The sequence below is a fragment of the Eubalaena glacialis genome, chromosome 10 (genome assembly GCF_028564815.1).
Source record: "Eubalaena glacialis isolate mEubGla1 chromosome 10, mEubGla1.1.hap2.+ XY, whole genome shotgun sequence".
In the NCBI taxonomy this organism is placed as follows: domain Eukaryota; kingdom Metazoa; phylum Chordata; class Mammalia; order Artiodactyla; family Balaenidae; genus Eubalaena; species Eubalaena glacialis.
In genome coordinates this window covers 83,937,196-84,052,050 of record NC_083725.1, presented here as the reverse complement: position 1 = coordinate 84,052,050, position 114,855 = coordinate 83,937,196, and the positions used below count along the sequence as shown (strand labels likewise).

At 41.3% G+C, this 114,855-nt stretch overlaps 2 protein-coding genes across 3 annotated transcripts; one reads left to right on the top strand and one right to left on the bottom strand.

The window, feature by feature from the left end:
- The first annotated feature begins 18,567 nt into the window (after window positions 1-18,567).
- CSRP3 (cysteine and glycine rich protein 3) lies at window positions 18,568-29,208 on the top strand. Its single transcript, XM_061203136.1, has 5 exons — window positions 18,568-18,775; window positions 23,333-23,501; window positions 25,218-25,350; window positions 27,463-27,556; window positions 29,132-29,208. Exons 1-5 carry the CDS (start codon window positions 18,568-18,570, stop codon window positions 29,206-29,208), a joined length of 681 nt encoding a protein of 226 aa, XP_061059119.1.
- An 8,577-nt stretch (window positions 29,209-37,785) lies between these two features.
- ZDHHC13 (zinc finger DHHC-type palmitoyltransferase 13) lies at window positions 37,786-86,608 on the bottom strand. Of its 2 annotated transcripts, XM_061201524.1 has the most exons (17): window positions 86,261-86,608; window positions 71,312-71,457; window positions 68,400-68,522; window positions 66,635-66,712; window positions 64,957-65,101; window positions 63,485-63,549; window positions 61,919-62,081; window positions 61,543-61,668; window positions 58,835-58,968; window positions 55,587-55,687; window positions 50,333-50,457; window positions 49,400-49,462; window positions 48,605-48,698; window positions 46,897-46,980; window positions 42,948-43,105; window positions 40,568-40,665; window positions 37,786-38,255 (listed from the first exon to the last, which is right to left on the bottom strand). In XM_061201524.1, exons 1-17 carry the CDS (start codon window positions 86,606-86,608, stop codon window positions 38,117-38,119), a joined length of 2,190 nt encoding a protein of 729 aa, XP_061057507.1. In that variant the 3' UTR covers window positions 37,786-38,116. The 2 variants fall into 2 exon arrangements, with proteins under 2 accessions (XP_061057507.1, XP_061057508.1); XM_061201525.1 differs by lacking the exons at window positions 50,333-50,457; window positions 55,587-55,687; window positions 58,835-58,968 and having other exon boundaries at window positions 86,261-86,344.
- Between the last annotated feature and the right edge of the window lie 28,247 nt (window positions 86,609-114,855).

Below are 114,855 nucleotides of genomic sequence, written 5' to 3'. Positions count from 1 at the left end.
AAAGGATCCACATCTATAAAAAAGATCCACAGTTGTCACCCCGTATACTTGGCCTCCCTCCAGCACTATGTCATTCTGTAACTAGAGCTCCTTATTGCCCTGACCCTTTTCTTTCAAATGCTCATGAGGCAAAATCTTCCCATCTTCCAGGAAATGGGAGACCTTTCTTAGGTTTCAGCTAATCTTCTCAGGAAATTGTTCCTCACTCACAAAACATCTCACCATCTACTTAGCCCACATTCCAGCTGACAGACATTGCCATAACAATATGTATACTCAGCGAGAAATAAATTTTATCTCCCGTGGGTTTATGGAAACTTAGTTGAAATCCCTTGGTCTATGACTTCAGATATAGCAAAGTGGATTTAAGAAATTGGGTTGAGGGGCTTCCCTGGTGGTATAGTGGTTGAGAATCTGCCTGCCAATGCAGGGGACACGGGTTCGAGCCCTGGTCTGGGAAGATCCCACATGCCGCAGAGCGGCTAGGCCCGTGAGCCACGACTACTGAGCCTGCACGTCTGGATCCTGTGCTCCGCAATGGGAGAGGCCGCGACAGTGAGAGGCCCACGCACCGCGATGAAGAGTGGCCCCCGCTCGCCAGAACTGGAGAAAGCCCTCGCACAGAAACGAAGACCCAACACACCCAAAAATAAATAAATAAATAAATAAATAAATAAAAAAGAAATTGGGTTGAAATCTCCCAACCCCAAGACATCCCCTCAATGGATATTTGAAACACACATTGCAAGTTATAACTCAAATTTGATGACAGATGATTTCTCTAATTTCTGTTTATAACTCCTAAATCAAGGAAATACAATAAAACAAAGCCTATTTCTATAGGCTAGAAAGAAATTTCTGGATAAGTGGGATTTCTGCTAAACAATTTAAAAGTAGAATTTTGCTTGAATGGATCTATTAAAAATGAGAACAGCTCTGCAGAAGATGCTGAAAAGAGAATAAGGATACAAGCCACATTTGCAAAAGACATATCTGATAAAGGACTGTTATCCAAAATATACAAAGAACTCTTAAAACTCAACAATAAGAAAATGAACAACCCAAGTAAAAGATGGGCAAAAGACCTCAACAGACACTTCACCAGCAAAGATACAAAGATGGCAAATAAACATATGAAAAGATGCTCAACATCTTATGTCATTAGGGAACTGAAAATCAAAACAATAAGATATCACTATACACCTTTTAGAATGGCCAAAATCCAGAAGACTGACAACACCAAATGCTGACAAGGATGTGGAGCAACAAGAACTCTCATTCATTGCTGGTGGGACTATAATACAGCCAATTTGGAAGACGGTTTGGCAGGTTCTTACAAAATTAAACATATTCTTACCATATGCTCCAGCAATTGCACTCCTTAGTATCTACCCAAGGGAACTGAAAACCTTTAAAACCTGCACATGGATGTTTATAGCAGTTTTATTCATAATTGCTAAAACTTGGAAGCAACTGAGATGTCCTTCAGTAGATGAATGGCTAAATAAACTGTGGTCCATCCATATTCAGCACTAAAAATAAATGAGCTATCAAGCCATGAAAAGATATGGAGGAAGCTTAAATGCATATTACAAAGTGAAAGAAGCCAATCAGAAAAGGCTACGTGCTATGTGATTCCAACCATATGACATTCCAGGAAAGGCAAAACTATGGAGGAAATAAAAAGTTTCAGAGGTTAGGGGGGAAAGAGGTTGAATAGACATAGCACAGAGGATTTATAGGGCACTGAAACTACTCTGTATGGTAATATGATGACGGGCACATGTCATTATACATTTGTCAAAACTCATAGAATGTAAAACACCTAGAGTGAACCCTAATGTAAACTATGGAATTTGGATGATAATGATGTGTAGTGCAGGTTCATCGATTCCAAAAAATGTACCACTCTGTGCAGGATGCTGACATTGGAAGAGGCTGTGCGTGTATATGGAAATTCTCTGTACCTTCCGCTCAACTTTACTGTGAACCTAAAATTGCTCTAAAAAATAAAGCCTAGTTTTTTTAAAAAATGGGTAGAATAGCATTTCAGAATACTGGAGGGCTTTCAAGTTTCCTGTTACACAAAAGGAAATTGTCACAGCATCTAACAGGTGCCAGGGATACAGCTGCACTCACAACATTAAGGATTTCCGATTCCCTTTGTACCTGTGACATATTGTATAATGCCTTCCCTAAAGACCTGAATTTAAAACTCCACCTCCAAGCATCTTCTCCTTCCTCTCCAAACCATCTTCATGTATGACCTGACCACTTTATTCTCTCCTCCATCTTTGTGAACCCATCAGATCAACTAATCTTTCTGAGGTCTTTTTCTTAGCCTTATGCATGGCCTTTCAACTTTAAAGGGCCAGAGGCCTGATGTTTTGGCAGTAAGGAATTTTTTGTTAGTTGTTTTGCTTTTGTTTTTGTTTTTTACCCTGTATCAGGAACTCTCACTTCATAAGATATTTGGTGCTTTTTCTAATACCTAAATTTTATGTAATGGGGCCACAGTAGGAGAAAAGTGTTTTTATGACAATGTAGAATGTCTGCTCTTGTTACTAAGGGACCATCACACTCAAAGGGAAATAAAGACTTAGTCTTCCTAACTAGAAAATAAGAAGCTTCAAATTTTAGAGTTAGAAGACACCTTTCAAGTCATTTTGTCAAGCATTTTTGTAAAGAAAAAAATCAGAAAGGGGGACCGACTTGCCAAAGGGCACACAGCTCAGTTCATCGTAGAGGAAGGACTAGAAACCCAATCTGTTTGTTCCAACCTGGTTCTATTTCCATTTTAGGCATGGCATGAACTTTTTGGTAAAGCCAGTAAAAGGCTTCCAACTATTCAAAAAATGCACCCAATCCTTATTTTAACATTTTAGATGGAGTATGCTTAAATAAGTAATTTCTTCATGCTGATTTTGTGCTTTCTCTTTTGCTGCTTATCTCAGATCTGTTAGGAATTTAGCCCTTTCAAGACCTCTCAAAACCACTCAGTTAGGGACTTCCCTGGTGGTCCAGTGGGTGAGACTCCGGGCTCCCAGTGCAGGGGGCCCCGGTTCCATACCTGGTCGGGGAACTAGATCCTGCATGCATGCCACAACTAAGAAGCCTGCATGCCGCCAACAAAGATCCTGTGTGCCGCAACTAAGACCCGATGCAGCCAAATAAATAAATAGTAAATAAATATGATTATTTTAAAAAACCCACTCAGTTAGATGAATAAATTCAACCAAAAAATTTCAAATGCCTATAGGTACCAACACAGAGGACACAAAGATGAAAAAGATGCTCTCTGTTCCCCTAAGGAGTTCACCATCTCATGAGCCAAAATGACATGTGAAAAACCAGCCAAAATTCCTTGAAATGAGGAGTGTGAAAGGAGTGTTTGGGGGCCGGTGCAGAGAGTGGTGCATCCCACCTGGAAAGGGGTGGGTGAGGAGGCCTGCACTGAAGAGGCAGCATTTGAGCAGCTCATGGAAGGCCGAGGAAGATTCCACCGAGGGGGTAGGTTAAGGAGGGGGAGGACATTCCAGGCAGAGGACGGAGCATGAGCAAAGCAGAGAGGCATGAGAGGGCTGGCTATTTTTAGAGAACAGTGATTAGACTGGAGAGGCTGGAAGATAGAATAAAGGAAAGTGGGGCGGTGGGAGGAAAAGTTGGAAAGTTAATTTGGGGCAAGAAGAAGAAACTTGAATGCCATGTCAAAAGTTTTTAGTAAGATCACATAGTAAGGGGGCGCTAATGGGGGTCTTTAAGCTGGAAGCTGCCATCAGCAGATCTGTGTTTCAAAAGACGGCTCTGGTAGCAGTGTGAGAGATGGAAGACAGGTGGGGAAAACTCAGTGGGAAGCTTCTGAAAAAGTCTAGGCAAGACATCTGAGCCAGGGCAATAAGAGGAGCAGGGATAAAAAGGACTGGATTCAAAAGAATTTCTGTTGTTGACACAGGTGAACAGTGATAGACGCTAGTCAACCCATGGAAACAGCTCCTAAGATGATCCTATTGATCCACTTTAGAACCTCCGTGAGTGGATTTGCATTTGTCAATTTGCTGGCCCTGTGATACTCACTTAAGGGGTTTGTACTGCTTCAGGCTCCTCCTGGAGGCTTTGTCTTGGCTGAATAGCGAATGTAGAAACAGCCTCTACTGAACCCAAGGGACCGTTGATGTAAATAAAGCCCTGCTAATCTCTCAGGGCAAGATGAAGTTGAGTTGGTACTTTGGCTGCAGAGGCACTCTGACCTGTAGTGATTCTCAGACCTAGTGTCCTCTCTCCCAACTACATAATGCCGACCAGATCAGTTGAAACCTCCCTCAGGGCATTGGCTCTGGAGCAGAGAACCTGGTTCAAGTTCTGACTTTACCATTTACTGGCTGTGTGACCTCACCTCTCTTGCCAGGCTCTTCATCTGGAAAAAGGGAATAATAACACCTATATCCCCCCACTGTTTGAGAGAAACAGAGAGAAAGGGACAGAGAGAGTAGAGAGATCACATCTGAGAGAGAATCAAACACTTGGTAATGCTTTTAAGCTGAAAGCGTTATGTAAGGAATGCTGTCATCACTGTAATCAGCAAGTGATGTATGGCCATAAGAACAAAGAGGCCAATACAAAAATCTGAATGACGCAAGTACATCAATTATTTGTTTCTCCAAGTCTCACTCCATTTCAGTGAGGACAAATACATACATATACATATACATATACATATATATATATATATATATATATATATATATATAATCTCTTGGGGAAAAGGAACCATCTTTGTTCACTTAAGTGTTGCTTTGCTCATTTCTCCGCCTTTCATGGATGGGCCGCATGGCCAGGAGCAACCTTTGAATGGTAGTCTTAAATTAATTCTCTCTTTGAAATAACAGCCAATGACAAATGTCAGACTACTGGTGCATAGAAATAGTGAAAAGCCCTAGTTACTCCAAGAATGTGGCTGACGTTGAATACATTATAGTCCAATTATGTTTCTTTTCAGAGTGGTTTGGATGAGCAGATGAAAGCTGAGATTCCCAGGCCTGTAAATTCTTCTACAGCATACTCCCTCTTTGTATGGCATGGTTTAGAGCAGTGGTTTCCAGAGTGGAAGGGGGGACCAGCATCCTAGAGAGCATGTGAAATAATACTAGAGCATGAGAAAAAGAATTAGAACTTTTATTACATTTATTTTTATCTTTTTTAGTACATAGCATGGAGTGTTTTATAGCGTATATGACAGTAATATGTTTATAATTTACATATATATGTACATACATATGTGTGTTGTGTGTGTGTGTGTATGTGTAAACAAAAATGTTTACTGAGGGCACAGTGACCAAATGAATTTGGGAATCAATGTTGTAGAAAGGATTTGAAGTTCAATCTGGGTTTGAATTTCCCTGTCTCCTTAGTGATGTGTTTCCCAATGACTCTCCAGTTTTTAGTTATCCTAGGAGAACGGAGGGGGTGAAGCAGCGTATTCTAGTCCTGACATTGCCACCGACTCACCGTTGACTTAAGTGTGTGGCCTTGGGGTAATTACTTAGCTTTCACGAGCTGTATTTATTTCATTCCTCACTCATACAATGGGTATAATAGTATCTTCTTTACAAAGTCATTGAGAGAATTAAATAGAATAAAGTTTATTCTGATTTGGGTATAAAGACAGTGTTTTAAGGCATGTGTTTAAGATCATCGTCCCTTCTTACTCTCTTGCCTGATCTTTTTTTTTTTTTTTTTTTAATAAATTTATTTTTGGCTGTGTTGGGTCTTCGTTTCTGTGCGAGGGCTTTCTCTAGTTGTGGCAAGCGGCGGCCACTCTTTATCGCGGTGCGCGGGCCTCTCACTATCGCGGCCTCTCTTGTTGAGGAGCACAGGCTCCAGACGCGTAGGCTCAGTAGTTGTGGCTCACGGGCCCAGTTGCTCCGCGGCACGTGGGATCTTCCCAGACCAGGGCTCGAACCCGTGTCCCCTGCATTGGCAGGCAGATTCTCAACCACTGCGCCACCAGGGAAGCCCCTTGCCTGACCTTCTTTGTGTCCTATGCTTCACAACAGATGACTCATTTATGGCTATTCTTGGGGAACAATGGGGCAGAAACAGTGGGTTCTAGTCCTAATATTACCATTCACTCACTGTTGAGTCAACACTCAACTAGTATTGATTGAACACCCTGCCATGTGTCCAACACATGCTTAATATTATCTATTCTTCATAGAATCCAAAAGGCATTTGCATCATTTTTCAGATGAAGCCACTCTACAGCAGTGCTAGTCAACAGAACTTCTGCAATGATGGAAACACGCTATAGCTACGCTGTTCAAGGTGGATGCATGAGCCACAAGTGGGCGGTAAGCACTTGGAATATGGCTGCTGTGACTGAGGAACCAAATTTTTCATTTCATTTAATTTCAAATAATTTCAATTTAAATAGCCACATGTGACTACTGGCTACTGTATTGGACAGTACAAATGTAGAGATTGCTGAGCTAGCATTCACGTGTAAGGCAAAATTGAGACTGTTATGGGCTGAACTGTCTTCCCCAAATCATATGTCGAAGTCCTAACCCCTGGTACCTCAGAATGAGACTGTATTTGAAAATAGGGCCTTTCAAAGTAAAATGAGGTCATATGACTGGGCCCTAATCCAATATGACTGGTATCCTCATAAAAAGAGGAGATTAGAACACAGACACACACGGCAGAAGACCATCTGAAAACATGTGAAGAAGATGGCCATCTACTAGCCAAGGAGAGAGGCCTCAGAAGATACCAACCCTGCTGACACCTTGATCTTAGACTGCTAGCTCCAGAATTGTGAGAAAATAAATGTCTGTTGTTTAAGCCACCCAGTGTATGGTATTTGTTACGGCAGTTCTAGCAAACTAATACAAAGACCTTTTCACTTCTAGTTCACTTACAACAGACTTTCTCAATAAATTCATCAAGAATACATTCTATCACTCACACACACACAAACAACACAGCACACAGAGTTTAAAAAGTAAGATACAAAAAATATATAAGTAACAGCAGTTGAATGAAGAAAGCAGTAAATTTATAATTAGGTTTATTTTTTTTTATGTTATTTTTTAATAGATCTTTATTGGAGTATAATTGCTTCACAATACTGTGTTAGTTTCTGTTGTACACCAAAGTGAATCAGCCATATGCATACACATGTCCCCATATCCCCTCCCTCTTGAGCCTCCCTCCCATCCTCCCTATCCCACCCCTCTAGGTCATCACAAAGCACCGAGCTGATCTCCCTGTGCTTTGCTGCTGCTTCCCACTAGCTATTTTACATTTGGTAGTACGTATATGTTGATGCTACTCTCACTTAGCCCCAACTTCCCCCTCCCACCCCGTGTCCTCAAGTCCATTCTCTATGTCTACATCTTTATTCCTGCCCTGCAACTAGGTTCATCAGTACCATTTTTTTTTTTTTTTTTTTTTTTAGATTCCATATATATACGTTAGCATACGGTATTTGTTTTTCTCTTTCTGACTTACTTCACTCTGTATGACAAACTCTAGGTCCACCCACCTCACTAAATATAATTCAATTTCATTTTTTTTTTTTAAAGCAATTCTTTATTTACTTATTTATTTGGCTTAGCTGCTCTGCAGCATGTGGGATCTTCCCGGACCAGGGCTCAAACCCATGTCGCCTGCGTTGGCAGGTGGATTCTTAACCACTGCGCCACCAGGGAAGTCCCTTGTTTCTTTTTATGGCTGAGTAATATTCCATTGTATATATGTGCCGCTTATTTTCTCATCTCATAGAAGAAATAAAATATGGCTACCAGTTAAATCTATATCTATCTATCTATCTGTGCATTCGTTTTTAAATTAGAGGAAGAGGATAATTTCTAAGTCATAAAAGAAAACATGACAAGGAAAACTATTAAATCTAATAAAAGTCCAGAAAAGAAAAAAGAAACATTATTTAAAAAAAATAAAATAAGATGAAAGGAATAAGTCCATATATATCAAAATTCACAATAAATGTGACTAAAGTATCCTTTTAAAAGGTGACTCAAGTTATGTAAAACCCAAAATATTGTCACATGTTAACTCTGGGAAAGAAAGTAGGATTGTGGGAGGGCACTTTTACAATTTACTGTAAATACATCTTTATCATTTAGTCTTTCACGATAAAAATGCATTCCTATGTTACTTGTGTAATCAGAAAACATTTTTTCAAAGGTCAGAAACATTAGAGTCAAACCCAGATTTTCTGGCTCCAGAACTAATTCTACTATACACATTGCATTTCCCCTTAAGGGAACTAAACCCCTTCTTTGGGCCTTAATATCTGTACTATAAAATGAAAGTTGTGGGCTACATTTGTGACTTTCAAATTTTGTCTCAAAGAAGTATTTTAGAAGCCACTTTGGGGGTTCCGAGAAAGGCTATGTGAGTAGACCACCTATTTATTATAATAGACCACCTATTTATTTCAAGCAGTGAAGTTCCTCTTTTATTTGCTTTATATATCGATGTTCCATTTAAGATTATTTATAGAAAATAGTATTATCGTTCTAAAAAAAAGCACACGAAAGTTTGAAAGCTGCTATCCTGGAAGACTTCTAAAGTACCTTCTAATTTTAACATTCTAGAGTACTCGCCATTTCCCCATTTCTACAACAAATACACTTCTGCATGAAAACATAGACTAGGAAAATCTCATATTAGGTTTTGCTGTGTTCATATTCGTGAAATTAGCACAACCTTCTTTACAGTTATTTCCATCACTCAACCAACTGCTTTGTGGTTATGTAATGAACAGGCTAATATGGCTGATTTGAAGGGCTGGATTTCATATCCCTCTCGGTTGGCTATTACCTACACCTAGCCTCAACAGCTAGGTCAACACTAGTGGAAAGTGCCTTCCCCTAAGAGACAGATAACCTGGATTTTCATCTGGGACCTACCAAGACCCATTGCTTGGCCTTTAGCAAGTTATGTACCTCAGTTTCCTCAGCCATAACATGAAGAATTGGTCTATTAAATCTCTGAACTTCTTGCCAGCTATCAAATTTTATAATTTATATGCGTCCTTGATGCTTGATCAAAATATATGCGCATTTCAGGCAAAGAGAAAGGAGACCTCCAAAAAAAATGTGGGTTCAGAGAGACTTATCAAGACTTGTAAATAGGATGCACAGCCATGTTAAATTCTTAAGTAGAAAAAGATAACAAAGTAACTCAAACCTTTGGAAAGAAAGCTTTTCTTCACAGGATAGCGGGCCATGAAGTGACAGGACCCTAATGATTAGCTGACCTTTTTTTCCCAAGCTGCTTTGAAGAGATTATCTAACTATCATTTCAGACAACCATGACTCTTATTTTTAGCTCTGAGTTTTCTTCACGAGCACAGTGACCTGTGTCTCGGAGTTGCAAAGGGCTCCCAGATATGGTTCATGATTCATATGCAGGTACCTTGCATTGACTTCCAGGAAGGTCAGGGGGATAGGAGCCCGGAAAAATGATTTTAGGTGTAAAATCTTTCTTTGCCCTTGTTCCTGTTCCCACCACTTGATCAGAAATGCGCACTCCACAAATTGATCCCTTGGCGCCATAGGCGATTGGCAATTAAAACAGAACCCAAGAGATACTGTTCTCCAAGGGTCTCGCAGCTGGTGTGGGCGGGACGACACTCAGGGCTTTGGTCACAGGCTATTTCCAGCCTCTGATAGCAGTTGTGTTACTCATGTCTCATTCACCCTCTCCCCTCGGCCTCCCTCCCCTTCCCTCCGCAGGCCAAGGCTGGTGACAGCCCCCATATATTTAAAGAGGACGTGAGCCCCCTTAGGCAGTCGAGCCGACAGAGACTGCACAGGCAGGTGAGTGGAGCGAAGGGCATCAGGGCTGGGGGTGGGCTGGCCTGGTGGCCAGCTGGGACTAGGAAGGGTCCCGTAGAGTAAGGGTGTGTTTCACGTCCCAAGTACCAGCATCCACTCTGGTTCTGTGTGAGGAGGCTCAAGTTATGCTCGATTCTAGATGGACCTAGTTGTCTAGAACATTCCTAAAAGGGTGATTAGCATTTGGGGGTTCAAGGAAAACCCACAGAGAATGAGTAAGGGATTATTTTTGGTCTAAAACTATTTCCATTATTCATGGAATCATGTTTCTTATCGTCTTAGTCAAAAGACCTGCATTCTAGTCCTAGGACCACGTAAATGAAAGGATGTGTGACTTTGAGAAAGTTCCTGCCCTCAGGGTCTTGGTCTCCTCTGCAATGATGGACGTGGACGTGGTGACAGTTTTCTAAACTGTAAAGCACTGCACAGTTACAAAGTGGTTGCAATAGATACGATACAGCAGAAGCCAGCTTTCCAATGCGCAAAATACAAGGATTTGTTCTTTTCAAAAGGTGTGGGTGAATGACTCAGATGTCTATATTTCACCTTACCCTGTCTCTCACATAGGTAATACTCAATGGAGTTATTGATTTAAAATTGATTTTATATCCCAAGGATGTTCAGCAACTGGCTTGCTTTTACTAATTTGAAACTAATCAAAGCAAGACCCAAAATAGACATTGCTGTATTGAAAACCCATTAAAAACTCTGTTTCCTGGGAAGATAATTCCCAGCTGGGGCTGAGGGGTGATTCCCAGTGTTTCCTCTAGGTTTCAGTAAAGGATTTTTTTTTTTTTTTTTTTTTTTACATCCCAGTGAATGACAGGCATGAGTGTGACTGAGAATAAGAAGTGGTTTTAAACAATAGTCTGAGTGGAGCTGCTGCCTTCAGATCAAAGCCACTGCCTCTAATTTCTGTTTCCTTCACTGAGCTGGGGAAGTGACTCCCCGAGAAGGAGGGGTTGGGGAACAGGTCTGAGGAACCTTGCCTCTCTGCAGTACAAATCAGTGCAATTCAACGAGCTTGTACTGACCATCTCGTGTCGGAACTGGCGGGAAGTAGATGCATCACTAATGCAGGGAAGGTTGGGCATCGACATGGACAGGACAAGAAAATAGGGAAGAGCCTGTGTCTTCAGTTGACTTTTGGGACTGAATCTCAATGCTGGGTACATCCAATTCATCACAATTTATGTAAAACTGCTTTCTGACCCAGAAAATGTCCGGGATTCTTCTGGCTTGGCTTTGGTTCTATTCTGAACAACTCAGTCATTAAAATGAGCCCCAGGGACTTCCCTGGCAGTCCAGTGGTTAAGACGCTGCGCTTCCACTGCAGGGGGCGTGGGTTCAATCCCTGGTCGGGGAACTAAGATGCCTCACGCGAAACGGCACGGTCAAAAAACATAAAAAAATAAAAAATAAAATGAGCCCTGGCTGTTGGCAGAGCGTACAGCCGACCCCCAGGCTCGGCACCCTCTCAGCGGGCAGACAGGTGCTCTGCAGCCCCCGCACAAGCCGTCCATTGGAGATGGAGGGGCCAGGCCAGGGGGCGGGGGGAGAGAGAAGGAAAGTGCGAACAGGATCCTTCAACAGGCAAATTGCCACGGACTTCTTGGAAGAAGTGGAGACAGACTCTTGGTAGAATACAAATTCAGAAATCCTGGGAACTTGAAGAAGGAAATAGAAGAAAGCAAATAGCATCAGTCATAGAGGCCGTTCAAATTCTAGCTCTGAACATCACTTCTCTGAGTTTCCATTTCTGAACAGTAAAATTAAAGTAAAGCCACCTATCCCAAAGGGATTTGTTAGAATCAAATGGGATAAAGTATAAGAAAGTACTTTGTAAGTCTAATAAAACTGTACAAATATTCAAGGCCTTGGAGGAAAGGCACAGGGCCAAACCTGATGGGTTGCAGGAGGATTTCCTGCTAAGTACAAATGTGATGATAAAAGTCCAGAGGTCAGAGCAAATAACAAGCTGACCAGGAGTTAGAAGATGATTAATTTGTTTTACAAGAGGAAGGACACAGACAAGGAATATAATACACAGGAAATATAGCTCCTGAGGCAGGCAAACTTCCAATCATTAAGTGTGCCACTCAGATGTCTGGGAATACTATATCCAGAGTTGGCCTTCACGGCCAAAGAGAAATGTGATGTCTTCAAATGTGAAAAACTGCAGTTATTCATCACAATGAAGGAATGCAGGAGAAGAGACAATAATTGTCTTATTACTGGGACCAAGGAAGATGGAAGCTTTTCGGAGCCTCATCATGGGAAAGCGTGATCGCTTGGTCGTGATTTGTTGGTCGTTTACTGCCCTGTGCAGGCGCAGAACAAAATTAGCCTATTTAACTGTCACCAAAAGTCCTGCAAGAAGTCATTCTTCAGAGGAAGTAACGAAAGTTCAAAGAAGCAAAGTAATTACTCAGGATCACACGGCTAGGAAGTGGCAGAGCCAGGATGTAAACCAGGGCGCAACGTGGTCTTAAAAGCAAATTATAAAGGCCAGGAGAGAACAAAGTGAGTTTCTGAGAGTAAAAGTCAGCCACACCTCAGAGATAATTTCAGGAAAGATGTAATATGACCTGTGCATTACAGCCTTAGTTTAAGGGGCAGGTGTGTCTACTCTGAATTTTAAAGGGATGAGAGCTGGGTTTATTTCTGTGCTGGGATTAAGCAACCTATCTCCTCAGGCTTTGTGAAAGGGCCTCTGGAAGGGGGACTTCATATATCTGTTCAGAAGCTTAGGAGGAAGCCCCTGACCTTGAATGTCCTACACCAGGGAGCTGAAGGCCATGGTCTCCCTGGGCCACAGTGACTCTGTTTGGGTTCACTGCTTCCCTTCAAAGTCCAGAGCACCGGAGAGGTCAGCTGGTGGTAGGCACCAGAGCTGCCAAAGTGAGGAAGCGGGTGTCCCGGGGCACAGGCTCAGGACCCTGCCTGATGTGCCGTCCCTGGTGCCAGGCACCCTGATCCCCCCAAGGAGGCTGACTCTCTCCCTGGCCTGGCTGCATCTGTTCTTGGGTACAGCGCACTCTCACGGCTGAGAAACAGAGTTGGTTCACGGTCTGAAGAGAAGGGCCATGGAGAAGGAGTTGCAAAGATGTACTTGTTTTAAGAAAATGGATTTTAAAACCATTTTGGAGATAAAATAACAGTAATAATGAAAGCAACTAAAATTATTAAATACCTGCTATGTATAAGCATTGATGTATAATATCTTAGCTATTATTATTATCTTATTTAACTGAAAACAACCTTCTAAGACAAGTCTTCTCATTCTCTCTTTATGTGCATGACGACACTAGGCTCAAAGTTTTCGAGTAATTTGCCCAAGGTTGAACAGATAGTGTTTTTTGAAACCTGGCTTGGTTCTTTCCAAAGCCCATGCTTCTCCACATCATCTGTTTTACCTGGATTAAGAGACTAGAGAAGAGGCAGTGTTTGAGAGGAGACACTACTGGGCAGCTTTTCTGCAAGGTGAGGCTCCAGTCACCGATCAGATCCCTAAACCTGTCTCAGGGCTTGAAGGACCCTTGAAGGGGGCTTCACTACATTACAGCCACTTGGACACCCATCCCCTGCCAAGCTAAATCAATAGTGAGAAAGAACTCTCCAGCCCCAAAGGAGCCCTTTCCATGTGTGAAGAGCACTGACTCTTAGAAAGTCTTTTATTTTACTGAACTGAATTCCATCTCCCTCTTTTACTCCCACCCATGAGTATTCTCTCTGTCCCATGGAGAGACAATGGGTCAATCAGATCCCAATTCCCATCAGCTGGGAAGGTTGGTTAACGGAGGTGCTGACCCTTGTCCCCTCTCGAGTGTGTTGTAAGCAGGAACATGGGACACAGAACCAGCTTAAACTGGGGTTTGAATTGTGGTTCTGCCGCTTACTGGTGGTGGGACCTCAGACGAGTCACTTAAGCCCTCTGAGCCTCATTTTTCTCATCTGCAGAATGGGGATCACAAAATTTGCTCCGCAGGGCTGTTGTATTTAAGGATAGTATATGTATAGCAACTGACACATAGTAAACAATAAATAGAAGCTAATGTTAACATAAGAACACAGCTTTGGAGTCAGAGCGACCTAAATTCCAACCTAGCCATGTGACACATACTAGCCATGTGACCTTGGGCAATGTAATTTCCCTGAGATTCCATGTCTCCGTCTCTAAAGTGAATGTTGTAAAAGCACCTGCCTTGAAGGGTTGCTGTGAAGCTTAAATGAGATTTACCATAGGGCCTGGCCCAAAGGCTGGGCATCAGACGCTATGGCTTTAATAACAATATTATTATATTAGTAATAATTGTGATTATCATTTAGATTCCAGATATGTGTTTCTATGTTCCAAAATCTTTGCCTCAGTCAGTGTAGACAATTTAACTCACTATGTGGAATCAGGCACCTAATAGGACAACCAAATAAACCAACACTGAGATGAAAACAGCATTGTCGCTGGAGGTCTCTGCTCAAAGCCATAGCCTAAGGTTCCCTCCCTGGTTCTTTAATGGACCCCTAACAAAGAAAGAACAGAATCACTGAGCACCCATTTTATCTACACCACCCACTTTTGCCCTAAGGTATCACCTTTCAGCTCCACAGCTGGTAGTTTAAAAAAAGAAAAACAGAGTGTTGGATTAGGAAGAATGTGCCCAAGTTACACAGTACAGTTATACTTTTAAAAATTCAGACTGATACGTGACAACTTAGAGTTGTGGCAGAACTCATTAGCTCTTACATTTTATAACACTCTGTAGTTTACAAAGTGATTTTACTCACTCGAACAGCTACCGTCCTCCCAGCAATAGTGAAATAGATGGGACTATTATGCCTGTTTTATAGAGAGGATATTGAAGTTCAGAGAGCCTGCATGGTTTTCTCAGATCACACAGCTTCGAAGAGGCAAGACAGAACTAGAACTCTGGCCTCCTGCATCTGGTTTACAGCCTTCTCCAGCCCCTACTATAGCACATTCCCAGTATAATCTCTTCCACAGCATTATTCGTTATGAAATCCACCCAGGTAAGTCTCTCACTGGGATCTGGTATCTAAAAGTCTGGAGTCCACCCTCTCCCTAGTTGACATCACAGGGTCCTGCATTCTGTTTCATCCTCCTAAATTCGACTGTCCCCCATTTCAGTCCTGACCCACGACTTTGTGACAACACAGCCATCTCTGGGACTGGCCCAGGGAGTAGTGCCAGGTGATGTGATGGAGATTGTGATCCTGGTGACAAATGGGGCTGAGTGACGGGCAAGCCTATATTTGGTGTCCCACCTTCAGTGACCCTTGCCTGTGCCAGGCAACGCTGATAAACAAATGGCCCACCCCTTGGTATCTTGCCAGCGTAAACTCGCATTCCAGGCCTGGCTAGGGGAGTGTTGAGACACAGGAATTCCAAAGCAATGCAGGAGGCTGAGAAGGTTAGATATGTAAGCCAGGACCTACATGGGCTTTCAAATCATAGTGACTTAATTAGCAGATCGGTGCTATTTGAGTAAACTGAAATAAAGTGAATAACAATGACTTACCTTTGAACAGCTTCTCAATGCTGCTTTAAATTCCATCATCTTTCCATGACCTTCACAGTGATCCTGTGAGGAAAATGCAGGACATATTATCATCATTTTTGACCCACGTTAAGGCCGCAAGGTCAAGATTAGAACTTGTGTCTTCCAATTCAGGATGTTTTACAACACACGCTGCCTTTTGGCCTTTGAGCATCTGAAGAAGAAATCAGAGACGTCGTCTGTGTTAGGCCCCCATAGCTACATTTCCATCTTTAGAAGTGGAACTGAGCACCTGTTTAATTGAATGCTTATGGATTTCTATTTTGAGTTTCAAGTCCTGATAAATGTATGTCAGATATTTATGATCACTTAATAACAACCTGTGCCAGGCTCCATTACCTTGTGAATAAGCTATTATCTGTAATCTTATATGCACTTTGGAAAGTATCATGTGTGGACAATTGCTGAAGACACACACACACACACACACACACACACACACACACCCCTAAGAAGCATATCTCTTTCCCATTAACTTGCAGGACATGCCAATGAAATCTCCACTGAAGATTTGAAATGAGAAATTTGACCTGGGGCTGTTTTCATTGAAAATTTTCACATCATTAATTTCACAAGTGTCACTGTCACATTCCTGGATATATATTGCATTTCTCCTCTATTTTATATTTTGTTGAAACTCAGGACCAAAATGAACACGAGGAAAATTATGATTCTACCCTTTTCCAAAAAAACACACCATCTTTAGTCAGAGAAGGGTGGATCTTGGAAAAAGAAGTTGGGTAAAAAATTACCCCCAAATGTCTACTTTTTATGCCTCATCTTGTTTGTACATGAGATGGCAATCTTGAAAATCTATTCTGCCCCTGAAAGTAAAAAATAAACAATTTGGGCTCTTTTAGGGCATATTAAGTTCTCCATGCCTTTCTGTGTGCTCTTTTCTCTGCCTGAAATGTCCTTTTCCCTTTTCTCTATCTGGTGAACTCTTATTCACCTTTCAAAACCCCATTTAGATGTGATGTTTTCTGTGATCCTCCAACAACTCACTGCTTTCCTCCCCAATCTAAATGTCGGTAGCCATTCCCTCCTTTGAGTTTGCATAGCACTTCTCATAAGCCTCTTTTCTGGTACAGAGTATTCTGGTTCCTGCCTATCTTTCTCACTAGAATGTAGGCTTCTCAAGGCTAGGGGACAGGACACAAATTACCCATTTTTATAAGCTTTCCCCTCCTTCATTCCTCACCGAGTAATTAGTGCAGTGTCTGACACATGATAGGCAGGTAGTAAATGCATGGTGATTAAATGAATAAATGAATGAATGAATGCAGACTTGATCCCAAGCCTTTCAATTCAAAATCCATTACTCTTCCCACTAAACAATCTGAACTATAGAAATAGTAGCACTAAATGTTTCCTTTTAAAAAACGTATTTTCTAAGATTTTACTGAATAAAAAGAAGAGCCTGATTCTCTGAGAAGAAGGGTAGGATGTTCCTGGCTAACCTAACCTGCTTTTGGAAGCAGGAAAATCTCCTTGCAGGACATTTAGGTGGAGAGCTTCCCTTTGGTCCTAGTATCGGTTTCCATGGTCTGTTTGCTATTTACCTTCTGTTTCTTAGCAAAACCTGTCTTTCTTACGAGGCTGGGAGACACAATCCAGACCAGGTGGCCCAGGAGGCTTAGTGTTCATTGCCAACTATTATAAGAAGGTGACTAGCTTCCCAGAAGGGAAAGAGAAGGTCAGAGGCAGCCACTTGGAATTGTCTGATAGTGCTTGGTGTCAATGACAAGATGACACACCAGGCTTCCTAGAAACCAAAGGATCCCAGAGAAAATTCAGCCCCCCTGGGGCTGGCAGGATTTCAGATTTCACTGAGTACTGATGGCTTATTTTAGTTCCGCTCTGGGGAAACTGAAAACTGGATTCGTACTTACATACAGACACAGAAGGAAAGAGAAAAAAGTTTCTTGATGTCCCTCCTTGCCTAGTATCCCTCAAACATAATTCTCTAGTGAGGAGACAAGGATGGCCTGCGGTGGCTCTCAGCAGCTTCTGGCAGCAGAGGGTGCTTGGAGGGTGTGGAAGGACCGCAGGAGCATCACCTGGCTCCCGTGATCACACCTGTCCCTGTGAGCTCCGACAAGTACCTTCCTGCACATCCTCTCAACACCACTGTGAAGCAACAAGGAAAAGAATGACCCTCTTCATAGCATAGGTGGGAAAACAGAGGTAAAGAGAAGCTATGAAGTGCATCTCGATGCACATGGCAAGCTGCCGTTAGCCCTGAAAGCAGGAGGAGGTTTCCAAACCACTGATCTAGTGCAGTGCCAACATAGCTCATTGCCCGGGCAATGATATTTCTTAAAAAGGAATTAATGGATAGATGGAATAAATCTGAATAGAGTTTTTATATATTATGTATTTTTATCAGCAAGATTAGCCAAGGCTTTGCTAACCGAAGGGTGGTGCCCTCCTAGCAGCATCAGCCCTGCCTGGAGTCTTAGAAATGCAGAATTTCCTGCCTCTCCCCAGATCTACCAAACCAGAATCTGCATCTTAACAAGATCCAAGGTGACTCAAGAAGCACTGAGCTAGATAAGAATACCATTTTCATAGGTTATTCCCACTTCTGATGGAATAATTTTTAAAACCCTAAGTGGAAGAAAATAACAATACTGAATATTTGCATACAATTTCAGATACACAAAACTAGCTTATCCATTCCTTCTAAGGACCCTGTGAGGTACATAAGAGCAGGGGCTATTGAAATTTAACAAAGAGGAAACTGAGTCCCAAAGTGGTAAAGTGACTTGCTCAGAGCTTGCTCTGAGTATCTGAGCTTATCCAATGACTTACACACAATAACCATTTGCTGAAGGAATGAATGAACCATCAACAAACTGGGGCTGGATCCCGGTCTTCAGACCACAGCACTACTAGGGATTGGTTCACTCTTTTTTTTTTTTTTAAATTGTTATTGGAGTATAGTTGATTTACAATGTTGTGTTACTTTCTGCTGTACAGCAAAGTGAATCAGTTATACATATACATATATCCACTCTTTTTTAGATTCTTTTCCCATATAGGCCATTACAGTGTACTGAGTACAGTTCCCTGTGCTATACAGTAGCTCCTTATTAGTTACCTATTTTATATATATTAGTGTGTATATGTCGATTGGGATTGGCTCACTCTTGAGGTTGCCTAAATTTAGGGTATTTGCTTTATGTCCTGTTAGACTTGACCTTGACCAGAGAGTCTTCAAGATGTCAAACTGGGGCGGAGGAGCGAAATGCGGAGCCTGCGGAAAGACCGTCTACCATGCGGAAGAAATCCAGTGCAATGGAAGGAGTTTCCACAAGACCTGTTTCCACTGCAGTGAGTTGGGTGAACACCATGACGGCCCCTCAGCACTTCAGAGTTCACACCTAGTCACAGATACTGTGTATCAGTAGTTCTCAGAGTATGGCCTGGGGGCCAGCAGCATCGGCATACCCTGGGAACTTGTTAGGGATATCACTTTGGGGCCCCACCTAAAGAAGGGATGGTGCTCTCCTGAGCACCCCCTCTCCAACCACTTGTCCAGCTCAGAAGCCATTTCCCTGAAGCTCAAAGTCAGAACAAGCTCCCAGTGGTGAAAACTTGACCCAGTGGCGACATTTACAAAGTGTGACTTGGCAGAGAAAGAAAGCCATCACTTATCTGCAGCCAGGATGGACTTGGCTTGATGTGCTGTCCCCACAGGCCAGCGGTCACCGAAGCCAGCTGCAACTGGTCTTTCCTAAGAAAGAACCTGTGTCAGGCTGGGGGGCAACAGATGACAATTCTGGAAGCGTCGGAAAGGGAAGTGCTTGGGGCACCATCAACTTGACAAGGGGAATCTTTACTGTCCCTTGCTGGACACAGTTTCACAAATGTCAAAACTAGGGGGACACTTAAAACCCCATGGTCCACCTGGGAGTCAGGCTCTACCCAACTCATGTGACTTTGGACAAGTCATGTCTCATCTCTAAGCCTGGGTCACTGGCATCTGCAGCAGAGCCAGGAGCAGAGTCTGTACCTTCAGATTCCCAGTCCAGTCTCTTCAACACGACTGCATTCTAGAGTTTCCTAGCAGCTTAATCCTATTTTAGGAGAGCAGTTCTGTCTTGGCCACTTGCCTTCTTTGCTCCCCTCCAGTAGGTCTGGCTTAAGGGTTAGCTTTACTGGACATTTCGCAGACGCCCGCTCCCCAACCCTTCGAGACCCATCCGCCCCCATGTTTTAGCCCAGCAGCGCAAGGCATCGCGTTGCCTCAAGCTGTTTCAAACAGAACTTCAAGGGTTGGGTTCCATCTGTTAGGGCATGGAGACACTTCATCCTCCAGAAATAGTAGCGCTTTCTTTGCTGCGGGAGTTTCCATTATCCCTTACCTCCCACAACAAACATAATTCTCACCAAGGAATAGGGGGAAACACTGCTGTGAGCGATTGGGTGGGTGGATTTACTAATGCTTTAGGTTTTAATGATGTGTAGTTCTTTTTAAGCCATCATACACATTCATCAGATTCACCATTATCATCACAATGATCCAGAAGTCATTGCTCAAGGGAGTTCCATAACCCTCTGGCTTTTGTCCAAATACAGCTAGTGTTCTTTAAAAACAGTGGGGGAAAGGAATATTGGAAAGAACACTGGAGTTGGAGTGAAAATGACTAGGGTTTGAGTCTGGGCTGTACCATGCACTTTAACTGTGTGACCTTGGGTAAGTCACCATTGTGAGCCTCAATTTCCCCATTTATAAAATAGAGATGGTTATACCTGCCACACAAGTTGTTGTAAGAAGAAAGCTGGGTTTCTTCATCTGAGATCCAGTTTTCTAGGCCTTTATTCTCCTTTCATCAACTTGGATGTCTGAGTGGGAACAGGCAACGGTGGGGATGCTTTCCATGGTGAGGGGTGTCTTGTTTTCCCAGGCAGCAGGAGGATGCCCTGTTTAACGGAGCCATGGAAGAATGATGTGAGCATTTGCTGGTGCATCCCTTTCAACCCCTGGATATTCTCCTTAGAACCTGTGGGTGGGATGGGGGTCTGAGCAGTACAGGTTTCTGCAGTGGTGGACAGAAGGATCCTGGAGAGGAGCGTGATTTTCTGTAGTATCGTCACAAGAGTGGTCTGTCCACAGGTCAACCTGTAGTTGCTGGAAATAGAGTTCAGAGAGGCAGAGTCTACCTTAGCTTGTCTCCTGGCCAGTGTTCTCCAAACTTCTAGACAAATCTTAACCCCCCTACCAGTGCTGTCCAAAAGATATATAATGCAAGCCACATATGGAAACTTAAATTTTCTAGTAAACTTATTTTTAAAAAGGTGAAAAGGAACAGGTGAAATTAATTTTAAAACATTTAACCCAGGGGCTTCCCTGGTGGCACAGTGGTTGAGAATCTGCCTGCCAATGCAGGGGACACAGGTTCGAGCCCTGGTCTGGGAAGATCCCACATGCCGCGGAGCAACGAGGCCTGTGAGCCACAACTACTGAGCCTGCGCGTCTGGAGCCTGTGCTCCGCAACAAGAGAGGCCACGATAGCGAGAGGCCCGCGCACCGCGATGAAGAGTGGCCCCCGCTTGCCGCAACTAGAGAAAGCCCTAGCACAGAAATGGAGACCCAACATAGCAATCAATCAATCAATAAAATAAATAAATCTTTAAAAAAAAGAAATTTAACCCAATATATCAAAAAATTATAATTTCAACGTGTCACCAATATACACATTATAACATCATGTGGCGGGTGAGTGGCTACGGTATTACACAGCACAGTTCTGCTGCGCCTGTGTGTGAAAGCTAGTCAGAAGCCAGGGAGTGGCTATAGAATTGGCCAGGACAAGACAGGGTATAGGCAGTCCTGGAGTGATGGGAATGAGCACTGGAGTAGGAGTCAAAGGACCTGAGGCCAGTCATGGCTCTGCAATTTACCACTGTATAATCGTGGACAAGTCACTGATCTTCATTCACACATGCATGCATGCATTCATTCATTCATTCATTCACTCAACAAATGTTTACGGAGGACTAACTCTGGGCTAGGCTCTGTGCTACATTCTGGGGATATTAAAACTGTTTTGCCCTCAAAGAACTCAGAGTATAGAAAATAAATGAATAGTCAACAAGTTGTTCTGAAAAAAAAACAACAAAAAAACAAAAAAAGACAAGTTGTTCTGGGGATTAGTAACTGACAGCTACAGGAAGGGTAGAGACAGGTATATACCTTATACGCTCAAATATAAGGCAAATTCCCCCCAAAATTATTCCTCATTAAAAGGGTTTGCCTTGGCTTCAAAGTCTTATAAAGTCTCTCATGCTACAGGACAGTCTCTCAATTACTCCATTTATTTAAACTGTTTTTTAATAGAAATTCTTACAAACAATATTGACATAATTATTTAATGAACTCCCATACACCTGTTTCCCCAGCCACATAACCACCAACCTCTGGCCAATCCTACCTCATCTACAACCTTATCTTCTTCTCCCACTCTTGTATTCAATAACACTTTTTTTTTTTTTTAAATAAATAACCACTTGAGAAAGGCATATTAGCCTGAAACAACTTCATTCAAAGCTGGATTGCTTATAGAGGTCACTTGATGGAACTGTTTTTTTAAAAAGGAGGCAAATAAATTGAATGCCCATATATTATTATTCCTGGGGATATGACCTCACTATTACAAAGCACTGAGTATCACCCTAAACAATCTTTAAGGATCATCATTACAAAGTGATACAGCAAGGTATTAGGCTGTGGAGATCCTACATACTTTTTAATGCTGCCCTAATATTATTGCTAATAGGTACTTCTTGCTGAGATACAATTTCCAGGTGACAGCCTCCTACTCAGGTAAACAGGGCTGCCTCTAAAAGACACAGACAGAAGTGGGGATAAGCTGCTCTGGAGAGCTGGGTCAGCTGCCTCAGAAAGACACTGTTGAGAAGGGAGATGCTGATGTTGAAGACGCAGAGGAATAATTTGGATACAATTGTTTCCCGAATTTGTGTCAGATTAGAAAAAAGTAACATCTCCAAATCCATATATTGTTGATTTATATTATTAAATTAAATGTTACAAGTAGGTATTTGACACTTCCATTTACATCCTTAAACGTTTATTTATTCAAGTTGGCAAAAATTTTTCTATTAATAGAAAAATCTAATTAATAGAAGATTTTCTATTAATCTTCTCTTTGGAAAAATAGGGGATTGTCTTACATACTATGTATAATGTATATACACAGCATGTGTATAATAATTATACTAGGGTAAAGTATGGGGGATACTTTACATTAGGTGATATACAGTAACCAAGGGGCTTGAGCCAATATAAGCCTAACAGCAGGTCTTCATTGCCTCCCCTGCTTCCAGAAGTGTATCAAAAGAAGTCTCAGCCGTAATTATCTCCTTGAATATCAAAGTGCTTTTCAAAATCCATTTTAAGTAGAGAAACTGCTCAATGCTGATTCTGATATGATTAAGAAAAAAATAAGTTCCTCCCCTGCCTCAGCCCCTCACCCCCTACTCACCCACACACATATACACTCACACTTCCCGATGTCATTTGTGGTGAGACACTCAGGAGTGCAAGTTGTCCCCGTTCAGGGACAATATTCTTAGCTGGTCCAAGATCACACACCAGGTTCCAGTTCTGGCCTCCACCTCTTTCTAGCTGCGTACCACTGAAAACATTACTTCCCCTCTCTGTGCTCCAATGTCCTCATCTGTGAAACAGGACTGCCTTGGAATCTACGACTCAGGACAGATGCTCTGGTCAGGAATCAAAGTTGTGTTCTTGGCTGGGGGCGGGCCCCTTGTGCTGAGTCCCTTGGCCCCAGTCAGGGTATTAGGGGTGCAGGAAAGGGGGGAGGAATCTCAACCCTAACCCCCTGACCATCCTTTCCTCAACAGTGGCCTGCAGGAAGGCTCTGGACAGCACCACAGTGGCAGCTCACGAGTCAGAGATCTACTGTAAGGTCTGCTACGGGCGCAGGTACGGCCCCAAGGGGATCGGGTATGGACAAGGTGCCGGCTGCCTCAGCACGGACACGGGTGAACACCTGGGCCTCCAGTTCCAACAGTGAGTACTACCCTGCTTCTCCCAGCCCGTACAGCCCCAGCTATCAGGACGGTTCATTCTGTTCCCATGGCAACGTTTTCTGGAAGTGGGAGAATGGACTCTATTGCTGACTTGCCAACAATAGGAATACTCAGTCTGACCAAGTTTTAACAATGTGTCATCTCTCCGAAGACTCTCTTTAAATTATCGGCCTTTCAAAAGGGCAATTACTTTTACACCATGGCTCTTGGTTTGCATGTCAAGAGAAAACCCAGAGTGTACAGATGTTCTATTGTTTGACCTTTGCAAAACTGCATGGTCTCTTTTCTTCCCCGTTGAGCATTTTTGTGTAAATCACATAAATATGGCAGGGACGCAATGGCCATCCTCTGTGTGCTTGTCACTGAAAGATTTCTTCCCTTGGGTTGTAAGATGACTAACGTCTGCATCGCAGTGGGGAGTGGCTCTGTGGGGATGGGCTGTGCCTTAGGAGTAAACAATTATAACTTTCTGTAGGTCTCCCTTGCTGCCTGTTGCCAATACAATGTTGAGGTTTCCCCAACATTATCCTAGGGAAGCCAGGATTTCACACTGTGCCACCTCCATCTACCAGTCTGTTCTACTTGATGATCATGCTGACCTCCAACCCAAAACTGAGTATATAGACTGACAGTCACTGGCCTGCAGCTGCTGTCTGGCCAGCTGGTACCCGGGCTCAGCTCTGTGGTGGGACTGGCAGAAAGGCCCAGCCCAACTGAGGCAGTGTCCCCCAGAGAATAGTGAGAGCATCTGAAGAGTCATCTGGTCCCTTCCAAAGAGAGTAGCCCATGGTAGAGCCTGGAAAACTGCAGGGATGTGTGATTAGTCATATAAATTTTTCTCACTACTCAATCCCAACCGGAGATGCTATTTTAAAAAGAAAGATGATACCAGCTGCATTCTCTGCCTCACATTACCCAAAGTTCACTCTTCTACGTTAGGGCTTTCCTGTGGTGCTGCACAGCCAGGAAGAGTCTGGAGACCTGGGTTTCATCCCAGCTCCACCAGTTATGAGCTGCTAACCTTGGGCACTTACCCCTCTGGCCCATGCTCTCCTCCAGCTAGCCCTGCCTACTCTAGAGGGTTATGGTGAGGCTCAAACGATAAACGTACAAGGAAACACAAAAAGATATGGAATCACGGGGTTATTATTGTGCCTCTTTCTTAGACTTTGCTCTCAAGAGGACAGGGGACCTTTGGATGCAGGGTGACAATTTGAATTGTGATAAGCATCAGCTCATTGGACTATGGTTTGTTTAGTATCAACTGTCAAGATCCCATCTTGCCCTGTAATATTTTTACTCATTTTGGAAAGCAGACCCGTGGGTTTCAAGATGGTATAGAAAACCCTAAACAAACAATCACAGCAATATAACAAGACAAGGGTAATTATACAAGCTAACATACGTGGAACACTTGTGAAGTGCTTTACAACAGAAAGGAAAGAGGTAAGTGAATTCTGGCTAACATTCATTAGCCCTTACAACAGGCCAGGCAGGCACTGTTCTAAGTGCTTTACTCATGTGGCCTCATTTAACCTTCTCAACAACCCTGTGAGGAAGGCACTATGACTATCCCCACTTTCCAGATGAGGCGTCTAAGGCACAGAGAAGTTAAGTAACTTGCTCAAAGTCACACAGCTAGTACTGTTTGCCAAGGGAAGTCTATAGGTTTCATTCATTTGTCAATTTCCACCAGGTCCCCAAAGCAGGCACGCTCTGCCACCACCAGCAACCCTTCCAAGTTCACTTCGAAGTTCGGAGAGTCGGAGAAGTGCCCTCGATGCAGAAAGTCAGTCTATGCTGCTGAGAAGGTGATGGGAGGTGGCAAGGTAAGGACTTCTATATGAGTCAGATGGGATGCTGGGAGGAATGAGAGAAGAAAGTAGGAACTGAGGGCAGGTGGAGGTCAGACCGTCCTTAGCTCCCAGGAACCACTTAGGAGCCACCCATCCTTACCCACTTTCCCGGGCTGTGACTGTCACCCTGCAGTGCTCTAGGAAACTGGAACTGGTGGAATTCGATGCAGTAAGCGTTAACCCACTAGGGGGAGGCACCCAGCTAGGAGCTCTGGAGAAACAAAGGCACACAGGCTCCCCTATCCTGTGTCAACAATCCTTCCAGAAAAGTGTCAGCCCTGGGAGCTGTCACCACTGCATAACTCAGCCTGCTATTGGCATCACACTGATGCACAGAGCAAACACCCCACAGCAGTGAGAAGCATCCTCGCTCACAAATGTCCTGGCAATCGGGGAAGTCATCTGATGTCTGAGACAGTAACACACACTTGTCTACAAGCTCCAGTTTCAGGCCTGAAGCCAGGGTGTTCACCAAAGGATCTGAGCCTGAAGAAAGACAAAAATCCTGTTTATACTAAGTAGGGGGAGGAAGGCCACAGAGAGTGTCTGACTCCAAATATAGGGGCAGTCTCCACCCCAGGACTGGCCATTTAAATACAGGTGAGGACCCTGGGCTGTGCCTGGAAGACACGCAGATATGAAGAAGGCAGACAGTCTTCTGGATGATCCAAGCCACGCAACTCTCTTCCGTCAGAAATACAGGGAGAGTATCAAAAGGTTACAAATAATAAACACTGGAGAGGGTGTGGAGAAAAGGGATCCCTCCTACGCTGTTGGTAGGAATGTAAACTGGTGCAGTCACTATGGAGAACAGTATGGAGCTTCCTTAAAAAACTAAAAATAGAGTTACCATATGATCCAGCAATCCCATTCCTGAGTACGTATCTGGAAAAGATGAAAATTCTAAGTCGAAAAGATACATGCACCCCAATGTTCATAGCAGCACTATTTACAATAGCCAAGACATGGAAGCAATCTAAATGTTCATCAACAGAGAAATGGATAAAGAATGTGGTGTATAGGGACTTCCCTGGTAGTCCGGTGGTTAAGACTCCATGCTTTCACTGCAGGGGGTGCAGGTTTGAGCCCTGGTCAGGGAACTAAGATCCCACATGCCACACAGTGTGGCCAAAAAAAATTTAAAAAAAGAATGTGGTGTATATATATGTGTGTGTGCTATATATATGTGTGTGATATATATACCACACACACACACACACACACACACAATGGAATATTTCTCAGCCATAAAAAAGAATGAAATAATGCCATTTGCAGCAACATGGACAGACCTAGAGATGATCATACTAAGTGAAGTAAGTCATACAAAGACAAATATCATATGATATCACTTATAGTGGAATCTAAAAAAAATGATACAAATGAAATTATTTACAAAACAGAAATAGAGTCACAGATATAGAAAACAAACTTATGGTTACCAAAGGGGAAGTGGGAGGGTGGATAAATTAGGAGTTGGGGGTTAACGTATACACACTATTATATATAAAGTAGATAAACATCAAGGACCTACCTACTGTATATCACAGGGAACTATATTCAGTATCTTGTAATAACCTATAAAGAAAAAGAATCTGAAAAAGTATATATATATATATCACTTCGCTGTACACCTGAAACTACTACAACATTGTAAATCAACTATACTTCAATTAAAAAAAAATACACAAAGAGTTAAAATGAAGTTGAATTCCCTGGATGATTGCCCATTTCTTCACCTTTTTTCTTTTTTCATTTTATATTCAATATGTTACCCACTGCCTCAAGTCCAAGTTCCCCGCTCTTCAGTATTTTGGATCTTCTAGAAATGGGAAGTCCTATTCTATTTAGTCTGTTCTGAAGGAATACATATGGAAATCACCTTGATCTATTCATTTTTAGGGGTCCTAAGAATTGCTGGCCAAGCTCATAGCCAGAATAATTATTCCGGGGGCCAATTAGGTGGGTGAATGGTTAAGAAAAGGGCACTCCTTTACATGCTGCTGGTCAGGGGACTTAACACGGAAATAAATGCCCTGCCTGCCCTATTAAATATCCAACTGCCTGTTCTCCTGTGCCCTGCAGCCTTGGCACAAGACCTGTTTTCGCTGCGCTATCTGTGGGAAGAGTCTAGAGTCCACGAACGTCACTGACAAAGATGGGGAACTTTATTGCAAAGGTGAGTGGTTCCAGAGACTCTCTTGAGATGTTTTCCCAGGGAGGGTTCTTGGCAGGGGAAGTTGTGTTCCTGCTGAGAGGCTTGTGTCTGCCCCGAGGCATGGCTTCTCAGCCTGAGCCAGGTTTGAGCTCGCAGGATGGGGAGCAAAGCCACCTAAGGGAAAGTAACCTCCTGCCTGACCCAGCTCTGGTCCTCTCCATAGGGACATCTGGGGGGACCTGATACTTATAGATGCCCAGTGGTTCCTGAGCACCTGGGGGGAGAGGGGACAAGGAGGAAGCAGTGTCCTGACTGGCCTTGGAAGAGGCCTTAGGTCTGGACAAAAACATCACATTCCCTTCCAAAAACCTGAACACTCTGTCCACTTGACTGGCAGATAAGGGTGACAGCGTTGCGGGGTGTGCGGATGAACTGTGTTCGGCCTCTCCCAAATTTATCAAGACACATCTATCTCCTTCCTCCCTCCCTCCCTTCCTTCTTTCCCGGCCCCCTTCCCTCCTTCCCTTGCTCTCTCCCTCCTTCCTTTCTGACATTTCTGTTTCTGATGTGATCACAGAAAGTGAACTGACAAGCTGGTTTCCCTTCTGGTCCTCACAGCTCTGCCCCTAACTGCCTCCATCATCCCTTTGTCTTGCAGAGAGGCAATAGAGGCTTAGCTCCTTCCTGATGCTACAAAGAAGAAGGGATGCTTTAGGGCCAGGGCACTGTGTCCTCACCCTCAGAGCCTCTCCTAGGCCTCTTCTGTTTCTCAGCGGGGTCCTCCCACCCTTTCACTCAATGATGGTGTCTCAGGATCTCCAAATGTGTGTGTTAAGAGTTGGGGAGAGGCAAGGGGGAGGACACTACTAATCAAGACTGTAGGTGGCCCAGCTTCTCCCAGGATGAGACAGGATGGAAACTGATGCACCATCTGACAGGGGCTGCCTTCTCCTGGCAGTAGAGGGTACAGAGGGTTCTCAGCATTCACAGGCCATAAAATTCTAAAATGTTGCCGCAGCCAGTAGGGAGATCAACCTATAGAGAAGTAATTGCATTCCCAAGTGCTACAAGCTCTGGTAGAGGATGCTACACAATGCAGGGCGCAAAAAGGGGCAAGTGATTGGCTGGGGGTGTCGGGAAACCTTCTTAGAAGAGAAGCTTCCTCTGGGCCTTGAAGGGTGAACGTGGGTTTGGGAGGGGGCGTTCCAGGAACAAGGAGCAGTGAGTGCAAAGGCACGAAGGCCAGGCCATCATGGCTCGTTCCAGGAACTGCAAGCAGTTGTGTGTATCTGGAGGGCAGGCAGGGAGGCGGAGGTGGGAGGGGATGAGGCTGGGCAGGCAGCCGGCAGCCAGATTATGTCAACTCAAATGAGAAAATGTCTCTGAACACACCTAGGGAAGTGCAAAGAGGTATAAACAGTTTTATTAGCAGATCTAAAATAAATACAGTTCAATGTGTTTAAAAGTTAACTTACAGACACATTTGTCAAAAGGATGCCTCTCCCAGGTAAAAGGACTGTGCTCAGACAGAGGGAACTGAAATGATGGTGCTGACCAACCCATTCTCTCCCCTGTCCTCTTCTCTCTCATTCACAGTTTGCTACGCCAAAAATTTTGGCCCTACAGGTATTGGGTTTGGGGGCCTTACACATCAAGTGGAAAAGAAAGAGTGAAAAGTGCACCGTTTCTCAGGTCTCTCATCGGCCTAAAGCACTTGCCAAGTATCCTACCCAGATGGAAACCCCTCCCCAAACATCCTTTTGTTGGTAGTTGGACAGTATTTCTCTTCAGAAGTGATCACAGTCTTTACCCGAAGTTAGAAGAGATCTTTGGAAGAAAATTATTAAAAGTCTAATCCGTAACAAATGCTTTATTATTTACGATACCTGGGGTGGGAGAGGCCATAAATAAAAGTTTAAGTGGTAACTTGTACGTCTCTGGATCTTTTCTTTCAAATAGGGGGAAATTTTCAAAAAAACAGAGAGATAGTTTAAAAAAAAAATTGTGCAGAGGATGTAATGAATTTTCGTGTCAGCTGTGGAAAGAGTGAGGAGGAGGGGGAAGCAATGGGCAAAGGGAAGGAGTCTTCTAGAATCTGTTGGCTAAGCTTCTTTCTAGTTAGCGCTAATGGAGAAAAAAACAGGGGGTCCCGGAGGAAACAGACAACATGGTAGCAAATTCTAAAAGGAAAATCAAACTAATAAAACTGCTGAAGAGCTGATCCTTCGGTCCTTATCATGGGCTTTGCAATATTACACATTTCGTGAAAACTCAGAAACGGCAACAAAATGTGGAGTTTGCTTCTGTGTTATAAACAACATGAGGATGATTTTCTTTTATTCTGGGGTAATTCCCTAAGGTTTAGCAATTGTCTTAAAACTTCTCCTCCATCAGATTGCCAGGCTCACGAATGAAACGCAGCCAATTAAAAATGTCTTCCTCTGCCTCCTCGGCAAGATCTCAACGGCTCAAGCCTGTGTATTTTCTCGCCTCTGCTTTTAACAACCACGGCATTTCTCCCACCACCATACACTTCTCAATTATTTGCAGAAAATGAGAGCAAATGAAAATCTATTGACAAAAATTATGAAACACTAGACTAAACCGTGGGTTTTTCTATGCTCCAAGTCCCAAAAAGGTGTTCTTTAAAATGAGCGTTTATTCAGGGTTGCTTACTTGCTGTCATGGACAAGGCCTTGCACTGACTTCATTATTTATCTATTTATCTATTTTTTGATGCTCAAAATGCAATTACATTTAATCATTTTCTCTCTCTGATTGGCATTAATAGAATGGTTCAGAAAAAAACAAAAAATAAAAAAACAGCTGGCAGAGGTTGTGTCCCATCCCACTTTCAAAGAGATAATATACAAATATGCTTTACTTGCCTAGAGACTCTCGCTGGGGTAATTCAGCCATTGAGTTCCACTCAAACGGCCTGAGGATGGAAATATTGTACATTCCACATTCTCTGGGGAAGGAAGCCTAGGACAATGCATTTTTAATTTGTAAACCTTTTCCCAGAGCTATATAAGAGATCCCATCATTGTCGATCGAACAATTAATAATACCAGGGATGAACTGAATTAACTGAACCAAATCTCCTTTAACCTGCACTGACTTTAAAAGCAATATGCTACCTTGGCCCTTCACTAGGAAGTCCCCCACGCTAGGGACTTCCAGGCTTGCTGAGGGGTGAGATACATGTGAAATGACTACCAGACAATGCAACCTATTCCTCCACTGCAGTTCAGTTACCAGCCCCACTAACCACCCACCCAGGAGACAAGCAAAAAACTTCAGTCATCCTTAGCTCTGCCCTCTCCCACATCCTTCCTTGCCTCATTCCCCAAGCCTCCCTGATTCTGACTCCAAAATGTCCCTAGAATACATCCCCTCCATGCCCACTCTTTGGTATGTGTATCAATCGGCTAGGGCTGCCATAACAGAGTACCATGGAATAGGTGGCTTAAACAACAGTAATTGTTTTTTCACAGTTCCAGAGCCTAGAAGTCTGAGATTAAGGTGTCAGCAGGGTTGCTGTCTTCTGAAGTCTCTCCTTGACTGGTAGATGGCTGCCTTCTCCCTGTGTCTTCACATGGTCTTCCCTTTGTGTATGTGTGTGTGTTGTAATTACCTCTTCTTATAAGGACACAAGTCATCTTGGATTAGGGACCACCTGAATCACCTCGTTTTAACTTAATTATCTCTGTAATACCCTATCTCCAATTATAGTCACATTCTGAGATACTGGGGGTTAGGACTTCGACATAGGAGTTTGGGGGTGTAGGGGGGCACAGTTCTGCCCATAACAGTATGTCATATAAGGACTTTCATGAATTGGTCTTGGACTTAACCCATTCAACTTAGCTTTAGACAATCTCTTCCATACAAGCCCCAGCTACACTTAAAGACCTGAAGCTTTCCAAATACAACAAGTACCCTCACCCCATCATGCTTTTGGGAATGCTATTTTTTGCCTGGAATGTCAGGAAGATGGAACCTCCTCCCAACTCCTTAGCCTGGTGAACTCCTAGTAATCAAGTCACAGGTCAAATGCCATCTTCTCTGCAAAATTTATTGCTGAACTACCTGAGCAGAATTAATCCACCTCTGTGTTCTCATAGCCAGTACATAATTAACACAGCACTTGTCTCATTGCATTGAATTTTTCAACTCCCATCTGCCTCCTTGTTAGAATGTGACACACTTGTATTCACAGTGCTCGAAAAATAGTAGGCACTTAATAAACATTTGTGGAGTGAGTGAAGTGGGAGAGACTGTAGGCTGGACTAAAAGCAAATTCTACTAGAATATAAAAGAAGAGATTATTATATACTGGAGTGGAGGGGCTTGGAAATGAAAAAACAAAACAAAGAACCTTATTGTGGTTCAGCAGTGGCTGTGTTTCTCCTCTGCTTCCTGGGCACACTCTTCTACTGCATTTCCCAGGCTCCCTACCAGTGACCAGGACACATGCTGAGTTGGCCAACGGAGGCCTGGCCCCCAAAACCCCCAGAAAAGTCTCCACTCTCTCTTTGCACATCTGTGGATACAGAAGGTCCAGTGGACACTGAGGCCCTAGGAAATGGTGGAGCCATTGATTGGGAAGGGGCTTGGGTCCCTGCATGGAAGGACACCTGCTAATTCTAAATGCACTGTGACAAGAAGGAGAAATAAGCCTGATGTTGTGTTAGGTCACCGAGATTGGGGGCATGTTTACTATCGTGTTAACTTCCTTGACTAACATGCACCTGAAATACTGGATGTGCTGCATCCAAGATAGTTGCTATCAGTGTCCATCCCGTTCATTTAAGTCACAGGGAGCATCATCAGGGTTTTGCCTAATATTTGTGAAATCGATTCAAATGTGTCCTCTCCAATGTGACTACACAGGCATTTGGTAAAAGGAATGAAGTTATGGCATGGTGATACGAGTCACATGATTGGGCTTGCTTTGACTTTAAAACAAAACAGAAACAAAGCCCTGCTATTACCTCCAAGCTACTGCCTTCTCCCCTCTCCTTTCACAGCCAACTGTAAGACGAGGTCCCATTTATTCCCTAGCATCTCGGCATCTGGCTTCCGATCCCCCCCATGCCGCCACACCGCCGCACCTCCCAAGCACAAACTCTCCAGTCTCTCCTCAGTTGTTCTTCTCAGCCCTGCCTTCGCTCCTGACCACTGCTTTCTCTCTGAAATTAGTTCCTCTCTTTGAATTCTATGACTCTGTCTCCTGACTACCCTCATACTCAACCTCCTCCCAGCCCCCTCCCCTTCCTCTCCAGCTCCCTAGATCCATGTTCCGTAAGGTCATATTCCTGCCCTTCTCCTCTCTTTTTTTGTTTGCATTGGTTTTCATCTTTGGTCTATTTTTAGAATTGATCTTCCCATTTTGGGAGGGCAACTCCCTTTTCATTTTCATCTCATTTTTCTACGTCTCTCCTGTGACAATCTCATCCATCTGTGCAGGTGACTCCCATCCATGCCCTGGCCTCTTTCCAGCTGTCTTAACTGTTCCACTGGATAGCTTTAAGTATCTCAAACAGGCCCCAACTACCAAACTCACCACCCAGTCTCTCCACACTGTTTCCTTTACTTCTCAAAACAGCACCATCGCCCCCTCATTCATTGGGTTCAACACTGCAAAGCCATCTTTGACTCCTCCTCCTCGTCAGTCAGTAACGGGGCCTGCCCATCTCTCCTGTGCCTTCATTATTGGTTGCCTAGACCACAATTAAAAGTTTACCTCTAACATTTTTTATCTGTCAGGGTCCAGTCAGAAAAACAGAAATCACGCTAGTTTTGTTTTTTGTTTTTTAAGAGAGAAAATAATAGAGGAAATTGGCTAAACAGGTGCTAAAATTTTTGAAAAAGTAACAAGGGACACACTGACTTAACACAGAGATACAAACTGCAGCAGCAAGTAGCTACACCACCCCTGGGGCTGGGGAAACAAAGAGAAGAGATGGGGGTATCCTCATTTACATGCCTCGAGGAGAGCTCTCCGGGGGGCTAGGAGTCAGACCTCTGAGGAGAGCGCCCTGCCTGCTAACTGCTGCTGCTTCTAAGGGGCACCATGGAGCTGATCCAGGGAAATAGCTGGACACTGATTCCAACTGTCATTGTCGGGGTGAAGGGCCATTGTTTGAAGAGCGCTGAGGGGAACAGCTGGCAAGTAGGATGGAGTAAGTCCCTTCTCCCCTCCTCCTTCCAGTCTACTGGCGGAACTTAACGGAAAGTCAGCTGACAAGGAGACTGTAATTTTCGGAGTCCTAGCCCAGACACACAACGCAGAGTAGAGGGGGAAGATGTGGCACATTTCCCTACCACTAGCTTCTCTCTCTCTAGTCAATTTTCCAAAGATTTCTGAATAGCCAGCATTTATTGAGCCCTTACTATGTGCCAATTACAATTCTAAGCACTTTAAATGTATTAACTCATCTAATCCTCTTAACAGCACTTGGAGGTGTATACTATTATTACCCACAATACAAATAAGGAAACTGAGGCACTAGAAAGCTAACTCATGTGCCCAAAGAGATGAAAGTAGCTTATAATTGACATATCCAGGATGCATACCCAGGGTGCCTAGTATAAAACAGATTCCCAAACTTTTTTGTAACTTTCACACCTACATATACCCGAGGGAAAAGCCAAAATAGAATAATGGAAGTGCAATTCCCAAAGTAAATGATTCTCAAATTGTAGCACGTACATGGTAAGAGCCATCTGGGGAACCTGACAAAAATTCAGACTCCAGGACTCTCTTCTCAGGGACTGATTTAAAAGGTCTGAGATGAGAAATTTGAATTTCAAACACGTTATCCCTGGACACCACCCTCCGCGCCCATCCCCCAGCCCCTGATTCTGATGTGAACGGTCTGTGGACCACCATTTGAGAACACTAACTTGGCAGGGGTTGGTGAGAAAATAAGAGAGGATATAACTTGAAAAAGTCCACTTGCCCCCAGATTGAGAATCAGCCTTCAACACAACTCTGATCACATCATGTTCTGCTTAAAAGCCCTCAATTCCACTCAACAGACTTATTCAGCAGATTCATGCAAATATTTATTGAACACATACTACGTGCTAGACAGTATTTTAGGTGCTTGGGATACATCAGTGAACAGAACAAAGATCCCTCATGGACCTTATAATCTGATGGGGTGGAGAGGGAGACAGTATGCAGTAGACACAATAAATAAATCACACAGTATGTTAGAAGGTGGTAAGTGCTATGGGGGAAAGGTAGTGTAGGGTAAAGAGGAGGAAAAGGGCAAGAAAAGGATGTTACGACTTTCAAAATGTGGATGAGGGTAGGCCTCATTGAGAAGCCGACATTTCAAAGAAAGCTGTGAGGAAAGGCACTATGGATTTCTGGGGTTACAGCGGTCTAAGCAGAGAGAACAGGCAGGGAAAGGTCTGAGGCAGAAGCATGCCTGGGAGGTATGTGGGATCAGCAAGGCGAAAAGCAGGAGAAGTGGTCAGATCCTATAGGGTCCTGCAGGCTACTGTCAGGGCTTCAGCTCTTCCTCTGGTGAAATGAAGAGCCACTGGAGGGTTCCTGAGGCCAGGAGTGACGTGATTCAATCTGCTTTGTACGAGGATCACCCCGCTGCTTGTAACAGGGTGAAGGTGGAAGCAAGGAGACCAAATAAGAGGGCTGTAGTAATCCAGGCAAGAAGTGATGGTAACTCAGGACTACAGCAGCAATGGTGGCCAAAAGGATTCAATTCTGGATATATTTTGAAGATAGAGCCAGTAGGATTTCTCAAAGAAATGAATCTGTGGTATTATGAGAAAAAGTGAGTTATCAAGAAAAGATTCTAAGGTTTTGGCCTGAGTAATGGAAAGGATGGAGCTTCTGATCAACTGATATGGGGAACACTGAGGGTAGGGAACAGGGTTGTTTACTTTTTATTCATTTACTTTAAAATGTATGTTTTATTTTTTATCGATTTTTAAAATCTATGTTTTATTTGTGCACATGGGGCTAGGGTAGAAATCAGAAGTTCAGTTTCAATTTGGACAAGTCAAATTTAATATGTCTATAGATGTTTAAGTGGATATGTCAAGTACACAGTCTGGAGTTTGAGAAGGAAGTCTGAACTGGAGTTAACAACCTGGGGCGTTTGGGCACATAGATGGTATACGTCACCACGCAATCCGATGAGATTATAAAGGAAGAGGAAATGAGTTTAGATAAAGAGCAAGAAGATCAAGGAGTCGCCTCTGGGACATTCCAACATTAAATGGTAGGGGCGGAAAAACAGCAAAGGAGATGTTAGGCTCTCAAGAGCAACCAGCGAGAGGAGGAGGAAACTCAGGGGTGCTCTCCTGGAGGCCAGGTGAGGAAAGTGTATTAAGGAAGCAGGAGTGACCACCTGTCAGATGCTGCTGGTAGGTTCTGTACGATGGACTTGGAGCTGACACGCAATTTAGCAACACGGAGGACACCGGTGTGCTGGACGAGAGTAGTTTCCATGAGGTGCTGGAGGTAAAAGCCTGACTGCAGACGGGTTAGAAGGAGGATGGGAGAGAGGACTTGGAGATATTGACAAGGTTTTCAAGAATTTTTACTTACAAGAGTAAAGAAATAGTTCCTTATTGCTCACTTTAATCTTACAGCTCCTTAGCTTAACGTTCAGTGCCCCTGGTGATCTAGCCCCCGTCCACCTTTCCAACTTATTAACCAAGCTCCCCACTTCCAACATCCTATACACCCAGGCTGTCATTGTTCTGACTATACTTTAGACTTTCCCGTTGTCTTTACTCATAGAGTTCTCTCCATCTGAATGCCTTTCACTTCCAACTCCCTATTTCCAAACTCAGTATCACTGAAAACCCTTTCTAATGCCCTATCATCCATAAACACTTCCTTGATTACACCCACTGAGGCTCTCCCCAACCTCTAAACTCTAACCATATTTAATTTGCACCCCTCTTATAGCTTTTAGTATTTTCTACATTATACTATAGTTTCATGTATCTTAGCTTCCCCTCTAGACTGTAAATGCCATGATTAGTATGCTCAATTAAATGTTTTATGGCCTCCAACACCTAGCATGATGCTCCATAAATATTTGTGGAATAATTTAAAAATGAATGAAATGTGCTTTCCATGTTACATATCAATTAGGTGTGCTGGAATACAGTGGCTCTGGGAATTTGAATTTTAAACAAGTGAGCCCCAGGCCCCTGCCCTGTCCCTGTGATTCTGATCTAACTGGTCTACGGACCACAATTTGAGAATATTTACTTGGCGGGTGTTGGTGGGAAAGGCAGGGAGAGAGAAAAAGTCCTTCTGTCCCTTAAATGAGAAAAAGTCCTTCTGTCCCTTAAATGAGAATCAGTCTTCAAGCCACAATTCTGATCACATCATGTTCTGCTTTAAAACCCTTCATTCATTCAACAAATTCATTCAAATATTTATTGAACACATACGTGTCAGGTGGTATTCTAGGAGGCTGGGACCTCAGAGTGGGTAGCCCACTTGGTATCCATTTGACCTTGAAGAAAATACAAACTTCTTTAGGCTTTAGTTTCCTTATCTCAAAGCCTCTGTAGAAAAAAGGAGAACAGGTCTTTGAGGAACTGAAAGGTCTATGCCATTAGAGTACAAACTGTGGTCCAAAGCAAGATGGTAAACAAAATAAGGCTCTATCATTCAGGGTCAGTTGGACAAGATAAGAATTTTAGCTTTTACCCCAAGAGCAATGGGAACCTAAGGAAGGGTTTTCAGCGGGAAGGTGCCATGTCCAGGGGCATATTCATATATATATATACACACACACACACACACACACACAATACCAAGAGTTCAAGTTGAATTAGCATTTCTTCCAGAACAAAGAAAATGAGCAATTACAATCACACCAGTCTAATATTTTAAGGGTATTAAGTAAAAATTGTAATTAATCTTTAAGATTTCCCGTTCAATTTTCTAAGCAAAACGGAAAACAAAATTAAATCTTGCTATTGCTATTAACAGTGATCTCAACTCATTCCTGGAATTTGGGAATTTTTCTTCATATCCTATATATACCTTTTCTCAATTTAAGATCCAAGAAGTGTCAAGTGTCAGAAACTAAGTCTCAACTACAAAAAAAATTTTTTATTAAGTGTGAAAGCAAAACAGGTACATCTATTTAAATATTTTTTTACATATTTATAGATAAAACAAAGACAAATAATTTATCAAAAATTACAAGTTTAAAGAATAATACTATTTTGAAACAGCCAATAAAAGTATCTGAAAATACCACATTTTCTCCATAATTGGTGAATATTATCTCCAAAAAAAAAAAAAGAAAAAGGAACTTGTGTTTTCTTGTGAAAAATATAAAAGTTTTTTTTTTTAGATGTCTGCCAAGATTGTTCAGAAACAGTCCATCTTACTAAGTCTGAAAAAGTGTAAGCCTTTCTCGAGAACTTCTGTTTTAACCAAATGCTTTAAAAACCACCTGTGTTTTCCTTTGGGCTTAGGTGAACTCTAAATCTTCACTTTACTTGCAGACCACAGGGCATCAACATAAATACAAACAAATCAGAGTGAGAGTGGTGGGTTGCTTTTCTTCACACTGAGCGAAGAACTTTCTCCTTAGCTGGGTGAAAGACCATGGTGTACTGTGACGTCCAGTCTACTGCACAGGGCTTGACCAAGCCAAAGCAGCCACACTGAAAGAAATCTGCGAGGTTCTGTGTGAACCCAAGGCTGCCAAGAAAGAAAGAGAACACGTCTTACTACATTTCCTGTTAGCATTTGACAAACATTCATTCAAACCATAAACATTCACTGAGAATTTACAGTATACATCCTTCCAAGATCCTGCAGGAATCCAGAGGTGAATCAGACAGTTCCTGAATTTATGGCCCTTAAAACTGAAGCCCAGTTCCATTTCTGGACCTGAATTCCTACTTTGAGATTCCCTGGCTTGTGCCCAGCAACCAAGTTCATTTTGGGTCCCCACTCACTAGAACAGTCACTGCCACCATTAAGTTTCTTTCTTTCCATTCCCACTGCTCTAATTCAGACTTGGATTATCTCAAGGGCCAGACAGGCCAGAAAAACTATGATCAACAAGATGGGATTCTTCGAATTCTAAGAAACTCTAAATGGTGTCTCTGTCTCAATTCCTTCTAATTCATCCTACATACTGGAGACTGGTCTTCCAAACACCTGATATATTCATGGCCCCTAACCTCTCAGTCAAAACCCTTTAACAACATTCCTCTACCCAGAGGCTCAAAGCCAAATCCCTCATCTTTGTACTCACAGCCCTACATAATAAAGCCCAGGACTCCTCGGGTATTGATGCTCCAAACTCATCTTTTGTTATAGCTACTCTGGCTTTATTTTTCCCGTGATCACAACTGCATGGGCCATTCTTCTACCCTGGAACCCACACTCCCCTACTCTTCCATCAGGTGACACCCTTATCCTTTTAAGCCCTACCAGTTCTCAAGGCCTAGGTCAAGGCCCACTTCCCCTTTGGAGCCTTCCTGACTACATATCTTCAGCATCATTTTTTCCTCCATTAAATTCCTGAATGCTACTGTCTGTTCAGTTATCATGAATATTCATTTTTAGGCATACGCCCCATCTTTCAAGGGCCTAGCCCAACGTCTTAAACACATCGGAACACGTCTGTGTGTGAGGATGCGTGTGCCGCTGCTGCAGGTTAGTGAGAGTGGTCAAGAAATTCCCAAGGCTGCTAAGAAGGCAGCTTCCCAGGCAGGGGGCTGCCCACACGGAACTGATGGGGTGGAAGCAGGGAGGCGTGCTGGGGACCGACAGGGCCCAGTTCAAGAGCTGGCTAGTGAGTAAAAGTAACTTAGGGGAAGACAATAAGACAAATCTTTGGTTTGAAGCTAGATTCAAAGTGGCTCCAAGGCTTTACCTTTAGTTCCTCCAGTAATGCTGCCATGTCTTAGCAATTCCCCAAAATGCCCCAACTCTCTCACCTCTGGCCCTTTATTCAGACACTTCTCCAGGGCTCGGGATGCCCTTCCTTCCTTCTCCCCACCCCACAGCTTTCAAGGCTCAGCTTAAAATTCCACCTCTATCACAAAGAGGTCCGTGCTTCGGTGGAGTAAATATTTATTCCTCTGGTTAAGTCACTGAGAAAGGGATTTTATTATCACTGCCAGTCTGAAATAATCATCACAAGCTTAACACGACTCTCTACACTCCATCAGTTTGGCCGTCTCTTCCCAATTAAGTCAATTTCTCTCCTCTAAACACACATCATAGTCATATCCCAGGCTCTGATTTCCTTGCCTAACAGCCTAACAGTTTCATCTTGTACCACGAGTGTGCTTTAAAATAGACTGCTCATGAGATATGCAGTGAGCGGTCAAATCCCTAGAGGGCCCTGGGTCACCTCTGCAGCACTCCCAGCCTCCAAGATCCCGATATATCTGACAGGAGGATAAGCTTCAAACCCTGATCTCTCATCTCATAAGATGACAGCCATCCTACAAACACTCTCATTTTCAGCTGAGGACAGGTTTTACACAACCAGTGCTCTGGGGAAAACATATCCCAAACCTGAAAAAGTAACTTTTCCCTGACACAGGTGGGCACTTTAAACATCAGGCTAAAAGAATTACTGGTGATAGAAAGCCAGGTTGAAAATCCTGGCAAAGTTCACAATCTAACGCTTTCCACAGAGAGTCTTGTGGCTGGTTTTCTCAGCCACGTGCTTAGTTATCTCACGCTGACTTCATGCCAGCAATATGCAACCTTGTGACCATGTGGCTTGACTGAAGAGATCTCCCATCTTGGCAAAACTTCAAAGTCACTTACTGTTTGTGCTGAGTCCAGTAGACTAAATCTTACCACCTTGGGGCTCATGACCTTACCACTCATCTCCTGTCACTGAGGCTTCCAAGAAAGAAGAGGTTCAACTCCGTCAGTCAGTTAGAGGATGGCAGCAGGGCTGTAGGTGGTGACACTAGGTCGGGAAACCAATGGCGAGGCCAGCACCTTCCACCGGCTCAGTGGGCAGAATAGGTCTCACTTACTTGTATGGGGTCCTCCTGAGGGACAACGTCTGTTTCATGTGCCTGCTCTGCTTCAGCAGGCTGGTTCTCTCATGAGAGGTCAGGCCCAGAAAAGCAATCTGAAAATGAAGGTGGGAAGGTACATGAAAAACACCACCACATCGAGGCTCATCACTCTTAGCAATGCATCACAGGACACTGGCAAACATTCAGTTCTCCCCCAAAGACAACATCACCTGGACTGCTAACCAAGGATCACGGTGAGGGGAAGGACAGAGCAGCTCAAAACAAGACTCCTATGTAAATCTAGTAGCTAGGCATTTTATTTTTTTTTGATTGTCTGACTTTTTTTAACCTTTAAGAAAGCAGAGTGCATTGACTCAGAGTCGTGAAATGATTGCTTTAGTAATTCAAGTTGTGGCTTACGGCCATGTTTAGATTCTCAACACATTCAGCATTCAACTTCCAGGTGAATCAAACAACATAAGTTCAGTAGTAATGCAATTATCTCAACCTCTATACGCTTCTTAGTATCTCTTTGAAAAGGGCCAAATAAAAAAGTTAATCTGAAGTGAAGAACATTTAAATCCATAAATTTGGGGAAGGGTAAGAATTAAGGTAACTTTAAGAACTCTCAAATCATTAAAACCAATATTATTCACTGAGATATCTCACCTAATCCTCAAAATAATTCAAACATCAAGTTCCTTATCTGTAAGACAGAGATTATCACAGCATCCTCATCGGATTCTCTAAGGATTTGCGATAAGATATTTAAAATGATCCAGTGCAGAGGCTGATAGAGATGAAGTAACTGGCCCAAGGCCACACAGCTTAGAAAGTGGCAGAACTGGGGCGGACACCTCAGTCAGTGTGAGAATAAAGCCCATGGTCCTTGCCAGCCCTCTATATGCTCAGTTTGACTCCCTACAGTCAAAACCATGACTCACCTGAGCACTCAGGAAACGAAGGGCTTTAAATAACTGGATTGTTTTGTTTATTAAGAAAACAACTTTACTCTGAATTCCTGTTTTTGAAAACTAACCAAAACTTTGAGTCCACTTTCCTGCCTTAGAGAGTATAAACAAACTTTCTTTTAAAAAGTAAAGACATTATAGCCTCAAATGTACTTATTCTAAGAATCCAGGAAAGAAGAAAGAGAATTAGAACTGATGTCCCAAATCTTAGGTTCTGCTTCTAACTCCACCTCTGACTGAGCCCTATGGCCATAAGCAAGGCACTCAACGTCTCTTAGGCTTAGTTTTCTCATCCATAAAATGGAAACACGACTTTGGCACAGACTCCAACTCAAATGTCTGAGGCCATTGACGGGAAAGTGCTTTGGAATACGTAAAGCATATATAAATATTAGGTATTATAAATGATTATAATATTAACAATCATTGATGCTAATATCCATTCTTACCGCCTGAGTCTGTAGATGTCAGATAGGAGATTAGGACGAGTATTCAGAAACCTCAGTTCAGTCAGTATTATTAGCTTAATTCCTTTCCTTAGCATTTTCCCCCCTTTTTCTTACTTTATTTTTTATTATTATTGCAGAATTGGTTATTCCCCCATAAAAATGGAATACATCTTGCTTTTGTTGAGTAATGCTCTAATTGTCTGAGGTCCGGCAATAATTGGCTCAGACTGATCATGGCTGTCCATTCCACGGGGGCAGGCCATAGCAACAATGAGAATTAGGTTACGCTCATAAAGGAAGGCAGGCAGCAGGGAGGGGACAGAAGCTTCACAGAAAGCTGAAGGTGGTGGCTACTGCCCTGGAGCATGAGCTTTCTAATGGTCATGACCTACTCTGCAAGTGTAATTACCATGTCTGTTGGTTAGCGATGCATCTTTCATTTCTTCCCCACTTCCATCCACTTAAGTACTGCATAATAATAAGGATAACAAACAGGTCTGGGAAAAGTGAGGGAACATAATAATCTCACATTTGCACAATGCTTTACAGTTTATACCATGCTTTCATATGCCATATAATTTAATTATATGATGGAAAAACCCCTTGAAACGAACTGTCAGAAGACCTAAGTTTCCAGTTCTGATTTTTGCCACTCACTGGGTGACCCTGAGCAATTCAATTCACCTCTCTGTACCTCTATCTGTAAAAGAGGTCAGATTAGATAACTCCTAGGGCTACACTAACATCTTATTACTCTAACCTTTAAACTATCCTGCGAGAGTAGACAGGCATTATTATCCCCATTTTACAGACAAGGAAACTGAAATTCAGGAGTCAAATGACACGCCCAGACCCACAGAGTAAGTGACAGAAGCGGAACTCAAATCTAAGCGTTCTGATTTGAAATTCAAGTCTTTCTATCTCACTATGGGGTACTGGAAATTTTACTCAAAGGCATTATTAGAAGATAAATACCTGAAAGAGCTGATTTAGTAATAAAAATGTTGACCATGAGAAATGGAAACTTGTTAACATGAAGATATATACGACCCAAGGGGAACAGGCCACAATCTGATTGAGGTAGGTCCACAGTCCATCTTCTCTGAATGTTGTGACACAATGATTTGACCAATCTGTGAATTCACAAAAAAGGAACCCATTATTTAAAAAGGCAACAAACTAGTGATCATTCCTCAAGAAGATAAAAATCACTGCAGTTCTGTTTAGGGAGAAGAGAAAGTAAGACATGATGGCACAGATCAGAACTCAACTTTAAGATTTTATCTTCCAAATAAATGCCAGCTCAACAAAGATTAAAAAAAAAAAAAAAAGATACCTCACTGTTAAGGCTATGATAATACTGCATTGGTAGTTGGCAGTGAGGGAATAAAAGCAAAAACGTCTATAAAATCATCACTAAAATTAGCATATTCAGCATAAAAAACGCTGGCCAGAAGTTAATTGTTCAAGGACTTGATAACTGAGAATGATTATATATTTAATAAACATTTCTCCTAGAAAATTCTCTATCTTATCCATGTTACAGCAAGATAAGGGTCTATTACAGAACAGAATATAAACTCTTATTAAGGGTTCAGATCAACAGGCCATTTCTGTGGGCACAAGAAATCCTATAAGCACCTAGATACCACTGGACCACAGCCTACAGCATGCAGTTACTGGGTGTACTTCTGCACTGGGACCATAATTAATCCTGCAGGGGGAGAAAAGCCAGGTGAGAGAACTCATGAGTCAGACACCCCTAGGAAAAGAACAGAGGACAAGATTCATATGGTCGCAGCTCAGTTTTTCCCCAGAAACATCTATTTACATGCCGATCAAAAGTGAGGCCTTCACTATGGTCTTCACGATACTGACCCTCTAACCCACACAGCCAAGAGCAGCAGTAAGAACACAGGTAGGAAGCAGCAGAAACAAGGGAACAGATCTTCAAGGTTATGTAAAACCAATGACTTTAAACAGGCATCATGAGCATTCATAAAGGACAAGGAAATAAGAATTGTGTAGATTTGCACCTTGAGGTTTCATAAACGCCTCTGACAATTTGCTAAGTAGTTTCAGACATTTTCCCAAAGCAGCACATTAAGAGCTCCTGGGACAGGAAGAAAATGAGTCCATGACTTAACTATCAACTGTCTGTCCATTTTTCCTTTTTGAGTCTCATTTGATTTCCAACCATCTTTCATGAATATATGCCAGAAGAATTCTAAGGGCAATCATCATAGAGTAACAATCAAGGTAAAAAACTTAAGGTAAATTACACTTTCTTTAGAGCTTCTCTCATTAGGACTACAAAGAAAGATGCATTCCATGTACCTGATATAACAAACAAAAGAATATAATTTCCAACAGCAGGCAGAGGAAACAGCTGCTGAGTGGGAAAGAGTATCTACTTTCTTTCAGCTTCTGGATTTCTACTGCTCCCTTCTGGGAATTTTTTTGATAACACAGCATGACTTTGAACGGAAATTTTCATAGGACTGATTTCAGATTTATCAAAGATATGGCTGCGAATGGCCACATACATTATGTTATGCAATATAACACTTTAATATGTACTAATAATACATTCTTATCAGGTGGTCACTGGCTAATGATAGGGAACACGTATTGCTCCAGGTCAATCACTTTCATCTTCAAACAACTCTGACAGTTATAATGTTCTTTCTGACAATGATCTAAAATCTTTCTCCCTGTAACTTGCGGGATGCTGACACTTTGAGTGACTTACTGTCCACCCTGAAAACAGACCTCACAGAAGGGGAAATGCATGGAGGCTGCACAGAGTCAGAGTAGCTGGAACCGGATCCCACGAGGAGGATGAGGGTGCACAGTAGCGTTCTGGCACCAGGAGCGTTAACGATAAACAAAGAAGGTGGGATGACAATGAGGTCTCATTAGAAAAATGGAGCAAAAGTTCGTTTTTGCTGTCTGAGAGATAACGATAAATGACAGGATGCGTGCATTCGGTGTAAAGAAATACTGTCAGAATATAAATGGGATAAAAGTAACAAAACACGTTCAGCTAGTCTATACAGCTGTTAGTAAATGTAAGGTGGACTGTTCCTAAGAAACAAAAAACGTGATACAAAAATTGGTTGAGCCACAGAATAAAGACAAAGAGGATGGAAGAACCAAACGCATGTAATAAGGAAGCAACTTGGAAAGAATGAATGTGATGGAAAATTACTTCTGTCCTTATCAATACAGTCGTATGCTGGACATAGCCACCACACAAAGATGACTATTTTTAGTGGAGAGAGAGAATGGGGAGAGACAAGAGTCGTGTAAAATCTGGCTCCTCTCCACGAGGATCAAGTCCAAGGGACAAGTTGGTCCATGGGCAAGCTTAGAAAGGTTTTCCAGGAACATGCTTTACTGTCACGCCTTAAAAAGGCAGCTCTTTCGACAGAAAGAAGCACTGTCAACAAAATCTTTTATTTCTTACACCACAGGACATAATCTAAGAGGTTTTAAAATTTCAATGCTTAGGATTTCTGATGGCCTTTGACAGGAACTGAGATCAGGGATCACAACCTTCTGACTTAGGTCCATTTGAGATGGTGGCAGTTACACTGAGCTACAAAAGCATTCCCTAGTGATCAGAGACACCGACGGTGTCTGGTAGGGAGAGGGGCTGACAAGGTAACTGAGGCCCCCTCCATGCCTACGGCAGGGCTAAAAATAGATCATTTCGTAGATTTTAATTAACAATCTCTAAAAATGAAACCTTAAACAAAACAAAACTTGTAATACTGGATGTTTCTGGAGAAGAGATCTGGGAGGCTGGGGACAGCACAGGAGGAACTGTCTTTCAACAACTAAACGAAATTTAAACTAGAGAAAGCCAGTGGGTGAGTGGGGCGGGGAGTGTAAGGTGCGGTGGGACTTGGGATGCTAAGGGGAAAAGAAAAAACGTAGGAAAAAACTTTCCACGTCCTCCTGCATCATTTCAGATTTTAGCTCAAGCAACAAACTAGTATTCTACCAGCAAAATCTAAGACTTAAGCATGAATATAACAAGAGGGTGGATGGAAACAGATCAGTAGCGAAGCCTCTGCCTCTAGATCCAAATTCTCCTAAAACCTTCAGAATAAATGAATAATAAACAGTTAAACAAATAAAGTCAAAATAAACTACAAGCACAGTAAGTGTTTCCGGTTAGGTAACCTAGTCCAAGGTCTGAAAAGCACAGTCATGCAATTCTTAAGAGCTAACCAAAATCCTCCCTGCTTCAATTTAAACCCTGTTCTTAGTCGCTCACCTTGGAACAGCTCAACGTCACTCCCTCCATGAGACCCCCTCAACGCCCTTCTGCACTGCTGTTGAAAAGTTATTTGCCTTTCTCAGGGATGCAGAATAAGTGAGCTAATGTTTTCTTCCAAGTTATTATTTTCGACCTTTCGATCATTGTTACCGTTTTCCCATCAGTTCTAAGTTTTGACTTGACATCTGTCAAATGGCATGAGCTTTCAGAGTTTTGTTCCTTAATTACTGTGACCACCTCCACCTCCCTCCCACAACCTCTCTAGCACCAATCTTTTTTTTTCCCCTAGTTTATTTACTTATCACTTCCCTTGCTTTGTACTTGAACACCTGATTTTTACTCATTTCACTGGGGGATAAATCTGCACTTACCTTAAATGAATCTCTATTTCTGACCACTTCTCAAATTTGTCAAGGTCACTTTAGAGTTGAATCTCTTCCAAACTACTGACAACTAACCTCTTCTAGCACTTCTTGCAGCTCCCCAATGCTGAGAGAGTCTTAGAGACATTTGTTTCATTTTTATTAAGGTATGGTTTATAGTCATCCAGCCGGAATGTGAGATACAAGAGTTTACAAGAAAAAGTATATGTGAGTGCAGGTGCATAAGTTTGCTATAAGAAAAATTTATACTTACAGATGAAAGATTCATATATAATCCAGTCACACACAATGGAAAGGAAAAATAAGAAGAATATGTAATAATGATGGTTGCCAAAACCTACATCAAAAAGAAAAACATGTTTAATACTTTCTTCCAATGATTTTCCAGATCAAGACCTTATTAAACCACTTCCCTGTCAAAAGCCTTCACCAAAGTAAAAGAGAAATAAGCTATTGTTTTGCTTTTAAATACCATTAAACCCAAACCAAACAGCTCTGATATGTCATGTTCAATTGTCCATGTTAACTAAACTAATATTTATTCATTACACTTCTTTTTTGGATAGAACAAATACAGCTCTAGGATGGCCTATACAGCATTGGAGGGAGGGGAGGAGGCAGGATTTGGGGCAAGTCATACCCTGTCTCTTCCTTCCTTCCGTGTAATAGGTTTATATAAGTACAACTTCTGGACATCAAGTACTGACTTAATCAGGGGAACAGAGAAAACAAATCTGAGGGGCAATAGATATATTGCAGGAGACTGACAAAGCAAAAGAGGGGCAACCTGTGGCCTGAGAAAGGCCTACAGAAGCAAAGAAGGGGTGAGGGGGCCAGGCAACCAAGCCCCACTGTTGCATGTGCTGCCCCCTTGATGCTGGAGATGGCAGCATTTTGATGCTAATGACACAAAAGCTCCTTAGCCACCATCACATTCCCACCTCCTCCTGAGGTAGCAAAGCCCAGCAGAAGGAGCAACACCCACTGGAATCAGGAGACCCAGATTTACGAATGACAAGCTGTGTGACTATAGGTACATCACTTAACTTCTCTGATTCAGTGTTCTTACTTTTAATATGGGGAAAATATCTCTTCTGTCTACTTTACAGGCCTGTGGCAACCAAACAGGATGACATATATGAAAACACTACGTAAACGCAGTGTGATAAAAATACGTAGGCTCATACTATTGTTTTCCCACTGCCATTCAAAGCTGCCTGTTATAATGCCAATCATCTCATCTCTATGGTGGGATGGGGTACACGAAGCCTGGAAGCCCAGGAATTCTCTCTTCACCTGTTCTCTAGGAGTAGTGGAGAACATCAAAATGCACCGAAGAAAGCTGCCTGAGCTGAGGCAGCCTTTTGTTCATCAGGATTATACATGCATAGCCTCCCCTGAAGACCCATGACCATAGTCCCTCTGAAGTTCCTCATAATAAAGCCCTGGCTTTTACTGTGACAGCTCGGAGGAAACCCAGGGCTTCGGATCAGAACGCTCCCTGGGTGGAAGGCAATCCCCAGACCTCTGCCGTCTCTGGTTCTAGCACCTACCTGAGCCTTAGAGGCAAGTAGAGAAGGTGAATAAAAGGGACAAGACACAAAATATGGAAAAGACATGGTATCTGGAGCGGAAGACTGACACTACTAAAGTGATCTCAAGCAAATAATTTGACCTTTAATATTTTTTCAACTCTAAAATGGAGGTAATAATACCCACCTCTGATGTTCAAATAGGATACTATATATGAAGGTACTTTATACATGTTAAAATACTATACAAATGACATTAATTATTATTATTAACATCAAGAGTCCATGTTCCAAAAGTGTTAGACCACAAAGCTGATTCTCTGACAAGCAAGAATGGACCCCTTACATGCTTTCCACTTTTTCTGAGTGACACACATAACTAAAGAGAGCTGAACTTCAAAATGGTAAATGGAAACTTGACCCTCTCACCGATGCACCGTCCAGTCCACAGGCAATGTTGATCATACCGAGCCACACAGGAGTTGCACACCTGGCAATGGAGTGACCTTAATGGCTTCCTTATCTAAGTGGACAATTAAGAGAGATCTAAGCAAAAATCAGAATCTCAAAGTGGTAACACATCAAAAGCAAAATCTTATTCCTAAATTATAAAGACATTGGCACAAATAATCCTAAATCGATCATCAATTCACTTAGAGGCTCTGGAATGCCTTATTACTATTTACTTCCACATGTCTAATTAGGCCGTCACTAAAAGGGATCTGAATTCCAGAGCTTACTGACACTGACTAAGGGGAAATGAGGCAGCACCACACAGCAGAATGAGCCCTGGACTAAGAAAAAGGGAACCGAGTTACACTTCTGGTTCTGCCAATAATTTAGGGAAAGTTACTTCCTCCCTCTAGGCTATGAATCTTCAGTTGCTAAATCAAAGGTTTCACTAAGTGGTTTCTAGGGTCATCATGAGCCTCTGACTCCAAGTTAGTTCTAACATATGCTTCATGGCAGGAAAAAGCAAAGAAAACACACAAAGAGATTTAACCACAGGCAACTTCAAGAGATTACAAACATCATTCTCCCACATGTTCAAGGCAGAAGACTATTCTGACAGTAATGCAAAATTAAAGAAAACAAATTTTACACCTGGTAAAAAGAAAGGTGTATAAATATACCATGAAGATTTGAAAAATGCTTACATGAGCAACGTAACCAAGAATTTGCTTTTACGATGGGAAAAAAATTATAAAGAAAAGACTCACTCACAAGACATGATGTACAAAATGTTCTGAAATCCAGACAGCCGGTCTCTGCAAGGGTGATGATATTCTGAAAGACATCAAGTTTGACCTTATGTTTGCGTTTTATTGGGGAATGGATGATGCACGGTTACATACCATTCTCACAGCTCTCTCTCCAAACTGAGGTAGCTAGAAAAGCAACTTAGAAGACTTGCCACCATATCATTCTGTGCTTGAAATATGTGACTTTTCAAGGCTGCATTTTCAACCATAGCCAATAAATTAGAATGCACAAAAATTACACCCCCCCTTTTCTCCATGAATGGCAATGATTTCTCAGTTATAGTATGCTAGAGAAAAATAAATACACACATTATACACTCATAAAAAAGGAACAAAAACCACCTATACATCAGAACTGATGGTTACAAGCACCAAAGGCAGTCTTTCAGGAACACTGGCTTTAGGTAACAAAGAAGACAACCGTCTCCCCAACTTCTAAACATTCACGAGCAATGGAAGACACATCATGTCATCTGACAATTTCATGTCTGAGGAAGAGAAGGGGCATCTTCTCAGCCAGTAAGGAGAAGGACTCTGCTTGACCCCTGCCTAGATACCCTCCATGTACTTAATGGGGGAATTTAAACTGTATGATCATTATCTAAGTATTACTATAAAGAAGTAGGCGCTCATATCTACTGACAGAAATTATATCTGAAAAAGTCCTGGTGGGATATTACTGTAATAAAAAATAAAAATATTTTTTAAACTTTCATATAAATAAATGACAGTGGAGAAATCTGTTTGTTGATTTTAATCATCCCACATTTACACTGCATCTATTAGGTCCCAGGCACTAGAGACGCAGGCATGACAAAAACCAACATGGTCATGACCCTCTATAGTTTCCATACTCTCCTATAAAAAAATCAGTAACATTACAGAGAAAGCTCACCATCTTCCTTTCTTCTTCAGAAGCCTTAGTGAAGCCTGGATCAGTTGCCCAAGTCTTGTAGAAAAAGTAGAGGAAGGCTGCTATGCTGAGAATGAAAACGAAATAGAAAGTGGTGCCTGCTAAATGTTAAAGCAAAGTTAAGGAACATATCAGACTTCAAGTAAGAACAGCCTAATTATGATGAAAGCAGATTTCATCACTGGTGCCTAAGAGTCTCTTTTCTCTGCATTCTAGCCTCACCTTCCCTTACGTACACATATCCCTACCCTCAAACCTGGCCCCATTCTATGCTCTAATCCTGTAGGAATTTGCTCATAGTTGGCTAATAATTAATCTCTTCTCATTAGTTGAAACTCATATAAAATATTGATAGGAATAGTTATAATGTATGAAGAACCTCCTAAAAATTGAAAAACCTTCCATATCCAAATAAATTAATATCTAAACGGTGTAACTGTGGCTCTCCTGTGCACACCTAAAACAGTATTTTCTGATCATTTTAACAAAATTAGTCAAAGAAACAAACCACTGAATTCAGAGAGGCCAACTAAAAATATTTCCCTATATATTAAATTAATGCTAGCAAAGATTTCCTACTGGAAAGTTTTCATAACTTAATCCCTGTAACTGTATTAGGCTGAGTTAATTCAGAAACAAAGAAATTGCTCTCCTTGCAAAGTGATTACAAATCAGATACTATTTGGAAAGGCAGATATTATGGATAAATTAAGATAAAGTGTTTCAAGGATAAACATTACCCACTTTGAAGTGTTTTTGAAATGGTACAAATTCTTTGTATAAAAAAGTAAAACTCGGGCTTCCCTGGTGGCGCAGTGGTTGAGAATCTGCCTGCCAGTGCAGGGGACACGGGTTCGAGCCCTGGTCTGGGAAGATCCCACATGCCGCGGAGCAACTAGGCCCGTGAGCCACAATTACTGAGCCTGCGCGTCTGGAGCCTGTGCTCCGCAACAAGAGAGGCCGCGACAGTGAGAGGCCCGCGCACCGCGATGAAGAGTGGCCCCCACTTGCCGCAACTAGAGAAAGCCCTCGCACAGAAACGAAGACCCAACACAGCCGTAAATAAATAAATAAATAAATTAATTAAAAAAAAAAAAAACACACATAAAACTCTGCCCCAGGGAAAGACAAATGAATGTGCAATAATAAACCAATACGCCAGTAGTAAACCAGTTCTCCTTGCCCAATTAAAATCACTATATTGACATAGTAACTGTATCTGCCTTCCAAGGTGTTGCCAAGATGTTCTTCTGCTAAACTTCAGAGTGGAAAAGGTGGCCATAAAATAAAACTCTGAACGCTTGCTATTCAAAGTGTGGTCCATGGGTCCCACAGCAATGGCTTTACCTGGAAGCCTGGTACAAGGGCAGAATTCCAGACCTCACCCCAGACCTGTAGGAGCAGACTGTGGATTTTAACAAGATCCCTAGAGGATGCACATGCACATTGTAGTTTGAGAAGCACTGCTCTAGCCCACAAAAACCAACACAACCACATCTGGTTCAGGTAGGCAGGAACGAATCTTGTTGGTTTAGTTTATGTGTTTATCTGCAGATGGGCCTGGCTTTAAGAAAGAGATAGGATCCAAAAAAGTTGTGTGAAACTGAAATTTAATTCCCATAAAATCCTGATCAACACACATGACACAGTCTCAAAAACACATTCAGTTTAATCACATGATCATCTCATATGTATTGACTGGACCAAATTTTGGGCTCTTATTCTGAATAACTTTCAAAACCAATCCCAGGAGAATCAATGGATTTTCTCCTTCCAAGTAAAATGAATCGCACTACATTCCCTCACATAAAAGCCAAACATTCCTTGCTTCCATGTCCTTGCTTTGTGTGGTTCATTGCCCTCAAGTGCTCCCCACTTCACCCCATCTACTTCTAAAACCACATTTTTGGAACGTCCAAGTCCTAACTGCCTTCAAGACCTAACTTAAAACCCGCCTTCCCCCTTTAGGTCTTTCCTGATTCCCTATGGGAAAGGATTCTCTCCCTTCCCTGAACCTAAGAATGCTTATTCTACAGCACTTAGCCCTTAGGTCATAGTTGTTTGTAGACGTCGCAGCCTCCCCAGTTAGCTTGTGACCCTTTTGCAGTTAAAAAGTTTCTCAACGTGGATCTAAAATCTGCCTTTTTATAACTTGGACTAACTGGTTTTCATTCTTTAGCTCCTTTATTTCTACACTGTAGATCTACACTATAGGTGTCCTATAGATAGACCCTACAGAAGCTGCTTCCCCATTTGTTCAGTAATTATTGAGTGCTCATTCTATACAGTGCACTGGCTTCCAAATGACAGACTTCCAAACACCTGAAACGGGAAGGCAGAGCTCACACCTCCAGGATAAGCAGCAACAGCATTCCTCCTACAACACGCTCTCCTGGGTATGTTCCTGCTTTGTTCCTGCTCTCTTTTAAAAGAACACATCTCAGGTGTGTCCTGACCAGGGCAGAAGACAGTGAGATTGCTGATGTCTTTTCCTTGGACACTCACATCGTCCTTATATACTGGCTTCCCTGAAAGCTGCATCACTACCCATGCTGGGTTTTTAGTCAAAGCTCCTGGTTCTTTTTCACTTGACTGGAATCTATGTCATTCCCACAACAATGCGCACCTGTACACGTTGATCCTCTGAAACCCAGTATTAGGGCTTCACATATTTATCCTTCTTAAACTTAACTCAGCTAGAGACGGAATCACAAATGTAACGTTCAGTGGTTCGCCATCTCTTTCCTGAATCCTCATCTTACTTCCAAACTCATCAGTTAGGTCCTCTCTCTTTCTCTCAAACCTGCCTCATAAAAGATAAACACATTATTTGCTGAACATATAAAAGGCACCAGAAGAAACTGTTCATCTGAGGAGCTAACCTAGAGCTGCTCTTAAAATTAATCCCAACATGTAGCCTTCCACACAGATTTTATTCATAAGACCAATTAATAATAATAATAATAATAATAATAAAATAATAGGTATTCTTTACAGAATGGGGACTATGGTCAGCACTTTACAGACATCCTAGCGTAGTAATCCTTGCAGCTGCCCCATGAACTTGGTACTGTTATCCCCGATTTACAGAAAACCTGAGACTCAGGGAAATTATTTGCCCAATGGTACATAACTAGTAAGAAAAAAAAGCCAAAACTCCAATTCATTCTGTCTGATTCCAAAGACCGTACTCTTTCCACAGTTTCCCAGACCCTCTTCCCATGATGGGCAAGGCGGCTGTGGGAGTGGAAGCCCCATGCAATCCACACTTGGCAACACGACTAGTCTACACTCTCAGGCTGGGTCTTTCCAGGGCAGCACCTCAGGGCACACCCAAGGCAATTCAAACAGCATTTAGCATTCAGCTTGAAAAACACTGATCTGATGGCGCCACCTACTGACCGACCTGCCCTCACCAGCAGTGGCCTCACGTGGGTGCTCAGATCAAACGGCTTCATGCTGTACGTGTGAGTAAAACACCTTCCTGTCAACTCCAACATCTTAAGATTCTGTCCAGCTATGGAAATCAAAACAGTTCTTCTGATATAATGACATCTTCACAAATATTGAACAGCAGTAAACTCAACTGAATACTAAGCTGAATACTAACTAAATACCTCTGTAATTGAGGTTTTCAAACTACAGTGGAGTAACATGTTTGTTAATACTAATGCTGCAAATTTGAAATAATTCAATGTAAAAACTACCACATTTTAGGTGCAAAATTTGAAATAGTGTGAGTTTCTCACATTTTAAAAATTCATCAAGAAACACAATTTTTAAACTGTGTTTACTCCACTGCATGTGAGTTGGTAAATAAAAGTATCAGCCAGCCCTTTCAGTACCATGTCAACTACCATAGGATTTACCAGCCTTGGGACTTCTACAAGTGATAAAGTATTTTCGTATCACATTATGATATCATCCAAGCCTTTATTAAGTGGTGGTAATAAGGCTAGTGGTTAAAAAGCTGCCCTCAAATAAATAATTATGAGACAAAGGTTAGATGTAATAAAATCTTTTGAAAAGAGTCAAATGCCCTCCATGGTATGCTGTGCCATTCATTTAGATTAAAGGAATCTGAAAAATATTAGAGATAATGCTCAGAAATAAAAAGCATCCCTAAAGTAAAAACATGCTATATAGTGAAGGGAGATGTATGCATGCTGAGAACTCATATGCCTCTCTCACTTTACATTTATTCCTATGGAAAAATATTCTTGAACTGAGTGTATGCATCTCTCTCATAAACAGTATTCTTTCTTTTCAAGTGTGTCATTACCAGAAAGAGAAATAACATAGAGCTAAAGGAATACGCTTAAAGGTACATGTCTATCTACCATACCCCTTCTTCTCTTCCCCTGTAAGGAAAGCAAGACTTTAATGTCTTCCTAGGATCCTTCGAAGGGGAGAAAGGAGCCTGGAAAGAGGTGGGAACATCAAAAATTGGAGAAAATGCCTCCTTCCCAATGGGAGCTATAAGTAACTATAAACCAAGAAGTAACCCCTATCCCCACTTCTAGCTGACTAGACTTGGCCTGGGCCCTGCTCCTTGAGTGATAAACCTATCCCTTAGATGAGTTTTTTTTTTAAGCTACGGGTTGCCATCCATTAGTAGGTCATGAAAGAAATAAATGGGCTATGACCAGCATTTGTTAAAAAGGAAATAGAATAGGATAAAACAACAAAATATCAGAGTAAAGCACATATTCGGATTACTGTTTTCTGAAACTTTTTTTCACGTACGTTTTGGGTGGCAATGCAAATTTATTTTTACTGTGTACTGAAAATCACTGCCTTGGATAATAACACTGCACTGACCACTGCTGAGGAGGACACATTTCCTCCAGTATTCTTCCCGTGCAGGAGACCTTGGTACCCAGAAGATTTATTCATCACCTATAACTGCTGACCAAGTTAAAAGAACCATCGGACCTTGAAGAGAATCTCAAGGCAATACAACAAATTTTTATGGATCTAAATAAAACAGTAATTCATTATATTGTTTCCTTCCTATGAGTAATCAATACTAGACACCTGCTGTTTCCATAGTGTACTCTGAGATCATTTCCAGAATTCAGTAGATTTCCAAACATCTTCAACCAGGACCATTAAATGAATATAAATTTGACTTACTTTCCCTGGATCTCTTCTAGTAGCTAAATTTCTAACAATGGCATTAGTAATTTTTAAAAGCAAAATGAGATATGCATTTAAATGTAACCTGGAAGGATATCAGGAACAAATAAGATGAACCAAGTCACAAATATCCAAAAAACGGAACCCAGCAGAAAGACTGTTGGTAAGTACATAAGGTTCTTATACCCGACCAAGAACCTAAAAGAAAAAAAGGATAAACATAAGGTATTAGTGAAAATAAGCTCGACTCGTATTAATTTTAGTCCTAAATCCCCTTAAGTAATAATAGTAATAATAATGATGCCCTCACATAACAACAACAGCTTTCACTGAGTGCTATGTGCCACTTTCCATGTGGTAACAGAGTTACACACCATCATCACCCCATTTTACATGTGAGAAAACTGAAGCACCAGGACCTCATAAAGTGAATGTTCTAGTTCCCATAATTAACTTATACAGTATTCCATTCCCAGTAACTTTATACTTTCAAATCTTTTTTACTGCTATTGCAACATATATTTGTATTTCTTTCTTTTTTGGCATATCATATTTTCAAATACTCCAAAATGCAAAAATATAAATCCTTGGAGAGTCACCTTCGCATTTAACAAGCTTTCTTCTAGAGGCTAGCAGTGTATTTCTGAAACATACAGATGCACAGAACCTTGAGCACTTTCATCCTACAAACAGCTTGCAAAGCAGACACTCGATGTAAAAAGACACGTAAAGGCTAACAGTGACACTAGTCATCAGACACCAACCATCTCGCTTGGGTCAAAAGCACCTTGGAAGTCCACATATAACTTACTCAAATGTTTAATATTGTTGTTTCAAAAGAAAAAAATCTGTCCTTTACAATAAATACTCAATATAGTAAATCGGTGCATGAATAGAGATTACCTGGATCTACTTTAAAATTTATACCAGAAAAAAAAAAGGTTGATGATAGATATTAAAGGGTTTTTAAAAAGCTATCAAGATCATAAATACAATTATGATAAAATAATATTTGACAACAACTAAAGATCCCAAACCTCAGGTCCCCAGTATGCTGCCAGAATAGGCCAAATAGAGCCCATGTAATCTCCATGGCATGGCTTGTCTGAGATTTTGCAGCAAAATATGTTTGACCTAATTAAGTGGTGCAGTGAACTACCTAGTTTGTAACAGCCTGCTACTACGACCTGTCTACTTCTAACAGGTATCTCATAGCAGCCTGGATCAATAAGCAACCTCCCGTGGAGCCTACTAATAGTGGAAGTTTACAGCTGCTTACCTCCGTGAAATTGGGACTCTACAGAGTGGGAGAAATAAAAGCAGTTGCCATATGAATTTGTCTGCTATTTGAATAGTGTACATATGCTAAGCCTAGCATATGAAGCCCTCAACTCGCAAACAAAAGTTTCCATATAAATTTTTTGTAATGTGAGTTTCTATTAAGACAAACAAAATCTCAAATGCCCCTATCCTAGGTGAGTAGATATTGCCAGCCTTTGCTTTCTCTCTGGAAAAAAAGAAAAAAATGATGACTGTAATTTGGCTTAAAATTTATCTGAAGACCAAGTCAACCCAATTAGTGGAAAATAAATAAATATCTCTAACTTATAAGTTTTCTGAATAGCAGACAATTTTAGGCATTTTGCTATTTTTCAGAAATTTGAACTTTTATTTAACATTTAAATTCATTTCCAGACTACTGTCCTGCTCTTGAGTGATTAAGAGGTAAAATTCCTCTAATGCTTTGTTTTCTGTTATAACAAAAGCAACTCATGCTTATTCTACAAAATGCTGGTAATCAAAAGGACACAGAAATACTCATAATCACACCCTGAAGAGAGCAACACAGCACTTCCTTTCAGATTCTCTTTTATGGATCATCATCACTACATTTTCCTTTCAGTGACTGAAAATGTTCAACAGGAGAGACAAGTGTCCTGCTTGTATGGGCCTTACATTCCAGGAAACAGTGATTAAGTGCCATGAAGAAAATACAATGGGGTGATGCAGTAGAGTCAGTCAGGCATGGCCTCGCTGAGGAGGGGACGCTGGAGCTGAGGCCTGACTGACGTCTCCCGCTATGCAACAATATGGTATCAGAACCCTTCAGACAGAGACACAAGCAAGAGCCAAGGCCCCGGGTGGGAATGAGCTTGACGTGTTTTAGAAACAGAAAGAAGGATGGAGGGCAGTGAAGGGAAGAGATGATGTCAGAGGGGAGGGAATGAATTACCTAATACCTCACAGGCAAGGAGTTTGGATGTCATTCTGAGAACAAGGAAAAGCCACTTGAGGGCTTTACACAAGGAGAAAAGACAAACTGGTTTGCCTTTTTAAAATACCACCCTGATTGCCAAGTGAGGAGGAACTACAGGGGGGTAAGAGATGGAATCAGGAGACCAGTTGGGAGGCTTGGCCGTGGGTGCCAGCTGAGGAGAGGGAGAGAGCAGACCAGCTGGGGCAGAGCAGGAAGCACTTGGTAATGTGCTGAGTGGGGGACGTGAGGAGAAAGGAAGAACAGAGGAGGACAGTAATCCAAGGATGGTACCCATTATTCATGTGAGGAACTGGGTGCCATTCTACTGGGAAAGGGAGGTGAGAAGAAGAGATTGGGGTGTGACATGATTATTGAGTACTGTGTGTCAGCCACTGTTCTAACCATTGTATTTGTATTAACGATGAGGCAGGCATTGTCACAATTATCATCCTCATTTTATAGATGAAGAAACCGAGGCACAGAGAGGTAAACCAACTGGCTCAAGGTCAGACTGTTATGTGGTAAAGCTTGACTTGAACCCAGGCAATCTTTATATATATCATGTATGAATATTTTCCTAAAAATAGAACCATACCATAGTTACTATTTTATAACTTCCTGTGATTTAATTAGGTTGTTTCAACCAAAAAACATTAAGAGCAAAAATAACTAGTTTACTAGTTTAGATTTAGATTTAGAATCTAGATTTAGAATTTAGAATTTAGAATAGGAAAAAACAAAATTTCTGAAAAATGGGCAAAAATGCTTCAAGATGCAAAACAGTTACAAAAATCTCCCTGAGATTAACTGAGATTAACTCAGTTAATTAACTTCACTGAGATCAAAAAGTGAGCTAGGATATTTATTTTCCACCAATTGTCAATGCAGTTAAATTACTGGATTGACCAATTTGCTTTCAGTCAAATCATATGCCATCAAAGCTCTTCCTTCCCACCCTGAGGATGTTTCTATGTGAGAAGTAACATTCATAGTTCAATAAAAATCTGCAACTCCAGCTAATCAGCAATAGAAATAAGCACTCAAATTGGAAATGCTATAACCAGCCTTGCAAAGATTAATATACACACCTTGGAAACAAAGATGTCAGAAAAAACAATACTATTAGAAGAAATCCTTTTAAAAGCCAAGAATCTGAATTGAAGTCCAATATGTATCCAACAGCCCACATGGTAATCACAGAAAGCATCAGCAGCAGGAAGAGCTATTAAGAGATTCAGAATTTTAGAACTTTATGGATTTTACCTCCTAAGTATCTAATAATAATTAGTTCAACAGAAAAACTACTTCCTAAATATACAGTAACAATTAATACAACAGCAGAACACAGAATTTTTCTTCAAAATTGCTGGTTGATAAATCTGAAGTTTGAGAAATTACAAATCTTGGAAACAATCTTTTAAAAGCCTTACATTAATAAAATGTTGCTTAAACATGTTTTGTTTTGCTTTCTTCCACTCCAAGAAATGGTGATCTTTTAAGAAAAGTGTTAATGATAGCTGACATTTAAAAAAATAATTTCTTTCAAACAGTATTATATGTCAGAAAGCATAAAGCAAGACAAAAAGACCACACAAAAATCAACACACCCAAGATTCAACGAAGAGAGAGTATAAGAGTTCCAACCTGGGCACCGGATGGTGCCATCCCCTAATAAAGAAGGTTAGAAGGAACAAGTTTGAATTTTGTTTAGGGCACATGGAATTGTAGATGCCTATGGACATCTAGGAGATAGCCAGGAGTCAGTCAGAAAAGCAGGCCTACCGCACAGGAGAAAACCTGGTGTTCATCAGTATATAGGTGGGAAAGCTAGGAATGAACAGCATCCTGGACTGTATGCAGGTAGAAAGGGGCAGAATCTTGGCCATCGGAAACACTCAAGGGAAAAAAAGGTAAGTCCCAAAAGGTAAGTAAATAAGGGTGACCAGTATGACCAGAAAGGCAGGATGAGAACCAGAAGAAAGGTTCCAGTAAAGCCAGGGGAGAGAGCTTCAAGAAGGCAGTAGTTCTCAGTGTCAAATGTCACATGGAGGCCAAAGACTTAAACATATCCTCAGGATGCTAATAATTCGGGTTTATTCTGCAAAGTTAAAAGAATGAAGCATCTACAAACCAACAGTGTGGCTATCTGCATTGAAGCCAGGCACCACATCTGTACAATGCAATCCCTTAAGTGCAATATACATGACCTTGGAAGTAAGCAGGGCTCGTGCAACAGCAAAGGGAGAAAATATATTCTGCCCTATCTTCTTCAATCTTTACTTCCCTAAGCCACGTTCTGAGGATGGACAATTTCAAATGATATGAAATCTTTAATATGCTTCCAATTCTAATTTGCATGATAACACAAAATGAGCAAGTCTAGATTTTTTTTTAAAAAAAGGTAAACTTGGAATCTACAAGCAACATAATCTCAGAACAGAAATAACAATTAAATGTGGATCTCAAAATTTTAATCCCAGATATAATACTCACAGATGAGCCACACTATTTCCTCATTCAACAAATATTCCAGTGCGTACCATATGCTAGGCACTGTTCCAGGCACTTAGGGGCACATCGATGAATTTAAGGTTTTTCTCTCACGGGGCCTAAATTCTAGCAGAGGAAGACAGACAAATGTACTGAATTTTATAGTATTTAAAAAGCTGGATGGAAACCATGGTAAGGACTTTGGTTTTTACTCTGGGATAAAGTGGGAGACATCATAGGATTCTGAGCAGATGAATGATAGTATCTGACTTACATTTTAAGATTCACCTGGCTGCTCTGTTGAGAAGAGACTAGAGGTGAGTAGAGGCAGGGAGATGTCAGACAGCTGCAGAAATCCACATGAAAGATAACGGTGGCTGGACCAAAATGCCATGGTAAAGTGGTGAGAAGGGTCAGATTCTGGATATATACTGAGGGCAGAACTAGCCAATATGTTTTCCTGATGGACTGGATATGTGATATGACAGAGAAAAGGCAAAGATAACTGGAGAGCGGGAGTTGCCACCTACTGAGATGGGGAAAGCTGTAGATGGAACAGTTAGGGACAGTGGGGAGGAGAGATCAGGAGCTCAGTTTTGGATGTTATGTTGATGATGCCTATTGGACGGTGAACTGGACAAATCAAGGTAGCTGGATATGCAAGTATGGAAAGGTCTGAACTAGACATAACTTTGGGAGTTGTCAACATAGAGACGGCAAAGCCATGGAAGTGCATGAAATCATCAAGGGAATGACTAGACAGAACAGAGGTCCAAGGACAAAATCCTGGGGCACTCTACCAATAAAGGGGGGGAGAGAGCAGAGGAGATGGCAAAGGAGACAGGAGTAACCGTTACTTCTTTTTCTCTCCCTCCCCATACCTAAACGCAAAATTGGTGTAGTATTCATGATGACCCTCTGCATAGAAATCCCATGCCTATTAATCTAGAATCATCTTGAAGGTATAATTACTAATTATTATTCGATAAGATGATGCTATCATATATGAAAACGTTAAATAGTGAAATCAATTCAATACTCCATTTTAATAATTTTAATTATATTCTCTATCAAAACTTAGATTTTGCTGGCCATTCGTGGAGCTTTAGAGCCATCTAGATAAGGACCAACAATAAACTGTCAATAAAAGTGCCAAATTTCCAACGGGATGTGTGGGAAAGATATAATCAGCAGATATAATGCAGCACTAGGCCAACTCCCTGGTTTCCCCTGATGCCTTAAAAAACAAAAACAAATGAACACAACAGTTCTTATAGCCCACAGAATAGGCCCTGAATGAAAGTACCTCGCATTTCTGCAGCCACCTCCAAAGTCTGAAACTTTTGTTGGCTCGCATTTTGGCCTCTGCTTTTAGCATATGAATAATGAGCCGATTTTTGTTTTGCAGAGCCATATCAAGAGGAGTTTCTCCCTAAAAAAAAAAAAAAGAAAAGAAAAAGTTCAATTATATTTTTGATATATCAATACCATAGATGCTAAACATTTTTAAAAACTCACCAGAATCACAGATTCACTGTATTTATTCCAAGGGTAGCCAACTATTATTGTTTATACTTATCTTGTGGTAACTGAAAACATATGTATAGCTTATCTTTATGTTAATTTATCAGTCTTCTAACTCAAGATATAATAAATTAAGGGAGATAAACACCTGGTCATACCTTAACATTTCGGATATCCAGGCTAGCACCAGCTTCCAAGAGTTTATCAACGGCATTAACATTTCCTGCTGCAACTGCCCAGTGAAGTGGAGTGTTTTGGTGTATTTTATCAACTACATTGAGAGAGGGATTAAACTTTAGGAGAAATCCAGTTGGTTCTGGCCTGTCTCAAAAAAATAAAATAAAATAAAAGAGATATTAGATAGCTGAATGATTTGAAGAGTAAATGTAAACAATGAAACTGTTAGCTAACGTATCAATGAACCAATCAGTAAGTATTCTGAAAACTGAGGAACTTCTCTGTGCAGAGTTCCATTCTAGGCGCTAATACTGGAGAGTTCTCGCCCCAAGAGACATCTATTAAGTGATAGTCTGCTATATAATGTAATTTTAACATCAATACTGTGGAATAACTGCTTTTGTTTTTCAAATTTTTACTTTCATGTTGCTGTTCTATTGGTTAACATTTTTTTTAAACTTAACTTTGGCCAACATTAAATGCTATGCTATTTATCCAATTAAAAAATTAAATGTACAACATTATATTTGAGGAGATAAACCATAGGCTAACTTCACATTCTCCCTCCAACCAATTATTGCATAAAGTGGTATAAATAATGTCCTAAAATATTTGTTTACCATAGAAAGTTATAGACTTGAAAGCAGAATTCAATGAAATATTTTTACTTCATCGTCAACACCTTCCCTTCTTTTATGACTACTCAAGAGATTCCTTTAATAAAACAATATTCTACTTTATTCTATCAAGATTTTTAAACATTATACCTGACTTTACAGTTACCAGCAAAGATGACAAAATGCTTTTTGACAAAATTCTACCCCAGCCCCACCTCTCCATGAGCTAAAAGGAAATGGCATCAGAACTAACTCAGTTCCTAGGGGAGACATCTTAAGTAAAAGCAGAATCAGAAATTAAGTACAATGTTGGAAACAAAACTGATACAGGGCAAACTGTAGCATGTATTTGAATAGAAGAATAACAGAATTTGGACAATATGGTGATCAATAATCACAAGCGATGATCAATAATCACAATATGGTGATCAATAATCACAAAAACTTAAATATGTAAATAACTGATATGAACATATAAACATACTATTTTCATAGATCAGTTATAATTAATATTTTCAGAGCAGTCAACAATGTCAGAGAACCTCAAAATTTATTGTTTTCTGGAAAGTATATTTCTCATCTACATTTCAAATTATGAGAGCATTTAAACCTGTAGCCATTCTTGAAAAATGTAAACTAAGAAATGTGCGTCATGTTAATAAGTATATGCTGTGGAATCTCTACCTGTTCTGTAAGGAAATTTTTTTTCTTATTAGTAGCTTTCAAACTTTTCCCCAAAGCTACCAGAAAACAGAAAATTTACTTCACTGGTGCTTTTCTAACTACAACTACATTAAAAGTCCGTATCACAGTCACAAGATGGAAAATCTTACTTTCTTCCTCAGAATGTTGTGTCATCTCACAAAGACTAAGATACTTAAATTGCTGGATCAAGAGTCAGAATAAGGCAATTCAATTAAACTCACTTACCCAAGTACTTTGTGAGCTGATAACATGAGAGGTGTCTGCCCATTTACATCTGTCATATTCACACTCTGTTCAAAAAGAAGAGTCAATCAGCCTAACTGTAAACACAGTCAAGATTCTGTCTCCTCTCTTAGTAGAAGTATCTCTTTAATACATTCAACACCACTAGTGTGTCTATAAGAAGGATTCAAATATCATTTGAATAAAAGAATGTTCTGCTTCACATCCATGGGGTTAAAATCCATTGATTCCTACAACATTTTTAAAGGGAAAATCTGAATATATGATTTTAAATGTTGTATGTTGTGAGTGGAAGAGAGCTAAGGGAAAGAGAAAAATGTTGATAAACACCATCAAACATGAGACAGTAGAGACCTTAGAAGTCACTTAGTTTAGACTTTAACCGACACATTAATTCATACTACCCCCTCTTGCACAAAGTCATCCAGTCTCTACTTAATCACTTCCAGTAATAGTGAACTCTTGATCTTCTGAGGCAACTTGCAATTTTGAACTTATGTTTCAAAGAGTAAAATATGAAAAGTTCTTTTTTATTTTCTAGAATATAGAAAAAAAAGGGAAATCATACCTCCAAGAGGATATGCTTCTTTTAATAAAATGGACCCAGATTTGAGGTATATGATCCCTCAACCAAGCCAAAAAAAAAAAAAGAGTCAATTACTGAATATTCTTATGGGCCTTGGAGGAATAAGCCCAAAGAGAAGCAGAAAAGATGACTCGTCATACAGCTTTCCAAAGTGAGACCCAGGAGGTTATAATTATTCTACTTGAGTTGACTAAGTCTAAGAGAAAGTGCTTATTTAAAGAGAACACAATCATCCCAACAGCATTTGTGCAAACATGTTTCCATGCCTGTTACAGACGAGACTACTGATATATAAACTACTTGCTACCAGAAAGCATATCCCAGGCAAGTAGAGCTGACAGTGAAACTCCCACCACCAGCAACCTATAATTTAACTAGTGCCATAAATGGATGCCTCTTAAGGCAAGTCATTTTTCATGGAATTACTTTAGGGAACAATAAGAAACATACATTCAAATTGGTCTCCACTTGGACTTAAATAATGAAAGCAAATGATGGGTTAATTTAGTGATCTGACTACCATTTCCACATTCAATCAGAAGAAAAACACAGGCTTTGAAGTCATGTTTTTGAAAAACTCTGCAAATTACTGGGATCATAAGCAAAACTATTATAGGCTTACAAGTTTCAGAAACATCTATTATATGTTACTGAGCTAAATGACCTATCCTTTTTGCTCCAATGAAGCTGGAAAAGCAGTATTCAATAGCTAGACTTACTGAGGCTAGTATTTGAATATTTGGATATCTGTAACTTCTACTTTAAAAATGAGGGCAGAAAAAAAAATGAGGACAGACTACTAGTAATCATCCTCTGAATCCCTTCAGATTTACAATAGCTGGAGTACAAGAAACGTTTCAAAACATACCTGTCCTTTTGAGATGAGATATGCTATAATGGGCATGTGTTGAAATAACACTGCCAGGTGGATGCTGCTGAATCCCTCTCCATCGATAAGGGTGGGGTCTGCACCATACTGCAGTAATAATATGACCATAGGTAAATGCCCTTGTCTGGAAAGAAAGGACAAAAATTATACTGTATTCTGTCACGCAAAAAAGAGAAAAATTCAGGGAGAAACGAATGTTCCTAAGACACGAAGGATTCTGGTTAGATTTAAAGAGTACTGCCTAACAATACACAGATTTTTAAAACACTGGAGATTCTCTAAATGTCTTTTACATAGATGCTCCAAACTTAGAACTATCTGGACGGTCCTTCTTGAGTGCAGGTAATAAACTTAATAACCTCCCAATCTACCTTAAATCTTATGTGTAAGATTACTACCATGTGTAAATAATTTTACATAACTAATGATAAAAATGGAAATTGAAAACCACTTAGACTTTACTGTTGCTATTTTAAAAACAAAAAATAATCATGAAGCAGATATGCCACAGCGTAACATTCACAGACTGCAGGTATACTGTGATAATCTTTTTCTTAGGAACTACATATTTTTCTTTGAATATGGCTCATTTCTCTGGAAAGCACTGTACCTCAGTAGCTTAACAGGGGGATGAGCTAACCCCAGATTCCTCAAAATTCTTGGCTATGGAGAAAAGATTCAGTTCCTTGCCTTAAATGAACAATTATTCACTTCACTTTCCCACCAACCACAAAGAGAATGGAGTTAAAATGAAAGATGAGGGGCTTCCCTGGTGGCGCAGTGGTTGAGAATCTGCCTGCCAATGCAGGGGACACGGGTTCGAGCCCTGGTCCAGGAAGATCCCACATGCCGCGGAGCAACTAGGCCCGTGAGCCACAATTACTGAGCCTGCGCGTCTGGAGCCTGTGCTCCGCAACAAGAGAGGCCGCGATAGTGAGAGGCCCGCGCACCGCGATGAAGAGTGGCCCCCGCTTGCCACAACTAGAGAAAGCCCTCGCACAGAAACGAAGACCCAACACAGCCAAAAATAAATAAATAAATAAATAAAAATTTTTTAAAAAATGAAAGATTAAGAAGTTGTTAAGTATCCACACAGACACTTACTAACTTCAGCTTCAGATGCCAACACATACGAGAGAAAAGAACTGATTGAGTTTATACTCACTGAACTACCACTTTTATCCATGTGATCAAATATTAAAAATACTTATTTTGATTATAAAATATAATACACATATTTGAGGTTGAGCATCATAGTGGAGCCCCAAGTTAAACACAAAAACATCATCTCTGCAAACTCTTTAAAACTGTGATTGATTGATTGATTGATTGATTTTTGAATGAAGGGGTAAAAAGGAAAGAAAGCCTTTCAAATGGTCTGTAACTGCAATTTCCAATATGGACTACTAGTCATATACAGCTATTTAAATTCAAACTAGTTAAAATTAATTAAAATTAAAAATTCCATTCCTTAGTTGCATTAGCCACATTTTGCATTTCATGTATGGCTAGTGGCTACCTTACTGGACAGCACAGAATAGAACATTTCCATCATCACAGAAAATTCTACTGGAAAGTGCTGGTCTGTAATATTCAGAAAATTAGTAAGTCACTTTTGATTTTGAACAGCAATTTCAGTATTTAAAGAAACCTTTACCTGATGGCCCAGTGAAGAGGAGTTGAATTTAAATCTCCACCCAACTGATCTACCACAGCACCTTTCGAAATATAAAACCTGTTAAAAGCAGACATAAATGAAAATAAGATTTAAAACTTAAAATTCATACTAAGAAAGAAAACATCAATTTTTCTTAGTAATAAATGTATTAGAAAACAGAAATTATAATAATACCCCTCCCTAAAAACACTCAGATCTACAGAGGTCTGAAAGATTCACACAACAGCATCAAACAAATCCCTGGTGAAATAGTCTCATCATGTTAAGTAATTACTCCTGCTGTCATGAGCATTCCATGACAACTATACACCAAACACATAATAACTGCTCTCTGCATATTCTAACCACCACAACACCCTTGAAATGGTTTATATTCAAAAAGTTTCTATTACAGATAGTCTACTTAACTGGCAAGAAGAAAGGTGAAACTATGTCACTGCTAACAGTTTAAAATTAGAATTACTATGTGGGAATGAATTCTAAAAGTAGGTAGCAAAAAATTAATTCAAAATCCTTTTCGAGAAGTTAGACATTTTGAGCATTTCACTCTCTATTCTGGGGGCACAGATGGGATACACTGTATAAAGTGAAACTATAAGGTAAAGAGACTTATTTTCTTCAGCGGTTTACAGGAATTAGTCTCGTTATTTCAAAGTTGTGCTTCATATGTCATATTATCTAAACAATACACCAGTTTATTTCCACAGAAAAGGAGTTTGCTTGTGAGTATATCTGTTTATTCTAAACTTTAGTATATTTCTACTTTTTTAAACCTCAAGGATTTTAAGTACATATAATGCAAAACATATACACATTCACATACATACACATTTTACATGCTAAGGTATAAAACAAAGAAAAAACAAAAACAATGGGTAGGCAGTAGTGCTTTATGAAGGGGAACTATTTTATACAATCTAACACATGCCTACTTCAAAATGTATTCCATATTTAATTTTGTTTTTAAAGTTAAATTATTCCCCTACCTATCCATTCCTCCTGGCGTTATTACAACATAAAATATTTCAGTGATTCTTCTAAACTAGATGAAACTACCTGCTCTATCCTGGAAAATGTGTTATGCTTTCCCTTTTCAAAAAATGTTCAATTTCATTGCCTGAACTCTATCTTTATGATGGGCCTCTGTGGCTCTCTCTCTCTCTCTCTCTCTCTCTCTATAGCTGCGTTGGCTCTTTGTTGCTGCACGCGGGCTTTCTCTAGTTGTGGCGAGCGGGGGCTACTCTTCGTTGCGGTGCGTGGGCTTCTCATTGCGGTGGCTTCTCTTGTTGTGGAGCACGGGCTCTAGGCACGCGGGCTTCAGTAGTTGTGGCACGCGGGCTCAGTAGTTATGGCTCGCGGGCTCTAGAGCACAGGCTCAGTAGTTGTGGCGCACGGGCTTAGTTGCTCCGCGGCATGTGGGATCTTCCCGGACCAGGGATCGAACCCGTGTCCCCTGCATTGGCAGGCAGATTCTTAACCACTGCGCCACCAGGGAAGTCCCCCGTGGCTTTATTTTTAATTTTCCTTTTTGGGCCAGTGAGAGTCCTGGTCCAGACGATCTCTGAGGTCCTTTTCAATACTATGATAACCCATGTGCATGGCACAAAGTTTCAAGTATTCATTTACAGTAAAGGATTAGAGATGGTTCAACATACATACCTGAACTTGAAGGAATAAGACAAATGAAGGAAAGATCTAAAATTATAAATACACTCTTAATTAACACACATATATCCCATCTTACTTTACAAGATCCAGCCTGTTGTTAATAGCAGCCCAATGAAGAAGTGACACATTTTCTTTGTCTGGTTGCCTGACATCATATCCTGCTTCCACCAACTCTTTACATCGTTCAAAAATCCCGTATCTGAAATAAGAAAATGCATAACTGATACCATTAAAATAATTTCAAATATAAAAATTTCTTCCTTTTACCATGTCTTTATCCCATCTGTCTTTCAGCCAACATAGAAATACAATAATTAACAAAGATATTCACAAAGAGGACATATTATAAAGCCAAACAACAAAAGTAAACCTGGCTACTGAATGATCAGACTAATCCATTTGGAGCTGAACTTGATTTTCTTAAATAAACTTTAACATTCACATTTGCCCTCTTTCAATAAATTTCATTTGATTTTCCACCAGGAATGCACCAGGAATACATGGTGTTGATTCTGGATGACAATCTTATCCCTGAATCAAACAAAGCCCAAGCAATGACCCCACAATAAGGGAGAGAGACTAAAAGCAAACTTGGAATGGGATAAATTCAACAATAAAATATGCACACAGTATAGGTATAGAAAAGGAAGGAATGATTAGCCCTTCCTGAAGGAGATGGAACCTGATATACAAGCTATGTTTTATAGGTTGAAGGGAAGACATTTCAGGCAGAAGGAATAGCATGTATGAAAACCAGAGATATAAAACTGCGTGGATGTCTGGAGAAATATAAGCAATTTAGCACCACAGAAGCATTAGCATAAGAAAGGCAATGGCAAGAGATGAGGCTAGGAGAGGTAGGCAAAGACTGCATGAACCTTCTCTGCCATGCTTTGAAATTTAGACTTTATAGTGCAAGGGGAAGCCACTGAAGGTTTTAAAGAGGAAAGCACTCAGACTTTGGGCTGTAAGAAAGATCACATTAGTGGCAGTATGGAAGCTAATTCAAGGCCAAGACTGAGAGACCAGTTTAGAGGATCTTACAATAGAGACAGGCGAGCAGCAATGGGAGCCTAAAGAAAAAGAGGCAACAGGAATGTAAAAGGAGGGACAGACTGAAGGGATATTTAAGAGAGTTATTGAACTGACTCACTATCAGAATGAAAAGTAGGAGAGAAATATCTCTTTTTAATGCTAAAATAATTTTAAAAATCATTCATTAGCACTATTTCTTTTCAACAGAAACTATTAAGACCCACCAGACCATTTAGCACTTTCTCTGAAACTTATTTCTATTTAGAGGGACCTGAAAGTTTCGCTATGTCTTCAAGGGTCAAAATCAAACAAAATGGAAGAATTGTCTCTATTTCCTACACTGTTAAATAACCTCTGCCTCACCAAAACGTGTGTGTGAGCCTGTCTGTCTGTCTTCATGGCATTTTTTAGAAGATGGAGGTACCCATTTGACAATGCTAAGTGAAAATATTAATAAGAGAATGAATTGTTGATAATGATACATATGTATTGGGATGGCCAAAAAGTTTGTACGATGTTACAGAAAAACGCAAATGAACTTTTTGGCCAATCCAATATTTATATTCTCCATCTTTTAAATATCAACTTTAACATTTTACTGGAAAAGAAATACTCCCTTTACACGAGAAATATAAAGAGTACACAATAATTAGGATTTTGGTGGTTTAGAAAATACAAGAACACCTATCCTAGCTAGCTCTCTTTCACTCTTCCCAAATACTACCTAAATATATTCTCACAACCACTTAAAGTCCAAGACCTGAAGAAAATTTTGGGAAATATACATAAACGTGAGTTTCTATTGATATTCCCTGTGAATATAGCCTGATTTCTCACACTTATCATTACAGAGCTTTACTGATAGCAGAGAAACATTTAAATGTTTCCATTCTAATTAAAGCAAATATCTATTTACCTTAAGACCACTCTCATCTTCATATAAATAATACAAACAATATCAAACAATATTCACCTAAAGTAGTGGTTCCCAGAGCCTCCAGCGTTCATATAAATTAGTAATTAGAATATTCAAATAATTGTCAATAACTTTTTAACTAACACAAGCAATACATTAGTCTACATTAAAGCCAAACAGGTTAACTAATCACCAAACATCTTTGCTTTTGACAGAAATTATATCAAGTTAGTACAGTAACATTAGTTTCTTTCATGCAGATTAGAAGCTCTGATGGGCAGGCTTATATTTGATTACTAAGAAAATGGATTACTAATTAACATAATCTGACAGATAAAATATTTCAAAATATATTCAATGGCAAGAGGTGGGGTAGATGTTAACAATCAATGAGATCCACAACGGTGAAAATGTTGGAAATGGTTTAATGCCAAAACCCACAAATGGAGATCTTAAGGGGAAACTTTCAAAACATATTTCATTTTCAGTGCAAGCAAAATAACCGACTATAGTTTCAAGTGGTCAGAAAACCTGCTTCTATTTTACTGACTTTTTTGCAGTGCACCCAGAACAATAGGTACATAGAAAGTACTCAATAAATAAATGTTTAAACTACACATCAATGTGTGAGTTGATATTTTTCTATCCCATCTTCATATTTAGGTTGTAGTACATTTTAAAAGACTCAGATTTGTGTTTCAAACTCAGAGTCTAGTTTTAGTGTCATTTAAAACCATTCATTCACTCAACAAACATTTATTGGGCACTTAATACAAGACAGAAACTGTGTAAAAGTACTGGGGTTACAAAGATGAAAAAGACAGGCTTTTGCTCAGAAGTTGCTCACAATCTAATGGGAGAAACTAATAATAAACAACTAAGGTGTACTGTATTAAATGCTCTGATGTTGGTATGACAAACATACTATCACTGGAGAATGAAGGGAGGAAGGCGTACACTGGAGTGCCATGAACCACACATGCGTTATTATAATTCAACAGAACCTAAGGATAAAACAAAGCATTGGGAAGACTTACTGAGTAGCTTTTACAATGTCACAGTTACTAGAATCCTCTATAAGAGGAAGAGCTTCTCTCGCCTTGGCAAGTTCTTTGTTTTCAGGTGCACAGACTTCGTGTCGACCAAATCCTGGAGGGTGGGGGCCGTGGCTGTGATTCCTGCACTGAAAAGTAAGAGTAATTTGACAAGCCTCAGTAGGAGAATTAATGTCACATTCAATTACATCATGCACTTGGTACTATCAACAATATCTATTAATTAAATGATTATTTTTTCAGTCTTAGAGGTATACCTTACAGAAGATTTTCATTTTAATTCTATCCACTAGGATTAGATGCTTAATATTAGAAAATTCCAAATTATATATTTTGTCATAAAACAAAGGTCATCTGCAAAGGCACCAATGGATTTTGTTACTTGTAGTAGGTGGAGGGTCATGGCTATTGACAGTAGGCCTCTGCTTCAGGGAGTCGTGGTAGACACACCCTAAGGATACCTCCCAATGAATCAAGTTCTTGAATATGTATAACTGTGGAGTCCCAGAAGAGGAAGAGGAAATACTTTTAAATATTTGACTAAACAATAGACAAAAATCTTCCAAATTTGGTGAAAATTATAAACACACAGCTCCTACAAGCTCAACAAACCCAAGCAGAACCAACCTCATAATATTACACCAAGGCATATAATAATCAAATCACTTGAAACCAATGATAAAAAGAGCAGCCAAAGGAAAAAGACATATTATGTTCAAAAAAACAAAGATAAGAATGAATTCAGACTTCTTATCAGTAAGTACCAGCCAGAAGACAAAAGCAAAACAGTTTAAAAAAGCTGAAAGAAAAAACTAAACCTGGAAACACCGACAAAAATATTCTTGAAAAATAGGGGTGACATATACACTTTTTTCAAACAAACAAAAGCTAAGAAAACTGCCAACACACCTAATGCTACAAGAAATGATACAGGACGTTCTTCAGGCTAAAGGAAAATAATACCAGATGGAAATCTGAACCAATACAAAGGAATAAAGAGTGATAGAACTACATGGGTAAATATGTATAATCATGTGGGTAAACGTAACATACTTTTTTACATTTTTTAATTCCTTGATGATAATAGAGAAACAGAAATATACTGTTATAAGACATGTTATAATAGTATTTGCAGATAGACAGTGATAAGTTAACATGTATAATGTTAACCCAAGAGCAACCTCTAAATAAATAAAACAAAGTTCTATAATAAGCCAATAGCAGAGATAAAATAAAATACTTAAAAGATACTCAATATTTTTTTAAATGCAGGAAAAGTAGGGAAAAAATGAACAAAAACAGAGACAGAAAAAACATACAAGATAATATATTTATACTTAACTATACTGATAATCACATTAAATACAAATGGTCTAAAGAAAACCAAATGAAAGACAGAGTTTGTTAGATTGGATTTTTTTAAAAAACAACAAAAAAACTACATATCATCTACAAGAAACCTACCTTAAATATAAAAACATACATAAGTTAAAAGTAAAAGGATAGAAAAATATATACCATGCATAAAGGAATACGAAGCATAGGGAATGTAGTGGTTATATTAGTACATGACAAAGTAGACATCCGCACAAGAAATATTACCAGAGATGAGGAGGGACACTGCAAAATATTAAAGAAGCCAATTTATTAAGAAGCATAACAGGGACTTCCTGGTGGTCCAGTGGTAAAGAATCCACCTTCCAATGCAGGGGACATGGGTTTGATCCCTGGTCAGGAAACTAAAATCCCACATGCCGCAGGGCAACTAAGCCCACACGCCACAACTACTGAACTCGCGTGTCTCAAAGAGAGAGCCCGCATGTCACAAACTCCAGAGCCCATGTGCTCTGGAGCCACAACTAAAGAGAAAACCTGCAGGCCACAACTAGAGAGAAGCCCACGTGCCGCAACGAAGATTCCATGTGCCACAACTAAGACCCGATGCAGCCAGAAAAATAAAGTAAATAAATAAATAAATAAATAAATAAATTTTTAAGTGACTTAAGGAAAAAAAGACATAACAATCTTAAATACATATGCACCCAAAAGGAACTTTAAAATTCATGAAGCAAAAAAGAAAAATAGAAAGATTCACAATTAAAGTTGAATATTTTAATACTTCTTTCAGCAACTTATGTAATGAGTAAACAGAAAACCATACTGCATAGAGAAGAGGAAAGAAATCAGAAAAGGATAAAGAACACTTAACACTATCCACCAACTGGATCCAGCTGACATTTTCATAAAATTCCATCCAACAAGAGAATAGATATTTGTTTCAAATACACATGTAACACTCAGCAAGACAGATAATACATTTGGCCATAAAACAAGTCTCAACAAACTTAAATGGGTTGAATTCATACAGAGTATGTTCTCTGACCACAATTGGAATTAAATTAAAAATCAAGAGATTACTACAAGCAACTATATACCAATAAAATGGACAACCTGGAAGAAATGGACAAATTCTTAGAAAAGTACAACCTTCCAAGACTGAACCAGGAAAAAATAGAAAACATGAACAGACCAATCACAAGCACTGAAATTGAAACTGTGAAAAGAAATCTTCCAACAAACAAAAGCCCAGGACCAGATGGCTTCACAGGTGAACTCTATCAAAGAGAAGAGCTAACACCTACCCTTCTCAAACTCTTCCAAAATATAGCAGAGGGAGGAACACTCCCAAACTCATTCTATGAGGCCACCATCACCCTGATAACAAAACCAGACAAAGATGTCACAAAAAAAGAAAACTACAGGCCAATATCACTGATGAACATAGATGCAAAATTCCTCATCAAAATACTAGCAAACAGAATCCAACAGCACATTAAAAGGATCATACACCATGATCAAGTGGGGTTTATCCCAGGAATGCAAGGATTCTTCAATATACACAAATCAATCAATGTGATACACCATATAAACAAATTGAAGGATAAAAACCATATGATCATCTCAATAGATGCAGAAAAAGCTTTTGACAAAATTCAACACCCATTTATGATAAAAACTCTCCAGAAAGTAGGCATAGAGGGAACCTACCTCAACATAATAAAGGCCACATATGACAAACCCACAGCCAGCATCGTTCTCAATGGTGAAAAACTGAAACCATTTCCTCTAAGATCAGGAACAAGTCAAGGTTGCCCACTCTCACCACTAGTATTCAACATGGTTTTGGAAGTTTTAGCCATGGCAATCAGAGAAGAAAAAGAAATAAAAGTAACCCAAATTGGAAAAGAAGTAAAACTGTCACTGTTTGCAGATGACATGATACTCTACATAGAGAATCCTAAAGATGCTACCAGAAAGCTACTAGAGCTATTCAATGAACCTGGTAAAGTAGCAGGATACAAAAGTAATGCACAGAAATCTCTTGCATTCCTATATACTAAGGACAAAAAATCTGAAAGGGAAATTAAAGAAACACTCCCATTTACCATTGCAACAAAAAGAATTAAATACCTAGGAATAAACCTACCTAAGGAGACAAAAGACCTGTATGCAGAAAACTATAAGACACTGATGAAAGAAATTAAAGATGATACAAACAGATGGAGAGATATACCATGTTCTTGGATTGGAAGAATCAACACTGTGAAAATGACTCTACTACCCAAAGCAATCTACAGATTCAATGCAATCCTTATCAAACTACCAATGGCATTTTTCACAGAACTAGAACAAAAAATTTCACGATTTGTATGGAATCACAAAAGACCCCGAATAGCCAAAGCAATCTTGAGAAAGAAAAACGGAGCTGGAGGAATCAGGCTCCCTGACTTCAGACTATACTACAAAGCTACAGTCATCAAGACAGTATGGTACTGGCACAAAAACAGAAATATAGATCAATGAAACAGGATAGAAAGCCCAGAAATAAACCCATGCACATATGGTCCCATTATCTTTGATAAAGGAGGCAAGAATATACAGTGGAGAAAAGACAGCCTCTTCAATTAGTGGTGCTGGGAAAACTGGACAGCTACATGTAAAAGAATGAAATTAGAACACTTCCTAACACCATACACAAAAATAAAGTCAAAATGGATTAAAGACCTAAATGTAAGGCCAGACACTATAAAACCCTTAGAGGAAAACATAGGAAGAACACTCTATGACATAAATCACAGTAAGATTCTTTTTGACCCACCTCTTAGAGAAATGTAAATAAAAACAAAAATAAAAAAATGGGACCTAAGGAAACTTAAAAGCTTTTGCATAGCAAAGGAAACCATAAACAAGACGAAAAGACAACCCTCAGAATGGGAGAAAATATCTGCAAACAAAGCAACTGACAAAGGATTAATCCCCAAAATATACATGCAGCTCAATATCAAAAAAACAAAAAACTCAATCCAAAAATGGGCAGATCTAAATAGACATTTCTCCAAAGAAGACATACAGATTGCCAACAAACACATGAAAGGATGCTCAACATCACTAATCATTAGAGAAATGCAAATCAAAACCACAATGAGGTATCACCTCACACCAGTCAGAATGGCCTCATCAAAAAATCTACAAACAATAAATGCTGAAGAGGGTGTGGAGCAAAGGGAACCCTCTTGCACTGTTGGTGGGAATGTACACTGTCCTCCCTATGGAGAACAATATGGAGGTTCCTTAAAAAATGAAAAATAGAACTACCATATGACCCAGCAATCCCACTACTGGACATATACCCTGAGAAAACCATAATTCAAAAAGAGTCATGTACCACAATGTTCATTGCAGCTCTATTTACAATAGCCAGGACACGGATGCAACCTAAGGGTCCATCAACAGATGAATGGATAAAGAAGATGTGGCACATATACACAATGGAATATTACTCAGCCATAAAAAGAAATGAAATAGAGTTCTTTGTAGTGAGGTGGATGGACCGAGAGTCTGTCATACAGAGTGAAGTAAGTCAGAAAGAGAAAAATAAATACCATATATTAACGTATATATATGGAATCTAAAAAAAAAAAAAGGTTCTGATGAACCTAGGGGCAGGACAGGAATAAAGACGCAGATGTAGAGAATGGACTTGAGGACACGGGGAGGGACAAGGGTAAGCTAGGACGAAGTGAAAGAGTAGCACTGACAGATATACACTGTCAAATGTAAAACAGATAGCTAGTGGGAAGCAGCTGCATCGCACAGGGAGACAAGCTCGGTGCTTTGTGACCACCTAGAGGGGTGGGATAGGGAGGGTGGGAGGGAGGTGCAAGAGCAAAGGGATATGGGGATAAATGTATAAATATAGCTGATTCACTTTCTTATACAGCAGAAACTAACACAACATTGTAAAGCAATTGTACTACAATAAAGATGTTTTTAAAAAATCGATAACCAAAGGATATGTGGAATATTCTCAAATATTTGGAAACAAAACAACACTTTTCTGGAGTGAATTTTTAGCTTTAAATGCTTATAACAGGAAAAAAGAAGAAACTAAAATAAATGATCTAAGCTTTCATCTTAAGGATCTAGAGAAAAAAAAATTAAATCCCAAGTAGACAGAATGAAGGAAACAATAAAGATAGGGAAATCCATGAAATATAAAAAAGAAAAAAATGCAGAAAATCACTGAAACCAAAAGCTGGTTCTTTGGAAAGAATAAATCAATAAAATTGATAAAGCTCTAGTCAGACTGATCAGGAAAAAAGATGTCAATGACAAATAGCAAGTTTAAAAAAGGGGACATCATTACAAGATTCTGCAAACATTAAAAGGGTAATAAGGGACTTCTGTGAACATCTTTATGTCACTAAATTCAACAACCTAGGTGAAATGCATAAAATATCTCGAAAGACACAAGTTATCAAAATGGACTTAAAAAGAAATGAGTAGCACTCTATCTATTAAAGAAATTGAGTTCATAATTTTAAAACTTCCCATTAAACAAAACAAAACAACTCCAGGCCCACATGACTCTTAACTGGCAAAGTCTATGAAAACACTCAAGGAAGAAATGATACCAACTCCTTCAGAATACAGAGGGACTGCTTCCCAGCTCATTTTAGGAGGCAGCATTATCCTGATACTAAAACCAAAAGACATAAGCAGTAAAGAAAACTATAGACTCAATATCCTTCATGAATACAGATGCAAAGATCCTAAATGAAATATTAGCAAAACTGTATTCAGCAATATATAAAAAGGATAATATACATTACAACCAAGCTTAAACATTTCAAAAGAAATCAGTGCAATTCACCATATTAACAAAATAAATACACTCATTTCAGTAGAATAAGCATTTGACAGAATTCAACACCCAAGCATGATAAAAACTCTTGGCACACTAGGGAAAGAAGGGAATTTCCTCAACCTAATCAGGAGCATTTTTAAAAAATCTACAGCTACCATACAGTTAACGGTAAAAGACTGAATGTTTTAACTCTAAAGACTGAAACAAAGCAAGGATGCCCACTATCACCACTTCTAATCAACAATGTACTGAAGTCCTAGACATAATAATAGAGTAAGGGAAAGAAAAATGCATACAGATTAGAAAAGAAGCAAATCCACCTTTATTTGCAGACAGCATGATCCTATACACAGAAAATCCTCAGGAATCTTTTTTAAAATTTACAATAGCCTCAAAAATATAAAACACTTAAGATTTTATACTGTATCCAGCATTTTTAGTTGCATTTAAGGTGGAGGTTCACATCAAATATCTAGCAAATCATTCCAAGAGATCAAAACTGGCTTACTATTTTATAATCCCATCTTGTGCTTTACCATAAAGTTGCTACCCGGCTTTTATCCACCTTATTCACCACAACTGTCTCTCTGAACAACTTTTCATTGTTTAAAAAAAATTCTCAAAGGATGAATACACATTAAGAATAGAAAATTGAAGATACTTGAAATGATGTGCCTACATCAATTCTCCAGGAATTCCAAAAAAGATTTAACAAATAATAGTTTTACTGAAGTAAGTCCATAACCCCTCAACAGGTTACTCTGAAGGAGCAAATCTTTTTGTTCTAAGTTACCTTACAGTTAAATTGACTTTTTGGTACATAGTTCTGTGAATTGTAACCACTACCACAATCAGGATCCACAACAGTTCCAACACCTCAAAAAACTCCCTCAGGATTTTCCTTTTTAGCCACACCCTCCCCCTACCTCAACTCCTGGCAACCACAGACATGTCCTTCATCACTAGTTTTATCTTTCCCAGAATGTCATACAATGGAATTAGACAGAATATAATCTCCTAAGACTGGCTTCTTTCACTCAGCATAATGCTGTATGTTATTAATAGTTCCTTCCTTGCTATAAAGTATTCCATCATATGAATGTATCACCGTTTATCCATTCAAACTCACATGGGTTGTTTCCAGCTTTTGGCAATTATAAATGGAGCTGTATAAACACTCATTTTGTGGGAACATATGTTCTTGCTTCTCTAAGAGTGAGATTGCTTGGCCCTCTGGTAAGTAGATGTTAAGTTTATAAGAAATTGCCAAACTATTTTCCAGAGTAGCTGTACCACTTTGCATTGCCATTAGCAACGTATGAGAGCTCCAACTGCTCTGCATCCTCTCTGGCACTTGATACTGTCAGTATAATAGATGTGTAGTAGTGTCTCATCATGGTCTCAATTTGCATATCTCTAACAGTTAATGGGGCTGAGTGTCATTTCATGTGCTATTTGCTATCTGTATATCTTCTTTGGTGAATTGTCTAAGTCTTTTTACCCATTTTTTAATTGGGCTATTTATTTTCTTACTGCTAAGTTTTGAGAGTTCCTTATATTACACATGCTAGACATAAGCCCTTTGTCAGATATGTGATTTGTAAATCTGTTCTCCCAGTCTGTAGCTTATCTTCCCATTTCTTACGTCTCTTTCATAGAACAAAAATTTTTAATTTTGATGAAGTATAATGTATCAATTTTTTTTCTTTTATGGATCATGCTTCAGGTGTCACTTCTAAGAACAACTGCCTTGGGACTACATCTCCTCTGTTCAGAGAGGAAGTCCTCCTCCCTCAGAGTTTCAGTGCCTGTGCTGCCAGGAGACCGCTTTCCTGCTCCTTGAACCTGAACTAGAGGGCTTCTCCAGAAGTGTTCTCTCTCTCTGCAGGGATGCTCACTTCCAGGGTTCAAGTCCAGGGAGAGGGCGGTGGAAGAGAGGAGGGGACCCAGATGGGAAAAAGGTAAATTAGCTCCTGGTTCAGTGGTTTTTTGAATTCTGGTCTTTTCCCCCATCTCTACCTGTTAAAATTTTCTTTTGGGAATCCTTAAATAGCATTCTATCTAGTGCATTCAGTGGGACAGACAGGGTGGAGTGTGCTTTACTCCATCGTACCCAGAGCTAGAACCACAAATGCTTTTCTGAATACATAAGTTCCGATTTATCTGGTAAATTCAACCTCACTGCATGACACTTATTTTACACACACACACACACACTCACACAGCTAAATAATAAATAAACATACAGGTAGTTAGATTAAAACATAAATAAGAACATTACTTTTCACCATATCACAGTAATTGTAATTACATCTAACTGGAAGAAGACAAGGGGTCAAGGAAAGAGCTGAATATACTATACTCAGAATTTCTCGAGCGTCAATAAACAGCAGATGTAGCTAAAATTGACAGAGAAATCAGTCTGCTTTTCATATAAAACTTAGACTTTTTAAATTATAAAATTTTAAAACTTTCATTTTAAAACTCCAGCAATACCAAAGTGAATAAAGAGTTGATAATCTGGACTCTTTCCCTTCCAATCTTGTACCAACAGAGATACTATTATTAACAGTTTGGTGAATCCTTCCTCACTACGTGTATATACTTTAACATATATAACATTATACAGGATACATAGGTTTTTATCATTTTCTTCTTATATTTAACAAAACTTATCCCCAAACATGGGATCCAATTATATAATTATTCATCAACTTGCCCGTCTCGCCTAACAATATATCATGTACAGCGCTGCAGGTCAGTAACAAGTAATAGTTGAATATTATTCCATTGTATAGATCTAGCATAATTTATTCAACCATTTCCCTATTGTTAGACATGCAGGTTGATTTCAGCATTCACTCTCTAAACAACCCTATAATTAACATCCTGTACATTCTATAACTGATTCCCCAACATAGGACTGCTGGGTCAAAAAATATGTGTATTTTAAACATAAACAGATACTGACCTTCCCTAATTTACACTCCCAACAGGCAAGTATGTAAGTGTTCTTTTTCCCTACAAACCTCCTAACTGAATATTATCAATCTTTTTACAATCTTGCCAATCTGATGGCTAAAAAAATGGCATCTTGTTTTGCATTTGCATGCCCCTAGCTGCTAATGAATCTGAGTTTGATTGTTTGTTCTTTATTGGCTCTCATACTTTCTCTTTTGTGGGTTGCATTTTCATAGTCTACTGTTTTTCTAGTGGACTGTGTATCTGTTTCCATTTATATATTAGGAAGATTAAGCCTTTGTTTATATACAGATTTTTCATCACAAATAAATGTCACATATTATACAGATACAAATTTATTGCTTCTCATTATGCCTTAAGGCATTAAGGACATCAGCTTCATTTCTCATGCTGAAAGTTGAGGTGGATTACACACTTCAATGTAAAGAGCATTTATTTATTAAAAGCATTTATTTATTCAGCAATTAATTACTGTGTATGTATGATGTGCAAAGCATTATGCTAGGAACACAGAAGATGTGCGTACGTATCCTCCAGGAATTTAAGTCTAATTGGGCAGCTAAGTCAGAGACAAAGAGAGTAAAGTGATAATGGAAGCAATATGCAATTAAATGGCAAAAATGGGTGACAAAGACTAGAGAACAAGAGGTACTTTCTGTTCACGTCATCATTTTTTGTCCAAATACAGATCAGAGTAAAACCTAAAAATGATTATATAAACTCAAAGCCTGTTTTCAAAGTCAATGGTCTCCAAAGTGAGGCAAGCGCACTCAAGGCCAAACACTCAGTGACCCATTAGGGAACGGAAGAAAATGTTAAAGTTGTTATAATGACTTTTTCTTTTTAAAAAAAAAAAAAGAGGAGGGGAACCCACAAAAATTTATACATTTGGCTTCTTTAAAATTTATGAATTCTGGGGGCTTCCCTGGTGGCGCAGTAGTTAAGAATCCGCCTGCCAATGCAGGGGACACGGGTTTGAGCCCTGGTCCAGGAAGATCCCACATGCCGTGGAGCAACTAAGCCCGTGCACCACAACTACTGGGCCTGCGCTCTAGAGCCCACGAGCCACAACTACTGAGCCCGTGTGCCACAACTCTGAAGCCCGTGTGCCTAGAACCTGAGCTCCGCAACAAGAGAAGCCACCGCAATGAGAAGCCCGCACACTGCAACGAAGAGTAGCCCCTGCTGGCCGCAACTAAAGAAAAGACCATGCAGCAACAAAGACCCAACGCAGCCAAAAATAAATAAATTAAATAAATGAATTTATTAAAAAAAAAATTTATGAATCCTTAGCCCTGGCAGCCTCACTTAATCTGTATATCAAATAGGTCACTCCTCATGGTCTGTTTACAAGGTAACTTGGGGACACAGTAAAAGTCCACACCCAGAGGGGTTACAGTGGGACCTTCAACATTTTGCAGTGTACATCAGGCTAAGTAATTTTCAAGGTATCTTATCTCATTTTAACTACTTACTAATTTTAAACTTACCCCTCCCAAAATGAGCAAGTGGTTTAAACTGATTACTACTACAAAGAAGCCACGAGCTGAAATAATAACGATAGTAAAAGTACAAGCAAACAAGAAAATGGCAGAGCTGACACTTCTCATGGCAGGTGCTCTTTACTGGCCACATAAAGTAGAAACAAAGACAATCTAAGCTGATCTAACAAAAAGCCAGCCTCCCTCCAAAAAAAATTCCAAATTATCAAAAAGGCAGATTTGAAGCAGACTTATATTTACTATCTTTAATTCAAAACCTTACCATGAGTATATACTGAGCTATTCACCCATGAACACAATTTAGAAACATATTGTCAAATCCTACAATAACATGCCCCATGACAATATGAATTTAGAGACTGGCTCCTTTCCCCAGCCCCCAGGTACATCAAACAGAGGGGAGCTGAACTTTTTAAGTCCTAGCCAACCACATGACACGGAATCATCCCCATTAACACATAAGTTAGAATGATCAATGGCCAACCATGGACGACAAACTGCAGTCAGTGGTACCTGGATGATTTGGACTGCGCAGCTGGAGGCCTGAGCTCCCAGCCAGCTTGCGGTGCACGTGCCACTCATCCTTCCCTTAATCTCACAATACATGACATTTTACAAAAATGAACATTTTAAATCCTACTTGTCACACTGCGGTTTTACTCTAGGGGTGCAAGCTCAAAACTGCTTTACTGATAGGAATGCATGATCAAAAAAGCTTAGCGGCCACGGCTCTAAGCTATGTCCTTTGCTCTAGATATCACTCCCTCCCAAAATTCTGCCATAAGAGCTACAGGTGAGAAAGGAGATGACCTGCTTTGGGGGAGGTTAACTTCAGAGACAGTCGCATAAAAATGTTTAAGGAAAACAACCATACATTCCCATCACAAAGATTAAAGCAAAGTTTGTCATGATACTATATCCTTCTCAGAAATTACTCTCTGGTTATCAAGAAAATGTTTTTCTAAGTACTCTCTAGTTGTTTCATTTTTACCATGGTGAAAGGTAAACTCCTTGAGAACAAGGCCCAAGTCTCAGATTTCAGGCGGCTGTATGATGGTGGCTAATCATCTACCCGATTTTTGGCTTCAGTTTCTACATTTGTAAAATGAAAGGAGCACGTCAATATAGCTATAAAGTTCTTTCCAAATCCATGTTGTACGGTTCTAAGAGGAGCTGTTACAGTAGTCATTACTGACATGTGTACTGGTAAAGGCATCACTGCATAAACAAACACACTTTGTGGCAGGGGAAGCGTAACTGATGTATGGCTGCCTACAACGTTAAGGTAACAGAATAGACCAAGCAAATTCTTAAGACACCAGCAAACTCGTAAGAGTTTTATTAGTGATTGCTTCACTAATAAAATACCACAGAAGTGACGCTCTGCCAGTTTGCAGGTTCAGGACTCAGAAACTGGCAGCTTCCTCTTTCTGTCTCTTGAAATGCTCACTCTTAGAACCCAGCTACCATGCTGTCCAGAGGCCCAGGCCACATGTAGGTGTCCCTGCTCAAAGTCAGCATCAACCACCAGACATGTGAGTGAGGGTACCATCAGATGATACCAGCCCCAGCTAGCAAGTCATCCCAGGTGACAAGTCTTTCCAGCAGAGGCTCCGGACATGGTGGAGCAGAAACGAACCATCCCTGCTTTGCCCTGGCCAAAGTCCTGACGCACAGTCCATGAGCTTGACAATGGCTGGTTTACACCACTATGATTTGGGATGGTTTGTTACACAGCAATAGATGACTGGAACATACTTAAGATATAAGAGATATTTCTCACGTGGAGATATCTTAAATCCAATTATATTTTCTAAATAGTAAATAAGTATTGTTAAAGTTAATTAATTTAAGAGAAAACCAAGATCTAGAAAACCATATTTAAACTCTGATGAGGGTCAAAATCCTGACAGATTATCAAATAAAACAAAGAGAGAAACAGAGATCTGACAGATAGCCATTAAAATTTCTCATGGCATTAACAGAAGCATTCTGTATTAACAGAGTCAAGTATCCAAGTTCATTCACTGGACAATTATTTACAGAGTATGTTAATGGTATTAAATGCTGAGAAGAAATATAAAGGAAGGAAGGAGGTTAAGGAATGTTGCTGGTAGTGGTGATGATGGGGAGGGCCTACCGCATTGAGGTGACAATTGTGCCAAGACCTTACAAAGGTGGGGGGGGGGAAGTAAGCCATGTGGTTATATGAAGAAAGAGTTCTCCAGATAGAGTGAATACTAAGTGCAAAGGCCTTGGGGCCAGCATAGCTGTGGTTGATTGAGCAAGCAAGAAAGTAGTAAAAAATGAGGTCAGAGAGGAAACTGGGGGCCAGAGAGTACAGGCAAATTCTGGCAAAAAGCTATCAGCTGGAATCAGGGGAACCAAATTCAACCAGAGCAGGAATGTTTTTGCCTGTTTTGTTCACTGATTTATCTCCAGCACCTATAACAGTGCTTAACACCTGGTAGAACAAATGAAGTCTTGGCTCTCTCAGCAGCTAGTTGACTTTTAACAGCTGACTCCAATTTTGTTTTTTGTTTTTTTTATGGCCACATCACGCAGCTTGCAGGATCTTAGTTCCCCAACCAGGGATTGAACCCGGGCCACAGCAGTGAAAGCACTGAGTCCTAATCACTGGACCACCAGGGAACTCCATGACTCCAATTTTTTGAACCTCAATTCTAATCTCTAAAACTGGAATAATAATCCCTCCCCACCTCACAGGGTCACAGTGAGGAATAAGAATAGGGAAGTATCTTGCAAACTGTAGAGCATCTTTTATAGGTAAAATCTTTTGCTATTATTGAAATAGTTAATACCAATAATTATTAACAACAACAATGATCTCTCTACCTTGGCCCATTTAATTTCAACCCCTGAATCATTCTCTCCCTCCATCTGGCAGGGAATTCCGGCAGGGCAATCTTCCCTGCAGAACAAGCTGTTGAAGGCTTTTGTAAATGAGTGGCAGTAATTAAGGTATAATCATTACTGCTACCAACTTTTCCCTGAAACTCTGAGGGGAAAAAAACAAACAAACAAACAACAAATGAGAGACAGAGTTTCCATGTGAAGATTCTACACCCTTTTGTAATATCCGGTCTGCTTGCAAACCTTTTTTATTCTATCAAAATGCAAGAACACCCGACAACTTCCCCACCTGTGTTGTTCCTCACTTAAACCTACATTAGATTGCTGAAAGAAGGAAGGGAAAGGGGGAGCGTGAGGAACACTCTCAAGATGTGAAAGACTTTTTTTTAGAGGCCAACTAACCTAATCATCTCAAACTGTTTGAATCCCACTAGGGACAGAAAATCTACTACCTAATTCACTCCAGCTGGAGAGAGCTTCAGTTTTCTCATCTGTAAATGGGGATTATATCACCTTCTTAAGGATGCTTCAATTTTGGAATTAAGTAATGCACATAAAAGCACTTGGCATATGCTAGAATTCACTAAACATTGGCTGAATCTGAATATTTTTCATGTATTCAACAAAAATTAAGTAAACAGCTATAATATGCCAGTCAGGACCATAAGCAAAAAGGACAAAAATCTAGTTTTCTTGGAGCTAACATATATCTCCTGTAACTTTCCCCATTGGCCCCTTCTGTTTTCTGAAACTACATCTGGCTTCTAGTACGACCTCCTCCACAGAACAGAGACCTTTGGGATTTTGCAGATAGCTATCACGTACCTCCCTTTCCAGACCCCCCCCCGCCCCCCCGCCTTTCTCCAGCCTAAACAAACAGCCTCAAATCTTTCAAAGAGTAAGCAAGGATGTGGGAACGAGACCTAAAACAGGGCTGGGAGGAGCGAAGGCGGGTTCCCAGACGCCCCGGCCGCAAAAGAAATGAATAGAACCTCATAGACTCCAGGCCAATGTCAAAACGGGCTGGTCCAACTCAGGTGTGTCACCTAACACCTCTCCCAGGAACGCCACCCTCCCCTCCCAGGGCCCGCAGCGGTCCCTGCCGGGCACGGGGCGCCCCGGACCGCAGGTGGATGCTGGAGGGCCGGTATGGCACTCATCCCTGTCCTCGCCTTTTCTTCCCGGTCGCCTCGGAGAGAATTCCCTGCATCATTCCCGGTGTTTCCAGGCTTCCTCCTCCCCGGACCCGGCCCCTCTGCCCCCGGAGGCCCCTCTGGGAGCTACCTAACACCCATGCCCTCCCTCTCTCCACAGCCGCGGCCGCCCTCCGAGCCCCCGGGACAGCCTGCGCCCAACCGCACTCACCTGCGAGCCCAGTCCCGGCCCCTCCATCTCCGCAGTGGCGGCGGCGACTCGGCAAAGTGGCGGCAGCTGCCCGCTGGCCAGCCTGTCTCGAGCCGCCTCCACTCCCACTTCCTGCTCGTGGCCCCGCCTCCACCGCGGCTGCCGCGCGAGCCCTGAGCCGTCAATCAGCATCGAGAGAGCCAATCCATGCCTTCTCCTCGGCTGGGGGCGGGACTTTCGCGCCCCCAGGGAGGCTCGTGGGGAGTCGCCAGTACGAGGCTCAGTCCCCGACCCAGCCCTGCCGGGCGCTAACAGCTCCTGGCCGAGACTGTGCACTGCTCGCCCAGGTAGGTGTCCACCGGTCCGCATGCTTCATCCTGACCCTCGTACAGGTCCAGTATCGGGCTGTTATTCCAACATCAACCACCATCTACCGAGTGCAAATCCCGACTTGGCTGCTTAATAGCTAGATGACCTTGTGAAAGTCTCTTACTTTACCTCAATTTTCCTCATCTGTGAAATGGAGAAAATAAGGGTACCTACTTCACAGAACTGTCAGAAGGATTAAATGAGAAAAAGCATGTAAAGCCCCTTAGCCAATGTTTGACATAAGAAGGAATCAATAAATGTTAACTATTAAAACATTTGCCACTCTCTGTTCCTGTGATCTTGGGCAAGTCTCTTTCACCATCTGGGGTTCTGTTTCCTCACACAAAACAGAAAATATATGAGTTCCACTGCTCAGACTAGAGGAGGATTGGGCAAGAGCCCCCCACCTGCACTCCCCACGCTGTTTTTTGGGCTGCCCTGAAAAAGGTGGCATCTAAGCTCTGTTCAGCTTGAAGGACAGCTGTGAAGCTAGGAGAAAGCTTGGTTCCTGCCCTTGGGGAGCCCAGTGGGCCAATGGGGCTCTCCTACCTCAGCCCCCAGAAAATACTGGAGCTTTTTCTAGCCCACCATTTAATACAGTCTTTGCAATTATTCCTTAATGTATTTGTTGCCAAACCAAACCTTTGGAAGTTAAATTGGAAAAGAATTGAAAACATTATGACTCCCTTATTCTATTAAAATAGTTCTAAATCATAAAATAAATGTCTAGAAATTGAACAAAGTGCTGTTTTTCCTATGATAAATACTTTAATACAATATAATTGTAAATTTTTATTATTATTATTATAGTACCCCTGCCTATTGGGCACACCCAGCCCTGAGTTGCCCCAAAAGCCCTACACCTTCAAGGGTGGGACCTTATTGTATCCACCTGTGAACTTCCAGTGCCTGGCGCAGCACTGGGACATAAAAAAAATGCTACAATTTTACTGAGTGGATGGGCAGATGGATAGGTGTGTCACCAACTTCTATGATGGAAGGAAGGACAAACTGAGTGACAAATAGAAGTGCAAGCAACTTCCCTCAAGAGCCAGTGGAGCCACCGGTCAGAATGGCCATCATCAAAAAATCTAGAAACAATAAATGCTGGAGAGGGTGTGGAGAAAAGGGAACACTTTTGCACTGTTGGTGGGAATGTAAATTGATACAGCCACTATGGAGAACAGTATGGAGGTTCCTTAAAAAACTAAAAATAGAACTACCATACGACCCAGCAATCCCACTACTGGGCATATACCCTGAGAAAACCATAATTCAGAAAGAGTCATGTACCAAAATATTCATTGCAGCTCTGTTTACAATAGCCAGGACATGGAAGCAACCTAGGTGTCCATCATTGGATGAATGGATAAAGAAGATGTGGCACATATATACAATGGAATATTACTCAGCCATAAAAAGAAATGAAATGGAGGTATTTGTAATGAGGTGGATGGAGTTAGAGTCTGTCATACAGAGTGAAGTAAGTCAGAAAGAGAAAAAGAAATACAGTATGCTAACACATATATATGGACTCTAAGAAAAAAAAAAAAAAAGGTCATGAAGAACCTAGCGGCAAGACGGGAATAAAGACACAGACCTACTAGAGAATGGACTTGAGGATATGGGGAGGGGGAGGGGTGAGATGTGACAGGGTGAGAGAGTGTCATGGACATATATACACTACCAAATGTAAAATAGATAGCTAGTGGGAAGCAGCCGCATAGCACAGGGAGATCAGCTCGGTGCTTTGTGACCACCTAGAGGGGTGGGATAGGGAGGGTGGGAGGGAAGAGATATGGGAACATATGTATATGTATAACTGATTCACTTTGTTATAAAGCAGAAACTAACACACCATTGTAAAGCAATTATACTTCAATAAAGATGTTTAAAAAAAAAAAAAAGAGCCAGTGGAGCAAGCAATGAATTTGGACAGACAGGATGAGACATTGGGCAAGGCTTCACAGAGGAGAGCCTTTAGGTATGGTCATTTTGCTTAACTAACAAGAGCTCTGTTTATTGATCACTTACTATGTATCGGCACCTGTGACAATGTTTTTGAATATATTATGTCTAATACGTGAGATGGGTGTCATTTTCCCCATCTCCCAGAAGGAAAAACTGTGGTTCAGACGAATTTCATAAACCCCAAGTCACTCAGCTGGTAAGTGGTTGAGAAAGGATTCAAACCCAGGCCTCTTACTGCAAAGTGCTTTGGCTGAAGTGGTTTGGTTGTTTCACTTTTAAGGACTGAATTAGAAGATGTTTTTGAACTTGAGGGAGGCTTGAAATCTGCTATTTCAATGTTTCCTCACTGATGTCCTAACATATAAGAAGATTCTGGAACAAATAAATCCTAATGCTCTACTCTTTAGCAAGGCTCCTGCTTCCCTCTGCTTGTTTGTTTTATGCTTCCAGTGAGCCACTTCAGATTGGGATGAGTATAACCATAACTTATGGCTATAGGAAAGCAAACCCAGTGAGGCCTCAAAGTGCCATCATTACCTCTCATCTTTGAAAATGCCTGTGGCTTGGCATGTAGACATAACACTGGAGAATAGCCTGATGGGTGAGGGCACGTTCCTGGAGCAGACTGCCTGGGCCTGAATCCCAGCACAAGCGCTGAGCGGTCATATGCTCTTGGGCAAATTGCTCAATCTCTTTGTGTTTCAGTTTCCTCATCTGTAAAAATGGGACAACAGGGACTTCCCTGGTAGGACAGTGGTTAAGAACCCTCCTGCCAATGCAGGGGACACAGGTTCGATCCCTGCTCTGGGAAGATCCCACATGCCATGGAGCAACTAAGGCCGTGCGCCACAACTACTGAGCCTGCACGCTAGAGTCTGCAAGCCACCACTACTGAGCTCACATGCCACAACTACTGAAACCTGTGCGCCTAGAGCCCGTGCTCCGCAACAAGAGAAACCACCGCAGTGAGAAGCCCACGCACCGAAACGAAGAGTAGCCCCTGCTCGCCGCAACTAGAGAAAGCCCGCGCACAGCGACGAAGACCCAACGCAGCCAAAAATAAATAAAATAAATAAATTTTTTTTAAAATGGGACAATAAATAGTACTTACTTCACAGGGCTGTTGGGAGAACTAAATGAGCTATTGTGTGTAAAGTACTTAGAAGAGTGCGTGGTACATGATAGGCAGTATACGTGGGTTAGCTGTTATCATCATCGTCATCATCCTCATCAGCAGTGGGTGTTGGACAGAGTACCAAATGGACCAGCTGGATGGTGTCATGTAAAGGGCTTAGGACAGAGATTCAGCAGACCTGGCTTCTAGTCCAAACTTTACTGTGTGTATTAGTTGGCTTAGGGCTGCCATAACAAAGTACCACAGGCTGGCTGGCTTAACAACAGAAATTAATTTTCTCACAATTCTAGAGGCCAGAGTCCAAGATCAAGGTGTCAGCAGGGTTGTTTCTTCTAAAGTCTCTCTCCTTGGCTTGTAGACGGCCGTCTTCTCCCTGTGTCTTCACATCGTCTTCCCTCTGTGCATGTTATCTGTGACCTAATCTCCTCTTCTTATAACGACACTAGTCATATGGATTAGGGCCCAAAAATGACCTCATTTTAACTTTCCTCTTTAAAGACCCTACTTCCAAATTCAGTCACATTCTGAGGTACTAGGTGTTAAGACTTCAATATAAGAATTGGGGGTGAAGGGGCAAAATTCGGCCCTTAACACTGTGTGACCCTGGGCAAATCCCTTTCCCCCTCTGTGACAGTTTCCTCATTTGTAAAATGGGCCTGAAAGCAGCAGCGGGAACACTAACCCTAACCTTGATGGTCCCTCTCAGTTTTGATCATGTGATGTCTCCAGCTGAGACTAATCTCTACCTCTCCAATCCCCACGGCACATTTTCTTAATCTCTTTTAGATGACACTGTTTCCCTCATTCTGCAAATATGTATTGAGTTCCTATCACGGACAAAGCACCATTCAGCACTGGGGATTCAATACGGAGCAAGACAAAAACCCTATCCCCCGGCTTCCCGCGGCTTCCTGTCTAGCAGCAAGAGACAGACTTTAATCAAACAGGCTCACAAACACTGACCTCTTAGAGTCAGCCTTGCAGTTCTTGGTAGATCTTCTTTCCTCTACTTGGCCACGGGCTTCTGGCACACATCCATCTTTACATCCCTCACCATGCTTTGCACAAGGTCTGGCACGTGGTAAAGCCTAAAAAGAAATGCTGTCCAAACAAATGAACCAGTGAATGAACACAGCTCAAGTGATGGTTTACAAAAGGAAATCAAAGGTGGTTCAACTCCATAAATCACTCTAAGAAGTGCTGACTGCACAATGCTTAACAATTCTTAGCTTTGAAAAGAATTTCCTCATTAAGGTTTGCTAATCCTCACTGTCACACTATGGGCAGCAACTGACTTCATTCTGACTCAACTTTTGATTCTGGCCTCATTTCTTCCATGGCCCTGCAAAGGACAGGGGCAATTTTTTTGAAACAGGGGCTCATTGTAATCATTTCAATGTTGGCACCAAAGTGACCCTTTGGAATGTCGACAACAACAAAAACAACCAGAAAAGCCCACACATCTGTTAGCATAGAGATTCCCACAGATACCAGTTAGGAAACCCCAATGCTCTCTGGTACCAAACCAGCAGGGCTGGGGTGGGGATGAGTGCTTGCTAGGAACATTTCAGGCAACAAATGTTTATTGAGCTCCTAATGTGTGCCAGACACAGGCTAAAACATATGAGTACAGTGGTGAACAGTACAGTCTCGGCTCTTCTGGAGTTCAAGTTTTTTGGAGAGGGCAAATACTGATAGAGATAAATAAATAGATTTTTTGAAAGAAGAAGTAACAAAGATAAGTTCTAACAAGGAAAACTGCCAAGGATATAACCCAGGGACCCGCTTTAGCCTGGGAGGATAGGGTAGGGTAGAGGTTCCTTTTCATAATTCATAAAACTAGCTCAAAAGGACTTTTCCAACTTCCTCTATTTATAAATGGGGAAAATGAGGCTCAGGGAGGGAAGTGACTTGTCCAAGATCACCCTGCAAGTTAGTTATGAAAGTAGGATTAGGGCAACTCTCCTGACCCGCTCATGGCTATCTCACCAGCCCTCAAGCAGCCTCAGCTTTCTAAATACAACCAATCTCACAGATTTTCAGGGCTGGGGGTTGAGGGACAGGGCATGGATTGCTTAGAAGTCTTGCTCAATCTCTTGTCTTCTATCTATGAAAATGCTTCACAGTTAAAAAGTGAAAGTGACTCTCGCTTCATTTTATATACCCGTCATCAAGATCTGGTGATGAGATACTCTGAGAACCTCAGTTAATACGGTCTGGGTTAGGAGGATATGGTGCACATCTTATATTTTACTTGCCAAATTAACCGGATTCATATGGGTGTGTGGGTGTATGTGTGTGTGTGTGTGTCTGTGTGTGTGCGATAGAGAGAGAGAGGAAGAGAAAGAAGGTGAAGCAGGAAGTATTTTTTGCTGTTTGCTATTTTGAGTCTTAGTCACCTGATTGCAGTCACACATTTAAATAGCTACTCCCATGGAAAATTTTCTGGTTGTGTCCAAATTGTGACAGCAACACTCAGAACTGAGTAATACATCTACCTTGACTCTCGTGTGGCAAGAACTCCCCTCTCTACCTTCTATATCCATCTATCATAGCTCTGTATTTATTGGTTTACATACACATCTCCCCTAGTCTCTGTGCTCCTAGAAGACATTTAAATATCACTATCTGGGGAAGACCTTCCTGGACTCCTAGACCAGGTTAGGATCCCTGGTAAGTGCCCCCATATCACCTGTAATTCTTCTAATGGCATTCATGGAACATTATTGAATTCACACTGTGAACGTCTATCTTCTCTGTGTACCATAAGCAGTTCTGTGAGTATAGAACTTGGCCCTGTGTCAGCCATAGATGCATTCCCTGTGCATAGCACTGTACCTGGTCCCTGGGAGCCACTCACTATTCAGTTGTTGAAATGAACAAACAACCCTATATTATTCATTTTTATTTATATCCCTGGCACCTAGCATATTTCCCATCCCAGGCTAAGTGCTCAAAAAATGTTGACTTGAGTTAAAGAATTCCATCTATGGCTCTATACAGTTTGCAAAACACACTTTCTTCTTTTAGATTGAGACTCATAACATCCCTGTGGAGTAAGCAGAGCAGCAATTAACATCCCACTTTATAGACTATGGCTCTGGGGGCTTTAGCAATTGCCCCCGGGCATCAGGCTAGAGCCTGTGGAAGAGACCTTACCACTTTGAGCCTCCATGCTCTCATCTGCAAAATGGGACTAGTAATAAAACCTACTCCATAGAGTAGTTGTAGGGATTAAATGAACGAATGTATGTAATGTGCATATAGTAAGTGCTGTATACATGTTGGATGTTACTAGGTACAAAGGCAACTGAGAAAACCTGAGATCTTAGGGAAAACTCAGCCAACAATGATCATGACCCAACTCTGGAATATTCCTGACTTTATAGGAAATATGATCAAGGTTCCACCGGCTAGTATTTACTCCTTGTTTAAACAAGGACATTGGGTTGTGACATTTGATAGAATTGTTCTTCTCTTTCCTCCACCGCCCTGTCCCGCACACTAAACTATTTATATGAGTGAGAAAAGTTACATCTCCCTCAGCTCTGCCTTCACTAGAAGACAACACACTGGTTAAATCTGCTGTTAGCTGCTGCCTGTTGGCTCCAATTATAGCGACAGAGTGGTGTCCATGGTAACCAGCCAAGCTGGCTTGCTGTGGTGCAAGTTGTTGGAGAATATAGAAGAAGGGACCATCGGAGGCTGAACTGGTTGTCATCTCAGTTTCTAAATGAAAGAATTCCACACTGTGCTTTGGATAGTTGGTGAATCCAGACAAAATCTGGATTTCCTAAGCAGAAGGCACTGAGTTCATTCCAGGGCCACTGAGTTTCTGATGAATCTGACAAGTAGAGATATGGATTGTTGGCAAGGGCAGTAGTGGGTGAGATGGTAGGAGGACAGAATGCCAAATAAAACGATAGAGTGAAATCCTGCCACTCCCTTGAACCTTCTGTGGCTCCCTATTGCCTGCTGCAAAGTCTTTTGTGGGACTGGAGTTAAACACTGAGTTACTATCAAGAACCAAGGTAGCCATGGTCACTATTTTCTCTCTTGTCTCTGTGCCTCTAGACATCTGTCCTGTTCTCTCTGTAGAACGGGGCCCTCTGCTTTCTCATGGTTCCTGCTTCCCCACAACTTCCGCTTGTGTATGACATTGACTCCAGCCCTGACTCTACAAGATTTTACAGGTCCAGCACCCGCTACCTGCTTGTCACTGTCTCTGTGCCTCTTCATTCAGAATTTTGAAAAAGAGAATCCATTTCGTTGTTATTATTCAATGGCTTAGATGGCCTTTGGTCGCTTATCTACCCTGACCAGTCAGCTGTGATGGTGTAGCTTGTTTTTACCATGATCACCAAGGGATTTTAGCAAGGACTACAAGTGGGGACAATTCACAGAGAAGGGGACATACACCACCTGAAATTCCATGAATTAGAGATTCCTTTGTCCTTACAAGTAAACACATTCAGTAGGATGTATTAGTTTCCTAGGGCTGCCATTAACAAAACACCAGAGTGGGTGGCTTAATTCTGGAGGCTAGTCCTAAATCAGGACTGGTCCTAATTTAGGACTTTTAGGAAGTCCTAACTCAAGGGGTAGGCAGGGCCATGCTGTCTCTGAAAGCTCTAAGAGAGGATTCTTCCTTGCCTCCTCCTAGCTTCTAGTGGTTGCTGGCAATCCTTGTTCCTTGGTTTATGGGCACATCACTCCGGTCTCTGCCTCCTTTGTGGCATTCTCCCTGTGTCTCTCTCTGTGTGTCCAAACGTTCCTCTTCCTATAAAGATAGTCATTGGATTAGGGCCCACCCTGATCCTATATGAGCTCATCTTAGCTTGATTGTATCTGCAAAGACCCCATTTCCAAATAAGGTCATGTTCACAGGTGCCAGGAGTTAGGACTTCAACATATCTTTTGGGGGGACACAATTCAACCCACAATAGAGGGTAAGGAAGATAAAGAGAATTAGTCTAATCTCAGTGCATCTGTCTGAGAGGTCCTGAGAAAACAGCAGTTTTGATTTGGGAGTAAGCAGACATGAGCTAGAGGTAATTTTGAGACCAGGGGCACTTCCTGGAGGGAGAGGCCAGTTAGGTGGGATAATGAGGGACTTTGGACAACCTGGAGATAGTGAAGGGAACTGGATTCCTGGGTGGTTGGGAAACAAAAGCATCAGGAAATGGGAGAAGATAGACTTTATTTTAAAATGTGGTCCAGGACCCACTAAGAAGGGTCACAGAAATCTGGAGCCAACTCCACGTAACACCTAGGAGTGTATCTCTTAAATAATAGGCACTCAGGGCATTTTAGTGAGAGAGGAAGAAAGAGAGGAAAGAGAAGGCGGTGGGTTGGGTTGCGGGGGGCAAAGGGGAAAGAGAAAGATTGGATGTGTTGTGCAAAGTCTCCCACCACCCCCGGGGCTGGAGGGACTGCCATTGTCCACATGCCACAGCTTGCCAGCTTGGTGCTTCCCTTACTGTATGAAGCTGCCTGCTGACTTGCCCGCCTCTGCCTCCCATCTGCGACTCTGTGAGCCAAGGGGCTGTATCCTTTCTGTTCACCACTGCATGCCCGAAGCTGGCACAGAGCCCACAATGCATGGCTCACAATTACGCTCGATGGTTATACGCAGGTGAGGGAGTAAAGATTGTCAGGACGAAGTGAGAGAGTGGTATGGACATATATACACTACCAAATGTAAAATAGCTAGCTAGTGGGAAGCAGCCACATAGCACAGGGAGGTCAGCTCGGTGCTTTGTGACCACCTAGAGGTGTGGGATAGGGAGGGTGGGAGGGAGACGCAAGAGGGAGGGGATATGGGGATATATGTATATGTATAGCTGATTCACTTTGTTATACAGCAGAAACTAACACACCATTGTAAAGCAATTATACTCCAATAAAGATGTTAAGAAAAACAAAACAAACAAACAAAAAAAGATTGTCAGGAGCCCCAACCTAAGTCCTGGGCTGACAAGGTTGGGGAGGAGCAGAGGAGAAAAGGCTATGAATTGGAGGTTGACCCAGGGCCTAATGGTTCCTAATTTCAGTTAGTCACATGATTCATGTTCACGGTCCACATGCACCCCGCCTCCCTCAGGGCCGGTTCAGGAGCAGCGCAGCCACGGTCGCCTTTGCTAAGGGCAGCATTGGTGAAGCCCATGGCACACATTCTGACACAGCTGTCTCAGGCCATGGAGGCCGCACACAACCCAACCAGGAAGAGCTCACAGGGCCCGGATAACCCCAGGGTGGGGCGGATCAGAAAGGAGAATCAAGACCCATGACCTGAATCCAGGGCACCAGAGGCCAGGCCTCTAGCTGTGATCAGACCCACCACGGAAGGCCTGAGGCAAGAGCCCCATCTCTCCCTGGCCCAGCTTCCTCCTCCGTCAATGTTGACACTGGGTGGCCTGAAGGGGACGTGTGGGACAGTGCAAGGAGCTGGGCAAAGAGTCAGAAGGGACAGCTTTCAAGTCTTTACACAGCCAGTTACTAGCTGAATTGCCTCCCGTGAGACATCAAAGCTCTGTAGGGCTTAGTTTCCTCACCTGCAAACGGAACTTTGGCCAGAGCACACCTGAGTAGCACTTAGGAATAGGGGCCATGGAAATATCATCCATGTTGTTCCTCGTATGCCACAGACAAGAAGGAAGGGAGTCCTGAGTTCCAAGGCCAAGTTAGTTTGGTCTCAGCCCCAAACATGAACACTTACAGGTGATTCTCCTCATGGTGAAGGACAAACTGGGTTCCTGCCTCAGGAAGAAGACAGTTCCACATCATTACCTTAGCTCAGAGCCTGGGGTGATGGACCCACAGGCAGGCAGAGGGAGACAAAAAGAAGCGCCAGAAAGATGCCTCCTGCTCTGCGGTATTGTTAGCCCCTCAGCTCATGCCCCATCTGGGTCCTTTTCCTCAGGCAATTCACTTAGAGTCTGAGGCAGAATATTAAAATCAGTAAAAATATTTTCCAGCAAGAATCATCTTAATTGGATAAATATGGAGTACTTTTTAAAGGATAAACATGAAACTAAAAATGCTGGAAAAGTTGAAGGCAGAGTTAAATGCTTAAAGATGCATAAAAGTTTGCAAAACGTCCCTATGGTGTATCTGATTATCAAAACATGCTTTTGTGGGTTTCTTTTTTTATATATAACCAATGTGTCATTTTGACATTTTTTAAAAATCAATTTACCATCTGGAGTTGACCGGGAATCTTGGGTCAGCCTTGTGAGAATTCTAACTTCAGGAAATGGGGTGGGCAGAAAGCAAGGAGTAATTTCATAATCATAGAATCTGTAAAAACCCGCCACCGATCTGCTCCCTCAGCCAGGATTCTCTCGCTCTCCCCACTCCCTTAAAAGCTGTTGGCACTGTCTCCTTAAATGCCCACACTTCCTTCTATCATTTTGATTATATTGAGCAGAACTCTACCTCGCTATAACTTTTACAGTTAGCCCTGTTTCTGGCTCACGGAGCCATAAAAATTCCAATGAATTCTCTCTTCCATCTCATAGCCCATTAGATATTTGAATGAATAATGACACCCCTAAGTGTGTTGTCCTTCTGGTTAAACTTCGCCAGTTCTTTCAACCATTCCTCCATTAGCATGAAGACGAAGTGGGGGAAATGCTGCTATTTTGGGAGCCAGACAGAGGTAGCTTTATACCCTGACTCTTGCCAAGTAGCTGTGTACCCTTGGCCAAGTCACACATTTTTCTGGGACTCTACTACTATTTCGTGAGGTTGTAAATAAGCCTCGTAGAGAGAATGTGTGTAAGACACCTGGTGCGGCGTCTGCCTCACAGTGGGTGCTTTGTATGATGGTCGGGCCAGTATTGACATGGGACCAGGGAAAAGTTGCTTGCAACCACTCCTCCTTCAGGATAATTCTACATAAAAAAGGAATGGGGTTGAGATACGTGGAAGTGGAGAGAAAACTTGGGCGGGTGTGGCCTGGCCAAGGGAACTGGGCAGAGAGGGGCTCTGAGTCAAAAAGAGGAGAAGGGACCAGTCACAGGAGGCCAAAGAAGATTCTGTGAAATGAAGATTAAAATGCCTGCTTCATAGTGGCTGGATAATGAGGAACAAATGATATAGTGTACGCAAAGTGCTTTGTACAATAAATGCTCCTCTGTACCCCAGAGCACTTGGTGCTTCACCATATGTATGATAACAACGTCAATGTGTCTATTTCCCCCTGAAGACTCTTAGTTCATTGTGGTGGGGAATTTTTTTCTGCCCAGCTTCCTCCTTCCATTGAGGAAGTGCCTCTCCTTCACCCCAAGTGGTGCGGGTGGGACTGTCAATATCAGTACCCTGTGACCCATAGGGCTGAGTCCCTGAGCCATGCTTGACCAATCAGTGTACTCCAGCTCTTTGTCCAGAGGGACTGGTCCAAGGTGTAGGTTGGAGGTGGGGGAAGGGGGAATGGCATGTGACCCAACCAAGGCCAATCAGAGCCCTTCCATGTAACTTGATCTATGGATGCTGGAAAAGACAGGTTTCTTTCTTTTGAATTATGGGCTCTAAGAATATTAGCTTGGCATTACAATTTATTCATTCAACGAGTATTTATTGAGGGCCTAAATATCAGTCAGGGTTGGAAGGGTCCAATCATGAGAACATATACCTCTCTAGGTATTTTAAACAGAAAGAATTGAATATAGGGAAGTGACTATACAGTGTTAGAAGAGCTGAGAGGAAAAAAAAAAAGGTGTATCAATTAATCTAGAGCATAGAAACTGCTGGAAGAAGCTGCCATCCCTAAAACTGGAAGAACAGGACAGAAGTGGTGTTACCAAGAGTCCAGACCTCGGAGAAAGAGAGCTTAGGCTGATGCTTTGAGCCATAGAGGTTTCCAAAGGTGGGTGGTGTTAAGATCATGGTGGGGGCACTGCATGCTGGTACCTGGACCATTTTGTAGATATAGGCTTTAAGGAAAATGTCCCACCTGCCAGTGCTATAAATACCAAGGTACCTGTTGCTCTCTACACCTGCTGCAGGGATGCTAATGGAAGTCCAAAGCAGGAGAAGAGCCTCTTCTCTCCTTCTGTCTTATTGACAATCTCCCACCAGTGCCTAATTGACAGAGCCTATCTGAAAGCCTGTTGGCAAGAGAGTCTGGGGAATGTAGTTGCAGGGTCCAAGCCTCTCTAAAATACACAGCAGAACAAAGCAGAGTAGGAATGGGGCTGAGAGCAATCAGACAAAAAACCAGCCAATCTGCTATGTGCTGAGTCTTTTTCCAGGGACTGGGGTTCCAGCAGTAAGCAAGACAGAATAAGTCCTGCTCTCCAGGAACTTACTGCTGGAGGGGAAGGGTAGACAACACAAAAGCTAGCCTAAAACAAACAAGGTAATGCAACAGGACGTGAAGCATAATTCAGTCTTACTGCATGTTCCCTAGAAGCTGAGTGTGAGATGAGGATTAATATGCGAGTGATTTCTGTTGGTGGGAATGTAAATTGGTGCAGCCACTAAGGAAAACAGTATGGAGGTTCCTCAAAAAACTAAAAATAGAGTTGCCATATAATCCTGCAATCCCTCTCCTGGGCATATATCGGAGAAAACTATAATTCAAAGAGATACATGCACCTCAATGTTCATTGCAGCACTATTTACAATAGCCAAGACATGGAAGCAACCTAAATGTCCATCGGCAGATGAATGGATAAAGAGGATGTGGTGCATATATACAATGAAGTACTACTCAGCCATAAAAAAGAATGAAATAATGCCATTTGCAGCAACATGAGAGTATCATGCAAAGTGAAGTAATCAGAAAGAGAAAGACAAATACCATATGATATCACTTATATGTGGGATCTAAAATATGACACAAGTGAACTTATTTACAAAACAGACTCACAGACATAGAGAACAAACTTGTGGTTGCCAAGGGGGAGGGGAGGTAGGGGTGGGATGGATTGGGAGTTTGGGATTATCAGATGCAAACTATTATATATTGAATGGATAAACAACAAGGTCCTACTGTATAGCATAGGGAACTATATTCAATATCCTGTGATAAACCATAATGGAGAAGAATATGAAAAAGAATGTATATATGTATAACTGAATCATTTTGCTGTATGGTAGAAATTAACACAACATTTTAAATCAACTATATTCAATAAAATAAATTTTTAAAAAAAATTTTAAAAACTTTTAAATTGTGTTGTTTGTCTTTTTGAGACTTTTTCTCTTGCTGAGTTGCAGGGGTCCTTTGTATATTCTGGATATTAGACCCTTATCAGATAAATTATTTGCAGGTGTATTCTCCCATTCTGTGGGTTGTGTTTTCACTCTTTTGATAGTATCCTTTGATGTACAAATCTTTTTGGTTTTGATGTAGTCCAGTTTATCTGCTTTTTCTTTTGTTGCCTGTGCTTTTGGTGTCATATTTAAGAAACCATTCCCTAATCCAAGGTTATGAAGATATAGACCTATTTTTCTTTCTGAGAGTTTTATAGTTTTAGCTTTATGTCTTTGATCCATTTTGAGTTAATTTTTGTAAGTGTTGTAAGGTAAGGGTCCAACTTCATTCTTTGGCACATGAATGTCCAGTTGCTCCAGTGTCCCTTGTTGAGAAGACTATTCTTTTACCATTGAATGTTCTGGCATCTTTGTCAAAAATAAACTGACCTTATACGTAAAAAAAAAAAAAAAATGTGAGTGATTTATTAAGGGCATGCCCTCAGGAGCACCTGTTAGGGAGTGAGGGAATGTGATGGTCAGTTTTATGTGTCACCTTAGCTAGACTATGGAGGCCAGCTGTTTGATCAAACATTAGTCTAGATGTTGCTGTAGATGTATTTTTAGCTGTGATTAACATTTACAATCAGTTGAATTTAAGTAAAGCAGATTACTCTATATAGTGTGGGTGGGCCTCATCCAATCAGTTGAAGGCCTTAGAAGCAAAGCTTGGGGTTACCCAAAGAAAAAGGAATTCTGCCTCCAAACTAAAATATAGAAATCCCAACCTTCAGACACAAGACTACAATGCTAACTCTTACCTGAAACTCCATCCCGCCAACTTGCCCTGTGGATTTTGGACTTGCCAGCTCCAACAATCACATGAGCCAGTTGCTTAAAATCAATTTCTTTCTCTCTCTCTTTCTCTTTCTATCTGTCGATAAATATCCTATTGCTTGTGTTTTTCTGGAGAACCCTGACTAATATAGAGAGGGGGAAAGAAGCAGAGCAAGGATGTGACTTCAGCAAAGTCTGGTTTCAGCCCAATGCCATGAGGGGCTCTGGAGTATAAACTGCACACAGTTTGCCCTGCCTTGAAGCAAAGGAGTTGGGCTTTGTACAACTACATCAGTCAGTCCACAGGCAATCCTCCAGAGAAGGTTGTGAGTACCAGTTACACAAATACTTCAACTACTGGGAATTTCTGTTTTCTCTCTATTTGTAAATGTCTTGGCATTTAAATTCCAGAGTGTAACAGAGACTTCTGGGAGGAAAAACGTACGATTTCTCCATCATCCATTGACAAACTAGAAGCAATTTCTTTACTTAGAAAACACCCTGGGGTCTTGAGGGATATGGGGCCTGACTTAAGGATTTAGGAGGTCTGGTGTCAGGTTCCAGCTTGGCTAACTCACTGTGTGGTCTTAAAAAAAAAAATGCTTGCCTTCTTTGAACTTTACCTCCTGGGTATACCAGAGAGCTTGTGAGGACAATAGAAAGTTATATTCAACCCAATCCCCCACTTATACCCCACACCTCTGCCCTTTGCCACAACCAGGTAAATGGTACTTCTGGAGGCTTCCCTGATCTCTGCAGGAAGCTATGCAGTTAATTCTCTGTTCTCTCTGAGGGCACTGCATGCTCCTTTGTTATTACACAATTGCATTATCCCATAATGAACTCTTCACTTCAAGGGTGACCAACCATCCTAGTCTTCCTGGGACTGAGAGATTTCCTGGGACATGGGAGTTTCAGTGCTAAAACTGAGGCTAGTTGTCACCCTACTTTTCTTTGTCTCCCACTGACAATGAGTCCCTGAAGATATGTGATCCTGCCCTACTCAGCCTGGTTGCTCCTGCACAGATCTTACACAAAGTAGGTGCTTGATTGTTGGTTGGAGTTGTGGGGATGTCAAGAAATAATGCCTTTTTTTACTCCACCCTAGTTCAAAACCCATTAAGAGAGACACACACAAACGTCAGACACAAAGAGATAAAATGCCGGCTTCGTTACTAATGAAAACTGATATTAGAGAAAGGGCTTAAGGTCTGCTAGCCAATGGGCTTCTCTTTTTTTTTTAAATAAGTTTATTTATTTTTGGCTGCGTTGGGTCTTCGTTGCTGCGCGCGGGCTTTCTCTAGTTGCGGCGAGCGGGGGCTACTCTTCGTTTGTGGTGCGCGTGCTTCTCATTGCAGTGGCTTCTCTTGTTGCGGAGCATGGGCTCTACGCACGCGGGCTTCAGTAGTTGTTGCACACGGGCTCAGTAGTTGCCTTTCACGGGCTCTAGAGCGCAGGCTCAGTAGTTGTGGCACACGGGCTTAGTTGCTCCGCGGCATGTGGCATCTTCCCAGACCAGGGCTCGAACCCGTGTCCCCTGCATTGGCAGGCGGATTCTTAACCACTGCGCCACCAGGGAAGCCCACCAAGGGGCTTCTAATACTTCACTGCCTTAATTAGAGACTTTCCCAATCACAGTTCCTGGTGGTCCTGGAGCAGTGCAAGCATCTGAGTGTCTGGGCGCAGGAAGTGGAGCAGAAGGGGTGCTCCCTGCAGACAGGCAGATCCCAAAGGGAAAAACAAGGGGCTGAGCTGTGTATGCAAAGCTTACCTCCCAAAGTCTCTTATTAGATAAGTCACTCCTCCTCCCTTCGAGATGGGGGAGAGAAATGGGGAAGGAGGGTAGAGAGAAGCCAGAAGTGTTATTCCAACCTCCCTCCACATGAAAGCACAAGGCCAGGGGAAAGGAGTTTCCAAATGGATTGACTGAATGGTGGAATCAACAAGAAATCAGGGAATCAGCAAGTTGCTAATGCTGTTCATTCTTCGTCTACCATTTGATCATGTACTGGGGAGTCTGGAGCTGTTGCAGGGTAGAGACTATCCACTGTAAATAACCATCATCACCAGGGCTGCCACCAAGGCCCAAAGCACAGACAGGACAATGGACCACGGCATGCTGATCATGTGCTGAGATACCCCTCAACCACTGATCTGACTACGTGACAACCTTCCCAAGCAGTTCCTCTGTGCCGGCTGACACAGATTTCACCAGCTATACCTCGCCAGGGCTTGTCAGAGCCATACTGAGAAAGGAATCTTTTTTTTTTTCAGGACTTTGCAACTACTAAAATAAATTACCCAGTCTCAAAAACAGGATACCCACCCACTTCCTGAATAAAATATTGCACTTGCTTAGGATGGAGGAGTTCGGTGGTGTTGGGTGGTAATGAAAGTGTGTGATGTGATGCATTAGCTCACATGGGGTTCCCTTAGGGTTTCTGTACGTAGAGACAGCAGTGATCTGAGGTTATTCTAGGCCAGAGAAGATTTCGCTTAACTGAAGTGCTGCTGAAATCCTGCTCATTCCCGGCTGTTCTGGTCCCAAGGTAACCTGAACCTTGTTTCCCTAGGGTAACTCGGGTAGGGCCTAATAAAACAGATTAACACACTCTAAATGGAACTTTTTCCTTACCCAGCCAAGGGTAAAGTGGCCAGTTTCCTAATCCCACCCAGTAAATACCTGTTATGCCACCCATGGGCTATTGAAGATGGCCTGAAGAAAATGTCAGCACGTGCCTAGGGGAGGCTGGAGATGAGGCCCATGCCGGCTTTAATAAGGCGAGCAGTGTGTGCCCTGGGAAGCAGTGTGGTCACTAGGAAAGGGCTGAGGCCAAGGAGTAAGGTTTCCACTGCACATTAACTCACCGTAGACCACTGAACTCTAAGCCTCAGGCTCATTCGAAATGGGGGCGGGGTGGCTGCATTAAATACCTTCAGTCCAAGCAAAGCACCCAGGACTACCAGCCACCCATCAGGGATGTCCACTCTGGGGAAAATCTTCACTGAGGCTCTTTTGACAGTGATTTTTCTGATGGCTCCATGTCTTCTGCATCTTCTTTTTTTTTTTTTTTTAAATAACTATTACTTAGCTGATGATGTACATTTCACAGCAAACGCTTTGTTGTAATCTTTTTTTTTTTATAAATTTATTTATTTATTTTTGGCTGTGTTGGGTCTTCGTTTCTGTGCGAGGGCTTTCTCTAGTTGTGGCGAGCGGGGGCCACTCTTCATCGCGGTGCGCGGGCCTCTCGCTATCGTGGCCTCTCTTGTTGCGGAGCACAGGCTCCAGACGCGCAGGCTCAGTAGTTGTGGCTCACGGGTCCAGTTGCTCCGCGGCATGTGGGATCTTCCCAGACCAGGGCTTGAACCCGTGTCCCCTGCATTGGCAGGCAGATTCTCAACCACTGCGCCACCAGGAAAGCCCCCTGCATCTTCTTATAGCAGGTGTTTCTCCCGAGTGTGGCATGTGTGGAATATTAAAAAAAAAAGTGGCACAGTGACTCACAATTTAATATTTGCATTGTGATTATCTATGACAGCCATCTTTTGAATCCTCCGATATTAACATGCTAAACCTCTCCCAATTCACATTTCATAACCTCCCCCACACACATCCATTCATGAATAGGATTTCATTATTAAGAATTTCATTTCTCATAATGGATTTTTTTTTCTAATTTAGGCTCCATGGGCAATGCACTGAAATGACATGATTTATTTTTTCCAGTTTGCTGGCTCATCCCGCCAGTGTACTAATTTTATGGCAGGCCGAACTTCTGCTTCTTTACCAGCCTCTTCCCGAAAGAGGAAAAACTGTAGCCCTAACACCTTCAAAACAAACAACAACAAAAAACACCCTCAGACTGTAGAGGCAAACCTTTCCCTTAGAATGAAAGGCTCACACTTGTTAAAAATGCCACCCATGGGCTATTGAAGATGGCCTGAAGAAAATGTCAGACAAATAACTGTTCTGGTAGAAAATGGAGCAGACTGATTAATTCTTAATTAGTATCCATGTAGAGTAAACATCCTTGTATAGTAAACATCTAAGCATGGTCTTAATAGACATTAGATTCTGCATTAAACATATCTACTCATATTGGAGGTCTCTCCTATTGGCAATGAAATTTATATGGAAATACATATTATTTGTTGCATAATACATGTGCATGTTTATTTTCCAGAGCTCAGAAAGATTGCAAAAAGAGGGAAAATTAATACTACTGAGTGTACAATGTTCATAGCAGCATTATTTACAATAGCCAAGATATGGAAGCAACTCAAGTGTCCATGAACAGATGAATAGATAAAGAAAATGTGGGGTACACACACACACACACACACACACACACACACACACACAATGGAATATTAGTCAGCTATAAGAAAAAGAATGAAATTTTGCCATTTGCAACATCATGGATAGACTTGGAGGGTATTATGTTTAGTGAAATAAGTCAAAGACAAATACTGTATGATATCACTTATATGTGGAACTAAAAACTAAAACAAACCAGTGAATATAACAAAAAAGAAACAGACTTACAGATATAGAGAGCAAAGCAGTGGTCACCAGGGAGGGGGGAGATGGAGTGGAGGAGGGGCAGGAGAAGGGTAGGGAATTAAGAGGCACAAACTGCTATGTATAAAATAAATAAGCTACAAGGATATATGGTACAACACAGTAATATAGCCAATATGTTATAATAATTATAAATGGGGTATAACCTTTAAAAATTGTGACTCACTATGTTGTACACCTGAAACTTCTATAATATTGTACATCAACTATACCTCAATACAAAAAAAAATTTACTGAGTATATTTGCTTCCTGTGGCTGCTGTAACAATTTGCCGCAAACTTGGTGGCTTAGAACAACAGAAATCTATTCTCTCACAGTGCTGGAGGCCAGACGTCTGAAATCAGCATTAGTGGGCCAAAATCAAGGTGTTGGCAGGGCTGCACAACTTTCAAAGGCCCTAGGGAAGAATCCATTCCTTGTCACTTCCAACTCCTTGTCAGCGTTCCTTGGCTTGTAGATACATCTCCAAATCTCTCTTTGCCATATCTTCACCTTCTCCTCTCTGAAATCCCTCTCTGGTCCCCTCTTGTGAATATACACATGATTGCATTTATGTTTTTAAAGTTATTTTAAATTTATTTTTATGATTATTATTATTTTTGGCTGCATTGGGTCTTCGTTGCTGCGCGTGGGCTTTCTCTAGCTGCAGCGAGCAGGGGTTACTCTTTGTTGTGGCGCACGGGCTTCTCATTGCGGTGGCTTCTCTTGTTGCGGAGCACTGGCTCTAGGCATGCGGGCTTCAGTAGTTGTGGCACGCAGGGTCAGGAGTCATGGCTCACGGGCTGTAGAGCGCAGGCTCAGTAGTTGTGGCACACAGGCTTAGTTGCTCTGCAGCATGTGGGATCTTCCCAGACCAGGGCTTGAACCCGTGTCCCCTGCATTCGCAGTCAGATTCTTAACCACTGTGCCACCAGGGAAGTCCCCACATGATTGCGTTTAGGGCCCACTTGGATAATTCAGGATACTCTCTCTACCCCAGGATCCTAAGTCACATTCACAAAGTCCACCCAAAACACACTTTTTTTTTCTTTTTTTTTGCTATATAAGGTAACATTCACAGATTCCAGGGATTAGGACATGGATATCTTTTGAAGGGCCATTTTCAGCCTACCACACTGAGCATTTAGTCTGTACCATTTCTTACTTGTATCTATATACCTGCACCTCCTCCCACAAGCCCTCTATGAGGAACATGCGGTAGGAAAAAACCTTGGCTGGGAATTAGGAAGCTTAAGTTCTTTAACTTACCAGCATGGGTACCTTCTTATCTGTGTCCAGTGCAGACATTGTTAATTGATCACAGCATTAGTTTTTGCTGAACCCCTAGACCTTACCTCAGAACCCTCAATACGGTGGTCCAGGAAGTCAATGTGCATAGAAGCCTACTTGTCACCCTTATGTTAAACACTCAATTTCCTCTTGTGTAAAATAGGAATACTTCCTGCACATCTTCCTCCTAAGGACAGTGTAAGGATCAAATGACATAATGGATGGGAAAGCACTTTATGAACACTTAAAGCAGGTGACTAAAGAAGATATGTCCTCAACAGGAACTCATGGGAAGACTGTCGAGGACACCCCTGTCTAAAACTGTAGAGGGCTCTCAGTGTGAGGGGATTGTGAAGGTCAGGTTCAGGGAGTGGGCGTAGGTCTGAAACCTAGAAGATCATTCTTCTCTTTATTTCATCCAATAACATAACAAGCAAACACAGCCTACACATTCAATAAGGATAGCTTAAAGATAACATCACTAAGCATGTAAATTTTGCTCTACTGCTTGCTTGGCTCACAATAGCCATCTGGTATGTGTCAGCCTGAAGTCAGGACTATACACTTACCAGGTATCCAGGAACCACCAACTCTGTTCAAATTATATCAACCCTTCAACGACTACTGAAAATGCATCCCTCTAGTCAGCCTTCCCTGGTGTAACAGGAAGTGCTCTTTCCCAACTGCATATGCATTTTTGTCACTTTGCATATGCATTTCAAGGTTCCTGTCGACAGGAACAGGGACAACTCATCCCTGCCTCCACAGATGTTTCATGGGCTCTTGCCAAAAAGCCTTTAAGTGAATACTTTAAATCCCTCTTCAAGACTTCAAAGTATCTCCTCTTTTTTTCCCACTTTAGGATTCAGAAGACTATCTATCCCTCAATATTTCAGTGACCCCTTTGGGTGACAGCTCCATCTGGGGTGCCTTTACTGGGATCTGGTTCTACGCTTGGCTCTGCTGCAGACCAGGTGTGTGATCTTGACATGCTCTGAGACTTAGCTTGCTCCTCTATAAAATGAGAAGAGGGTTGAACACCTGTCCTCCCTGCCTCTCCTGGTTGTTGGCGATGACTAACAACATGGGCTTGGTTGCATACAGACTGGTTCAAATCCCAGCTCATTCACGTTCTTGCTGTGTGACCTTGGGAAAGCTGCTAAACTTTGCTGAGATGGTTTTTTCACCTGTAAAATGGAAATGCCTACCTTCTGGGACTGTCAGTAGGGATAATACATGTATAATTCTTAGCACAATACCTGGCATCTAATATGTGCTCACTACCTGTGAGCGAGAGTTGTTATTTTAAAGGAACTGCTTTAGTTAAAAGAAATGGTACTGTCAAACGAGGTGCATCCAGGCAGGACAGAGGCGGCTGGGACCAGACAGAGAGTCTAGGAGCAGGCAGGTTCAGGAAGGGGGATCTTGCGGTCTGAAGTTCAAGATCAGGCAGGTTGTATTGAAATAAACCTAATGTTAATCATTGACACACACAATGAAATTGTCCTAGACATTCGCAACCCTCTTCCTCTTCCTCTCACCCTCCACTCCAGTCTCCAGCTGTTTCTGGACCCCGCTTGATAGGAATCAAGAATATGGGCAATGTGGTTATCGAGTTCAAGGTGAAGACCCTAACTGTGGTAGCAAACAAGGACTTGTTCTTAGAAGCTAAACAGGAACCAGGTTGTAATCACAGAAGTCCAAGGGCAGCTCCTTCCCTGCACTAAGGCAGCAATTCCCTGGTGAGAGTCAGGCTGTAACATGTCCAGCCGTATGTAAGGCAAGGCAGGCCGAGATAAATGCTCTAACAGAGCATAATGCTATTTTATAGATGAAGAAACTGAGGCTCAGAGAGGTTAAATGACTTGCCTAAAGGTCACATAACCTGTAAATGACAGAGCTACCCATCATAGCCAGGTCTTTGAGGATCTCATTCTTGGTGCTCTCTGCTACTTAATGCTGTCCTGAGATTCCACGAAAAGAAGAGGTAGTCCCACACCACTTCCTCCCCTCCCCGAGCATTTTCTGTTTCTAATGGATTCACCACTTTGGTACCACTGTTCAGCCCACTTGGCATCTCTATGGGGGAGCTTCATCTCATACCCTTCAAACATTTTCCTCCTGAGAGTTTTTTTTATTGCTCACTGGGAGGCTGGGTGAGGAGGGGAGCGGCTATGAGACCAATAGGAAAATCTGGGGGTTACGTTACTGGAGGTATATAAGTTGGTACACATTTTCTGGAGAGTTGGTAGCAATGCGTATCAAAATCTTAATAATACGGATATGCTTTGATGCAGCAATTTCTTTTTTTAATATTTTTTTTGATGTGGACCATTTTTAAAGTCTTTATTGAATTTGTTACAGTATTGCTTCTGTTCTATGTTTTGGTTTTTTGGTGGCGAGGCATGTGGGATCTCAGCTCCCCAACCAGGGATCAAACCCACACCCCCTGCACTGCAAGGCAAAGTCTTAACCACTGGACCACCATGGAAGTCCCTGATGCAGCAATTTCACTACTAGAAATTTATCCTGAGGAAATAATCAAACAAGTATATAAAAATACAAACAAGTGCAGGGCTTCCCTGGTGGCGCAGTGGTTAAGAATCCGCCTGCCAATGCAGGGGACACGGGTTTGAGCCCTGGTCCAGGAAGATCCCATATGCCACGGAGCAACTAAGTCTATGTGCCACAACTACTGAGCCTGCGCTCTAGAGCCTGTGAACTACAACTACTGAGCCCGCGAGCCACAACTGCTGAAACCCACGCACCTAGAGCCCATGCTCCGCAACAAGAGAAGCCACCGCAATGAGAAGCCCTCGCACCACAACAAAGAGTAGCCCCTGCTCGCCGCAACTAGAGAAGGCCCACGCAGCCAAAAATTAATTAATTAATTAATTAATTTTAAAAAATACAAACAAGAGCAAAGAAAAAGAAAACAAAGTCTACAAGGTCTTAGTAAGGGATTAGGTAAAGATGGCATATCCATACAATGGAATACTATGCAATCACTCAAAGTGATGATGTCAGACTATATTTATTGTCATGTAAACATGTTAAACCAAAAAATGGGCCATATGGATTTCAAATTTTGTAAATAGATTAATGTCTGTTGCGTGTGTGTGTTTGCTTACAGTGTCAGCTCTCCTAATTGACATCCAACCACCTAGCGGACTCATCATTTGAGTCAACCCTCCCTTTCCACCTGGAAAACCTCCAGGGCCGCTGCTCAGGCCCACTGAAGGTTCTGGATGGAAGGCTGTGTACCTTTGTGCCCAGCCACCTGTGCTCCCACCAGATAGCTCATGTGTTTAGCAGGAGTCAGTTTTACAGTTCTCTAGCCTCTTTATTCCAATTTACTTATTATTATATTCATAGTTAAATATTACATAAATTAGAAAAAATGAGTAAAAACAGAGAAACGTATTTTAAAAAACTAAGTTGAATTCTTTGAAGAATTCAATTGCTCTTGTAGTGAGGGAGCTATAATGGGTTGGGGGAGGGGGATAATTGTAAAGGTTCAAGATTCTGCTCTCAGAATGCTTCATAAATGTTTTTTTTTTTTTTTTTTTTTTTTTTATTTATTTGGTTGCGTCAGGTCTTATTTATTTATTTATTTTTATATTTATTTTTGGCTGTGTTGGGTCTTCGTTTCTGTGCGAGGGCTTTCTCCAGTTGCGGCAAGCGGGGGCCACTCATCATCGCGGTGCGCGGGCCTCTTCACTATCGCGGCCTCTCTTGTTGCGGAGCACAGGCTCCAGACGCACAGGCTCAGTAGCTGTGGCTCACGGGCCCAGTTGCTCCGCGGCATGTGGGATCTTCCCAGACCAGGGCTCGAACCCGTGTCCCCTGCACTAGCAGGCAGATTCTCAACCACTGCGCCACCAGGGAAGCCCCATAAATGTTTTTAAGTTTTCTTCCTTCTTCAAAGAAGCCAATACAAGAATTTGGAGACAAAATATTATGGTGCCTATATAAAAAAGACAAATGTGAATTCCCTTCAGCAGAGTAACAAGTGACATAAAAGGCTATATTAAAACGTCGATATATTTTAAGTGAAATAAAAGATTTAAAGTATATATATATATATATACACACACACACACACACACACACACAGTTTATTATTATCATTTCTTATTTAAACTATGTTTTTTTCTTAACCCACTAAGCACAGTCCCACTACTATCAGATAAAAAGCCTTCTGCTACATAGGTCTAGAAAAAGGAAGGATATAGTGATATTTCTGGAAGGACATAGTGAGATTATGGTTGAGTTTTACTTCTTCTTTGTACCTTTCTATTTTTAAAAATGAGAATGTCTATTACTTTTATAATCAGGAAATATCACAAAGCCATCACCATCTTGGGAAAGAAAAACAGAAAGAGAAACTTCAGGATGAAGGGAATGACATGCTGATGCTTGCAGGTGCCCCAGGCAGACCCTGTCTGTCTCCCCTGATGACTGGAACTGTTTGGATTATTTTGTTACAAATCCTAATGGTGATAATGAGTTTGGCTCCTTGGTTTCGCCCCATCCTGAGGGTCAGGTTGACGTCAGCACTCAGACATCTCAATACACTTAATTATCAGGGGAAGGGGGCTCGGGACTCAGGCAAGCAGGTCTCAGGAGGAGAGACGGACCTTCCTGGGTGATGCAAGCCAAGGAGCCCATGAGGAAGCCAGATCAGAGTCAGGAGGCAAACAAGAGGGAGCAGTTCTGAACACCTCAGGTTACTCTCATTCACAGAGGTTACAGCAAGTAGTTAAAGGTCACACACCAGCAGATGCAGCCTTGCACAAAGATGGGCTGAACTTCCTGTATAAATAAAACCACAATCTTTATTTTTTAAATAAATATATTCTTCCCATCAAAACTGTAAAATATTCATTCTTGACTTATAGAAATATTTGTTGAAAACAAACTTCCGACTATAATAACTAATTCTAAAATCATAATAAAGTTGTTCAAAGTCTGGCATTAAAAAAAAAACAATGGAAACAAAAATCTGTTCTTATTCCAACGCCTTCCCACAATACACTCTGTTTCAGTGCTAGAAAGGCTGGGACCATTGGTCAGAGAGAAGGCAAACCTGACAGGGTTGAAGTCCTGCCCTTGGCAACAGGATTATTAATTGTGCAAGGACGTTCTGGGGAGATGGAGTTTAGCAGCAGCTCAAAGAGGAAAGACTTAGGGCTCTTCTTAGAATGATAGTCCAGGCAGGGGGTCATGTATGAAAGCAAATGGGAGGCACTGCACGCGGTCTAGCTGTGACTGGCACAGGGACACTGGGCTTAAGGAACAGAGTCGGGCTGGAGCACAGACAAGTGCAATGGAGCAGAGATGAGGAGGATTCCACCTTCCCTTCCAGTTTGCCATCAGGAGCAATGGCAGGCAGCTCTCAGTTTGGGATTAGAGCCCCAACTGCAATCCCATTCCAGGCACTATTTGGCGAATTAACTTCACTCTAATGCTGAGTGATGGGCTTTGGGGTCAGCCAGACTTGGATGCACATGCTGGCTCTACCACATATGAGTTCTTAAACACAGATATTTTTTAAACCAATTCAAAATAGAGGGCATGTTGGAGGGCATTCGTGCTAAAATTCAATCAATATTTCCCTCATTTTACATAACTGGTATGTCCCAGCAAGGTGACGTGCAAAGCAAGTGCTGGGTTAAATGCATGAAAGGCACATTTCTCTCTCTACCTCTCTCTCTCTCTCTCTCTCCACCCTCCACCATATTCACACACACAAACCAGTGTAACCCACAAGACTCAAACAGAAGAAGCATCACTTTTTACATTTTTCTAAATCAACGCAAGTCCTGCTAGGCCCCCACCTGCGTGGTTGGCAGACCCAGGAGATACAATCTTGGTCATTTTGAGGGCTGCTCACCATCACTGTGATTGTACATGAATTGATTAATTTCTCAATAACTCAATGTCTTTATTTATTTATTTATTTAACATCTTTATTGGAGTATCATTGCTTTACGATTCTGTGTTAGTTTCTGCTTTATAACAAAGTGAATCAGCTATACATATACTTATATCCCCATATCTCCTCCCTCTTGAGTCTCCCTCCCACCCTCCTTATCCCACCCTTCTAGGTGGTCACAAGCACCGAGTTGATCTCCCTGTGCTATGTGGCTGCTTCCCACTAGCTATCTATTTTACATTTGGTAGTGTATATATCTCCATGCCACTCTCTCACTTTGTCACAGCTTACACTTCCCCCTCCCCGTGTCCTCAAGTCCATTCTCTATGTCTGCGTCTTTATTCCTGTCCTGCCCCAAGGTTCTTAAGAACCATCTTTTTTTTTTTTTTAGATTCCATATATATGTGTTAGCATATGGTATTTGTTTTTCTCTTTCTGACTTACTTTACTCTGTATGACAGACTCTAGGTCCATCCACCTCATTACAAATAACGCAGTTTCGTTTATTTTTATGGCTGAGTAATATTCCATTGTATATATGTGCCACATCTTATCTATCCATTCATCTGTTGATGGACACTTAGGTTGCTTCCATGTCCTGGCTATCGTAAATAGAGCTGCAGTGAACATTGTGGTACATGACTCTTTCTGAATTTTGGTTTTCTCAGGGTATATGCCCAGTAGTGGGATTGCTGGGTCATATGGTAGTTCTATTTTTAGCTTTTTAATGAACCTCCATACTGTTCTCCATAGTGGCTGTATCAATTTACATTCCCACCAACAGTGCAAGAGGGTTCCTGTTTCTCCACACCCTCTCCAGCATTTATTGTTTGTAGATTTTTTGATGATGGCCATTCTGACTGGTGAGAGGTGATACCTTATTGTGGTTTTGATTTGCATTTCTCTAATGATTAGTGATGTTGAGCATCCTTTCATGTGTTTGTTGGCAATCTGTATATCTTCTTTGGAGAAATGTCTATTTAGGTCTTCTGCCCATTTTGGGATTGGGTTGTTTGTTTTTTGATATTGAGCTGCATGAGCTGCTTGTAAATTTTGGAGATTAATCCTTTTTCAGATGCTTCATTTGCAAATATTTTCTCCCATTCTGAGAGTTGTCTTTTCATCTTGTTTATGGTTTCCTTTGCTGTGCAAAAGCCTTTAAGCTTCATTAGGTCCCATTTTTAAATTTTTGTTTTTATTTCCATTTCTCGAGGAGGTGGGTCAAAAAGGGTCTTGCTGTGATTTATGTCATAGAGTATTCTGCCTATGTTTTCCTCTAAGAGTTTTATAGTGTCTGGCCTTACATATAGGTCTTTAATCCATTTTGAGTTTATTTTTGTGAATGGTGTTAGGGAGTGTTCTAATTTCATTCTTTTACATGTAGCTGTCCAGTTTTCCCAGCACCACTTATTGAAGAGGCTGTCTTTTCTCCATTGTATATTCTTGCCTCCTTTATCAAAAATAAGGTGACCATATGTGCGTGGGTTTATCTCTGGGCTTTGTATCCTATTCCATTGATCTATATTTTTGTTTTTGTGCCAGTACCATACTGTTTTGATTATTGTAGCTTTGTAGTATAGTCTGAAGTCCAGGAGCCTGAGTCCTCCAGCTCCATTTTTCTTTCTCATGATTGCTTTGGCTATTCAGGGTCTTTTGTGTTTCCATACAAATTGTGAAATTTTTTGTTCTAGTTTTGTGAAAAATGCCATTGGTAGTTTGATAGGGATTGCATAGAATCTGTAGATGGTTTTGGGTAGTATAGTCATTTTCACAATGTTGATTCTTCCATTCCAAGAACATGGTATATCTCTCCATCTGTCTGTATTGTCTTTAATTTCTTTCATCAGTGTCTTATAGTTTTCTGCATACAGGTCTTTTGTCTCCTTAGGTAGGTTTATTCCTAGGTATTTTATTCTTTTTGTTGCAGTGGTAAATGGGAGTGTTTCCTTAATTTCTCTTTCAGATTTTTCATCATTAGTGTATTGGAATGCAAGAGAGTTCTGTGCATTAATTTTGTATCCTGCTACTTTACCAAATTCCCTGAATAGCTCTAGTAGTTTTCTAGTAGCATCTTTAGGATTCTCTATGTATAGTATCATGTCATCTGCAAATAGTGATAGCTTTACTTCTTCATTTCCTATTTAGATTCTTTTATTTCTTTTTCTTCTCTGATTGCTGTGGCTAAAACTTCCAAAACTATGTTGAATAACACTGGTGAGAGTGGACAATCTTGTCTTGTTCCTGATCTTAGAGGAAATGGTTTCAGTTTTTCACCATTGCTGTGGGTTTGTCATATATGGCCTTTATTATG

Bases quoted from the DNA above. Each gene is read 5' to 3' on its own strand.
- CSRP3 (XM_061203136.1), top strand. From the start codon at position 18,568: ATGTCGATTGGGATTGGCTCACTCTTGAGGTTGCCTAAATTTAGGGTA. The intron at 18,776-23,332 runs GTGAGTTGGGTG...TTTCCTCAACAG, and splicing joins CAAGACCTGTTTCCACTGCA to TGGCCTGCAGGAAGGCTCTG. The intron at 27,557-29,131 runs GTGAGTGGTTCC...TCTCATTCACAG, and splicing joins TGGGGAACTTTATTGCAAAG to TTTGCTACGCCAAAAATTTT.
- ZDHHC13 (XM_061201524.1), bottom strand. From the start codon at position 86,608: ATGCGGACCGGTGGACACCTACCTGGGCGAGCAGTGCACAGTCTCGGC. The intron at 65,102-66,634 runs GTAAAGGTTTCT...CTTTCTTTCCAG, and splicing joins CCTCTTCACTGGGCCATCAG to ACAAGGGCATTTACCTATGG. The intron at 48,699-49,399 runs GTGAGTGAGTCT...TTGTCCACTTAG, and splicing joins CATTTTGTACATCATGTCTT to ATAAGGAAGCCATTAAGGTC.